At 38.3% G+C, this 104,113-nt stretch overlaps 3 protein-coding genes and 1 long non-coding RNA gene across 5 annotated transcripts in view; 3 read left to right on the forward strand and 1 right to left on the reverse strand.

The window, feature by feature from the left end:
• Positions 1 to 5,407, forward strand: part of LOC117327908 — a 6,765-nt gene extending 1,358 nt beyond the window's left edge. Inside the window, exon 2 of the long non-coding RNA XR_004532753.1 lies at positions 5,236 to 5,407. This is a non-coding gene — a long non-coding RNA (uncharacterized LOC117327908). The remainder of the gene's footprint in view (positions 1 to 5,235) is intronic.
• Positions 5,408 to 9,367: 3,960 nt separating this feature from the next.
• On the reverse strand, positions 9,368 to 77,936 carry LOC117327913 (protein KIAA0556-like). The gene is given in 39 exon segments (XM_033885158.1): positions 9,368 to 13,832; positions 13,992 to 14,095; positions 15,284 to 15,444; positions 16,489 to 16,590; positions 16,755 to 16,894; positions 17,275 to 17,385; positions 19,092 to 19,153; positions 19,436 to 19,605; positions 19,840 to 20,005; positions 20,850 to 21,027; positions 22,583 to 22,706; positions 22,866 to 23,006; positions 23,390 to 23,527; positions 26,657 to 26,854; positions 28,569 to 28,713; positions 30,212 to 30,323; positions 30,877 to 31,026; positions 32,766 to 32,815; positions 33,035 to 33,164; positions 33,286 to 33,341; positions 35,059 to 35,223; positions 37,118 to 37,244; positions 57,920 to 58,496; positions 58,498 to 58,545; positions 59,028 to 59,171; positions 59,974 to 60,183; positions 60,571 to 60,823; positions 61,351 to 61,577; positions 63,176 to 63,345; positions 63,610 to 63,735; positions 64,243 to 64,414; positions 64,698 to 64,763; positions 65,517 to 65,717; positions 67,605 to 67,714; positions 68,552 to 68,731; positions 69,190 to 69,374; positions 70,518 to 70,585; positions 75,425 to 75,480; positions 77,803 to 77,936. Coding segments are annotated over 39 exon segments (5,595 nt in total). The 5' UTR covers positions 77,825 to 77,936; the 3' UTR covers positions 9,368 to 13,782.
• A 148-nt stretch (positions 77,937 to 78,084) lies between these two features.
• Positions 78,085 to 90,476, forward strand: LOC117327922 (tRNA-splicing endonuclease subunit Sen54-like). Of its 2 annotated transcripts, XM_033885178.1 has the most exons (10): positions 78,085 to 78,348; positions 82,114 to 82,278; positions 82,539 to 82,602; positions 82,847 to 82,930; positions 83,233 to 83,384; positions 84,700 to 85,454; positions 85,800 to 85,857; positions 86,617 to 86,733; positions 86,858 to 86,981; positions 87,053 to 90,476. In XM_033885178.1, the coding sequence occupies exons 1-10, from the start codon at positions 78,284 to 78,286 to the stop codon at positions 87,083 to 87,085; spliced, it is 1,617 nt and encodes a 538-aa protein (XP_033741069.1). In that variant the 5' UTR covers positions 78,085 to 78,283; the 3' UTR covers positions 87,086 to 90,476. The 2 variants fall into 2 exon arrangements, with proteins under 2 accessions (XP_033741069.1, XP_033741062.1); XM_033885171.1 differs by having other exon boundaries at positions 86,858 to 90,476.
• A 2,619-nt stretch (positions 90,477 to 93,095) lies between these two features.
• LOC117334442 (WSC domain-containing protein ARB_07870-like) lies at positions 93,096 to 97,898 on the forward strand. Its single transcript, XM_033894109.1, has 3 exons — positions 93,096 to 93,116; positions 93,438 to 93,483; positions 97,592 to 97,898. The coding sequence occupies exons 1-3, from the start codon at positions 93,096 to 93,098 to the stop codon at positions 97,882 to 97,884; spliced, it is 360 nt and encodes a 119-aa protein (XP_033750000.1). The 3' UTR covers positions 97,885 to 97,898.
• The last annotated feature ends 6,215 nt before the right edge of the window (positions 97,899 to 104,113 follow it).

Below are 104,113 nucleotides of genomic sequence, written 5' to 3' on the forward strand. Positions count from 1 at the left end.
TACATTGGGTACTAGTTAGGTCATATTTAGTCTGACCTAGAGGTTTATATTGGTGACTACATTGGGTACTAGTTAGGTCATATTTAGTCTGACCTAGATGTTTATATTGGTGGCTACATTGGGTACTAGTTAGGTAATATTTAGTCTGACCTAGAGGTTTATATTGGTGACTACATTGGGTACTAGTTAGGACATATTTAGTCTGGCGAAGAGGTTTATATTGGTGACTACATTGGGTACTAGTTAGGTACTAGTTAGGTCATATTTAGTCTGACCTAGAGGTTTATATTGGTGGCTACATTGGGTACTAGTTAGGTACTAGTTAGGTCATATTTAGTCTGACCTAGATGTTTATATTGGTGACTACATTGGGTACTAGTTAGGTCATATTTAGTCTGACCTAGAGGTTTATATTGGTGACTACATTGGGTACTAGTTAGGTCATATTTAGTCTGACCTAGAGGTTTATATTGGTGACTACATTGGGTAGTAGTTGGGTCATATTTAGTCTGACCTAGAGGTTTATATTGGTGACTACATTGGGTACTAGTTAGGTCATATTAAGTCTGACGAAGAGGTTTATATTGGTGACTACATTGGGTACTAGTTAGGTCATACAGTATTATATGTATTTAGTCTGACCTAGAGGTTTATATTGGTGACTACATTGGGTACTAGTTAGGTCATATTTAGTCTGACCTAGAGGTTTATATTGGTGCTTACATTGGGTACTAGTTAGGTCATATTTAGTCTGACCTAGAGGTTTATATTGGTGCCTACATTGGGTACTAGTTAGGTCATATTTAGTCTGACCTAGAGGTTTATATTGGTGGCTACATTGGGTACTAGTTAGGTCATATTTAGTCCGACCTAGAGGTTTATATTGATTACTACATTAGGTACTAGTTCGGTCATATTTAGTCTGACCTAGATGTTTATATTGGTGGCTACATTGGGTACTAGTTAGGTACTAGTTAGGTCATATTTAGTCTGACCTAGAGGTTTATATTGGTGACTACATTGGGTACTAGTTAGGTCATATTTAGTCTGACCTAGAGGTTTATATTGGTGACTACATTGGGTACTAGTTAAGTCATATTTAGTCTGACCTAGAGGTTTATATTGGTGACTACATTGGGTACTAGTTAGGTCATATTTAGTCTGACCTAGAGGTTTATATTGATTACTACATTGGGTACTAGTTAGGTCATATTTAGTCTGACCTAGAGGTTTATATTGATTACTACATTGGGTACTAGTTAAGTCATATTTAGTCTGACCTAGAGGTTTATATTGGTGCCTACATTGGGTACTAGTTAGGTCATATTTAGTCTGACCTAGAGGTTTATATTGGTGACTACATTGGGTCCTAATTAGGTCATATTTAGTCTGACCTAGAGGTTTATATTGGTGGCTACATTGGGTACTAGTTAGGTCATATTTAGTCTGACCTAGAGGTTTATATTGGTGACTACATTGGGTACTAGTTAGGTCATATTTAGTCTGACCTAGAGGTTTATATTGGTGCCTACATTGGGTACTAGTTAGGTCATATTTAGTCTGACCTAGATGTTTATATTGGTGGCTACATTAAATATTGGGTACTAGTTAGGACATATTTAGTCTGGCGAAGAGGTTTATATTGGTGACTACATTGGGTACTAGTTAGGACATATTTAGTCTGGCGAAGAGGTTTATATTGGTGACTACATTGGGTACTAGTTAGGTCATATTTAGTCTGACCTAGAGGTTTATATTGGTGGCTACATTGGGTACTAGTTAGGTACTAGTTAGGTCATATTTAGTCTGACCTAGAGGTTTATATTGGTGACTACATACAGTTACCGTATGTAGTCACCAATATAAACCTCTAGGTCAGACTAAATATGACCTAACTATTTACCGTATGATACGGTAAATAGTTAGGTCATATTTAGTCTGACCTAGAGGTTTATATTGGTGACTACATACGGTACTAGTTAGGTCATATTTAGTCTGACCTAGAGGTTTATATTGGTGACTACATTGGGTACTAGTTAGGTCATATTTAGTCTGACCTAGAGGTTTATATTGGTGACTACATTGGGTACTAGTTAGGTCATATTTAGTCTGACCTAGAGGTTTATATTGGTGACTACATTGGGTACTAGTTAGGTCATATTTAGTCTGACCTAGAGGTTTATATTGGTGACTACATTGGGTACTAGTTAAGTCATATTTAGTCTGACCTAGAGGTTTATATTGGTGACTACATTGGGTACTAGTTAGGTCATATTTAGTCTGACCTAGAGGTTTATATTGGTGACTACATTGGGTACTAGTGAGGTCATATTTAGTCTGACCTAGAGGTTTATATTGGTGACTACATACGGTACTAGTTAGGTCATATTTAGTCTGGCGAAGAGGTTTATATTGGTGACTACATTGGGTACTAGTTGGGTCATATTTAGTCTGACCTAGAGGTTTATATTGGTGGCTACAGTGGGTACTAGTTAGGTCATATTTAGCCTGACCTAGAGGTTTATATTGGTGACTACATTGGGTACTAGTTAGGTCATATTTAGCCTGACCTAGAGGTTTATATTGGTGGCTACATTGGGTACTACTTAGGTCATATTTAGTCTGACCTAGAGGTTTATTGGTGACTACATACGGTACTAGTTAGGTCATATTTAGTCTGACCTAGAGGTTTATATTGGTGACTACATTGGGTACTAGTTAGGTCATATTTAGTCTGACCTAGAGGTTTATATTGGTGACTACATTGGGTACTAGTTAGGTCATATTTAGTCTGACCTAGAGGTTTATATTGGTGACTACATTGGGTACTAGTTAGGTCATATTTAGTCTGACCTAGAGGTTTATATTGGTGGCTACATACGGTACTAGTTAGGTCATATTTAGTCTGACCTAGAGGTTTATATTGGTGGCTACATACGGTACTAGTTAGGTCATATTTAGTCTGACCTAGAGGTTTATATTGGTGACTACGTATACATAGGTTACTAGTTAGGTCATATTTAGTCTGAACTAGAGGTTTATATTGGTGACATACATTGGGTACTAGTTGGATCATATTTAGTCTGGTGAAGAGGTTTATATTGGTGACTACATTGGGTACTAGTTAGGTCATATTTAGTCTGACCTAGAGGTTTATATTGGTGACTACATTGGGTAATAGTTGGGTCATATTTAGTCTGACCTAGAGGTTTATATTGGTGACTACATTGGGTACTAGTTAGGTCATATTTAGTCTGACCTAGAGGTTTATATTGGTGACTACATTGGGTACTAGTTAGGTCATATTTAGTCTGACCTAGAGGTTTATATTGGTGACTACATACGGTACTAGTTAGGTCATATTTAGTCTGACCTAGAGGTTTATATTGGTAACTACATTGGGTACTAGCTAGGTCATATTTAGTATGACCTAGAGGTTTATATTGGTGACTACATACGGTACTAGTTAGGTCATATTTAGTCTGACCTAGAGGTTTATATTGGTGACTACATTGGGTACTAGCTAGGTCATATTTAGTATGACCTAGAGGTTTATAGTTAGGTCATATTTAGTCTGACCTACAGGTTTATATTGGTAACTACATTGGGTACTAGCTAGGTCATATTTAGTATGACCTAGAGGTTTATATTGGTGACTACATACGGTACTAGTTAGGTCATATTTAGTCTGACCTAGAGGTTTATATTGGTGACTACATTGGGTACTAGTTAGATCATATTTAGTCTGACCTAGAGGTTTATAGTTAGGTCATATTTAGTCTGACCTAGAGGTTTATATTGGTGACTACATTGGGTACTAGTTAGGTCATATTTAGTCTGACCTAGAGGTTTATATTGGTGACTACATTGGGTACTAGTTAGGTCATATTTAGTCTGACCTAGAGGTTTATATTGGTGACTACATTGGGTACTAGTTAGGTCATATTTAGTCTGACCTAGAGGCTTATATTGGTGACTACATTGGGTACTAGTGAGGTCATATTTAGTCTGACCTACAGGTTTATATTGGTGACTACATTCGGTACTAGTTAGGATTGTCCTAGTCTTGGTTATAACCGGAACAAGGACGTTAAGCCCCATCAATCAATCAATCAAGTACTAGTTAGGTCATATTTAGTCTGACCTAGAGGTTTATATTGGTGACTACATTTGGTACTAGTTAGGTCATATTTAGTCTGACCTAGAGGTTTATAGTTAGGTCATATTTAGTCTGACCTAGAGGTTTATATTGATTACTACATTGGGTACTAGTTAGGTCATATTTAGTCTGACCTAGAGGTTTATAGTTAGGTCATATTTAGTCTGACCTAGAGGTTTATAGCTAGGTCATATTTAGTCTGACCTAGAGGTTTATATTGGTGACTACATTGGGTACTGGTTAAGTCATATTTAGTCTGACTTAGAGGTTTATATTGATTACTACATTGGGTACTAGTTAGGTCATATTTAGTCTGACCTAGAGGTTTATATTGGTGACTACATTGGGTACTAGTTAGGTCATATTTAGTCTGACCTAGAGGTTTATAGTTAGGTCATATTTAGTCTGACCTAGAGGTTTATATTGATTACTACATTGGGTACTAGTTAGGTCATATTTAGTCTGACCTAGAGGTTTATAGTTAGGTCATATTTAGTCTGACCTAGAGGTTTATAGTTAGGTCATATTTAGTCTGACCTAGAGGTTTATATTGGTGACTACATTGGGTACTGGTTAAGTCATATTTAGTCTGACCTAGAGGTTTATATTGATTACTACATTGGGTACTAGTTAGGTCATATTTAGTCTGACCTAGAGGTTTATATTGGTGACTACATTGGGTACTGGTTAAGTCTTATTTAGTCTGACCTAGAGGTTTATATTGATTACTACATTGGGTACTAGTTAGGTCATATTTAGTCTGACCTAGAGGTTTATATTGGTGGATAATTGACAAACTATATAATAGGAAATAAACAGGTAAATGATGCCACAGTTACAGGTTTCTGTATTTTGACATTGAAGATCAAGATTTCATTTTAATGTGCACAAAGATATTCCAATTGTATTATTATTAGTGATCTAAATATTTCTGATTGTGTTTCGAAATTTTGTTATCGGTGTAAATTATATTGCTGTAACTGTAACAGCAACCTTTTTCTGGTTGCTTATATAGTGATTAATAATGATGTTTTATGTGTTCATGTATTTAGAAACATCTTACTTTTCTGTTTCAGACTGAGCAATGGGATGCACAACAGGAAAAGGGATTTTTTGCATGTCGTATCATGGATAAATAGCAAGTGGCAGAATGTGTGTAGACTTAATGATTTGTGGATGTTGTCAGGATTCAGTGATGAAGATCTTGTGTTACATTAAATATTAATAAAAGACATCTTTGAATTATAATCATACATTTTGTTTTTTTATGCCTCCACCATTTAATTGGCATGTAATGTTACCATTTACCACCATTCTTGTCACAATTCCATAACCACTTATTATAATGATAATGCCAGTCAAGTTCTGTTATGGTCATTGATTTTTTCAGAGTTAAGGTACATAAGGTAAAGTGTCTTGCCCAACAACAAAACAGAACAGACTGGCCTGTTTCTCAGCTACCTGAGAAACAAAAGTCTAGCATGGGTAAGGAGTGTCAAATCACACAACTTGGATTGACCTCAATTATATGGTCAGTGTTGTTACCAACTGAGCTATCGCAGCCCCCTGCCTCAATAAGATGAAGAGGTGTTTTCAAAAATTTATAACAAGATACACAAAATGTATTTTGATAGATTGGGTTGTAGATCGCAGATAGTTCAGTCAAACCTGCTCTATCGGCCACCTTGAATAAGCGGCCAGTCTGTGGTCCGCCTGATAGAAAACACTATACATTTTGTATAATGAACCTTAAATAAGCGGTCACCTGTCTAACGTGGCCAACGACCACAAAATTCTGCCCCGAGTCGATGTATCGTCTTGTATTCAGCTGCCATTTTGTCCTGAAGTAGACATCCGCGATGATCAATCACATGACCAGGTATTTTTTTTATCAAATTCATCAAAACTTTGATCTTTGTTGGTTTTTATTTAAAAAAACACTGTACATGGTATATTGTTATCAATGTCAATAAGTGCATTATAATATGATAAATTCAATAAACTGTTGAAAAAAGAATTGGGCAACAGGCTGTTTCTGGCCAACCTGGTTTAAGCAGCCACCTGTCTTAAGCAGCCAACATCTGTCGGTCCCTTGGGTGGCCGCTTAATACAGGTTTGACTGTAGTATAATCCAATAGAACTACCTGTAGCTAGAGAGGAGGTCGCATGAAATACTTATAATGCAGTAAAGTTGTTATTGGTCCCCTACCGGTGAAACTGGGGGGACTATAGGTTTTGCCTGCGTCAGTCCGTCCATCCGGTTTTCGTTAAAGTTTTATAATGGCACACCATTCACTTAATTAATAATGGTATAAGGATGCTGATTCTTTGCATAGAGGTTCTTTGGATGTGTGGCATTACTTTTGTATGGTTATAGTGAAAAAATTATGTTCATTTTTGGAAATTTTTGCCATATTATGAACTTAACTTTTTTCTCTGTATTCTTCAGGTTAAAGTTTTGGTTAAAGTTTTATAAGGGAACACCATTCACTTAATAATGGTATTAGGATGCTGATTCTTTGCATAGAGGTTCTTTGAGTGTGTGGCATTACTTTTGTACAGTTGAAAATGAAAAAAAAAATCATTTTTTGAATTGTTTTCCATAATATGGACTTAACTGTTTTCTCTGTATTGAATGCTTCACTGATGCGAGATTCTTTTGGAATAAAATCAGTGTACTACTATGCTGTGCTATGCAGAATTATGTTTATATTTCAATCCAAGGCTGTTATTACACATTTCAATTTAAATTCACTTTAGATTCTTTTACTCTGTACAGTAGACATACCAAAAGAATACCTGAATATCTTTTATGGACAGGAAACATTGTTTATTCACCCCAATAGAGTTGATTTGACACATTGTTTGGAATGAACTTATTTTCAAAAAATGATCATGTTTCAGTTGTGGCTAAACTTTTTTACTCAAATTTGGCTAAAGTTTTAGCTTGGGGGCACTCAGGTAGGGGACATGTATTGGTTTAGCAATACTCACAGAATGCTTGTTTAGCAAGTCTTAAGCAATTTTGCCTTTCCTTCTAGAAATGTTGAACATTTTTCAGTTATCAGCATCCTATTAAAAGATTATTTTAACAAATTTTAACTCTTGTACCAAGTTAGAATCAGGCAAAACAAATACAGACACCCAGTAAAATCTGTATACCGTCCTCATTTTTCAAACTAGACGAGTTAAAAACCCTCAGAAATCTGTATATTTATAGCATTCACAAAGGTCACACATATTAATGACAAGAATTCCATGGATGGGGATGTGTCACCTACACAGAAAGTTGGGTGATAATAGGAGTTATTGTACCAGAACGGATTTTCTATTTAACTGTAACCTTGACCTTTGGACCACCCAAAAAAAAAAACAACTGTTGCAAGCACCTCTGGTAAGGAAAAATTGCATGAAGTTAAGAGTTGTATCTGCCCAAGGGAACTTGAGTTATCACACAGAAACAAAATATATATTTTTACTCACCTTGACCTTTGACCTTCGGCACTGAAAAGCAATCCCAAACAAGCTTTTTTGGTAAGGAAGATCTGCATGAAGTTATATGTAGTTTCTTCAGCTCAAAGTCGCACATAAACCTCTGGACAACACCGACATAGTGATACAAAAACCAGGGGGGGGGGGGGAATAGTACTAACAAACTGACAAGATTTGAAATGGCCGCCTGTCAGCTATTGTGTTTTCATATCAGTCACAGATTTGAACATGCTCAAGGGGAACCTTTAGGTGAAATTTGAGAAAGATCAATGAAGGCCTTACTGAGAAATAATGATAACAAACCACAACTGTCAATATGGTCACCTCTCCACCATCTTGCTTCTGATCAGTCTCGAAATGAAATATGCATAACAAGGGAGTGTACAGGTGAAATATGAGAAGATACATGAAGAATTTATGATAACAAACTTTCACCATCAAACTTCAGAATGGCTACCTATCTGCCATCTTGTTTTCAGATCACTCTGTTAATGGAATATAAGCAACAAGGGATCAAAGGGAGCATACAGGTAAACTATGAGAAGATCCATTAAGAACTTACTGAGAATTAGCAATAACAAACTGAACTATAATAATTCAACAAGGGCCCGTTGGAGGGCCACAACATACGCCGCCGCAATATTTGACACATGGAAGGGGGTAGTTTCACAGGTTGAAATGCTTTAAAATGAATTATCATTGTTGGAAAGTTGGAAGGAGATATTGATACACATAATGGTGTGTAGTTGAAACCGAAGGGCAACTTTAAATGATGAGATGTATATATGTTGCAAATATGGGAAACCTTGGTTTAGACACAACAACACAAAAATTAGTTCACATGTTTATATACAGAATATACAGAGCCTGGGTCGGGTAGTATTGAAGTTATGGTCCGGATAAGTAAAATCATCAAAGGGCAATAACTCTGCTAATAAGGGGGTAAGGGGCATAATTTTGGTATGTGACACTCCGGCTCATCTAGATGTATATTTGTGTTAAGTATGGAGAGCTCAACACCATATGTGCCCGAAGTAAAATCATCAAAGGGGAATAACTCCACAAAAAAGGGGGTAAGGGGCATGATTTTTGTATGCGACACTCCGGCTGATCAAGATGTATATTTGTGTCAAGTATGGAGAGCCTGGGTTGAGTAGTATTGGAGTTATGGTCCGGACAAGTAAAATCATCAAAGGGGAATAACTCCACAAATACGGGGGTAAGGGGCATGATTTCGGTATGCAACACTCCAGCTCATCAAGATGTATATTTGTGTCAAGTATGGAGAGCCTGGGTCGAGTAGTATTGGAGATATGGTCCGGACACCATATGTGCCCGCCCGCCAACATGATAACATAATACGTCCCGTCTTTCGTCAGGCTAATAAAAAGGTCACCTGTCGTCTTGCTAAACTAAAAACTGATAGATCACTAGGCTACTACCTGCCTTTGAAGATTACATAGAATCTTCATCCTAATTAAAGATAATCATATTTTACTAAAATGCTGTTACAGAGATCCTTTCTTATCAGACAGAGATCACAGGTAAAACTAATAATGTCATCCTCAAGGTTGTGAGAACAGCTGCCTTATATGTAGAGAAATACAAGTACAATGTATATGTCAGGAGTGGAAATATTGGATTTCCAATTTAGGTGATTGTGATGTGTTTACCAGTGTAGAGGAACATTCAGCAAGGAAGACAATAACACAGGTATATATAACATAATATTTATTGACAGTTGTTTTTATAACAGTAGGTTACTACAATTACATGTTGGTAACGGGCATCAGATCTGTTACTAGGTAACAGGTATCAGATATGTTACTAGGTAACAGACATCAGATCTGTTACTAGGTAACAGGTATCAGATATGTTACTAGGTAACAGGTATCAGATATGTTACTAGGTAACAGACATCAGATCTGTTACTAGGTAACAGGTATCAGATATGTTACTAGGTAACAGACATCAGATCTGTTACTAGGTAACAGGTATCAGATATGTTACTAGGTAACAGGTATCAGATATGTTACTAGGTAACAGACATCAGATCTGTTACTAGGTAACAGGTATCAGATATGTTACTAGGTAATAGCTATCAGATCTGTTACTAGGTAACAGGTATCGGATCTTGTACTAGGTAACAGGTATCAGATATGTTACTAGGTAACAGGTATCGGATCTTGTACTAGGTAATAGCTATCAGATCTGTTACTAGGTAACATGTATCAGATCTGTTACTAGGTAACAGACATCAGATCTGTTACTAGGTAACAGGTATCAGATCTGTTACTAGGTAACAGGTATCAGATCTGTTACAAGGTAACAGGTATCAGATCTGTTACTAGGTAACAGGTATCAGATCTGTTACTAGGTAACAGGTATCAGATCTGTTACTAGATAACAGGTATCAGATCTGTTACTAGGTAACAGGTATCAGATCTGTTACTAGGTAACAGGTATCAGATCTGTTACTAGTTAACATGTATCAGATCTGTTACTAGGTAACAGGTATCAGATCTGTTACTAGGTAACAGGTATCATGTCAACACTCCTGTAGAAATCAAACAAACGTTTCAATATTTAACAAGAGACAACAAGAGAAGGTGTATGGTGCCTTTCAATTATATTTCTATTGAGGCATTAGTAGTCAACTGAGATTTCTTATTAATTTTTACATCTGACTCAAACATCACCATCTTGGATATAATAATTTAGAAATTTAAATAACATTTAGTTATGAGATGGTCACATGCATCAAGTTTGTTTAACATGTTTGAAATAGAGACGTAGAAAAAGTAGGAAATGAAGAACAAAATTTGATACGTGTCAATATACACGTTTACATGTCAGATATCCTCAACATATAACAATACATTTGGGCCTATTGTTGTGGAACTGATTTCAGTTGACAGACTGAAAATAGCCCTAAGCTGTTGTTACTGAACTGTTGACAAAATGGTTGATATTAACGAGAGTGAAATGTTTACGTCTGTTAAACAGCAATTTGTAATGGTAGTGTTTACATTTGCATTATGACATTAGGAGTGAAAACAAGGCCTTGTTTATATTACACATCCTACGCTGTGTGTTGCAGAATCCGGTACATTACTCGTAAGAAATACTTCCAATGTGCTGTAAGATATCAAAGAAAAAAAAAAAAAATTGTTCCCGTTTTCCACCAGTTTTTAAATATTTGTGAAAGTTTTGTAGTGACCATCAAGCAGCCATTTTTTCTGGAATTCAGGTAAACTCACCGTCACTATGATATGTATTGTACATCCTAAAATCTCAGGATGGATATCAGATACCAATATATCGGTATATTAAGAGTGGAATGTAAGTAGCATATTGATATTATTAACAACCTATTGTATGATACTAATAATGGAAGCCTGTCTACAGATCAGCCCAATGTCTTCCCTATCCCTCACATATTTCCCCCAATATCATCAGCAACTAAAAGCAAATTAAATACTAACCATTGTTAATTGTGAATTTGTATCTGTCACAGATATATTGATCCTGTATTTCATTAACAAAATAAGGATTTAGACAAACAGAAACTATAAAACAACAAGGCAAATAGAACTTTCACTCCAACAAATAGTTTTAGTAACAGTCTTGGCAGGGAAAAACAATTTTTGAGGCATCTTGACCTAGTATATGTGTGATACTCTACTGAGGGTATATACTGTATGTCATGACATATATTAATCTAAATCAAGATAAATGCTGATTCTGTAGAGTGATGTATGATCATAAACTGTTCTTAACCAATTATTCTTTGATGGTGACATGATCATTATCAAAATTGTGAAGATACATATAAAGAACAAAATATTACTGGACTTTCCATTTCTATGGCATTAAATATATTGATTATTTATGATTGGGTTTTAATCCAGTAGGCTACGCTAAAAACTATCACAATAACCACTCTCAGGACAGATTCACAACATCATATAAACCTATCTTCCTCAGCCTCAAGATTACAACTCGCAACACAATATAATCCACTCTTAATGAACTTCAATGTTACAACTCACATCACCCATTCCTCCTGAGCCTCATTGTTGCAACTCACAACTCCATATAACCACTCTTCATGAGCCTAAAGATTACAAATCACAACACCGTATAACCCACTCTTCCCGAGCCTCAAGGTTACAACTCACAATTCCATATAATTAACTATTGATGAGCTTCAATGTTACAACTCACAACCCCCTATAACCCACTCTTCCTGAGCCTCAAGGTTACAACTTACAACTCCATATAATTAACTCTTAATGAGCTGCAATGTTACAACTCACATCATCCACTCCTCCTGAGCCTGATTGTTACAACACACAACTCCATATAATTAGCTCTTGATGAGCTTCAATGTTACATCTCACAACTCCATATAACCATTCTTCATGAGCCTTAAGATTACAACTCACAACACCCTATAACCCACTCTTCCTGAGCCTCAAGGTTACAACTCACAACACCCTATAACCCACTCTTCCTGAGCCTCAAGATTACAACTCACAACACCCTATAACCCACTCCTCCTGAGCCTCAAGGTTACAACTCACAATTCCATATAATTAACTATTGATGAGCTTCAATGTTACAACTCACAACCCCCTATAACCCACTCTTCCTGAGCCTCAAGGTTACAACTTACAACTCCATATAATTAACTCTTAATGAGCTGCAATGTTACAACTCACATCATCCACTCCTCCTGAGCCTGATTGTTACAACACACAACTCCATATAATTAGCTCTTGATGAGCTTCAATGTTACATCTCACAACTCCATATAACCATTCTTCATGAGCCTTAAGATTACAACTCACAACACCCTATAACCCACTCTTCCTGAGCCTCAAGGTTACAACTCACAACACCCTATAACCCACTCTTCCTGAGCCTCAAGATTACAACTCACAACACCCTATAACCCACTCCTCCTGAGCCTCAAGATTACAACTCACAACACCCTATAACCCACTCTTCCTAAGCCTCAAGGTTACAACTCACAACACCATACTGTATAACATGAAATGTTCATTGTGTATAAACATTCATATTTTGTGATTGATATGTTGATAAGGTACCATGAAAATAAATACTACTAATTCAGTTGTTATACCATACTATTATTGGTTTTACAAGGGATATCCATAAAAGTTTGTACCACAAAAATATCTGGTAGGAAGCATGTAAGACTGTAGCTACCCAAATATTTCATGTTATACAGTATAACCCATTCTCCCAAAGTCACAAGGTTACACCTCGCTGACAGACAAACATACTTAAAGATATTAGTCAGTGAGCAATAAATTAAGAATCAACAATTTTGAGATAATCTCCCCAAAAATATATCACAGAAACAAGATCATCAAGACAACAGTGTATAAAACTTGGACGGAGGTTGATGTGATTCACTTTAGTCCACGTTAATGACCTGTATAGAGATTAAATGGCGTATAAGAATATGTATTTAAAATATTAACTAATTAAATGATGGACAGCTATGATATATGTATGATCAAGGCAATACAATTCAAGATTATTGAGGAAGAAAGTTTGCCCGAAAATCACAACAAAATTAACATAATTCCAACAGAGCCAATAATTGTTCGAAATAAAATCACTTGTCGTTGTTTCTGACTCCAGGCAAGGTCAAGGACTTGTTAAAATAAGTATCACAAGAGCAATCGAGTAATAGATGACATCGATAACAAAGAGCACCATCCACTGTACACACTGGAGGACAGAAACATTACCCACAACAATCATCATCATCAGCTTTTTGACAATTACTCAGTTTATTTTATAACAGTCAGACAGGTGTCTCTATTCTCGATGGCAGCCTTATGGTGGTACGCTGTGACTTTACATATGTATGGCTTGTCAAGAGACATTTGACAAAGTCTTTCAACATAAAAGTCTCCATAACTTGTAAACTTGACGTTCATTGATATGACGTCTTTCTCACTTGTGACAGAATTCTTTGACTTCATAGTCATTTCTATTGGCGTAAGAGTCACTTATAGAACAACTGACACAGTCTTTACTGAATAAATTAGAGACAAGCTACAAGATTTTCCTCTTCCAAGACTGGCCTGTAATCAACGTCTCTTCTTTCCCTGTCCAGCCACACTGGTTTTTGGTCTTAGTTCTAAAACAGAAACACATTAGACAGATGGTAAGCAGTGTTTATATAGACAATTATAAATAACTTGAAACTACTTATAAATAAAAACTTGACTGAAGTATGACTTGACAAATGACTCTGTTAAAACAAGTATAACATCCCCTGAAGAAAAAACATGCTAACCTTGATTGACAGGTTTGCCGGCCTGAGCTTTCTTTGGGTCATTGTAGTGACTGACCACCATCTTGTCATTGGTCAGCTGTATGTCTTGGTCCACTGCCTGGTTACTACAACATATAGAATATTACAAAGTCAGAGATCTGATGATGAGTTTTAACCTAGTTACCTGATGATGGTGAGTTTTGACCTATATATCTGATGATGGTGAGTGCTGACCTCGTTACTGGATGATGGTGAGTTTTGACCTAGTTACCTGATGATGGTGAGTGCTGACCTTGTTACTGGATGATGGTGAGTGCTGACCTAGTTACTGGATGATGGTGAGTTTTGACCTAGTTACTGGATGATGGTGAGTGCTGACCTAGTTACTCGATGATGGTGAGTTTTGACCTAGTTACTGGATGATGGTGAGTTTTGTCCTAGTTACCTGATGATAATGAGTGCTGACTTTGTTACTGGATGATGGTGAGTTTTGACCTAGTTACTGGATGATGATGAGTATTGACCTAGTAACTGGATGATGGCGAGTGCTGACCTAGTTAATGAATGATGGCAAGTTTTAACCTTGTAACTAGATGATGGTAAGTTTTGACCTAGTTACTGGATGATGGATAGTTTTGACCTAGTTATGGGATGATGGTGAGTTTTGACCTAGTTACCCGATAATGGTGAGTTTTGACCTAGTTACTGGATGATGGTGAGAGCTGACCAAGTTACTGGATAATGGTGAGTGCTGACATAGTTACCTGATGATGGTGAGTTTTGACCTAGTTATGGGATGATGGTGAGTTTTGACCTAGATATCTGATGATGGTTAGTTTTGACCAAGTTACTGGATGATGGTGAGTTTTGACCTAGTTACTGGATAATGGTGAGTGCTGACCTAGTTACTGGATGATGGTGAGAGCTGACCTAGTTACTGGATGATGGTGAGAGCTGACCTAGTTACTGGATGATGGTGAGTGCTGACATAGTTACTGGATGATGGTGAGAGCTGACCTAGTTACTGGATGATGGTGAGTGCTGACATAGTTACCTGATGATGGTGAGTTTTGACCTAGTTATGGGATGATGGTGAGTTTTGACCTAGATATCTGATGATGGTGAGTGCTGACCTAGTTACTGATGATGGTGAGTGCTGACCTAGTTACTGGATGATGGTGAGTGCTGACATAGTTACCTGATGATGGTGAGTTTTGACCTAGATATCTGATGATGGTGAGTGCTGACCTAGTTACTGGATGATGGTGAGTGCTGACCTAGTTACTGGATGATGGTGAGTTTTGCCTAGTTACCTGATGATGGTGTGTTTTTCCCGCTGAAGGATCTCCTTGTTCTGTGTGAAAATGATAGTATGATGTCTTTGGGGTCCCTCCATATTAGGCAGAATCCCTCGGGCTCCAGATGTGACCATGTGTAACATACCATTATACACCAGCAAGTCATCCACCAATAGCTGTCAAGATATTAACATCCTTGTACTATCTACAGGAATATAAGTGAGCTAAAAACTTACTATATACAACCAGCTATAGCAATTGTCTTTTCGCCATTGCAACACTGATAATAGGCAGGAAACAACAAAGGTATCCATGATGGTGTCTGATAAGTCATATATGGTTTTGTTCATTTTTTTAAAACATGCTGTGTGTAGTAAACCACTTGCTTATGTAATCAACAGACAATCTCTAAGAGTCCTTAGTAACTTAAAGCTAAGTGCTTAGCACCTCTCTGTGGTAACTTGAAGCTAAGTGCTTAGCACCTCTCTGTGGTAACTTAAAGCTAAGTGCTTAGCACCTCTCTGTGGTAACTTAAAGCTAAGTGCTTAGCACCTCTCTGTGGTGATTTAGACTACGTCCTTGCATATTTGTGGTAATTTAGAGCTAAGTCCTTAGCATTTCTGTGGTAAATTACAGCTGAATACTTAGCACCTCTCTGTGGTAATTTACAGCTAAGTGCTTAGCATTTCTGTGGTAATTTACAGCTAAGTGCTTAGCACCTCTCTGTGGTGATTTAGAGCTAAGTCCTTGCATCTTTGTGGTAATTTAGAGCTAAGTCCTTAGCATTTCTGTGGTAAATTACAGTTGAATACTTGGCACTTTTCTGTGGTAAATTACAGCTAAGTGCTTAGCATCTCTCTGTGGTAAATTACAGCTAAGTGCTTAGCATCTCTCTGTGGTAAATTACAGCTGAATACTTAGCACTTCTCTGTGGTAAATTACAGGTAAGTGCTTAGCATCTCTCTGTGGTAATTTACAGCTAAGTGCTTAGCACTTCTCTGTGGTAATTTACAGCTAAGTGCTTAGCACTTCTCTGTGGTAAATTACAGCTAAGTGCTTAGCATCTCTCTGTGGTAAATTACAGCTAAGTGCTTAGCATCTCTCTGTGGTAAATTACAGCTAAGTGCTTAGCATCTCTCTGTGGTAAATTACAGCTAAGTGCTTAGCACTTCTCTGTGGTAAATTACAGCTGAGTCCTTTGCATTTCTGTAGTAACTTACAGCTAAGTCCTTGGCACCTCTCTGTGGAGTCTTGCTGTAGTTCCAGATCTTTATCATAGATACTGTTGTTGGCTGATCAAATATCACATACACCCTGTTCACCTGAAAAAGACATTACCAATGATACTTGGTAGTTAAAGGGATTTAACTCTTTTAACATACAACACACTATGTAATCATTCATATGGGCCCATACTATAGCTACGAAAATGTGATAATGATTCAATCATCAATATGCAAAATGAGGCAGACTGTGGTAGACTTACTATGGATGGTAGTACAGGGGCAAGCCACATATGGCTGCCATCAGATGTATCATGGACACCATCTATTAGTTTGTCAGGGGTCCTTGCGTCATTGGTTTTGTCATTCAGCACATTAACACTGTCAGGGTAAGCAGATATGTCTGAAATTTCATAAAATAAAGAAGTAGACATAAACATATAAGTTTAGATTTATCAAGAATTATAAAATGTAAAATTTTATGGTACCTAACACATTGAAGCATCATGATCAGACATAACACTTCGGTACTACGACCAACAGTTGACATACTTAACATACCAGTACATTCCTGTATGGACATGGATTAAATAAATATAACAGTCTCCCAAGCCGAGTTGGTGGAAAGAATCTAGTATCAACATAGTAGTCAACTTTTTTCTCTACTGATATTACCGGTATTGTACGATATTGGTAAGTATTTGAATATGAGTAGAATCTTTGTGTGGTCTAATTTAATACAACCTCATGCTGAACACTGACTTTTAATGAGTAAGGACTTACTTGTCTCAGTAAGCTGGATCTGGTTTAATGCAGCATCATAAAACTCAATACCATTCAGTCCAATGTAGTAGGGGTCACCCCAGGTGGACATTAACTGCAGCTGGTATATAACTGGCGCACAAATCAAGGTGTGTAACATAGATGTGTGAAAAATTGACAAAGTACTGAACTATCACATCCAAGGTTCAGAAATCAACCTTTGCTTATCAATAAAATCAACAACAATGCATTATAAGAAAAGGAAAGACATAAGAGTCATGGTCTTTACAATAAAACCAGAAGCATCTCCAGGTGTTGATGCAATAGAGGGATTCCTGTACAACACGTGGTACCTGTCGCGGTGTAGATGTTATAGAGGGATTCCTGTACAACACGTGGTACCTGTCGTGGTGTACATGTTATAGAGGGATTCCTGTACAACATGTGGTACCTGTCGTGGTGTAGATGTTATAGAGGGATTCCTGTACAACACGTGGTACCTGTCGTGGTGTAGAGGGATTCCTGTACAACACGTGGTACCTGTCGTGGTGTACATGTTATAGAGGGATTCCTGTACAACACGTGGTACCTGTCGTGGTGTAGAGGGATTCCTGTACAACACGTGGTACCTGTCGTGGTGTACATGTTATAGAGGGATTCCTGTACAACACGTGGTACCTGTCGTGGTGTAGAGGGATTCCTGTACAACACGTGGTTCCTGTCGTGGTGTAGATGTTATAGAGGGATTCCTGTACAACACGTGGTACCTGTCGTGGTGTAGATGTTATAGAGGGGTTCCTGTACAACACGTGGTACTTGTCATGGTGTAGATGTTATAGAGGGATTCCTGTACAACATGTGGTACCTGTCGTGGTGTAGATGTTATAGAGGGATTCCTGTACAACACGTGGTACCTGTCGTGGTGTAGATGTTATAGAGGGATTCCTGTACAACACGTGGTACCTGTCGTGGTGTAGAGGGATTCCTGTACAACACGTGGTACCTGTCGTGGTGTAGATGTTATAGAGGGATTCCTGTACAACATGTGGTACCTGTCGTGGTGTAGATGTTATAGAGGGATTCCTGTACAACACGTGGTACCTGTCGTGGTGTAGATGTTATAGAGGGATTCCTGTACAACACGTGGTACCTGTCATTGTGTAGAGGGATTCCTGTACAACATGTGGTACCTGTCATTGTGTAGAGGGATTCCTGTACAACATGTGGTACCTGTCGTGGTGTACATGTTATAGAGGGATTCCTGTACAACACGTGGTACCTGTCGTGGTGTAGAGGGATTCCTGTACAACATGTGGTACCTGTCATTGTGTAGAGGGATTCTTGTACAACACGTGGTACCTGTCATTGTGTCTTGTATCAAAGCTAGGAAAGTAAATGCTGCTTGCACTTAAGTAACTGAAGTTATTAGGTTAGTAACCAGATCAGCTAAACTGTCCATAAAGTATAGGACAGAGCTAACCCACTAGTAAACTAACTTAAGTAGTCAAATTAAACTAAAATAGGATGTTTAGATGGTGTTATTTAAGTAGCTTTAAGGTTGATCTTTGTCATTCATATTGACGCTATGTTAAATAACTCTTCTATTATGAAACAAGATTTAAACAAATTTGTTGCTGTTCATCCCAGCATGCTACTGGCCAAATACCATGACTCTTTATTGAGAAGTCATTTACAGAAAAGAAGTTGATACTGGACAGCCAAATATAAACAAATCAAGCCAACCTGTCAAAATAACAACAATAATTAAATCCAATGCTTCTAATATTACATGAGAAAGTACATATCAAAAGCTGCCAAGTGAGGCGAGGAAAGGATACAGCCACACGGCATCTGTACAGCTTCATATTCTTGTCCTGAGTCATCCTCACTGATAGACGACCTACAACACAGTTAATACACTCTCCTTACCATCAAAGTTAAATTGGTATAACTCTATTATACAAACAAACAATTCAGACTTCATAAACTCCTCAAAATATCTTCTGTTTTAGAAAGGATTATACAACATTCAAGATTCCAATGAAAGCACGAGTAAGACTAACTACTTTCTTATGTTATTTAATTATTCTTGTGTCATAACATATCAGTTTGTACTGCCATCTGTTAACTAGACAAGTGAAGTATAGTATCAGCAACGACAGACCAAGTGTCAGGTACTCACCTTGGGGCACCTCCCTTAGCCTGGTTGGGTATGGACGCTGGCTTCTCCTGAGGAGCAAAACTAATCTCTTGGGCAAAGTCAAAGTGACACACCCCTGGTCCCTTGCGTATGAGGTAGCCCTCCCTTGGAGATATCTTCTTCCCATCTATTGTCACATGTACAGTCTTTGCCTGAATAAAAACATAGACTCACTGAATTAGGTTAAGAATCAATGATTAAATCTGTTCCTGCCAGTAAATATGTCCTTGTTTCCAACAAAACTGATGACCAAGGTCCATATTGTATCTGACGGCTCTGAAGGACTTAACAAGTAATTGTCTTGTTTCAGGGTCTCATACTGACAATGTAGTTATGTGTGACAACTGTGTAATACAGAAACTGTGTAACCTGACGTGTGTACTAACCCCACGGTAGGTATCCTCTGGACTCTTGTTGTAGTTCCACACTCTCAGCCCTGCCACCAACACAGTCTGACCAAAGTCTATTGTCAGGTTGTGATTATTCCCTTCAGTAAACGGCACCAGCCACATGTGTTCGTCAGACATAGTTACATTGGTACCGTCTATAACCCTACAACACAAGCCACATGTTTATCAGACATAGTAACATTGGTACCGTCTATAACCCTACAACACAAGCCACATGTGTTTATCAGACATAGTTACATTGGTACCGTCTATAACCCTACAACACAAGCCACATGTGTTTATCAGACATAGTTACATTGGTACCGTCTATAACCCTACAACACAAGCCACATGTTTATCAGACATAGTTACATTGGTACCGTCTATAACCCTACAACACAAGCCACATGTTTATCATACATAGTTACATTGGTACCGTCTATAACCCTACAACACAAGCCACATGTGTTTATAATTATTAGACATAGTTACATTGGTACTGTCTATAACCCTACAACACAAGCCACATGTTTATCAGACATAGTTACATTGGTACCGTCTATAACCCTACAACACAAGCCACATGTGTTTATAATTATCAGACATAGTTACATTGGTACCGTCTATAACCCAACAACACAAGCCACATGTTTATATCAGACATAGTTACATTGGTACCGTCTATAACCCTACAACACAAGCCACATGTGTTTATCAGACATAGTTACATTGGTACCGTCTATAACCCAACAACACAAGCCACATGTGTTTATCAGACATAGTTACATTGGTACCGTCTATAACCCAACAACACAAGCCACATGTTTATATCAGACATAGTTACATTGGTACTGTCTATAACCCTACAATAACATAGCATATGTTAAACATGTACAGAAATTATAACATGCTCTCATTACCCGTCACCTTTTCCTATAATACAGTCAATATCTAATCCTAAACCACAGGCCTGTAACAATGAAGTGAGTAGAAAATCAAACCCTTACTTATCTAATGTACGGTCATCTCTTTCATGACCTGGAAGTGAGTGTAAATCCATTGGATTGGCAGTGAGCATGCTCAGTTTGAGAGGAAGTGCTTCTCCATCTTTTCCAACAACCTCCAGACTAGTTAGACCCATGTAGTGAAGATCACCCCATGTTTCTGTGATATTCAGTTCCAAATCTACAGAAAATACAACATGGTTACTGAAGCATTATAGAATTAAAACAACACTGATGATAAATGGGAAGGCAGCGAGTCACAGCAGGGTTGGCAGCTCTCATATCCTTGGAGGGAGTCCATACTGTCTCACATGAAGACCCTTCTCATGCCGTACGAGGACAAAATCTGATGTAATATGAAAATGATCTCCCTCCATATCACATGAAGACACGATGCTTAAATCTCTACATAAAAGATCACAATTTACTGATCATTAAAATGAGAAAAAAACAATATCCCCTTTTCTTAATATCATGGCATCTAAAATTGGTACATTATGGGTGAAAATCAGTGCACAGAAAAAACTCAATGTAACATTGACAAAATATGGTCAATCTCCCACAAGGAACAATACAGTGGAGGGAGGTCTCCCAAAATAATGTCAAACTTTTTGTTTCTTTAAGACACCAAAGTTTCCATGGTGCAAAATTCCTTGCAGATTCAATTATGATGTACTATAAAAAATGATAATGTTTTTTTCCAGTACCCGTCCATCTGAATACAATGGAGTCCCCCTCCCCCGTGATACTTACATCTCCCTCTAACACAATAAGGTCCCCTCCCCCATGATACTTACATCTCCCTCTAACACAATAAGGTCCCCTCCCCCGTGATACTTACATCTCCCTCTAACACAATAAGGTCCCCTCCCCCGTGATACTTACATCTCCCTCTAACACAATAAGGTCCCCTCCCCCATGATACTTACATCTCCCTCTAACACAATAAGGTCCCCTCCCCCGTGATACTTACATCTCCCTCTAACACAATAAGGTCCCCTCCCCCGTGATACTTACATCTCCCTCTAACACAATAAGGTCCCCCTCCCCCGTGATACTTACATCTCCCTCTAACACAATAAGGTCCCCCTCCCCCGTGATACTTACATCTCCCTCTAACACAATAAGGTCCCCCTCCCCCGTGATACTTACATCTCCCTCTGAGCACAATAAGGTCCCCCTCCCCCATTTTACTTAAATCTCCCTCTGAGCACAATAAGGTCCCCCTCCCCCATGATACCGACATCTCCCTCTAACACAATAAGGTCCCCTCCCCGTGATACTTACATCTCCCTCTAACACAATAAGGTCCCCCTCCCCCATGATACTTACATCTCCCTCTGAGCACAATAAGGTCCCCCTCCCCCGTGATACTTACATCTCCCTCTAACACAATAAGGTCCCCTCCCCCGTGATACTTACATCTCCCTCTAACACAATAAGGTCCCCCTCCCCCATGATATTTACATCTCCCTCTAACACAATAAGGTCCCCCTCCCCCATGATACTTACATCTCCCTCTGACACAATAAGGTCCCCCTCCCCCGTGATACTTACATCTCCCTCTGACACAATAAGGTCCCCCTCCCCCATGATACTTACATCTCCCTCTGACACAATAAGGTCCCCTCCCCCGTGATACTTACATCTCCCTCTAACACAATAAGGTCCCCCTCCCCCGTGATACTTACATCTCCCTCTAACACAATAAGGTCCCCCTCCCCCGTGATACTTACATCTCCCTCTGAACACAATAAGGTCCCCCTCCCCTGTGATACTGGTGGCGGGGCGTAGCAGTGAGTCAGCTTCCTTCTGTGCCTTGGTCTTCACATTACCACATGCTCTGGTGAAGGGTCGGGTCTGTAACACAAAGCATTTCTATAGTTTATGATTAGTTACACTAGTTACATAGAAATATAAAGAAATGATCAACTCACTACTTATAGTTAAAATGGTAAGAAGTTGGTTAAATCTATGACTATATAATCATCATATTAAATGCGTATTGAGTTAACTCACATCGTCGCCCTCATCATCTGTGTCTGGACGATCAAAAGCGACATCATAGAGTTCATCATCACTAAACATATCCCCCTCATAGGCATCATCGTTTTTAGATATGGCTTCCAGCGTTTGTTCATCCATGGTAAACAGGAAAGTCTGTAAATATTCAAACAGGCTTGTAAAAAGGTTTTATTAAACAGAATTCTGCAGAATCTCATTGTCCCCGGTTCACTTCTCTAAAATCACAAAAGTCCCAAACATATAAAAATTCAGGAAAACAATATGAATGAGCTAAAACCTATATTGTTTATTGACAGAATTGAAAATTTAATTCAGCAGAAAATAGGCTTGATCCCTTTTATTTATTTCATACATGTATGGTAAATACTATACAAACATCCCTAAACCAAACTGTACTTCCTATAGATGGCTTACAATAATTCAAAATATCTGTACATCTTATACAAAATGTATATGGCAAACATATATGGATATCCTCTATCAATTTCTCACCCTCGTCTTTAGCCCACAATACTTACATCCCCAAAAGCTTCAGTGCCCCCCTCTATGCCTCCACAAGCCCTTGCTATCTCGCCTTTGAAGATTGGAATATTGTCCAATAAGATAACTGCATCTTTCACGCCGCGATAAGAATGAATCCTGGACTTGTTATAATTCTGAAGTAAGAAGTAAATACAGAAGAGTTACTACAGTCAGACCTGATGAATTACAATGTGATCAATCATCAGTTACTACAGTCAGACCTGATAAATTACAATGTGATCAATCATCAGTTACTACGGTCAGACCTGATAAATTACAATGTGATCAATCATCAGTTACTACGGTCAGACCTGATGAATTACAATGTGATCAATCATCAGTTACTACAGTCAGACCTGATGAATTACAATGTGATCAATCATCAGTTACTACGGTCAGACCTGATGAATTACAATGTGATCAATCATCAGTTACTACGATCAGACCTGATGAATTACAATGTGATCAATCATCAGTTACTACGGTCAGACCTGATAAATTACAATGTGATCAATCATCAGTTACTACAGTCAGACCTGATAAATTACAATGTGATCAATCATCAGTTACTACGGTCAGACCTGATAAATTACAATGTGATCAATCATCAGTTACTACAGTCAGACCTGATAAATTACAGTGATCAATCATCAGTTACTACAGTCAGACCTGATAAATTACAATGTGATCAATCATCAGTTACTACGGTCAGACCTGATGAATTACAATGTGATCAATCATCAGTTACTACGGTCAGACCTGATAAATTACAATGTGATCAATCATCAGTTACTACAGTCAGACCTGATGAATTACAATGTGATCAATCATCAGTTACTACGGTCAGACCTGATGAATTACAATGTGATCAATCATCAGTTACTACAGTCAGACCTGATGAATTACAATGTGATCAATCATCAGTTACTACGGTCAGACCTGATAAATTACAATGTGATCAATCATCAGTTACTACGGTCAGACCTGATAAATAACAATGTGATCAATCATCAGTTACTACGGTCAGACCTGATAAATAACAATGTGATCAATCATCAGTTACTACAGTCAGACCTGATAAATAACAATGTGATCAATCATCAGTTACTACGGTCAGACCTGATGAATTACAATGTGATCAATCATCAGTTACTACGGTCAGACCTGATGAATTACAATGTGATCAATCATCAGTTACTACAGTCAGACCTGATAAATTACAATGTGATCAATCATCAGTTACTACAGTCAGACCTGATAAATTACAATGTGATCAATCATCAGTTACTACGGTCAGACCAATTTGTTACGTAGGACGAGCGTCGAGTAGTTAGATGAGAAATGAAAACAACATTGGATATGAAAATTAACAATTTATTTACAACAAAACAAAAAAACACACTCACTCTCAGCCATTTCCACACAAATTTAGATTCACTAAAGTCTCTGCTCCAAAACAATGGTCAATCAAATCCACAAACGCGCATCAAACATGTGCGGTATATCTGTAGCTGTAGCTATAACTGTGCCAGTCCATTACACATGACGTATTTCCAACCGCAGTCAGAATACAAGTTAAGGTTTCCAACACAACCTCTCATTACTGGCATACCTGTAGACTCTGAATTCCCAACATCACAAGATACGCTCAGTGTCGTAGTATCCCTCAAGTGAGACTTGTCCGTCACTGGAGTATCACTCTTCTTACGAGTTCCTTTCCTAGAGCCCCTAGCCTTCTCGTTACAATGATCTCCATTCCTTACGCTGGCTACCTTGTTTCCAGACGCGTTCTTCTTTAAACGACAGTCATAAGACAAATGACCTAACTTACCACAGTTGTAACACTTTTTGTCCTTTGCTGACGACTTTGATACTTGTCCATCATGTGTTGAAGGACCCTGTGGTTTACTGACATTTGACTTCTGTCCCTTGGATACAACCTGACAGGCCTTCGTTCCTCTTGCTTCCACATACTTGTCTGCTAAGTTCGCCATGTCCACGAACGATGTCGGAGAACGTTCCTTCAGAAAAAGGGATAAATCCTGTCCGCAACTATGAATGAACTGGTCCCTCAACATTAGGTCTTTCAGCTTCTCATATGACTTAGTAGTCTTACTCAGCTCCACCCATCTCTCTATATAATTCTCCAAACGTGAAGCAAACTGTAAAAACGTTTCACCACCTTCAGGCCTGGCTGTTCGGAACGTCTTCCTAAAGCCTTCTTCAGTCATCTCAAATCTAAGCAACAGTGCCTTTCTCAGTTCGCCAAAATCCAAAGCCTTATCCACTGGCAGACGAGAAAAAACATCTAAGGCCTTACCTTTTAACAATGCACTTAGATGAGCTCCCCAATTGCTATGTTCCCAGTTCTGTGCTTCAGCGTAGCGCTCAAATCTCTGGAGATAGGCATCCATATTATCGCGAGACTCGTCGAACGCTGGCAGCTTAGGTCCACGCTGAATCATGGCTTCTCTCGGTCTTTGGACATCAGCCCTCTGCTCACCTCCTCCAGCTTGTAGAAGCTCCAATTTCCACTTGTGCTCCTGTTCCGACCGTGCATGTGCTCTTGCCTCCCGTTCAGCCTCAATCTTTGCCTGTTCCAGAACAAGGTTCTTCTCTTCCATCTCAAGCCGGAAACAACGTTCCTTCTCACGCTCCTCTCTAGCCAATGCCTGCTGTTCGGTCACAAAGTCCTGCAGTGCTGTCCCTTCATACTTCATCTCCTTACCAATAGCAATCAGTTCCTGTGTCGTAGACATATTGGTATATAAAAGTACACCAGAAGTACCTAGAAAACAAGGTCCACTTAACAAAACACCCCAAAAGACAATACAAGAAACACAACAGGAAAACAACATGGATATATACTCACCAACCTTGAAGACTTAAGCAATCCACGTGATTTCAGTAATCTGGTCGCTCCCTGTTACTTACCCATGTGTTCCATCTGAAATGTTCTCATCATGAAGACAACGGGAAACATTTGGAAAGGAAATGATAGTACAGTAGTAAACAGAAATGCCCACGATTAGAATAAATATCTGGTAAGCTACCTAACCTAACCTATATACACGATCAAACATGAATTCAAATCCCAAATAACAACACGTCAGTCATCCCACCGCTCAATGAATTACAACGTGATCAATCATCATTCCGTTACTTCAATAAAAGCTTTACGCAATACATACAATTCATTGTTCTGAGTAATAACTGGTCCAATGATCATTAATAAGAATAATTTTATCAGGTGAAGTACATACCCATATCCTCATTAGTGCCACTTTACAAGGTTTCTCAAATGTGAGGTACACTAAATGTTTGGCTGTACGGTTAAATGGGGCCAGCCACATGTGGACATCGTCACGTGTGCGATTTACACCATCTATTAGGTTGCTTACAACGCGAGGATCTTTGTTATACTCCGGTAAAATATTAATGTCGAGAGGGTCAGCAGTGATCTGTTGAACAAAACAAGAAAATTATTGTTAATTGTAAATATTACAGAGAAAAGTTGATTTATACTGAGATCTGATATACTTAGATCTGATATACTTTAACAGAGATCTGATATAATTAAACACAGATCTGATATCATTAAACACAGACCTGTTATCATTATACACAGACCTGATATCATTATACACATACATGATATCATTATACACAGATCTGATATCATTATACACAGACATGATATCATTATACACAGACATGCTATCATTATACACAGACCTGGTATCATTATACACAGATCTGATATCATTATACACAGATCTGGTATAATTATACACAGATCTGATATAATTATACACAGATCTGATATCATTACACACAGATCTGATATTAGTATACACAGATCTGATATCATTATACACAGATCTGATATCATTATACACAGACCTGATATCATTATACACAGATCTGATATCATTATACACATACATGATATCATTATACACAGACATGATATCATTATACAGAGATCTGATATCATTACAATGTATACACAGACCTGATATCATTATACACAGATCTGATATCATTATACACAGATCTGATATCATTATACACAGATCTGATATCATTATACACAGATCTGACATCATTATACACAGATCTGATATCATTATACACAGACCTGGTATCATTATACACAGACCTGTTATCATTATACACAGACCTGATATCATTATACACAGATCTGATATCATTATACACAAATCTGGTATCATTATACACAGATCTGATATTAGTATACACAGACCTGTTATCATTATACACAGACCTGATATCATTATACACAGACCTGATATCATTATACACAGACCTGATATCATTATACACAGACCTGATATCATTATACACAGACATGATATCATTATACACAGATCTGATATCATTATACACATACATGATATCATTATACACAGACATGATATCATTATACACAGATCTGATGTCATTATACACAGACATGATATCATTATACACAGACATGATATCATTATATACAGACCTGGTATCATTATACACAGACCTGATATCATTATACACAGATCTGATATCATTATACACAGACCTGATATCATTATACACAGACCTGATATCATTATACACAGACATGATATCATTATACACATATCTGATGTCATTATACACAGATCTGATATCATTATACACAGATCTGATATCATTATACACAGATCTGATATCATTATACACAGATCTGATATCATTATACACAGATCTGACATCATTATACACAGATCTGATATCATTATACACAGACCTGGTATCATTATACACAGACCTGTTATCATTATACACAGACCTGATATCATTATACACAGATCTGATATCATTATACACAGATCTGGTATCATTATACACAGATCTGATATTAGTATACACAGACCTGTTATCATTATACACAGACCTGATATCATTATACACAGACCTGATATCATTATACACAGACCTGATATCATTATACACAGATCTGATATCATTATACACAGATCTGATAATACACAGTTATCTGATAATATGCAGAGGTCTGATAACATACAGTGATCCAATAAATTATGATTGTATCAAGATCTAATTATATGTACACAAATCACACTTCCTTGTACAGTATAACAAAGCATCAGGTCTACACTGTGAACCGACCTTTGAAATGACCACTGGCTCCCCTGTGCTGGAAAAGACCTCGATTCCTGTCAGGCCGACATAGTGGTTATCTCCCCATGTGGAACGGATGTCAATCACTAGATCCTTACCATAAGGCAGTTCAGGAATGATAAAATCTTCATCTCTGTAAAACAGGTCCTTATTAATATAAGTGTGTACCATAATTATGTATCAGAATATAATGCATATGTTGTGATGTGAAATACAAAGTCAGTTGATAAAACAATACAATGTTAACCTGAACTGAACTATAAACATATATATTTTAGCTGTAATCATCTTATAGTGATATTTACAATGGAAGCATTCTGCTTAATATTGATTGTACGTATTACAGTTTCTGTGCATTGTTCCAAAGCACTATGGGCGTACCAAGTACTATGGGCGTACCAAGTACTGTGTGTGTACCAAGTACTGTGTGTGTAACAAGTACTGTGGGTGTAACAAGTACTGTGTGTGTACCAAGTACTGTGGGTGTACCAAGTACTGTGTGTGTACCAAGTACTGTGTGTGTAACAAGTACTGTGGGTGTAACAAGTACTGTGGGTGTAACAAGTACCGTGGGTGTACCAAGTACTGTGTGTGTAACAAGTACTGTGGGTGTAACAAGTACTGTGGGTGTAACAAGTACCGTGGGTGTACCAAGTACTGTGGGTGTACCAAGTACTGTGGGTGTACCAAGTACTATGGGCGTACCAAGTACCGTGAGTGTACCGAGTACCGTGGGTGTACCGAGTACAGAGTACCGTGGGTGTACCAAGTACTGTGGGTGTAACAAGTACCGTGGGTGTACCAAGTACTGTGGGTGTACCAAGTACTGTGTGTGTACCAAGTACTGTGTGTGTACCAAGTACTGTGTGTGTACCAAGTACTGTGTGTGTACCAAGTACTGTGTGTGTACCAAGTACCGTGGGTGTACCAAGTACCATGGGTGTACCAAGTACCGTGGGTGTACCAAGTACCGTGGGTGTACCAAGTACCGTGGGTGTACCAAGTACCGTGGGTGTACCAAGTACTGTGTGTGTACCAAGCACTGTGTGTGTACCAAGTAATGTGGGTATACCAAGTACTGTGGGTGTACCAAGTACTGTGTGTGTACCAAGTACTGTGTGTACCAAGTACTGTGTGTGTACCAAGTACCGCGGGTGTACCGAGTACCGTGGGTGTATTAAGTACCGCAGGCGTACCAGGTACCTTACAGTACTGTGGGTATACCAAGTACTTTGGGTGTATTAAGTATCATGGGTGTATCAATTAATCGTTTTTATTAGGTCATACACTAAAATATAAGGGTGCCAAAATAAACATGTTTACAGTATGTGGTCATTTTTCATTAACAATTATATTGTAACTATTGATGGGTCAGCAAAGACCTGGTTTGCCTCATCATATACATTGTATAGATATCCCAATATATCGCAAAGTGTATCACCATGTCTACCTTAAGGTTCAGTAATCAATATACACTTCTTGATTGTAAGATTGTTTAGATTGAAAGAAAGCAGACAGATGGATGGACACAGTAATTGCTATAGAGCACCCACATTTCTGATGTAATGTGCAATATATATCAGAAAGTGTACTTCATATTTCTTTGAGAAACATACTCTCCTATTACTTACTCAACAGAGACTTCTTCAGTAGCAGGTCCCTTTGGAACAGTCTCCCCCTCCTCCTCTACAATGGTGGGCTGGGGTTTTACCAGTGGCTTCAGATACTCATCTAGGGCATCATCTGTAAGAGTATGTACAGGTGTGTCGATCTCACTCAAATCATGTAAACCAAGTACAACAAAAGGACAGGTAAAAATTAATCTGGAATGAAATTGTTGTAAAATATTCCTGGCATCGAAAAAACCATAACATTTGTTGTGGATAAATCACAGTTCTACTTCAAAAACACATTAATGGTTGTTAATGTACAACAATCAAAATAATTAGTGCTGTGGGTTTTTTTTTTCTTTTTCTTTTTTTTTGTAATAATAACCAATAACTTTCATGACCAAAGCCCTAAATAACTAGACTAGTGTTTTCCTCCTTTAGGTAATCATTCATTCGGTCAATCTAAATAATTATTTAGTAACAAATGACCTTGACCTTTGATGGACCCTGGATTGATGTAATGTTGTTCCTTACTTTTAGATTACTTGGCCATTCTGTAATCAATTGTATGAATTGAGGTCATGGACAAAGAATTGGTATTTTCAGTTAAATACATAGTCCTTTGACAAAAATGTTTACTAGCTATTCCCAGTCTTTAAAGTTTTATACAGTGTTGTGATATCTACCATCCAAGTCCATGGATATCCTGCCCTTTTGATGGCGGTCAAACATATTAAGTGATCCCCAGGATTCCTCCAGGTTCTTCTTCTGAGATTCACGCCTCTTGGCTCGGTTCTCCTGTATCTTCTGCATGGGTGTATTTTTAGTCTCTCCCTCTGTGATCAACAAATAAAAGTAGACATTTTCTTTTGCTACAGTAAAAGATATAATACTAGAAGAACTATATTATACAAGATACAGACTTTCAGCTGTAGCTAAATATTCTACACTACCTTGTTGTATTCTTGATGATACACATCATAACAAACCACATACAAGATCTAAACAGATCTCTGTCTCACACATACAGATGTTGATAAACTACACACACACACATCTTAACAAACCAAACTCAGATATCTTAACAAACTGTACACACATCATAACAAACCAAACTCAGATATCTTAACAAACTGTACACACATCATAACAAACCAAACTCAGATATCTTAACAAACCAAACTCACACATCTTAACAAACTGTACACACATCTTAACAAACCAAACTCAGATATCTTAACAAACTGTACACACACACACACACACGCACATCATAACAAACCACATACAAGATCTAAACAGATCTCTGTCTCACACATACAAATGTTGATAAACTCTACATACTCACATATCTAAACAAACCAAACTCACATATCTTAACAAACTGTACACATATCTAAACAAACCAAACTCACACATCTTAACAAACTGTACACATATCTTAACAAACCAAACTCACATATCTTAACAAACTGTACACATATCTTAACAAACTGTACACATATCTTAACAAACCAAACTCACATATCTTAACAAACCAAACTGTACACACATCTTAACAAACTGTACACACATCTTAACAAACCAAACTCACACATCTTAACAAACTGTACACACATCTTAACAAACTGTACACACATCTTAACAAACTGTACACACATCTTAACAAACCAAACTCACATATCTTAACAAACCAAACTCACATATCTTAACAAACCAAACTGTACACATATCTTAACAAACCAAACTCACATATCTTAACAAACTGTACACATATCTTAACAAACTGTACACACATCTTAACAAACTGTACACATATCTTAACAAACCAAACTCACATATCTTAACAAACTGTACACATATCTTAACAAACCAAACTCACATATCTTAACAAACTGTACACATATCTTAACAAACCAAACTCACATATCTTAACAAACCAAACTCACATATCTTAACAAACTGTACACACATCTTAACAAACCAAACTCACATATCTTAACAAACCAAACTCACACATCTTAACAAACTGTACACACACACATCTTAACAAACCAAACTCACATATCTTAACAAACTGTACACACATCTAAACAAACCAAACTCACATATCTTAACAAACTGTACACATATCTTAACAAACTGTACACATATCTTAACAAACTGTACACATATCTTAACAAACTGTACACACATCTAAACAAACCAAACTCACATATCTTAACAAACTGTACACATATCTTAACAAACTGTACACACATCTTAACAAACTGTACACATATCTTAACAAACTGTACACATATCTTAACAAACCAAACTCACATATCTTAACAAACTACACACACACATCTTGACAAATCACACACAAAAATCTTAACAGATCCCACACACAGATCTTGACAAATCACACACAAAGATCTTGACAAATCACACACAAAAATCTTAACAGATCCCACACACAGATCTTGACAAATCACACACAAAGATCTTAACAGATCACACACACAGATCTTAACAGATCACACACAGATGTCTTGACTTTCAGAACTGGTAACATACAGAACAGGTAAGTTACCTTTGGTTGGTGGTTTTTCCTCATTGAACACTGTTTTTAATTCTGATTTTCTGAAATGTACAAAATCATCTCAATGATAATAAGCATGTATTTAACAAGAACTTGTGTACCATATGCTATGCACTTTTCAGAAATTTCATTTATCGAGTTTACAATTGTTGCATGTATCAGAGGAATTACTTTTATCTTAATATGTATGAATAAAGGCAATATAGCACAGACTGACTGTGTTTAGTACAACTAAATGATGGACACAAAGGAGTACTTACTCAGGCCACATGGCCATCTCTTCCTCTATCAACTGGTCAACAGTTTCTTTAGAGTCCAGTACTGGTGCAGCCTCCATCACAGGCTTAGGCTCGGATATTATCTGACTGGCTACTGGATTCTCAAAGGCTCCTGTTTTAAATGGAATGGTTTATTATGCTGAGTTTCAAACGCATGGATAGTTGTTTCATTATAAGGAGAACATTTGTTAATGTATGGACACAAAGTTTGATTTATATGTGGTCAGACTTACCTGAAACATCTTCTGCTTTCAACCACTTTGGAATGTCCTTTTTCCGTTTTTGTTCTCTGAAGATAAAATGATACATTATCTGTCTTGTCATGATGAAAATTCAAATAAATTAACATCATGATGTGAATTAAACACACTTGGTTGTCCTGTACATCCTTGCCCTGTAAATAGCTGTACAGTGTAGTGTTCAGCCTCACATTTTGTTTGTAAAGATCCTATGATTTAATCAGTACAGGATCCAGCCACACCACTTCTTTGTTCAGGCCTTACCTTTTGATTCTTTCAGTATTCAGATTCATCTCGTTGTCAGAGGAGAGTTTAGCCTTGTCTCTAATTCAGCAGAGAGTCAGCCTTGCCTCTAATTCAGAGGAGAATTAAGCCTTGCCTCTAATTCAGAGGAGAGTTCAGCCTTGTCTCTAATTCAGAGGAGAGTTTAGCCTTGTCTCTAATTCAGCGGAGAGTTCAGCCTTGCCTCTAATTCAGAGGAAAATTAAGCCTTGCCTCTAATTCAGAGGAGAATTCAGCCTTGCCTCTAATTCAGCGGAGAGTTCAGCCTTGCCTCTAATTCAGAGGAGAATTCAGCCTTGCCTCTAATTCAGAGGAGAATTCAGCCTTGCCTCTAATTCAGAGGATATCTCAATCTTACCTCTAATTCAGAGGAGAGTTCAGCCTTACCTCTAATTCAGAGGATAGTTCAACCTTGCCTCTAATTCAGAGGATAGTTCAACCTTGCCTCTAATTCAGAGGATATCTCAATCTTACCTCTAATTCAGAGGAGAGTTCAGCCTTGTCTCTAATTCAGAGGATAGTTCAACCTTGCCTCTAATTCAGAGGAGATTTCAGCCTTGCCTCTAATTCAGAGGATATCTCAATCTTACCTCTAATTCAGAGGAGAGTTCAGCCTTGCCTTTCATTCAGAGGATAGTTCAACCTTGCCTCTAATTCAGAGGAGAGTTCAGCCTTGCCTCTAATTCAGAGGATATCTCAATCCTACCTCTAATTCAGAGGAGAGTTCAGTCTTGCCTTTCATTCAGAGGATAGCTCAACCTTACCTCTAATTCAGAGGAGAGTTCAACCTTGTCTCTAATTCAGAGGATAGCTCAATCTTACCACTAATTCAGAGGAGAGTTCAGTCTTGCCTCTCATTCAGAGGATAGCTCAACCTTACCTCTAATTCAGAGGAGAGTTCAACCTTGCCTCTAATTCAGAGGATATCTCAATCGTACCACTAATTCAGAGGAGAGTTCAGCCTTGCCTCTCATTCAGAGGATAGCTCAACCTTACCTCTAAATCAGAAGGATAGCTCAACCTTACCTCTAATTCAGAGGATATCTCAATCTTACCTCTAATTCAGGGGAAAGTTCAGCCTTGCCTCTCATTCAGAGGATAGTTCAACATTGCCTCGCATTAAGAGTATAGTTCAACCTTGCCTCTAATTCAGAGGAGAGTTCAACCTTACCACTAATTCAGAGGAGAGTTCAACCTCGCCTCTAATTCAGAGGATAGTTCAGCCTTACCTCTAATTCAGAGGAGAGTTCAGCCTTGCCTCTCATTCAGAGGATATCTCAATCTTACCTTTAATTCAGAGGAGAGTTCAGCCTTGCCTCTAATTCAAAGGATAGCTCAACCTTACCTCTAATTCAGAGGAGAGTTCAACCTTACCTCTAATTCAGAGGATAGCTCAACCTTACCTCTAAATCAGAGGATAGCTCACCTTACCTCTAATTCAGAGCTGGTTTCAGCCTTACTATTCATTAAAGGATTCAGCCTTACCTCTGGTTCATCTGCTTCAGCTGCTGTATCATAGATGTGTCCCCTTGACTTTGTGAGACAGAGTCATGGACAGATACAGACACCTCTTCTTGCTGCTCCTCAGACTGCGAAATGGCTGGCTTGTCTTCGGACTTCTTCACTGGACGTGGTGGACGCTGGTCTGCACTATAACCAGGGAACAAGATTTCTAAATTAGTATATATACTGGTTATACAGACTGTATATTTATCTGCTATTCCTAATCAAACCAAAATTATACATAATGATGAAGCTTGATCACTGAAAACTAACAAATGATTCTCCACAAATTTAGATCTTGTGTGTTATATAGTGCTGTGTAAACATTCTATCACAAATCTATACTGTTTTTTAAGTAAATTTATCTAAATCGTCAAATTTTGTGAGAAAGGTTGGCTACCTAATTAAAGATTGTTAGTCACAACTCTCAATTGTTTATCTGACAACCTACCTGAACAGCAACTGACCTTCATTGGCCACAACATCATCTGGAATTTCCAGATCAATATCGCACTTGACCGGTAATGTGCATGTGAATTTTTAATTAATTTTAGAATCCCATCATTTCTAACCACTTTTGAGTGTGTGAATTATTAATTTTAATGATATGAGATCAGACAGCCCTTACAATAACAATTATATAGATACACCTATAGCTTTCTACCTGTACACAGTAGATGGCATTATATATCAATTATTTCATCAATAATGCAGATTCATCATCCAATATTACTACACCTGAAGGTTTACCTACCATGCATTAGTATGATGTATATATTGAGTATCATGTTGATTGTCAGGGGAAAGACAGTGATCCCTTAATACTACTTAACACTGTCCTCTACCCTTACTGTTTACTGGATATGTCACCCCAGCATTGACCGGTAAACTGACCCGTATAACACCTACCCATCACTGACCGGTAAACTGACCAGTATAACACCTACCCATCACTGACCAGTATAACACCTACCCATCACTGACCAGTATAACACCTACCCATCACTGACCAGTATAACACCTACCCATCACTGACCAGTAAACTAACCAGTATAACACCTACCCATCACTGACCAGTATAACACCTACCCATCACTGACCAGTATAACACCTACCCATCACTGACCAGTAAACTGACCAGTATAACACCTACCTATCACTGACCAGTAAACTGACCAGTATAACACCTACCCATCACTGACCAGTAAACTGACCCGTATAACACCTACCCATCATTGACCAGTAAACTGACCCGTATAACACCTACCCATCACTGACCAGTAAACTAACCAGTATAACACCTACCCATCACTGACCCAGTATAACACCTACCCATCACTGACCAGTATAACACCTACCCATCACTGACCAGTATAACACCTACCCATCACTGACCAGTATAACACCTACCCATCATTGACCAGTAAACTGACCCGTATAACACCTACTTATCACTGACCAGTATAACACCTACCCATCACTGACCAGTATAACACCTACCCATCATGATCACTGACCAGTTTAACACCTACCCATCACTGACCAGTAAACTGACCCGTATAACACCTACCCATCACTGACCAGTAAACTAACCAGTATAACACCTACTTATCACTGACCAGTATAACACCTACCTATCACTGACCAGTAAACTGACCCGTATAACACCTACCCATCACTGACCAGTAAACTAACCAGTATAACACCTACCCATCACTGACCAGTAAACTGACCAGTATAACACCTACCTATCACTGACCAGTATAACACCTACCTATCACTGACCAGTATAACACCTACCCATCACTGACCAGTAAACTAACCAGTATAACACCTACCTATCACTGACCAGTAAACTGACCAGTATAACACCTACCCATAACTGACCAGTATAACACCTACCCATCACTGACCAGTATAACACCTACCCACCATGATCACTGACCAGTTTAACACCTAGTCATCACTGACAGGCTGATTAACTGACCAGTATGACACCCAACAATGAATGGTAATTCAAACTGACCAGTAAGGCCCCTACCTATCATTTACTGATCGTGATGAATCTCTTGCCTCCTCAGATGAATGACCATCCAATTTGGCAGCCATTCTTTTGGACTTTCTTGGTGTTCTGGACCCACGCGGTCTACTTGGCATCTTGGACTCACCTGTAATGAGGGATAAAGTCAAAATATAGTATACCTGTCTACACCTGTGTATTAAGATATACCTGTACAGTAGCTGTATATAGTATCAACATACCTGTGTTACATCTATAAACTAATATAATATCTGTACAATACCAGTATATAGTATCAACATACCTGTGTTACACCTATAGACTTATATAATATCTGTACAGTAGCTGTATATAGTATCAACATACCTGTGTTACACCTATAGACTAATATAATATCTGTACAATACCAGTATATAGTATCAACATACCTGTGTTACACCTATAGACTAATATAATATCTGTAAAATACCAGTATATAGTATCAACATACCTGTGTTACACCTATAGACTAATATAATATCTGTAAAATACCAGTATATAGTATCAACATACCTGTGTTACACCTATAGACTAATATAATATCTGTACAATACCAGTATATAGTATCAACATACCTGTGTTACACCTATAGACTAATATAATATCTGTACAATACCAGTATATAGTATCAACATACCTGTGTTACACCTATAGACTAATATAATATCTGTACAATACCAGTATATAGTATCAACATACCTGTGTTACACCTATAGACTAATATAATATCTGTACAATACCAGTATATAGTATCAACATACCTGTGTTACACCTATAGACTAATATAATATCTGTACAATACCAGTATATAGTATCAACATACCTGTGTTACACCTATAGACTAATATAATACCTGTACAATACCAGTATAAAGGTTGAATTCAGGTACTGAATCAAATGTAAATGATGTGGAATGTGTGGAGCTGTTTTGATACTGTAGCTCGAAGATCCTAAATGAAATTAGTAGTAAGCTGATCTAATTTGGATGGATAAAAATAAAACTTGTTAGGTTTTTTTTCGCGAAGATCTCATCAGTTATAATACAGCCGGGATTCATAATTATTGAAAGCCAAAACTAGAGCTGTTAATAAAGGCCTGAATAAGGAATGTATCCTATTGAAACTGAAATAACTACTCAAGCATGCAGTTATGGTATGCTTCAAAATGAACACTTGAGTGTTTTTGTTCAGGAATCATTTGATGTTAATAAATCTGTATATGAGAAGATATACTCCTGGTATAATCATTGTAAACAATGTGATAAAGGATAACAACCAGATAGAGACTGTATCTTCATTGAATACTAGTTATTCAGCTAACAGGAAAAGAAAACTTCAAGCTTCGTTTTCGAATTCAAACCAGAACACATAGTTTACAGAAGTCTATGGGACAACACAGTCCATATTTATTGTCACTTTCCCATATTGATCATACTGAACCACACATGCAGTTCAGCAATGCAATCGTACAAATCACACATTTATGCAGACGAGAACAATGTTTTTGGTGTGTTGTAAGATTCCATAACTGTAACATATCTAGCAATTACAAATATATTATAATCATACACATTTGTGTAGTGTTCCATATTTTTTACTTGCTTCGGGAGTACGCACCCGGTATATAAAAAATATCAAAATTGGAACAATACAGAGGAGATTAGCAAGGCATAATCAATCTTAGTTCACCCATGGTCATATCAAATGTCAAATAATTTATTATCTATATAATATTTTTTTCTGAATATTGTTTATGAAGCTCTATTCTCAGTTTTCTCTACCGTCTACCATGATGATAAAATCTCCATGCAGTTATATAATGATTTTCATAGTAGGTTTCGAACTCGCAACCCAGAGGTGGAGGACTAGTATTAAAGTGTCGGGACACCTTAACCACTCGGCCACCGCGGCCCCTAAGGCTTAGGTAAAGCATAACCTGACTTGCAAATTTTTGAAGGAAATATATCATACAGTCTATATTTCCTATATGCCCCTTCTGCCACTCGACACCCCAAAACACAGTTTGATGAGGATTGTGTCAGCAGTTCCTGAGATGAGCTACTTATATTGTATCAGGATGGGACGATAGTTCATGTGGGGGCATACAAATATGAAACATGCATAATCAATACCTACATAAAATGTTAACAAACCTATCTACATCTGTGTACTAAGATATACCTGTACAATACCTATATAAAATGTTAACATACCTATCTACACCTGTGTACTAAGATATACCTGTACAATACCTATATAACATGTTAACATACCTATCTACACCTGTGTACTAAGATATACCTGTACAATACCTATATAAAATGTTAACATACCTATCTACACCTGTGTACAAGATATACCTGTACAATACCTATATAACATGTTAACATACCTATCTACACCTGTGTACTAAGATATACCTGTACAATACCTATATAAAATGTTAACATACCTATCTACACCTGTGTACTAAGATATACCTGTACAATACCTATATAAAATGTTAACATACCTATCTACACATATTTACTAAGATATACCTATACACCCTAAGATAAAGACACCTGCATTGCACCTATATACTAAGACTCCAGCATATTCTGTGTTACCCCCCATACAAGTGTAAATAAATACACACCTGTTACACCAAAAACACTGATATATATAGTAATACACCTATACTAAGACTCCAGTGTATTCTGTATTACACCCCATACAAGTGTAAATAGATACACACCTATTACACCAAAAACACCGATATATCTAGTAATACACCTATACTAAGACTCCAGTGTATTCTGTATTACCCCCCATACAAGTGTAAATAAATACACACCTGTTACACCCAAAACACCGATATATATAGTAATACACCTATACTAAGACTCCAGTGTATTCTGTATTACACCTCATACAAGTGTAAATAGATACACACCTGTTACACCCAAACCACCGATATATATAGTAATACACCTATACTAAGACTCCAGTGTATTCTGTATTACCCCCCCATACAAGTGTAAATAAATACACACCTGTTACACCCAAAACACCGATATATATAGTAATACACCTATATACTAAGACTCCAGCATATTCTGTGTTACACCCCATACAAGTGTAAATAGATACACACCTGTTACACCCAAAACACCAATATATATAGTAATACACCTATACTAAGACTCCAGTGTATTCTGTGTTACACCCCATACAAGTGTAAATAGATACACACCTGTTACACCAAAAACACCGATATATATAGTAATACACCTATACTAAGACTCCAGTGTATTCTGTGTTACACCCCATACAAGTGTAAATAAATACACACCTGTTACACCCAAAACACCGATATATATAGTAATACACCTATACTAAGACTCCAGTATATTCTGTATTACACCTCATACAAGTGTAAATAAATACACACCTGTTACACCAAAAACACCGATATATCTAGTAATACACCTATACTAAGACTCCAGTGTATTCTGTGTTACACCCCATACAAGTGTAAATAAATACACACCTGTTACACCCAAAATCCAGCGTGATAAGCTATGGTTCTACCTCCTGAGCTAAAGAGAGAGTGACAGAGACTGTATGTACAAGCCACACCAACCTGTTTCTTTTACACCTGTATACTAAGACACATGCAAGCATGTATCTAGTCATACACATATACAACTTAAGACAAAGATACCTGTACAGTTGTATGCTAAGACACAAATCTAACATTGCACCTATACAGAAGTGTAGATATGCCTGTTAAAACATCTACACTGACATCTACGTACCTGTTATAGCTGTATATTTTTGTATTAGTACATATATTTGTCTATATAGCATTACACCTATACAAAAGTGTAGGTATTTTGCATACCTGTTACATGTGCACATATGTGTATCAAGACAACAACACAATAGTGATACACAGAATATAAGTGTAGACACCTGTGTTAAACCTGTTAGTATCAAGACACCTACATATCTGGTTTACACCTGTATTCCATAGAAGTGATTCCTTTTATGTGTCCCCATGGTACCATGTATGTCCTATAAGAAAAGGCAGTTGCTCCACCGACCTAATTATACCACACTGCTGTATTGATTATACCAGAATACCTTCAGTACACTCGATGCTGTGTACATTATCAGTATCTATTGCGGAAAACACACTAACCCTGAAATACATTGCTAGTTACGGAAAACACACTAACCCGAAATACGTTGCTAGTTACGGAAAACACACTAACCCGAAATCGTTGCTAGAAAATATTTTCTGTATGTATATACTGTGTCATTTGTTTCCAATCAAAAGTTGTTTGTACATGTAGTCTTGAGTGCGACAAGACTGAGATATAGGACACTGGAGATATGTGAGTTCTAGTGAGACTGTAATATGTGAGAGGTGGTATGATGGGGGACTGAACTGTAGGACACTGGAGACATGTGAGTTCTAGTGAGACTGTAATATGTGAGAGGTGGTATGATGGGGGACTGAGATATAGAACTGGAGATATGTGAGTTCTAGTGAGACTGTAATATGTGAGAGGTGGTATGATGGGGGACTGAGATATAGGACACTGGAGACATGTGAGTTCTAGTGAGACTGTAATATGTGAGAGGTGGTATGATGGGGGACTGAGATATAGAACTGGAGATATGTGGGCTCTAGTGAGACTGTAATATGTGAGAGGTGGTATGATGGGGGACTGAGATATAGGACACTGGAGACATGTGAGTTTCTAGTGAGACTGTAATATGTAAGAGGTGGTATGATGGGGGACTGAGATATAGGACACTGGAGACATGTGAGTTCTAGTGAGACTGTAATATGTGAGAGGTGGTATGATGGGGGACTGAGATATAGGACACTGGAGATATGTGAGTTCTAGTGAGACTGTAATATGTGACAGGTGGTATGATGGGGGGCTGAACTGTAGGACACTGGAGACATGTGAGTTCTAGTGAGACTGTAATATGTGAGAGGTGGTATGATGGGGGACTGAGATATAGGACACTGGAGACATGTGAGTTCTAGTGAGACTGTAATATGTAAGAGGTGGTATGATGGGGGACTGAGATATAGGACACTGGAGACATGTGAGTTCTAGTGAGACTGTAATATGTAAGAGGTGGTATGATGGGGGACTGAGATATAGGACACTGGAGACATGTGAGTTCTAGTGAGACTGTAATATGTGAGAGGTGGTATGATGGGGGACTGAGATATAGGACACTGGAGATATGTGAGTTCTAGTGAGACTGTAATATGTGAGAGGTGGTATGATGGGGGACTGAGATATAGGACACTGGAGACATGTGAGTTCTAGTGAGACTGTAATATGTGAGAGGTGGTATGATGGGGGACTGAGATATAGGACACTGGAGACATGTGAGTTCTAGTGAGACTGTAATATGTGAGAGGTGGTATGATGGGGGACTGAGATATAGGACACTGGAGATATGTGAGTTCTAGTGAGACTGTAATATGTGAGAGGTGGTATGATGGGGGACTGAACTGTAGGACACTGGAGACATGTGAGTTCTAGTGAGACTGTAATATGTGAGAGGTGGTATGATGGGGGACTGAACTGTAGGACACTGGAGATATGTGAGTTCTAGTGAGACTGTAATATGTGAGAGGTGGTATGATGGGGGACTGAGATATAGGACACTGGAGACATGTGAGTTCTAGTGAGACTGTAATATGTGAGAGGTGGTATGATGGGGGGGCTGAGATATAGGACACTGGAGACATGTGAGTTCTAGTGAGACTGTAATATGTGAGAGGTGGTATGATGGGGGGGCTGAGATATAGGACACTGGAGATATGTGAGTTCTAGTGAGACTGTAATATGTGAGAGGTGGTATGATGGGGGACTGAGATATAGGACACTGGAGATATGTGAGTTCTAGTGAGACTGTAATATGTGAGAGGTGGTATGATGGGGGACTGAGATATAGGACACTGGAGACATGTGAGTTCTAGTGAGACTGTAATATGTGAGAGGTGGTATGATGGGGGACTGAGATATAGGACACTGGAGACATGTGAGTTCTAGTGAGACTGTAATATGTGAGAGGTGGTATGATGGGGGACTGAGATATAGGACACTGGAGACATGTGAGTTCTAGTGAGACTGTAATATGTGAGAGATGGTATGATGGGGGACTGAGATATAGGACACTGGAGACATGTGAGCTCTAGTGAGACTGTAATATGTGAGAGGTGGTATGATGGGGGACTGAGATATAGGACACTGGAGACATGTGAGTTCTAGTGAGACTGTAAGATGTGAGAGGTGGTATGATGGGGGACTGAGATATAGGACACTGGAGACATGTGAGTTCTAGTGAGACTTGTGAGAAGTGGTATGATGGGGGACTGAGATATAGGACACTGGAGACATGTGAGTTCTAGTGAGACTGTAATATATAAGAGGTGGTATGATGGGGGACTGAGATATAGGACACTGGTGACATGTGAGTTCTAGTGAGACTGTAATATGTGAGAGGTGGTATGATGGGGGACTGAGATATAGGACACTGGAGACGTGTGAGTTCTAGTGAGACTGTAATATGTGAGAGGTGGTATGATGGGGGACTGAACTGTAGACACTGGAGACATGTGAGTTCTAGTGAGACTGTAATATGTGAGAGGTGGTATGATGGGGGGCTGAGATATAGGACACTGGAGACATGTGAGTTCTAGTGAGACTGTAATATGTGAGAGGTGGTATGATGGGGGACTGAGATATAGGACACTGGAGATATGTGAGTTCTAGTGAGACTGTAATATGTGAGAGGTGGTATGATGGGGGACTGAACTGTAGGACACTGGAGACATGTGAGTTCTAGTGAGACTGTAATATGTGAGAGGTGGTATGATGGGGGACTGAGATATAGGACACTGGAGACATGTGAGTTCTAGTGAGACTGTAATATGTGAGAGGTGGTATGATGGGGGACTGAACTGTAGGACACTGGAGACATGTGAGTTCTAGTGAGACTGTAATATGTGAGAGGTGGTATGATGGGGGACTGAGATATAGGACACTGGAGATATGTGAGTTCTAGTGAGACTGTAATATGTGAGAGGTGGTATGATGGGGGACTGAACTGTAGGACACTGGAGATATGTGAGTTCTAGTGAGACTGTAATATGTGAGAGGTGGTATGATGGGGGACTGAGATATAGGACACTGGAGACATGTGAGTTCTAGTGAGACTGTAATATGTGAGAGGTGGTATGATGGGGGACTGAGATATAGGACACTGGAGACATGTGAGTTCTAGTGAGACTGTAACATGTAAGAAGTGGTATGATGGGGGACTGAGATATAGGACACTGGAGACATGTGAGTTCTAGTGAGACTGTAATATGTGAGAGGTGGTATGATGGGGGACTGAACTGTAGGACACTGGAGATATGTGAGTTCTAGTGAGACTGTAATATGTGAGAGGTGGTATGATGGGGGACTGAGATATAGGACACTGGAGACATGTGAGTTCTAGTGAGACTGTAATATGTGAGAGGTGGTATGATGGGGGACTGAGATATAGGACACTGGAGACATGTGAGTTCTAGTGAGACTGTAACATGTAAGAAGTGGTATGATGGGGGACTGAGATATAGGACACTGGAGATATGTGAGTTCTAGTGAGACTGTAATATGTGAGAGGTGGTATGATGGGGGACTGAGATATAGGACACTGGAGATATGTGAGTTCTAGTGAGACTGTAATATGTGAGAGGTGGTATGATGGGGGACTGAGATATAGGACACTGGAGATATGTGAGTTCTAGTGAGACTGTAATATGTGAGAGGTGGTATGATGGGGGACTGAGATATAGGACACTGGAGACATGTGAGTTCTAGTGAGATATGATATGATATATGATATACATGTATATGTATATGATATAGCTAGGGAATAAGTTGATGTGTTAAAGGTGATTAGGTGAGTTGTGAGACATGAAATGTTAGAGGTTATTACCAAATACACACCCATATTTGACCTGTCTTGTCTTTTCATCTCTGACACACTGGTTTTGGTTCTCTGAAAGTCTCATGTCCAAAACTGATAGCCTTCCAAACCATGACATCCATGATTGTACAATTATACCTTGTATGTTCACTAAGGGCAGGTGCCATTCAAATTAATTAAAACTGTTGGGCATTCAACACAGATGACCTGGTATATTTATAGATGTATATCATTTTACGCACAGGTATGCTAATGGAGTTATTGTGTATTGATACATAAAATCCCACAGAAGTTATAGGACACATGCCAAGTCAGTAATACAAATCTATAGTATTCACTAAACAAAGGGTCAGGAAATCTACATGGATAAGACACTTTCTCCTGTGACAGAATCTATACTGATCAACAATGCATGCTGACTGTTCTGGATTTTCTTGGTAAAGAGCTTTGTTGGGTAGGATTTGGGTATCAGTGGTGTAGGGTATCAAAGGTGCAAGAGTGGGGTATTGACAGTGTGGGGTACCCAATATCACAGGTGTGGGAGTGGGGTATTGACAGTGTGGGGTACCCAATATCACAGGTGTGGGAGTGGGTTATTGACAGTGTGGGGTACCCAATATCACAGGTGTGGGAGTGGGGTATTGACAGTGTGGGGTACCCAATATCACAGGTGTGGGAGTGGGGTATTGACAGTGTGGGGTACCCAATATCACAGGTGTGGGAGTGGGGTATTGACAGTGTGGGGTACCCAATATCACAGGTGTGGGAGTGGGTTATTGACAGTGTGGGGTACCCAATATCTCAGGTGTGTGAGTGGGTTATTGATAGTGTGAGGTACCCAATATCACAGGTGTGTGAGTGGGTTATTGACAGTGTGGGGTACCCAATATCACAGGTGTGGGAGTGGGGTATTGACAGTGTGGGGTACCCAATATCACAGGTGTGGGAGTGGGGTATTGACAGTGTGAGGTACCCAATATCTCAGGTGTATGAGTGGGGTATTGACAGTGTGGGGTACCCAATATCTCAGGTGTGTGAGTGGGGTATTGATAGTGTGAGGTACCCAATATCACAGGTGTGGGAGTGGGGTATTGATAGTGTGGGGTACCCAATATCACAGGTGTTGGAGTGGGGTATTGATAGTGTGGGGTACCCAATATCACAGGTGTGGGAGTGGGGTATTGATAGTGTGAGGTACCCAATATCACAGGTGTGGGAGTGGGGTATTGATAGTGTGAGGTACCCAATATCACAGGTGTGGGAGTGGGGTATTGACAGTGTGGGGTACCCAATATCTCAGGTGTGTGAGTGGGGTATTGATAGTGTGAGGTACCCAATATCACAGGTGTGGGAGTGGGGTATTGATAGTGTGGGGTACCCAATATCACAGGTGTTGGAGTGGGGTATTGATAGTGTGGGGTACCCAATATCACAGGTGTGGGAGTGGGGTATTGATAGTGTGGGGTACCCAATATCACAGGTGTGGGAGTGGGGTATTGATAGTGTGGGGTACCCAATATCACAGGTGTGGGAGTGGGGTATTGACAGTGTGGGGTACCCAATATCACAGGTGTGGGAGTGGGTTATTGACAGTGTGGGGTACCCAATATCACAGGTGTGGGAGTGGGGTATTGACAGTGTGGGGTACCCAATATCACAGGTGTGGGAGTGGGTTATTGACAGTGTGGGGTACCCAATATCTCAGGTGTGTGAGTGGGTTATTGATAGTGTGAGGTACCCAATATCACAGGTGTGTGAGTGGGTTATTGACAGTGTGGGGTACCCAATATCACAGGTGTGGGAGTGGGGTATTGACAGTGTGGGGTACCCAATATCACAGGTGTGGGAGTGGGGTATTGACAGTGTGAGGTACCCAATATCTCAGGTGTATGAGTGGGGTATTGACAGTGTGGGGTACCCAATATCTCAGGTGTGTGAGTGGGGTATTGATAGTGTGAGGTACCCAATATCACAGGTGTGGGAGTAGGGTATTGATAGTGTGGGGTACCCAATATCACAGGTGTTGGAGTGGGGTATTGATAGTGTGGGGTACCCAATATCACAGGTGTGGGAGTGGGGTATTGATAGTGTGAGGTACCCAATATCACAGGTGTGGGAGTGGGGTATTGACAGTGTGGGGTACCCAATATCTCAGGTGTGTGAGTGGGGTATTGATAGTGTGAGGTACCCAATATCACAGGTGTGGGAGTGGGGTATTGATAGTGTGGGGTACCCAATATCACAGGTGTTGGAGTGGGGTATTGATAGTGTGGGGTACCCAATATCACAGGTGTGGGAGTGGGGTATTGATAGTGTGGGGTACCCAATATCACAGGTGTGGGAGTGGGGTATTGATAGTGTGAGGTACCCAATATCTCAGGTGTGTGAGTGGGGTGTTGACAGTGTGGGGTACCCAATATCTCAGGTGTGTGAGTGGGGTATTGATAGTGTGAGGTACCCAATATCACAGGTGTGGGAGTGGGGTATTGATAGTGTGGGGTACCCAATATCACAGGTGTGGGAGTGGGGTATTGATAGTGTGGGGTACCCAATATCACAGGTGTGGGAGTGGGGTATTGATAGTGTGGGGTACCCAATATCACAGGTGTGGGAGTGGGGTATTGATAGTGTGAGGTACCCAATATCTCAGGTGTGTGAGTGGGGTGCTGACAGTGTGGGGTACCCAATATCACACATGTGTGAGTGGGTTATTGACAGTGTGGGGTACCCAATATCACAGGTGTGGGAGTGGGGTATTGACAGTGTGGGGTGCCCAATATCTCAGGTGTGTGAGTGGGGTATTGACAGTGTGGGGTACCCAATATCACAGGTGTGGGAGTGGGCTTTAGCCAGTGTGGGGTACCCAATATCACAGGTGTGGGAGTGGGGTATTGACAGTGTGGGGTACCCAATATCTCAGGTGTGTGAGTGGGGTATTGACAGTGTGTGGTACCCAATATCACAGGTGTGGGAGTGGGGTATTGACAGTGTGGGGTACCCAATATCTCAGGTGTGTGAGTGGGGTATTGACAGTGTGGGGTACCCAATATCACAGGTGTGGGAGTGGGGTATTGACAGTGTGAGGTACCCAATATCTCAGGTGTATGAGTGGGGTATTGACAGTGTGGGGTACCCAATATCACAGGTGTGGGAGTGGGGTATTGACAGTGTGAGGTACCCAATATCTCAGGTGTATGAGTGGGGTATTGACAGTGTGGGGTACCCAATATCTCAGGTGTGTGAGTGGGGTATTGATAGTGTGAGGTACCCAATATCACAGGTGTGGGAGTAGGGTATTGATAGTGTGGGGTACCCAATATCACAGGTGTTGGAGTGGGGTATTGATAGTGTGGGGTACCCAATATCACAGGTGTGGGAGTGGGGTATTGATAGTGTGAGGTACCCAATATCACAGGTGTGGGAGTGGGGTATTGACAGTGTGGGGTACCCAATATCTCAGGTGTGTGAGTGGGGTATTGATAGTGTGAGGTACCCAATATCACAGGTGTGGGAGTGGGGTATTGATAGTGTGGGGTACCCAATATCACAGGTGTTGGAGTGGGGTATTGATAGTGTGGGGTACCCAATATCACAGGTGTGGGAGTGGGGTATTGATAGTGTGGGGTACCCAATATCACAGGTGTGGGAGTGGGGTATTGATAGTGTGAGGTACCCAATATCTCAGGTGTGTGAGTGGGGTGTTGACAGTGTGGGGTACCCAATATCTCAGGTGTGTGAGTGGGGTATTGATAGTGTGAGGTACCCAATATCACAGGTGTGGGAGTGGGGTATTGATAGTGTGGGGTACCCAATATCACAGGTGTTGGAGTGGGGTATTGATAGTGTGGGGTACCCAATATCACAGGTGTGGGAGTGGGGTATTGATAGTGTGGGGTACCCAATATCACAGGTGTGGGAGTGGGGTATTGATAGTGTGAGGTACCCAATATCTCAGGTGTGTGAGTGGGGTGTTGACAGTGTGGGGTACCCAATATCACACATGTGTGAGTGGGTTATTGACAGTGTGGGGTACCCAATATCACAGGTGTGGGAGTGGGGTATTGACAGTGTGGGGTGCCCAATATCTCAGGTGTGTGAGTGGGGTATTGACAGTGTGGGGTACCCAATATCACAGGTGTGGGAGTGGGCTTTAGCCAGTGTGGGGTACCCAATATCACAGGTGTGGGAGTGGGGTATTGACAGTGTGGGGTACCCAATATCTCAGGTGTGTGAGTGGGGTATTGACAGTGTGTGGTACCCAATATCACAGGTGTGGGAGTGGGGTATTGACAGTGTGGGGTACCCAATATCTCAGGTGTGTGAGTGGGGTATTGACAGTGTCGGGTACCCAATATCTCAGGTGTGTGAGTGGGGTATTGATAGTGTGAGGTACCCAATATCACAGGTGTGTGAATGGGGTATTGACAGTGTGGTGTACCCAATATCACAGGTGTTGGAGTGGGTTTAGCCAGTGTGGGGTACCCAATATCACAGGTGTGGGAGTGGGGTATTGACAGTGTGGGGTACCCAATATCTCAGGTGTGTGAGTGGGGAATTGACAGTGTGGGGTACCCAATATCTCAGGTGTGTGAGTGGGGTATTGACAGTGTGGGGTACCCAATATCACAGGTGTTGGAGTGGGTTTAGCCAGTGTGGGGTACCCAATATCACAGGTGTGGGAGTGGGGTATTGACAGTGTGGGGTACCCAATATCACAGGTGTTGGAGTGGGTTTAGCCAGTGTGGGGTACCCAATATCACAGGTGTGGGAGTGGGGTATTGACAGTGTGAGGTACCCAATATCTCAGGTGTGTGAGTGGGGAATTGACAGTGTGGGGTACCCAATATCTCAGGTGTGTGAGTGGGGTATTGACAGTGTGGGGTACCCAATATCACACATGTGTGAGTGGGTTATTGATAGTGTGAGGTACCCAATATCACAGGTGTGGGAGTGTGTTATTGACAGTGTGGGGTACCCAATATCATAGGTGTGGGAGTGGGTTATTGACAGTATCAATAAAAGTTATACTATTTTCCACAGCAAAGAAACTGTAAACAGCTACTTTCAACTTTACCTTTTGAAATGCCCTTGTTCAACTAGATAACTTTACCTTTTGAAACGTCATTGTTTAACTCCATAACTTTTCCTTTTGAAATGGCCTTTTTTAACTCCATAACATACAAACTAGAATGTTTGTGTTCAGCTGAATTGTTCAAACTTTTTTTCCAGAGAGGAGAAACAAATGCAACATGCCTGCTTTCCTTAATTCTTTTATCCCTTTGACTGATGTTACTTTCCACTGCCTTCTGATATATATTTAGTTTTGGCAAAGTCACCATATTTGCATTTGGTGCTGAATTGAAGTGTGGAGTTTTTGTTGATGTCACATTTCTATAACTGTCTAGTAAACTAGCGTTCTGATCCAGTGTAGGTCTAGTCATATAGGGCAATTGTCTCTCTACCAAATTAAGAAGCTTAGTGTTAATAGACAACTTTTCTTGTGTCTGGGAACCCTTCTCCGTGTTGCCACGGAGATTGAACTGTAGCCCAGGGTAGCTGTTGACATGTTTCCTGGAAGGAGAAATGAGGTTAGATCGCAGGCCTGGAGGTCCACCATTCCTACGGATCCTCTGGAGAGGAGAAATGAGGTTAGATCGCAGACCTGGGGGTCCACCATTCCTACGGATCCTCTGGAGAGTTAACTTTTCCTCCTCGCCATTCCAGGTCCTTCTCTTCCTTAGGGAAACATCAGGCAGGGGGTCCTTGTGCTGAGATCTCACACCAAATATTGGCAAGGTACGGGACTGTCTTCTTCTAGTCTCAGAATCCTGGCTCTTGACATCCTCCATGACATTTGTGTCCTGATCTTATCTGCTTGTTACTATACATGTATTCAGGCCTTAACTTTCATCTTATACACAAGAGCTGAATAACTTCCATTCCTTCCTTAATTATATGGTAGAATCTTATTTAACAAGAAACTTCCACATATTTTGGTAGAATACATTGTGAGCCTTCATAAATACACACACCAGGCACAAACTCCTCTACTTATACAGCACCACACAGAAGACTCTCTCAAAGTTAATGTACATAACACATGGTATTAAATACAGCTCCCATTGATGTCTTCTCCATTATAAGGCTGTCTAGGAAAGACAAAGTCTGGTTGTCATCTAGTTTGTTCGTCTCCCACACCTTGGATCACAACTCGTGTACACGCAGGTTAATCATGGTGAACAAATAGGTTCGCCACAGTGAAAAAGCATGAAGTTGTGAATGGATTCATAGGCATGTGTCATTACAGTGATTTAATACACAGTCAATGGAAAATAAACTATCAGTGATATTCTAATGTTGATGAGGAAACATTACCAAACAGAAAATAGGGTTATTGTAGTTGGTAAGTGTGGGTTGGTTAAATAGCACTTAAGTGTTTGACACTTTCAGAATTATTCACATAATAGAACCTGTCAATGAAGGACTACCCATATAAATTTTGATATCATTACATGAATTAATATGAATGACTTGTCAGTTGATTGCGGTTGGCGAGTTTCCTCAACACGAGACATACCTATACAGTTATCTATAGCTTAATCTAATGCTATTGTTGGCACCCTGGGGACCATCACTGAATAAAGATCAATGCCGGCCAATCACTCTAGACCATAGATACACATAATAAACAGGATACCGCTGATCAAGATCTTATCTACCAGGACTAGCGATTCAGATCTAGGTTATTATATATACATACATTCAACTTTCTAAATGTTTATCGGGTAAATGTATAAAACTATAAACAATTGAAATCAGTATATACCAATTGAACAGCTGTAATAGTTGATATCTGTATGTACCAATAGCTGTAATACATGATATCTGTATATATCAATAGCTGTAATAATTGATATCTGTATATACCGATAGCTGTAATACTTCATATCTTTATATACCGATAGCTGTAATACTTGATATCTGTATATACCGATAGCTGTAATACTGGATACCTCTTTATATCACAAGCTGTAATACATGATATCTGTATATATCAATAGCTGTAATACTTGATATATGTATATACCGATAGCTGTAATACTGGATACCTCTTTATATCACAAGCTGTAATACATGATATCTGTATATATCAATAGCTGTAATACATGATATCTGTATATATCAATAGCTGTAATACTGGATACCTCTTTATATCACAAGCTGTAATACATGGTATTTGTATATACCGATAGCTGTAATACTTGATATCTGTATATATCAATAGCTGTAATACTTGATATCTTTATATACCGATAGCTGTAATACTTGATATCTTTATATATAAATAGCTGTAATGCTTGATATCTTTATATACCGATAGCTGTAATACTTGATATCTTTATATATAAATAGCTGTAATACTTGATATCTTTATATACCGATAGCTGTAATACTTGATATCTTTATATATAAATAGCTGTAATACATGATATCTTTATATATCAATAGCTGTAATACTTGATATCTTTATATACCGATAGCTGTAATACTTGATATCTTTATATATAAATAGCTGTAATACATGATATCTGTATATATCAATAGCTGTCATACTTGATATCTGTATATATCAATAGCTGTCATACTTGATATCTGTATATACCGATAGCTGTAATACATGATATCTGTATATACCAATAGCTGTAATAATTGATATCTGTATATATAAATATCTGTAATAATTGTTAATTGTTTATACCGATAGCTGTAATACTTGATATCTGTATATATCAATAGCTGTAATACTTGATATCTTTATATACCAATAGCTGTAATACTTGATATCTTTATATATAAATAGCTGTAATACTTGATATCTTTATATACTGATAGCTGTAATACTTGATATCTTTATATATAAATAGCTGTAATACTTGATATCTTTATATACCGATAGCTGTAATATTTGATATCTTTATATATAAATAGCTGTAATACATGATATCTTTATATATCAATAGCTGTAATACTTGATATCTTTATATACCGATAGCTGTAATACTTGATATCTTTATATATAAATAGCTGTAATACATGATATCTGTATATATCAATAGCTGTCATACTTGATATCTGTATATATCAATAGCTGTCATACTTGATATCTGTATATATCAATAGCTGTCATACTTGATATCTGTATATACCGATAGCTGTAATACATGATATCTGTATATACCAATAGCTGTAATACATGATATCTGTATATATCAATAACTGTAATACATGATATCTGTATATACCGATAGCTGTCATACTTGATATCTGTATATACCAATAGCTGTAATACATGATATCTGTATATATCAATAACTGTAATACATGATATCTGTATATACCAATAGCTGTAATACATGATATCTGTATATACCAATAGCTGTCATACTTGATATCTGTACATATCAATAACTGTAATACATGATATCTGTATATACCGATAGCTGTCATACTTGATATCTGTACATACCAATAGCTGTCATACTTGATATCTGTACATACCAATAACTGTAATACTTGATATAAAATATATTTAGGATAGCCAAATGGCAGAAAGAGAGCAAAATTGTCAAATATAATTTGGCACTTTATTGCCAGCTACAATCCGGCCTCATGGTTTCTGTTGACATCATGCCTCATGCTGACCAGGTGAGCACGTACAGTGATTAGGTCAGTTTGAGTTCACATGAATGCGGAGTTTCATTATATTTTTGTTTTTCGTGCCAATAATAATTACCTAATGATTCAGATGAAAATCACTTTTTTTGCATAACATCTGAGGTTAAATTACGTTTCATGCATTTTTGTATTACATATTGTATAGCAATATCAATCAAAATGAACAATGCTTTTCTAAGATTTATTTCAAATCCTGTGCATTTAAATTTGCAAACAAGACTTCCTGTCGATCGCGAGGGCCCCACAAATGTGAAATACCCAGATGAGGAATTAGAGGATGGTCATATATCGCTCATGTTGTTATTAATTCTGCTGTACCTCTACCAATTTAGAGATTAACTAGAAATTGAGAGTATTTCTTCTGAATGGGAAATTACATTTCTTGACAGCATTCGACCAGTTTATCTATCCTAGTACAAGTAGAGTAAATATAAAAGCTGATGTAAATTTTTTTAAATGTACACGATGAAAATCTTACTACAGCATGTGAACAGAGTCTCTATCCTTTTTAAGTGACTAGAACCACTGACCTTTCAACACATGTGTCACTAGAGTCCTGGGCCTCTATCCTTTTTAACTCATGAATGCGTGACTAGAGCCGCTATCCTTTAACAAGTGACTAGAGCCTCTATCCTTTAACAAGTGACTAGAGGCTCTATCCTTTAACAAGTGATTAGAGGCTCTATCCTTTAACATGTGACTAGAGCCTCCATCCTTTAACAAGTGACTAGAGGCTCCATCCTTTAACAAGTGACTAGAGGCTCTATCCTTTAACATGTGACTAGAGCCTCTATCCTTTAACAAGTGACTAGAGCCTCTATCCTTTAACATGTGACTAGAACCTCTATCCTTTAACATGTGACTAGAGCCTCTATCCTTTAACAAGTGACTAGAGCCTCCATCCTTTAACAAGTGACTAGAGCCTCCATCCTTTAACATGTGACTAGAGCCTCCATCCTTTAACAAGTGACTAGAGCCTCCATCCTTTAACATGTGACTAGAGCCTCTATCCTTTAACATGTGACTAGAGCCTCTATCCTTTAACAACTGACTAGAGCCTTCATCCTTTAACAAGTGACTAGAGCCTCCATCCTTTAACATGTGACTAGAGCCTCCATCCTTTAACAAGTGACTAGAGCCTCCATCCTTTAACATGTGACTAGAGCCTCTATTCTTTAACAAGTGACTAGAGCCTCCATCCTTTAACATGTGACTAGAGCCTCCATCCTTTAACATGTGACTAGAGCCTCCATCCTTTAACATGTGACTAGAGCCTCCATCCTTTAACATGTGACTAGAGCCTCCATCCTTTAACATGTGACTAGATCCTCCATCCTTTAACATGTGACTAGAGCCTCCATCCTTTAACATGTGACTAGAGCCTCCATCCTTTAACATGTGACTAGAGCCTCCATCCTTTAACATGTGACTAGAGCCTCTATCCTTTAACAAGTGACTAGAGCCTCCATCCTTTAACAAGTGACTAGAGCCTCCATCCTTTAACATGTGACTAGAGCCTCCATCCTTTAACATGTGACTAGAGCCTCCATCCTTTAACAACTGACTAGAGCCTCCATCCTTTAACAACTGACTAGAGCCTCCATCCTTTAACAAGTGACTAGAGCCTCCATCCTTTAACAAGTGACTAGAGCCTCTATCCTTTAACATGTGACTAGAGCCTCCATCCTTTAACAACTGACTAGAGCCTCTATCCTTTAACATGTGACTAGAGCCTCTATCCTTTAACATGTGACTAGAGCCTCCATCCTTTAACATGTGACTAGAGCCTCCATCCTTTAACAACTGACTAGAGCCTCCATCCTTTAACAAGTGACTAGAGCCTCTATCCTTTAACATGTGACTAGAGCCTCCATCCTTTAACAAGTGACTAGAGCCTCCATCCTTTAACAAGTGACTAGAGGCTCTATCCTTTAACAAGTGATTAGAGGCTCTATCCTTTAACAAGTGACTAGAGCCTCCATCCTTTAACAAGTGACTAGAGCCTCTATCCTTTAACATGTGACTAGAGCCTCCATCCTTTAACATGTGACTAGAGCCTCTTTCCTTTAACATGTGACTTGAGTCTCTATCCTTTTAATATGTGAATGTTTGAGTAGAGTCAACCCATTTTAACACATGTATGTTTGACTAGAGCCACCATCCTTTTCTATCTAACATGTGACTTGAGCCTCCATCCTTTTAAACATGCAAGTGTTTGAGTAGAGCCTCTATCTTTTCACATGTGACTTGAGCCACTCCTTAAAGCCACAGCCACCCTGTGCTGGGTTAAAGCCATGGTGAGCTACGGTGTTGAAAACTGGGAGAAACCGTTTTAATCTGTAGGGAGTCCATACTCAAACCGTGTTGATCCATGTTGATCCATGCTGGCTACGGTAGTTTATTTTCTGCATTTAACTTCCGTGGCAAACTGTTGTCAAATTGTAGTACAGTGTAACCTGTCTAAACCGGTTGTCACTGGGACCAGACAATTTGACCGGTTTACATGGGTATCCGATTTATAGAGATCAGTAATATTGAACATCTGAGAAATCGGTTTTGACTTTAATTCAAAACAAAGAAAATGTACAGCTAATCAATTACTGACTAAAACAAAGGAAATGTCACCAGTTCATGATCTGGATGTTTGTTTTACAAGTACATAATTATATATTAATAAAAAAAAAGTTTTTAAGACTGATATAGTTCTATCGTAAACAAGAATAACAAATTTTAAATGAAGCTGTTGAGAACACATCTCGGCTATGTCTGTGCTGGATGTGTATGTACCGGTAATGCCTTCTTTGTGGGTATTTTTCCACATCAATTTTTCCATCTAATTAGTCACTGAACAGATCGTTTTCCTAATCAACAGAGTAAGTCAGCCAAATTTCTATCACTGCCTCGCTAGGCACACGTAACATTGAAACGTATTCACAATATGTGAAGGTAATCCTTTTTGAGTGGTGAATAGTCGTCAACCACCTCAAGATGCTAATTAAAATTACAGGTAAATCACAACCGTAGGCACTTCAAGCAGTGACATCGTCGTCACTCTGAATAATCGGTAATTGTGAAAGTCTTTGAAGTGTTTGTTTAGGTTGTTGCTTGTTGAGAAAACATGACGGTCGGTTTGACCAGGTCGATTTTACAAGTAAACTTATACCATGGTCAGTTGTATAGCACCGGTTTTCAGAACAGACAGGTTCAAGATTATACAGGTTTTAAGGAAAATGCCAGGACCAAACAGTAAAGCCTGAATAGACAGGGATCTGGATTAGACAGGGGCTGGTTTTGACAAGTTATACTGTACATGTATTTCAGTGCTGCACTGACACCATAGTGGCACCGTAGGACCCCCGTAATACTACCATACACGGATCCGTGGCAACCGGTAATGACTGTAGTGTTCTGGGGCAATGGTGACTCACGGAAGCTCTACGGCGAATGCACAGCAGTAATACAGTAATCTGCCATACACAACCGTAGAATTGCCGAACTAGAATCGGGGCTAAATGTTAAAATATCATACTGATACCGCACTGCTATCAGGATGTACCGTGACCCTCTGTACTGATCTGTAATGAATCAATGTGGTTACTGTAGTGTTACTGGCATTAGCTGTAGTTCACTTGTATTGAAACCGTGGATCCCAGTGACATACCATACCAGTAACACTGTTAACTATTGTTTTTACACTAAATTTGAGTATGGTACAGTAAGTTTTACCCTGGTATATAGAACTGTGGATATCCGTGATACACAGTGGTCAGTACCGACACAGTGTGACTGGGGCTTTACACTTTACATGTTTTGTTGTGACATGAAGATAAATAAACGAGACTGATAGACATCACACTAAATACTAGTTTTCCACAATTTCCATAATAATTCCAAATGTTACATATATTTTGATCTATAAAATCAGATGACAACTTGGATAATTTTCCATAACTAACTTTTCTCCAGCTATTCAATCCTGAAATAAATAGCCACTCTGATTAATATGAGAATTGTCCAATGTAATACATGTACACCGGTAAATCAAACTTACCTCTGTTGTCTTCATCTGCTTCAGATCCAGATCTATCAGACGTCACAGATGGTCTTCGTAAATCTTTGTTTTTATCCTTTTCAGAATAGTTCATAGTGCGTGTTTCACTTCTGACCTTGACTTCGTCCTTGGTGATCTTGGCATGACTAATAGCTGTATTCTCATTGGATGAGTTAGATGACTCACTCTGTGGACGCCTCTCTTCATTTGACGACAGTCGAGAGAATGCAGGCAGTTTTTTATAGTCCTCTGTTGGTGTAATAGGTTCAACAGAACTGGAATGTTTCTTGGCACTTTCCCCCCGTGACCTTGGGGACAGTGTGGGCTTCAGTAAAATACCACCCGCATCTTCCTCATGTCTGACCTTTGGTGATGTTGGCGTGGGAGATTTTTTTGAGACAGGACTAGTGTTACGATTTCTAGACACAGGAGAGGTAGGAGGTTTGCTTTGAGTTGTATTACTCTTTGAGTTACTACATGACTTGGAAGATGACTGTCGATCCCGAAAGTCTATGACAGCACCATAGTCAAACACTTGATTTCCACACCCCTTATCTACAGGGCCATCAAACATCAACATCCCCTCCAATGAACACTCGTGCATCCTTGATTCCAATCTCAAGATCCTGAAGAAAAAGAGCTGTTATTGAAACTGAGTTGGAAAAATGAATCTATCAGTTTGGAACAATTTAACTAATGAATTACCTGAACAACATTTCACATAACTTACCTGTTTAGAATCATATTTTATGATTTATCAGTTTATAAATATATCTGATTCTTTGATCTTATTAGCATCATGATGTAATCTCAATGATGTGTGGAATTATCTATATATTTCTTTATTGTTATCTCTATCTAATTATCTAAGAATGTAAATGGGACTCTACTGGATCAACATATTGTTATCTGGGTGTAACTACAAAGGTTTTGTATAGGAAACAATGTAGTCGCCAAATCATGATTTTTTCTGTAAGGAGATTGTACAGGTAAGGGTCTAAAATCTTCAGTCTCCTTCCAAAATAAGGATTGTTGGTAAATACGATATGGTGGATAGCTACCTATGTATCTTAGAAATTACATTATGTTGAACAGTGAGTACACTTACATTTATGCTCTTGTTGTAGTTCCAGATTTTGATTTTGGTGATGTCTAGTGGTTTGCCCCTGAAGGTGTGAGGGAGTAAGATACACAGCTCTACAGGGTGTCCCCGTCGATACTTACACACCCACATATTCCTCTCCTTACTCGTCTACAACATAAACATTTAGTAACATTCAATGTAACACATACATTCTAATCGGTGGTCTAGGCATTCTGACTGAAAAAAGTACATTGAATATGGAACCGGCCAAAATTCAGACAAGTAAAATATCCTCAATATCGTAATCAGTGAAGTTAATAATTAAAGCTTGGAGCTTACTTCATGTGTGTGGTATTTCTCCTGAATTAAACATAGTAATTTGTGAAAATGTGACATAATTTCTGCAGAACTATTATACATATTACATGCATATACTACTAAAAAACCATATACACTGTACCACAACAGCTTACCATATTTATCCACAAATTAGCACCCTGCACTAGTATAGAATGTGGACATATGTCAGAAAACAAAGACCAATTACACTTACGTATGCTTACAAGAGCCCTCTCCCCGATTAGAGCTCTCATTTGTCACAAGTGTTGGGGGAATAACTTCCTGGTGGATGTTAATTATAATATACCGTTTACTAAGTCAGTAACAAAGCTGGTGTGGTGTCATATACTTGGATTATATTATGATCATTACAGAATCCTATGGTTTCATTAATCTATGATTGCTATTGTGTGAATTATCCACGTCATGTAAACATTACATTACATGCAATACATCAAACCTTTCTTTTTTTCTTTATTGTTTACTTGGCTAGTTATAAGTATTACTGGTTACTCAGCTGAAAATTTTTTACTTTACTAACTGAATTCTAATGGTTTGACAACCCCGAAATAAAGTGTTTTCAACAGATTCTCGTAGTACTTTTGCCTGGGAATATGAACTCTTGACTGACCTTGTATTTGCCGTTGAAGAGGACACTGAGTGGTGACTGTTGGTCCTGGGCTCCATGGGCTGTTATGTTGTCAGGAAATATTGGCACAAGGTGACCATCTACATCAAAGACCTGGATCTCAGTGAGACCCAGCAGTGCTGGGTGGCCCCAGTTGGATGTGATCTCAATGTTAACCTCAACACCTTCATCTACCATCTTGTTAGGGGATTTCTGAAAAAAAAAGTGTTTATATACTACTCAGAACTCAGGTGTATCAATGTTATCCTAGTTCAGAATACCATATTCATCTGCAAATAAACTCCTGTTTACAAATTAACTGTGTTTTTCATTTTTTTTTTTTTGAACGGTTAAAGGTGGTAACTGTAAAATTCATTTTGACATTTTGACATCACTTTGAATGGTACATTATTAATACACTGTTAAAATGATTTAATTGATAATGGCTGAATTTTAAGACTGCATTTATATATATCCTTAGTTGCACTATGCCAATGAACCTTTATAAATCACTAATGAATAAATGATAAGGTTGGTCCCTACAAACATTCAACTTCCTTCTACAAGAAGAGTTGTACTGTAGTAACTGTACTAGCTTACCTCTACAGATTTCTGCACTGACTTTTGGACTGATTTTTGTACAGACTTCTGTACAGATCTTTGCACAGATTTTTGCACGGATTTCTGAGTTGATTTCTGTGTTGATTTCTGTGTTGATTTTTGCACCATGTCTTGGACAGGTTTAGTGGCCTTGATTGGCTCACTTGGGGAGGATTTGGGAATGTGCTGTAGTTCATTTTCTTCCAGGGAGTCATCCAGGTCTCCCAGTACCTTCATTAACTTCTTCTGTTGTCTGTGGTGGAAGGTGATAATGTGTGTTAACCTACATATAGATCCTTAGGACTTGATAGATAACAGAAGTAACTTGATAGATAACAGAAGTAACTTGATAGATAACAGAAGTAACTGGATTCTGGTAAGAATATCATAGCACAAGTTGTTTATACAAGGTTTACTTTCTTAACCTTAACCTAATTCCACAATACTAAATGATACTTAAAAAAATATAAGATTAGAAGATCACAAAAAATACATTGTATATAAGGCTAAGCAGATACTAGGGTTAAAATACAAATAAAAATATAATAATTCCTCAAACTGATATTGATATTGAAAAAGAAATCTATAAAAGTGGTACCATTAATTTCTTTTTTTATTTTTGGGAAAAAAGGAAGCAGTTAACGAGTTTTAATATTGTTCCCCTCAAATTTAAACAATGATTCTTATATATATATAATATCAAACTTTTATAATCAAAAGCATAAAATGTGTCATGACATTAATGAATACTTTGGCAAGCCTATGTATAAGTATTCTTACTTTGGTTGCATCATAAGGACCTTCTTCATGATATTTGTTAGTCTGTCATCAGCCAGGAAGCTCTTGGAGTCATCAATACTGGCCCTTGGTGTAGTAGCAGGCTTGGAGTCATCGGTACTAGCTCTTGGTGCAGTAGCAGGCTTGGAGCGAGGGCTGGGTATGGGACCTGACCTTCTGATGTCAGACTTTCTCAGTGGTGAGTCCTTACCAATAGAGGGCTTAGGTCCCTACACAAGTCATTATCTAATTGGTTAGATTGTCTACTGTTTTTACAGAAATAATGCTTACAATGACAACCAACATTTCATTCATATCATTGTTACTTTTATTATTAAAAAGAAAAAAAAACAACATCATATGCATCAGCATTTGATTTTTAGTGCATTATCATGTGAAATTTCAGAAATTTTGACCTTCTGAATAGGACATTAGATAATAATTTTTGACAGTACATTTTCGGTTGTATTTTTAGAAACCTTGACTTTAGGTTTTTTTTTAAACCCCTGTTGCACATCTGCACATCAGTGTAACACCAGGTTTACGTTTCAACGAAAAACAACACGAAAAACATTTCAGTCCAAGTCTAGATGACAGGTCAGAACGATAGATTACTGGCAAACCTTAAGTACACTCTGCCATAAAAGCCAACAAAACACATAATAACTAATACATTTTTGACAGTAGATCTAGAATATGGAGCTAATACCCATGAACACTTGATTTCTATCTAAAGGAAGTGTAACATTGACCTTAACCTTTAAAGCTGAAAAGCAATTGCAAGCAAGCACTTTAAGAAAGAAGCATTATTTTTTGAAGTATTTAACAGGCAAAAGCAAACTTAAGTTATTGCATGGAAACTGATTTTCTATATTTAGCAACAGTAACCTTGACCTTTGACCTTTGACATAGAAAAGCAATCCCAAGCAAGCACTTTCAATAAGAAAGCACTGTATAAAATTTGAGTTCAGTCGGCTCAAGGATATTCAAGTAATTGTACTGAATTAAAAATGCTAATGGACCGACTGACAGATGAACAGTTATTCCTATAGGGCACATGCATTTTCGTGCAGGGCCCTAATTATCAGCTTATTGAATTTTTTGTACTTGTCAGTTTTGACATAAATAGAAATTGTAACATAAATACACAGAAAAAACTAATTGTCATTTATACTTATCAATTCCAAAGAAAACCATAAATGAGAACCGATGAGTAGACATGGACCAATCAAACAACATACAAAGGTGACACTGACCTGTTTACTGTAGACATGGACCGAACATACAACATACAAAGATGATACTGACCTGTTTACTGTAGACATGGACCAATCAAACAACATACAAAGGTGACACTGACCTGTTTACTGTAGACATGGACTGACAAAACAACATACAAAGATGATACTGACCTGTTTACTGTAGACATGGACCAATCAAACAACATACAAAGGTGACACTGACCTGTTTACTATAGACATGGACCGACCATACAACATACAAAGGTGACACTGACCTGTTTACTGTAGACATGGACCGATCATACAACATACAAAGGTGACACTGACCTGTTTACTGTAGACATGGACTGATCATACAACATACAAAGGTGATACTGACCTGTTTACTGTAGACATGGACCAATCAAACAACACACAAAGGTGACACTGACCTGTTTACTGTAGACATGGACTGATCAAACAACATACAAAGATGACACTGACCTGTTTACTATAGACATGGACCGATCAAACAACATACAAAGGTGATACTGACCTGTTTACTATAGACATGGACCGATCATACAACATAAAAAGGTGACACTGACCTGTTTACTAACTGCTGTGGTTGGTAACTTTTGTCCACCCTTGGCTGCCTTATCATTCTCTGCCTTCAGGGCGGCCAGTACAGCTGAGGCTTCCTCCTGTGGGTCAGCCTGGTGGTCCCGGTTTACCCTGTTAGCTGATAGTGGACGGTTAGACTTCTTGGATGTCACATCTGAAGAAAAGGCACACTAGTGATTGTATATGTTACATGTGAATCCTGGGATATATAAATGAACTATAGCTTTAGTACGGAATAAAAAAAAGTAATATTGATAACATAGGCAAGTCAATAATTATTTAAGTAGAAAATATCAAAGATTATATCTGATAAACAAGCATATAGTTTTCTTAATCAAATCCATTATATTTTCAAATATTTTTCCAGCATCTAACCATTTACAAATAGGCTTATTGTTATGTGGTTCAACCCACTTACTAGATTGCAAAACAGCAGACTTGGCCCGAGGAGTTTTAGAGCTGGTGTTGGAAGGTTTACTTTGATAGCTTGTGTCAATTTCCACACCCTTCTTCCTGGCCACTGACAGATTTTTCTCCAATTTTCCTGCATCATAACAAGTATCCAATCTTCAATGTAATAACAAACATCTAACTACATGTAGCAAACCTAGCTATATGATGAGCACATTTATATACTTTTTAAACTAAAAGGTAATTATTAGTGTTGTTACACCCAAACAATGATAATTTTATTATCTCCCATTAAATCATTGACTGTATCCATCAAAACGTGTTACCAAGACATTAAAGGTAATCACGTGAATATAGCTGATACATGGTTTGAAATCATTAGTAATTAAAAAATAAACTTTATTTGCTGTGTCAATCTTTTTTATGTTCACATATACTATGTTACACCTAAACGATAAAGCTGTTATTATCTCCCCTTATGTTATTGATTTATTTACAGATATCAAGCTATGAAAGAAGAGCAGCCCTACATACCATGTGGTATCCTCCTAAACTACAATGAATGGACATTGGTTCTATGGGGATTTCCCCACTTTAATATATTTACAGATAGTACACTGAAACTCATAGTGATGTGTACCTCTGCGAACTGGGGGAGCACTCAGCTCAAGGACAATGGTGTCTGTAGGTTTAAATATAGGCTTGTTGATTTTCTGCTCCAGACTTAAACTGTCCATGGCAGGGACGAGATCCTCCTCAACCTCTTCATCCTCCTCCGGGATTGGAGAACTTCTCGTAGAATCATCCTCATCCTGTTGGGAGAAAAAAGTTTATTAAGTTTGTCTTACAAAGCAGTTTGCATTTCACACACTATGATAATAAACAATAATGGGATAAACAGTTTAGCAAACTTGCATTGTTTTATTCAGAACTTTAATCATACATTCATAAATGCCCATGCAAGCATGCAGTTATTTGTATTATCAACAAGTCTATCGAAAATGCATGAATTGTGGAGAGTTTTCTGTCACCAAACAATTGTAAATTAATCCTTTCCATGAGATAAGATACAATGCTGGATAAACACACACTTACTGAACTGACATCCTTCGCCAAACTTTCTTTGATACTGGCATTCATTGATAAACTTTTTCTTAGTTTCTGAAGAAAAGTGTTTAAACATGCATATACATCAAAACTAAAACCATTGTATGTCACAATTATCTTTAAGGGTCCTCCTTGCTAGTAGACAAACTGTGGTAGTTATTATCAAGCAAGATAAATATCAACAACATTGCATGCACACATTAAGAACAATATAAACTTTTACAAATAAACGATAAAGAAATTTTAAACTGGCATTTTTTCCCAAAAAACATTAACAATATGCAGGAAAGATATAAACACAGCATTAAAAGGCATTTCAATAAATATGGAGACCCAGAACTTGTTGTTCTATGTCATTAATATAGGTTTAGTAAGTAAAACATATGATTTGAAATAAAGAAAAAAAAAACATTACAAATATAGCATGTTTTTAAAGCACCTTATAAAATCTTCTAAAATATGATTCTTTTGTATTGAGCACATTCCATATTATTAATAACCTCAAAGAAACTAGCTGTTCTGGTTGGTCTTCATACCTACAGCATACAGAACTACTTTACTGTAAATGGTAGTAGGCCTACATTAATGATATGCCTTGTTCATGCTATGATGTCCATCAATGGGATCCAAACAAATAAAATATCTAAACACGAAAATACAAAAAAAGAATGCAAGGCACATTGTTTCTAATTTTCTTTTTAAAATGAAACTGCACACATCAGATGGGTCTCTCTTCATGCTTATCTTGTTGATTAAAAAGGAACACTCCCTTTGTTAACGTCAGACCATTCCTGTAATGAGACTTACCTTGACATCGGCAATACTCAGCATGAGTTTCTCCTTCACTTCCTCGTCCCCTGAGGATTCATCTGAATCAGACTCCTCTTCCTGCGGCCGAGCCTTAGGAGGATGTTGTATGGGTGTACTAAGTCTTCGTTTGTATCGTACACGTCCCTCTTCTTTATCACTCACTTCTGTTTTCTTCTTCCTCGACAACTTAGATCTCATCTAGAAAATCATATTTATATCAGCAAGATTTATCCACATATCAGATAAACAAACAAGAGGCCCAGGGGCCTTAACGGTCATCTGACTCTAAATTAAAACCCTTATATTATTGTAGTATGCATTCTCTGTAGCAAGTATATAGTGGCACTGTTGGCCATGGTGGCCATCTTGGATATCTGACCGACCCAATAAATAATAACACTTGGTCTGGACCATCTAAGGATCATTTCTGGTAAGTTAGAGCTGAATCCCACCAGTGGAATTTGAGAAGAAGTTTGAAATAGGTGTTGTTCAGGAAAACCATGATTGCGCAATCATGTTACAAAATGGCCGCCATTGCTGCCATGCCAAAGTTTTTACAAGGCCGAAAAAATAGCAACACTTTGTTGGCACTCCTTCCTTAACATCCTCACCAATTTCAAGCTCAATGGCACCAGTGGAACTGGAGAAGAAGTTTAAAATGTGTTTTTTAAGATGGCGGATATGGCGGCCATCTTGCATTTCAGACCAATCTAAAAAATAACAACACTTGGTCGTGATCATCTCAGGAACATTTCAGGCCAGTTTCAGCTCAATAGCACTGGTGGAACTTGAGAAGAAGTTTAAAATGTGTTTTTCAAGATGGCGGCTATGGCGGCCATCTTGGATTTTGGACTGACCCGAAAAATAACAACACTTGGTCGGGATCATCTCAGGATCATTTCAGGCCAGTTTCAGCTCAATAGCACTGGTGGAACCTGAGAAGAAGTTTAAAATGTTTTTTACAGGATGGCGGCTATGGCGGCCATCTTGGATTTTGGACCGACCCGAAAAATAACAACACTTTGTCGGGATCATCTCAGGATCATTTCAGGCAAGTTTCAGCTCAAAAGCACTGGTGGAACTTGAGAAGAAGTTTAGAATGTGTTGTTCAAGATGGCGGCTATGGTGGCCATCTTGGATTTTGGACCGACCCGAAAAATAACAACACTTGGTCGGGATCATATCAGGATCATTTCAGGCAAGTTTCATCTCAATAGCACTGGTGGAACTTGAGAAGAAGTTTAAAATGTGTTTTTCAAGATGGCGGCTATGGCGGCCATCTTGGATTTCGGACCGACCCGAAAAATAACAACACTTGGTCGGGATCATCTCAGGATCATAGAAAAGAAGTTTAAAATGTGTTTTTCAAGATGGCGGCTATGGCGGCCATCTTGGATTTTGGACTGACCCGAAAAATAACAACACTTGGTCGGGCTCATCTCAGGATCATTTCTGGCAAGTTTCAGCCCAACAGCACTGGTGGAACTTGAGAAGAAGTTTAAAATGTGTTTTCAAAATGGCGGCTATGGCGGCCATCTTGGATTTCGGACTGACCCGAAAAATAACAACACTTGGTCAGGACCATCTCAGGATCATTTCAGGCAAGTTTCAGCTTAATCCCACTGGTGGAACTTGAGAAGAAGATTGAAATGTGAAAAGTTTACGGACGGCGCACGGCGCACGGCGGACGACGACGGACGAAGCATGATGGCTATAGGTCATCCTGACCCTTCGGGTCAGATGACCTAAAAAGTCACCATCTATCTACAAACACAAATAAATTCTACATGATTTGTCAGTCACTACTAATGATTAGTTTTGATGTTTCACGACTAACGTTTGAAATTATTTGTCAGTCACTACTAATGATAAGTTTTGATGTTTGACGACTAACATTTGAAATGATTTGTCAGTCACTACTAATGATAAGTTCTGATGTTTCACGACTAACGTTTGAAATGATTTGTCAGTCACTACTAATGATAAGTTTTGATGTTTCACAGCTAACATTTGAAATGTTAACGTTACTATCAATAAACAGAATGAATGGTTGATGCATTAAATTTTCCTTTAAATGTTAAATACCTGTTCCTTCACACTGTCTATACTATCATCGCTGACATCATCATCTTCATCATCATCATCACTATCTTCTTCATCTTCAAAGTCATCATCATAGTTCCCTGTGACAAGTTCTGTGCAAGAGACATAATGTGTTACTTTCATTTTCAAGAGGATAGATGAAATGTTATTCTAAATGAGCAGTGGTTGTTCAGTACAAAGAAATACAAATTTAGAATTGTCTCTTTAACAAGAGATCCCAGAGGGATCTTGGCGCCTACCATTGAATGATTCATATCAGTCAAATGAAAGACTGATCTTTTCTCTTGTTTTCCCTTCTTTCACTCTTCCTTCAAAACATTCAATAACTTTATAACACTATAGCAGGAGCAATCTGTAATTGTCAAAATCCAAGATGGCCATACTATCTGTCATCCATTTATTTCTTCCCATCAGACTTACATGCACAACTGGATACCAAGAGGAACCTCTACATTCAACTTTGAGAAAGACCTATAATGGCCATTTAGTACGTTTAGAAATTGTTGATGAAGTTTCAATTGTCAAAATCCAAGATGGCTGCCTGTTGGCCATGTTGTTGTCAGGTTGGTCCTATACAGGAATATGAATAACATGGGATCAAGGGGAACCTACATATGAAATTTGAGAACTAGCGGTAACAAACTTCAATTGTCAAAATCAAGTTGGCCGCCTGTAAGTCATGTTGCTTTCCGATTGGTCCCAAAATGCAATATGCACAACTAGGGACCTAGGGGAACTTCCATATGAAATTTGAGAAGTTTGGTTATACTTTATGAGAAATAGCAATAACAAGAATTGTTTACAGATCTAGAGGTACGAAAGGATGGAGAGATGGACCATGGATGCAGGGCAAATTGAATAGCCGACCATTTGATGATGGTGGGCTAAAAATGTATTTTGATATGGCTACAACAGACAGGTTTTCCCACCTGGTGCTTTTAATCTGCACTTCTCCCCTCGAGCTGTCTGTAATTCCACAGACTCCTTTAGCCAGTTGCGCCGCCGTTCCCTGGCTGGGGCTGTTTTTACGCGCTTCTGTTCCTCCTGTTTCTTTTTCTCTTCTATTCTTTTGTTAAGGTATTCATGGTCTATAATCCTTCTAGGGGCATCTGGCAATACGAAAATTAATGTATAGTTCAAAAAGTACTTCCTGAATTTTTGCTATGATGCCCTGAAGGGCTTGTTCAACACTTCATATTGCAGTATATTATATATAAATTGTATAGAAATGTAGCACAAAATAAAATTCAAGTTCATATTTATAATCATAATTCATAGGTTTTGGAACAGAAATCAACTCCCAATTAGTTCCAAATGATTAAATTATAACAAGTTACATAAACTCTGCTACTTGTATCTGGCATGCCTTGAGTAACTAGAAATGAGCAAGAAATTCAACTAGCAATTCTTAACTGGTACATCTTTGGTTATGTTGATGAAATTCAACCAACTTCAAATTATTCTTACTTTGTAACTAAAATGCTTTCTGTAACAGGAAGAAAATGTCAACATACAAGTCTATATCTTAACTACTGGTATTCATACAACAGGAAAGAAATCAACCTACCTCCTGCTGTTTTTAACCGATGTGACTTTGGTGGTGGGTTGGAATTTTCATTGCTGTCCACAACAGAAGTTTTCTGACTCCGCCGTCTACCAGAGTTTGCACCATTCACATAAATAGAAAATCCTTTTTCTTTCTTCTCCTGCTCAATTTGACTTTTGTTTTTCCTTCTCATTTTCTTTAATAGTCTAGAAGAATGAAGAATTTGAAGGTCCTTTTTTATTATGCTGTGTTTTAACGTGTGTGAAATGATATCACATTACCCGCTATAAACATACACAATAAGTGAGACAAAGCACGATGCAAAAACATATGAAGTTTTCAAAAATATATGTGTCAGTAGATATATGTACTGTATTTAATCCAATACACCCAATACCTAACCACTTCCTCTAATCATTCTTGAAATAACTAGAACTGTTGTTCAGAGGGCCAACTCATACTCCCTGCCACTCCACCGCCCCTCTGGTGAAGATTTTCCAACAAAAACCTGTTTTTAGTGAACGGGTTACCACGGCAACCTAAAATTGTGGGGAAAAACCTGCATGTATATGTACACATTATGAGTCCCTAACATTCCTGTGTATTTCAAATGAAATTGGTTGATAGCTATATAGGAGTTATCCGAGTCGTCTTGACAAAGTATTCCACAAGAATATGGGTATTGAAACCTGGTAACCATGGAAACCAAAAATTCTGTAGAGAAATATCATTCATGCACACTTACACATGGTCCCTAGCTATCACTCCTGTGTAGTTTGACTTGAAGCAGTTCACATGTTTATGAGGAGTTGACTGGACAAAATTCCCCTTCACCCAAAATAGGAAGTATAGTGACCTGGTTACCATGGTAACCATAAAATAACACCATGATATAGATTACGCACACCTACAATCTATAAGGGTTATTGCCATAAAGTTTCGTTGAAATTCCCTCAGTAGTTTAGGAAGAGTAGCTGGTACATCGTTGTGTCTATAGATGGACAGACGGAGGGACGGACAACCTGATTCCAGTATACCTCCCTAACTTCGTTGCGGGGGGGAGGGGGGGGGGGGGGGGGGGGGGGGGGGGGGTTATACTAATTTCAAGTAAAATTGTATTTTTTCATTCCTCATTTATTTGCTTCTGAACTGCATCAATAATGGTACAATGCACTCTAGTTAAAGACATGCTTCCATAAAACATCAAAACCAGGGATTATTCCATAGAATTTATAATAAATTTCATACTATTGCTTCTATTTTGCACTTCATGTCATTTTATACAATGTCCACATACAATAAGATAATTTTGAGGTTATATGTAGAAAATGATTGGAAATTGTCTTTACCTGTTTCTTTCTTGCAAAAGTAAAAGATAATCTTCATAACCAGGTAAGACCTCTTGTACAGCCGCCTCCTGTAACACAATAATATCTGGTATGAAAAAATGGTTGATTCATCAAAACATCATGTGTGTGACAATAATCCACTTCCATACCACACAACGTCCACTATATATACTGTACCACACCACGTCCACTACCATAAAACACCTCGTCCACTAACGTACCACACCACATCCACTTCTGTACCACACCACGTCCACTACCGTACCACATGTACACCATGTCCACTATATACTGTACCACACCACATCCACTACCATACCACACCAAGTCCACTACCGTACCACACCACGTCCACTACTGTACCACACCACGTCCACAATAAACCGTACCACACCACGTCCACAATAAACCGTACCACACCACGTCCACTATATACCGTACCACACCATGTCCACTATATACTGTACCACACCACATCCACTACCATACCACACCAAGTCCACTACCGTACCACACCACGTCCACTACCGTACCACACCACGTCCACAATAAACCGTACCACACCACGTCCACTATATACCGTACCACACCACGTCCACTACTGTACCACACCACGTCCACTACCATACCACACCACGTCCACTACCGTACCACACTACATCCACTACCATACCACACCACGTCCACTACCGTACCACACCACGTCCACTACCATACCACACCACGTCCACTACCGTACCACACCAAGTCCACTACCGTACCACACCACGTCCACTATATACCGTACCACACCACGTCCACTATATACTGTACCACACCACATCCACTACCATACCACACCACGTCCACTACCATACCACACCAAGTCCACTACCGTACCACACCACGTCCACTACTGTACCACACCACGTCCACTAATGTACCACACCACGTCCACTACCGTACCACACCACGTCCACTATATACCATACCACACCACGTCCACTAATGTACCACACCACCTCCACTACTGTACCACACCACATCCACTACTGTACCACACCATGTCCACTATATACCGTACCACACCACGTCCACTATATACCGTACCACACCACGTCCACTACCGTACACACCATGTCCACTATATACCGTACCACACCACGTCCACTACCTTACCACACCACGTCCACAATATACCGTACCACACCACGTCCACTATATACCGTACCACACCACGTCCACTATATACCGTACCACACCACGTCCACTATATACCTTACCACACCACGTCCACAATATACCGTACCACATCACATCCACTATATACCGTACCACACCACGTCCACTAATGTACCACACCACGTCCACTACCGTACCACACCATGTCCACTATATACCGTACCACACCATGTCCACTACCGTACCACACCACGTCCACAATAAACCGTACCACACCACCTCCACAATATACCGTACCACACCACGTGCACGTCCACTACCGTACCACACCACGTGCACGTCCACTACCGTACCACACCATGTCCACTACTGTACCACACCATGTCCACTATATACCGTACCACACCACGTCCACTACTGTACCACACCATGTCCACAATATACCGTACCACACCACGTCCACTATATACCGTACCACACCACGTCGGGCCACTATATACCGTACCACACCACGTCCACTACCGTACCACACCACGTCCACTACCTTACCACACCACGTCCACTACTGTATCACACCACGTCCACTACCGTACCACACCACATCCACTACTGTATCACACCACGTCCACTACCGTACCACACCACGTCCACTACTGTACCACACCACGTCCACTACCGTACACACCACGTCCACTACCGTACCACACCACGTCCACTACTGTATCACACCACGTCCACTAATGTACCACACCACGTCCACTACCGTACCACACCACGTCCACTATATACCGTACCACACCACGTCCACTAATGTACCACACCACCTCCACTACTGTACCACACCACATCCACTACTGTACCACACCATGTCCACTATATACCGTACCACACCACGTCCACTACCGTACCACACCACGTCCACAATATACCGTACCACACCACGTCCACTATATACCGTACCACACCACGTCCACTATATACCGTACCACACCACGTCCACTACCGTACCACACCACGTCCACAATATACCGTACCACACCACGTCCACTATATACCGTACCACACCACGTCCACTACTGTACCACACCACGTCCACTATATACCATACCACACCACGTCCACTACCGTACCACACCACGTCCACAATATACCGTACCACACCACGTCCACAATATACCGTACCACACCACGTCCACTATATACCGTACCACACCACGTCCACTACCGTACCACACCACGTCCACTATATACCATACCACACCACGTCCACTATATACCGTACCACACCACGTCCACTATATACCGTACCACACCACGTCCACTATATACCGTACCACACCACGTCCACTATATACCGTACCACACCACCACTACTGTACCACACCACATCCACTACTGTATCACACCATATAGTTTCCAGCATTTTAAATTTCTATGGGGAAATACATGGCTCTTGTTCAGAAATATTTTGACATAGCAATACCTTAAAACTACATATTTGGAGCAGTTTCTCATAGACTAAATTTTTTTTTTTTTTTTTTTTTTTTTTTTTTTGGGTACAAAATACTTTTATTTCCCAGACATTTATGCATGAAGACCACTGCCAAGGTTGGGACCCTGGGATCAGTGTCCGAACAAATAGGTCCTCATGGAAGAGGGCTCTCATTCAACATACAATATAGTACAATGTACCAATCATTCATTCATCCATTCATTTTTCATCCATTCATTCATTTATTTTGAAATTATTTATTCATTCTGTAATTCACGTAATTCATTCAGTCATTCATTCATTATATATATCATACTCATCCTATACTGCATTCATCACTCATTCATTCTATACCTCCTTCATTTATCCACTCAGTTATATCTATTACATAAACAAATTTCATATTAAAAATATAATATAAATAAATGAAAATCTGTGGCAATGTACAACTGGTTCAGATTGGTTCCCCCCTGGCATTGGCCCTCAGTAGCTTGAGTATGAGGCTAAAACTTAAAAGTCACTTTTGTAACCTGTTAGTATATTCATTAAGTGGATATGTATAAAATATGATTTACTTGAAAGTATGCCCACACAGAAGTATTAATGCCACTTAACTAATGGCAAATATGATTTGTTTTTTTATTTGAGAATAAACAGGTACAAAGTGTTTAAAATCGTAAAGGGAGAGTACTCTTACATGATTTACAATTTAATTATTTAATATTTCAACAAATGATCCCCACTTTTCCTGAAATGCCTGATTTCTGTTTTGTTTTGCTGCAATATATTTCTCTAATTTGATGACTTGAATAAAATAAAATTCGCATATCTGAAATGATGGATGGGTGTTTTTCCACTTACTTGCATAAATATGGTATCTTAGTAATAACAAAAAGTGATTCAACCTTTGCTTAAATCTTATATTTCCAAATATAACATCAGTTATACTTAAGGTTAAGTTATTTTCAACATCATCATTCTCACAATACCATACAATAAATTCTTGCAATAATTCATTTGAGAAGTAACAGCTATATAGGATGTGTTCCAGTGATTCTTCTTCTCTACTACAAAAATAGCACAAATTATCATTTTCAATGTTTATTTTAAAAAGAAAGGATTTTGTTGCTAATATTCTATGATGAATCTTAAATTGAAAAGCTTGTAGTTTAGTTTCTCGTGTGTAATTAAATACAGATGAATATGTGTCAAAGTCAAAATTATCCCTTAAATCTAATTTCATTTTCCACTTTTCTTGACTTTTAATAGGTTTTTTAAAAACTGACTTCACAAGTTTTTCATATAGGAATTTCAAGTTATCAGTGAATTTTATTTGATGAATTATACTATTAGTTTCACAAACCTCTATATTTTCCCCCTGTGCAATTCTTATTCTATATTCCGCTTTCCATTCTCCATTGATTTTATTAACTAGTGCATAAAACTGTAAAAATCTTAATCCCTGGATATGATGTACCTCTGGCCATTTTTTTACTATCCCATTTTGAAAAAGATCTATAACTTTATTAAGCCCAAATTGTTTCCATCTAATACCTTGATTAATTTCATTGAAAGGAAGAAAGTTGATCAAATCTTCATTTAGATATTCCTCTAAGGTTTGTGGTTTATTTTGAACATCTACTAGTGCAAAAATAACTTCTTTCCAAAACTTATTTTTTATCTGTTTTCCTACTTTTTTTAGTATATCTGAATTCAATTGAACTGTGATATTTGGATCTATAGGCAAAATGTAAGATACTAGTGATTTCCAGGGTGCCTCTCCAGTGTCAAGTAGTCTTTTCAACCATTTTAATTTCAAATATTTGATAAAAGAAGTTATATGAATCATTTTAAGCCCTCCATCCTCTAATAGACCAATCAATGTGTCTCTTTTAATTTTTTCAACTTTGTAATTCCAAATGAATTGATATAGTATGCTGTTCAATCATCAATAATGGATATGTTTGTCTGGTAAGTTTTGTCTCAGTATGGGGTAAAATAGCAATTTTTCATCCTAAATAGGATCTAGAAAGATTGGCAAGAATGGCATACCAGAATGCTAAAAACTTCAAAAGCTGTTAATTAGCCACACAAGTTTGAAAATATAATTAAGCACATCAGTATTAACTGGTTGTACAGATATAGCAAAAAAATTCAAAAAAATAATATATACATGTAAGAAAAAGAATGATGTTCTGTATGTGTGACAAGTTATAAAGGGTATGCTATATGGCTGTTGGATAAATAACCTTACCTTTAAGCTTTGTCTGCTACTTTCATCTTTTGACCACCTTTTTCTTGAAGGAGAACCTACAAATTTGAAGATGCATGATTACATATACAGTGTCCCAGCTAGGTCAGGTTAGCAGGGCGCGGCGCCCTGCCCCTAATTCAAAGTTAGAAATGCGCCCCGCCCCTTTTCCTGTAGTACTGCCCTTTTTCTAAGTGTCATTGTTGAAATCCTTCTGGTGTAAACCAAGCAACTTTTAAGTAAATGATCATGAGATCACTTTCCAGTGATTTTCCAGTGATCAAAATTAGCTTTTGGTTGATTTTATTTGATGAAGTTTGGCGGGACGCCGGAAATGGTTCCTTGTAAACGCAGATGTCGCAAATTCCTCGTTGGAATCAGGATTGACGGATTTCTATACAAAATGTTTATTTTTCATAAATTAATAAAGAACACATACAAATATCTGCTCATGTGAATAATGGTAGCAAAAGTTTAGTTTATATTGTGTTATTTTCATATCCGAAATGCTGACTCTGCATTAACTGCGGGTCATGTGATAGCCAAGTGATTAAAGCACTTACATTTCTACAACACGCGGGGACTGTTTGTTTACGAGAGCAACGGAACAAATGCTTTGATCGGAAACTGGCGAATCATGATCGGCCCTAATTCGTTTACCATTTCTTATAATTAATTCAAGAAAATGTTAACTTGCTATAATTTCCTGATTTTAGTTTACCGTTATTTCTAAAGAGTCTAAAGTGAAAGTAGAAATTTACCGCCGCTTACAAGTTACATATCGTAGTTATTTGGACGAAGTTTGAATGTCAAAACATTCAGATATTAAATAATTGAATTTCTTTTACTTAATAATTTTTTTCTCATATATCCTTACCCACCTTTTCTCTTTTGTTCCATAATATCTTCAATTACAATTAGTCGTCTTACAATCATATAAACGGACAGACTATAATTTCTGGTTGAAAATATTGCTCGGTTGATTATAATCTGATAGTAATTTTTTTGATTGGACGTAATCATCGTATATGGATTCTCTCAATACACCCTTAAATTGAAATAATGCTAATATCATTTTATTTTTGAATTACTCTAGGTCATAACTTTTACCATCATAAATTAAAACAATATTTGAAGAATAAAGAGAAGAAAGAAGATATTTATATACACAAACGAAATAATTTTAAAAAATCAACAGATTTCTATTGTCTCTTATGAATCAGGTCATATGTAATGCATGCATGTACTTGAATTGTCCTGTAAAATAAGGTAGCCTAGAAGATAGATTTTCCCGGAAAAGATGTCGCGAACAAAAATGCCCCTTTTTTAGCCAGCGCCCTGCCCTTTTCAAATCCTAGCTGGAACACTGATATATGAAGTGAAATAAGTTCATAATTCTTTATTGATTGTTTTGGACAATTCTAAATACATATAAATGTAATATAGGTGTGTATGATTTGTGTACTCATTGTACTGTTGCTACTTTGAAATGGTTCCAGGCCAATTTTTGCTACTTCTACGAATAGATTTATTATGAAAAAATCTACTTAGAAAATTCATAGATGTACTGATAAAGGCTTGATCCGTTTCAAAAAACATATCAATATACAAACCAAACCAATCAATGACATACAGAAAAGCAAACCAAACCAATCATTGACATAAAGAAAAGAAGATTATTCTATCACCAATCAATCTGAAAACTTACATATATACTTAGAAATAAAATGCTTATAATTACTTGTACAATAATGCAAATTCACGCTGCAGTATATATTATGATATATATCTATTAATACAAAGAATGAATCATAATGTAAAAGATTTAACAAGTTCAACAGAATGACTTAAGCTTGGAATCAATTTTTTAATTTTCAATTTGAAACAGAGTGACCACTACATGCAGCATTTTAAAAGTAATTATCTATTTATCATAATAACAACAAATTCTGAGAGAATCTTGTTTAAAACAAAGCTTTTCTTTTGTTCGGTAATTCTTGTCTACAGTTTGTTGCTTGCTTCTTTATGCATCATATAGTGTTCATAAAGTTGTTTTTTTTTTCAAAATAGTCTACTTTCACTGCAAGTATCAATTTTACAGCTGTTTTACATCTATATTGAACTGTTAGCTGAACTGTATCATAGCTTACGGGACACAGTAAGTTGTTTTTGTCATTTTATCGGATGGCTGTTCAACCTGATCAGCAGCCTTGGTCGTACTGCATTATCATAACTGTGATGAGCTGTCGTTTGTGTCACATGGGACCATCATCAGCATGCATCTGTCTGTTTACCTGAGTTACTGGGTCACTACATGAACTTGCGGGTAGTTTTCCCTTTTTAAAATCGACATGTGCAATATCTAAAATACCACATATTACCATTTGAATATTGGCGATCCATCTTTTTTGATTTTACATCTATTAGAAATCCAGAGTCTCATCAAATATCATTTTCGAGAGGCACAGGTGTTGGTTGACATTCCATAGTAAACTAAATGCTGCGCTTGCGCATCGAATTTAAGCGTCTAACTGATCAACTTTCGTCTTGACCTAAGATGTTTTCTTCCTTTTAATCAAACGCACAACGTGTTCCGATGCCAATCTAAATTTTATGAAAAAATAAGAAGTGTTCCGAAAATGAAATGCGCATTCGGAAAACAATTTAGAGCAAGAACAACATGCCAACTTGTTTGGAATCTTTTAATTTATCGAGAAATTATTACTATAATGTCATATATACAGTAAATAGTAAATGGAATTATAAAATGTGATTAACTGTACCTAAAACTCTACTTGCCTGTTAAATTGATAGAAAATCCCATTTAAATTGTCTGTGCCTGCAGAAAGTGCCAGACTGGTCATGGACGAAACTGCATGTAAAGTACAAGATCCGGATGCAGTACTATTGAAAGAAGGGATCCTGAGGTGATTTTGATTATTTTTTTTATGTAAGGTATGATAACGTGAGAGTTTCAAATTTGCCCTTTCTTCATCAAGAGATGCCCATAATGTGTGCACTTTCGGTGGCTGCAGCCGGGTGCACCTAATGAGTGTCCTGTCCTGTGAGGTTTTTTCACGCCCCGCAATTCGTTAAGTAAAATTTTTAAATATTTTTTTCTGTATCATACAGATGAACGTCGAACCCATTACCATGCCAAATTTCACTTGGATTGGACGTGTGCATATTATGCATTTTTTACGACAAAGTTACGGTGCAGCGCACATGCGAGTGTCCTGTGAGGTTTTTTCACGCCCCGCAATTCGTTAAGTAACATTTTCGAATATTTTTTTCTGTATCATACAGATGAACATCTAACCGATAAATTTGCCAAATTTGACTTTGATTGAACGAGTGCATAACATGCAAATATAACGGCGAAGACGAAGTAACGGTGCCATAAAACTGCGAGTGTCCTGCGAGGAATGTGACCTGTGAGGAATGAGTGTCCTGTGAGTGTTTTTGCACGCCCCGCAATTCATTAAATGATATTTTAGAATTATTTTTTCTGTATCATACAGATGAATATCTAACCTATTAACATGTAAAATTTGACTGTGATATAACGAGTGCATACTATACAAATGTACCGGCGAACACGAAGTTACGGTGCCATAAACATACGAGTGTCCTGTGAGGAATGAGTGTCCTGTGATTGTTTTTGCACGCCCCGCAACTCATTAAATGATATTTTAGAATTATTTTTTCTGTATCATACAAATGCACATTGATCCTATTACCATGCAAAAGTTGACCTTGATTGCACGATTGCATATTATATAAATGTACCGTCAAAGTTACATTGCAGGGTGTCCCGCGAGGTGTTCGCACGCCCCGTGATTTTGTTTACCTTTCGAATACAGTGTGTACTAGGCTAACTAGTGAGTGTCCTGTGGCGCCGTGCCAACCTCGGGTACCTTGCCGCAGGCATGGTCACTGGTGATTGAACTGCTCAAACTTTAAAACTATGTCCGTTATATAAGAATTACAAATACACCTATTTTCTCCCAAAGTACGTTTATAAGAATTAAACAAGAAATAACATTATTACCCCTGAAATATACGTATTTTCTCCCCAAGTCCGTTTATAAGAATTCTACAATAAATAACTTCAAAATAAGTTAAAACTTATAGTTAATATTCATATCTATTACACGCCTATCAATTCAACAACACGTGCAAAAAACTGACATGACACTCACCTTAAACTTACTGTAAATTCGTCGTAGCATTTATTTTATCCAAATATATTTTATTGACAAAAAGTACAGGGGGATTTGGCACAAGTTTTTGCAACTTATCAACGCCCTTTCCCAAAACAAATACAAAATTAAAATATTTGCCAAAATAAAGACTAAAGGTCACCAATTCAATATTTTTGTAATATCTTTGTAACATTGCTTTCCGATTTGTCAAAAGGCAGGAAGTACAGAACAAACAAATATCATGCATTTTAAAATCTATTACTTGTTTTTCGTAGCATTTGCTAAAATGTACTTGTTGATAGTAATAGACATCGCGTATATGTACGAATTGTGGGGTGTGCAAAAACCGCACTGGACACTGCACCGAAAATGAATAAATTTTCGATGTTCCTCTGTATGGTATAGAAAACTCTCACAGGACACTCATTCTTCACAGGACGCTCACGTGTGCACTGCACCGTAAATTTGTCGTAAAAATGCATCATATGCACACGTCCAATCCATGTCAAATTTGGCAGATTAATTGGTTAGATGTTCATCTGTATGATACAGAAAAAAATATTTAACAATGTCATTTAACGAATTGCGGGGCGTGCAAAAACTCTCACAGGACACTCATTCCTCACGGGACACTCATTCCTCACCGGACGCTCACATGTGTAATGCATCGTAACTTTGCCGGTACATTAGCATAATATGCACTCGTCCAATCAAAGTCAAATTTGGCAAATTAATCGGTTAGATGTTCATCTGTATGATACAGAAAAAATTATTCGAAAATGTCACTTAACGAATTGCGGGGCGTGAAAAAACCTCACAGGACACTCGCATGTGCACTGCACCGTAATTTTGTCGTAAAAATGCATAATATGCACACGTCCAATCCAAGTGAAATTTGGCATGGTAATGGGTTCGACGTTCATCTGTATGATACAGAAAAAATTATTTAAAAATATTACTTAACGAATTGCGGGGCGTGAAAAAACTCCCACAGGACACTCATTCCCCACAGGACACTCATTAGGTGGACCGGCTGCAGCCATAGATACTTGTGGACAAGGTTATGATGTTTTTTAATGAAAATGTTATGTTATAGACGAGTAAATTATTGTATTACGATCACATGCTTAGTTAAAAAAAACAAAAACAACAAATATATGTATATCATACCTTGACCTTTATATAATTAGTATTTAGTTATAAATACCGATCAACTTTGTAATGAAAGTTGCTGTATACATTTGTAGCAGAACTGGACATTGATGAACACGGGCGACCAAGTAGCTCCATTGGTAGAGCATTTGGCTAGTGTTTGGAGGTTCCAGGTTCGAACCCTGTCTGACCGTGCATTTTTCCTCTCCTATAAACTGTTACATTTATCACTCACTGACAAAGTGCTTTGCTCTGTCATTGGTTCATTGCAACCTAGCTTGACCTGAAGGCCAAAGATGGCCTTATAAATACTTAGTATTTATAAGTCAGTGGTATGACAAATATTTTAAATTTAGCATGCGATCATAATACAATAATTTACTTGTATATATGGTAATATTTTCATTTAAAACATCATACTTAAGTCCACAAGTACCTGTGACTTTGATTCACTAGCCTCCAAAAACTTGCACATGCATGTACCATGCATACAAGAGAGGCCATACTAAAATGACCTTAGCTGTCATGATAGAACTATTAAACAATACTAAAACAAACCAAATTTAAACCAATATTAATCATTATGTCTATCCTTTAATTTGACCTGGTTCTTCTGGTTCCTTCCAATAATTTCTTGTCTGCGCCATAACTTCTAGTTTGTTAAAGATATCTTGACAAAATTCGCAATGTACTTCCATCACCAAGTACCATTAGGTCAGACTGGACACTTTTTGAATAATTGTCCTTGTAATAAATTTTAAACCATTAAAATTTTAAAAGATTTTTTAATGAAATTTGCTGTATACCTTTATTACCTATGATAATTAAGGTGCAGTGCTCTGTCAATTGTTCATTACAACCTTGACCTGAAGTCCAAATATCAGATACTTACAAACTTTTGTCAGGCCATAATTTATAAAACATTGAAGAATTTTTGGCAAAACCTCCAGTATACTTGCATCACTTTATAAATATGTTAAACAGTAGAAATGCACTGCCATTTGGTGACTTTGACCTTGATCTAAAGGCAAGGTCAAGGTTCAATAAGTGTTTTATACCTTTAGCACCCACAGATGGTGTGTAACATGGCTTTTGAATGAAGTGAGATTTTTGTATTAGTTTATAGGTTCATTTTGTTATTCAAATTTCTTGTTGACGGTTAAAGGTCAGTAAGTAGCTTGAACTCTGTTGATTTGACATGGAATATCTGATTTGTGACTTCCTCCTCCTACCCTTCCCTGGCATTTGAATTTTAAAACAAATAATAAAAATTGTTGACAAATTTCAAAATATTTATGTACTAGCACATATTCATCTGAATTCTTTTCATTTTAGTGCTGAAGAGCTTTTCAAATATCGTAGACCCCTGGACAAGTCTGTACCAAACAGAGGAGGGGCTAAGGACTTTGAGCCTGACGGATCCTTTCTTCAATCCAAGTGGATAGAATCCCTCAGCCAGGAAAGGTCAAAGGTCCTAAGGGAGCAAAGAGTTGAACGAGAGTAAGTTTTTAGCTTTATAGGCCGAAGACAAGATGGGGCTTATTCTGTATCCAGCATCCATCCAGTCTTATTAGTCTAAAAGTAAATTGGACCTATGTGATATCCACTCGTTTATGACCATTTTGTTTTAAAGTTTGCTGATACTGTCAAGCGAATATATACAAACTTTCAACCAGGAAATGATTTAATTGCTAAAATAATTGAAACACAAAAAATTAGATAATTTATGTATTTAATATTTTTGTTTTGTTTATTGTTAGAGGTGGTTTGGTGAAGGGAGACTGGAACAAAGACCTCCAGCTGGTTGAACTTGAACGGGAAATGGTAAGATCTGGCAAAAAATGTAAAAATAAATATTGAAATTTCTTAAAAAGCTGAAGTTTTGTTTCTGACCAATTGATATCATCAATTGTAATGAATATTAGAATGTTTTTGTTTCCCTAAATTATTTCTGTGAAATTATGAAAGTCTGCCTCTTTATATCAGAAACAAATTAAATATCTCTAAACTTTAAGAGGAACATGGTAATGTAATTTCCTATTTATTTCATATCTGTCACTATTTGCAGGGGAAGTTTTGGACTTATATGGGATTTGTAGACAGCAGTAGGAAATGGTTGTTTCCCGAGGAGGCACTGTTTCTTATGGAAACTGTAAGTGAGATCCACGAATGCTCCATGTATAGCTTTCTGCATGCATTGTTATCTTTCTTCTATGACTGAATGTAACACCAAAGTTTGTCAGTGCTTTAGTGGCTTCATTTCTTGAGGAACTTTGATCAAACTTCACACAATGATAAAGGACCATAATATCTCATACAAGTTAATGAGTTTCGGGGTTTTTGATTCAAGTTCAAGGTCACTATTTCTATATTTACTGGGGCCGATATGGGAAATGTATTGCTTTGGCAATACCCAGTATACTTGTTTGATCAGTGAATATCTTTATCCTACAGAACACACTGGTGGTGAATTATAAAGGTTTACCACTCAGCATCCAGCAGGCATATGCTGCGTTCTTAGGAACTGTTTCCATGACAACGGAGTGTTACCAAGTATATGCCCACCTAAGGAGACTTGGCTATGTTGTGCTGCGACATCAAGGATGGTACGTGGTGGATTTAAACTGTCAGTATAACACGATATATATTAAATTCAATTCAATTCAATTTAAATATTTTTTATTAAAGTGTCACACATCAGATGCACAATGCAAATACATAATAAAGTTAGTGTAAAAACCTTCTTTTTTTTTAATTCACATCCACACAATACTTGAATCTGATGTCCATTCCACATTGGAATTATGTGACACTATGAATTAAAACGATTTCAATAATGTATCACAATTACTTTTTATATAGAATTTATCTACGTCAACATAAAATAGTATAGCAGGTTTTGGCAATTAAACTTAATACACATGATTACTGAGGAGTGCTGACATTTTATCAGTATTATTCATATAGTTAAAATTATCAATTATAATAAAAAGAAGTAGCATGGTTATGGAGCTCATTACTTATGTCAGCATACACTAGACATTCAAATAAAACATGCTGCTCATATTCTACTTTGTATACAGTTAAAAACTTAAAACACAATCTCTTCTCAATTGTTAATCTCTCATACCGCCCCATTTCCATACGTAACAGTGCAACACCACTCCTGAATTTTGTGAGAGCACTTCTATGAGCTGTAGGCATTAAAGCATGTACACATTTCTCAGTTTCATGATTATGTTTAAAAAGCTTATAAGACCTCATCTTGTTTCCACCATGTCTCCCATTCCTACTCTCATCTGTTAACATCCAAATTCCACTCATTTGGAAACTTATCCATCCCTCTCTGTTCACCTACATAATTATATAAACTCTTTAGTATCAAATATTGACATATCTAATTACCTTAACCTCTCACATACACAATATGTATCTCAGACAAAAGACAACTATTCTGCAAATTCACTGATGAATAATAATCCACTGTTGTTAATGGAAATAAAACTACGTTACCTAATTACCGAGTTGGAAAATGGTCTGTCCAGAATGCAGAATGTTATGTGTTATAATACTGATGAGGTGATAAAATATATATATATGTACAATATATAGCTAGAACTTTGGTGATGTTTGAATTCTAATGTTCAGGTAGATGTGGGCTTTATTCCCATCATTCAGCCATTTTGTGGTTTACCTTTAAACGTTGTTTTGGGTATTATTAATAAGTGGTAAATAGATTAGTAAACCTTGGATGGTAATCCAGCCATATTTCTTGCATGCCATCTTGATAAACGTACATTATTGGGGATTTCATAAGACTTTGATAGATGGAAAAATGATGGAAAGTATTTTTTTTTTCGAAAATATTTTCTCTTAAGCCTAAATTGTTTTACTCTGTAGCAACCTTTGATTTTTCTACAGCCTAGACATCACAACATATGAAAGAAAAATTCATCTAGACCAGCATGTTAAAACAGACAAAAAGAAAAGAAAACACAAGGGGGACAAAACATCCAATATCCCCGGTCTAGGTAAAGATCACAAGAAGGTCAAGGTCACTTCTGAAGACTCGGATCAGGAAATGTTGAAAGAACAGCTGGAGTGTGTTCATCCAGATAAGTGTGTATCACAGATGGAAGTGGATAGACCAGCTACAGCTGAAGTAGTGATTGATGATAGGCCACATGACAAGGATGTGTCAAACACTAGTGCGATGGATGATCTACCCGATACAGGGGACAGTGAGTTGACAGAAGAGTCGGATCCATTAAGTGTACCATACTCAGTGTGGGAGTTTGACAAGTTAGGTTTCCCTGACATTGGAGGTGTGGAAGTGTTGGAACTACAGATGCCCAGACTTGACCTACTTCCACATGGTGTAGATCTAAGTAATGCATCAACCACATTTGATGTCCGGGCATATTTTTCACAGCAAAGAAAACACCATAAAAAGCATCGCAGACAACAGAGGCAGGAGAGTGTAGAAAATTTAGAATTTTCCTATTCAGAAATGATTCATAAAAAGAAGAAAATAACTGCCTCAAATTGGGGAGAGTTTAAAAGGAAGATGGCAATCAGAGACTTGGAAGATGAACGTATGCTAGTTTCTCCAGCCGAGTGTCTTTGGGAAGGGGAGATAACCCCACTAGTAAAACCAAGTGATGCTACATCCACAGGTATTCATATATTAATACATTTGAAGTTACTGTTACTGTGTACTTCAGAGTGCTAAGTTTAAGGAAATTTACCTGTGTACTTTGTAGTTTACTAGTGCCTTGCTATTCATTACAAAAACAGGAACACCAACACGTATTATTATAAGCACATACTGAAAAGAAGTTTTGTCATCGGCTGTCTACTCAGCATGAGTTAAGTGTCACAAAATTTTCAAAAGCCCTCATGGAAATTTTTGAACAAATGGCAACAGATACAGGTGGATACTGGTAATTGTCCTGTTAGAGTAGCGCTAATGCTACAACTATCAAATTATTTTGGTACATGTGTCATATTCTCTGTTTCAGGCAGTATTCTGAACAAGTTGCATATTATTGAAAGTGTCAATCTTCCAATGAAACCAAGGTAAAGTATCATTATACACCTGTCCTGAAAATTGTAATTGATTGTTATTGATTAAAAAAAGTTATTTATTATTCCAAAAATGCAAACTCTATATTCCAAAGCATTAGTCGAGAGAAATAGTTTGTATTGGCTTGAAATAGGTCTGTTTTTCAGGACAATGTACTTGCTGTTTATGTATGCTGAATATGCATAAAAAGATGTACATTGTACAGGTATATTCATGCCCAAACTGGAGATGGCATATAGATACATGTTTTTTAACTGTGTAAAACATATATGTTTGAAGAAGAGGTATCAGATGTGAAGTAATTGACTTGAATGTTTTAAAGACTTTCAACTTTATGTAATATTTAGAAAAGTGTAATAAAATTTATGAGTACTGTTTGAATCCTTTCCATCTCTGGTGCGATCAACACTTTCTCTTCTCATACCTGTATGAAGTGTTGTGTTTGTATGCCGGAGCCCTGTCATATTTTATTGGTCTTTTCTCCATCTTTGATTACCCTAACTGTGGTGATAGGGTCCAATTTGATAACAGGAAGAAGTCCATTATTTTGATTTGTTTATTTCTAAAACCACAATCTGGTTGACAAAGAGAAACAATATTTTGCCGAAAGGTTTGACAGATTCTTTAATAAATCATTTTGTAGCGTCTACTTTTGAGAAGATCACAATTATTGTTTTGAATATGTACAAGCTTCAACTTTTAAAAATCTAGACAGATTGAACATTAATATATTTGATATTTTACCTGTTCAGGTACCAGGACACACCTGTTACTCTACCTGGTGGAACAGTTTTTGATGTTTACCTGCCTGATGCCAAGTTCAGAAAGTCAAGGCCAGGAGTTCCAAACTACAGAGTGTGTGTTTCAAAGTAAGGGACTTTTGTCTGTCTGTACAAATAAGTTTGTTGTATGAGGATGTTTCTGTAGAGGAAAAGATAGATAATATTCCTTCATTTTGATCTATTTTAATGTCGGTACAAATTTATATTTTAGGATTCATGAAAGTCCACCAAGTCTTCAACAAATTGTGAGTACTCAAGGATCATTTCCGGATGGTGTTCCAGTCAGCTGGGCAGTGCTTGATCATGGAGATATAGCCTTCTATCAGTTTTCTGACATCTGTCTCCCACAGGAAGTGTCAATGGGGTAGGGACCAGACTGGACTAGCGAGGTATAGAGACCACAGACATCTGTCTCCCACAGGAAGTGTCAATGGGGTAGGGACCAGACTGGACTAGTGAGGTATAGAGACCACAGACATCTGTCTCCCACAGGAAGTGTCCATGGGGTAGGGACCAGACTGGGCTGGTGAGGTATAGAGTCCACAGACATCTGTCTCCCACAGGAAGTGTCCATGGGGTAGGGGCATCACAGGAATAGTGAGGTATAGAGATCACAGACGTCTGTCTCCCACAGGAAGTGTCAATGGGGTAGGGACCAGACTGGACTGGTGAGGTATAGAGACCACAGACATCTGTCTCCCACATGAAGTGTCAATGGGGTAGAGGCCAGACTGGACTAGTGAGGTATAGAGACCACAGATGTCTGTCTCCCACAGGAAGTGTCCATGGGGTAGGGACCAGACAGGACTAGTGAGGTATAGAGACCACAGACATCTGTCTCCCACAGGAAGTGTCAATGGGGTAGGGACCAGACTGGACTAGTGAGGTATAGAGACCACAGACATCTGTCTCCCACAGGAAGTGTCAATGGGGTAGAGACCAGACTGGACTAGTGAGGTATAGAGACCACAGACATCTGTCTCCCACAGGAAGTGTCAATGGGGTAGGGACCAGACTGGGCTGGTGAGGTATAGAGACCACAGACATCTGTCTCCCACAGGAAGTGTCCATGGGGTAGGGACCAGACTGGACTGGTGAGGTATAGAGACCACAGACATCTGTCTCCCACAGGAAGTGTCCATGGGGTAGGGACCAGACTGGACTAGTGAGGTATAGAGACCACAGACATCTGTCTCCCACAGGAAGTGTCAATGGGGTAGGGACCAGACTGGACTAGTGAGGTATAGAGACCACAGACATCTGTCTCCCACAGGAAGTGTCAATGGGGTAGAGACCAGACTGGACTAGTGAGGTATAGAGACCACAGACATCTGTCTCCCACAGGAAGTGTCAATGGGGTAGGGACCAGACTGGGCTGGTGAGGTATAGAGACCAGACATATGTCTCCCACAGGAAGTGTCAATGGGGTAGGGACCAGACTGGACTAGTGAGGTATAGAGACCACAGACATCTGTCTCCCACAGGAAGTGTCCATGGGGTAGGGACCAGACTGGACTAGCGAGGTATAGAGACCACAGACATCTGTCTCCCACAGGAAGTGTCAATGGGGTAGGGACCAGACTGGACTTGTGAGGTATAGAGACCAGACATATGTCTCCCACAGGAAGTGTCAATGGGGTAGGGACCAGACTGGACTAGTGAGGTATAGAGACCACAGACATCTGTCTCCCACAGGAAGTGTCCATGGGGTAGGGACCAGACTGGACTAGCGAGGTATAGAGACCACAGACATCTGTCTCCCACAGGAAGTGTCAATGGGGTAGATACCAGACAGGAATAGTGAGGTATAGAGACCACAGACATCTGTCTCCCACAGGAAGTGTCCATGGGAAAGGGACCAGACTGGACTAGTGAGGTATAGAGACTACAAACATCTGTCTCCCACAGGAAGTGTCAATGGGGTAGGGACCAGACTGGACTAGTGAGGAATAGAGACCACAGATGTCTGTCTCCCACAGAAAGTGTCAATGGGGTAGGGACCAGACTGGACTAGTGAGGTATAGAGACCACAGACATCTGTCTCACACAGGAAGTGTCAATGGGGTAGGGACCAGACTGGACTAGTGAGGTATAGAGACCACAGACATCTGTCTCCCACAGGAAGTGTCAATGGGGTAGGGACCAGACTGGACTAGTGAGGTATAGAGACCACAGACATCTGTCTCCCACAGGAATTGTCAATGGGAAAGGGACCAGACTGGACTAGTGAGGTATAGAGACTACAGACATCTGTCTCCCACAGAAAGTGTCAATGGGGTAGGGACCAGACTGGACTATTGAGGTATAGAGACCACAGACATCTGTCTCCCACAGGAAGTGTCAATGGGGTAGGGACCAGACTGGACTAGTGAGGTATAGAGACCACAGACATCTGTCTCCCACAGGAAGTGTCAATGGGGTAGGGACCAGACTGGACTAGTGAGGTATAGAGACCACAGACATCTGTCTCCCACAGGAATTGTCAATGGGAAAGGGACCAGACTGGACTAGTGAGGTATAGAGACTACAGACACCTGTCTCCCACAGGAAGTGTCAATGGGGTAGGGACCAGACTGACTAGTGAGGTATAGAGACCACAGACATCTGTCTCCCACAGGAAGTGTCAATGGGGTAGGGACCAGACAGGACTAGCTAAGTATAGAGACTACAGACATCTGTCTCCCACAGGAAGTGTCAATGGGGTAGGGACCAGACAGGACTAGCTAAGTATGGAGACCACAGACATCTGTCTCCCACAGGAAGTGTCCATGGGGTAGGGACCAGACTGGACTTGTGAGGTATAGAGACCACAGACATCTGTCTCCCACAGGAAGTGTCAATGGGGTAGGGACCAGACTGGACTAGTGAGGTATAGAGACCACAGACATCTGTCTCCCACAGGAAGTGTCCATGGGGTAGGGACCAGACAGGAACAGTGAGGTGTAGAGACCACAGATGCATGTCTCCCACAGGAAGTGTCAATGGGGTAGGGACCAGACTGGACTAGTGAGGTATAGAGACCACAGCCATCTGTCTCCCACAGGAAGTGTCAATGGGGTAGGGACCAGACTGGACTAGTGAGGTATAGAGACCACAGATGTCTGTCTCCCACAGGAAGTGTCCATGGGGTAGGGACCAGACTGGGCTGGTGAGGTATAGAGACCACAGACATCTGTCTCCCACAGGAAGTGTCCATGGGGTAGGGACCAGACTGGACTAGTGAGGTATAGAGACCACAGACATCTGTCTCCCACAGGAAGTGTCAATGGGGTAGGGACCAGACTGGACTAGTGAGGTATAGAGACCACAGACATCTGTCTCCCACAGGAAGTGTCCATGGGGTAGGGACCAGACTGGACTAGTGAGGTATAGAGACCACAGACATCTGTCTCCCACAGGAAGTGTCCATGGGGTAGGGGCCAGACAGGACTAGTGAGGTATAGAGACTACAGACATCTGTCTCCCACAGGAAGTGTGAATGAGAATTGCCTATGCATATTACAGAAGCAATAAATACATATATATAAGGAGAATTCTATACATCCTATATAGTATAACTTACATAACACTTATCAAACAATTTGTATGACAAACTGAATAGCACCAGTTACAGATGTAAAATCTGTGAGAAATCATATGGAAGATAAGAAAATAAATCACTATCTAAGACCATCCTTTTCCAGCACAGAGACAGAAATTCAGGTCATGGTCACTACTACCCTAATAGATATTAATTGTCACTACTTTGTTGAATTTGAAAGTTTCTTTTCAACAAAAAAATCATTTTTTGTTGAATTCTATTTGAAAATAAATTCATATTTAAAAGTTTGGTTCTTTCTTCCTTGTTCTTTACTGTTCATTAGGTCATCTGACAAGTACAACCTATACATTGTAGTTAGCCATGGTGTTTCATCTGTCGTTGTACAGCATCCACTATCTGTAAATTGTTCACATTTCAAACTTCTTCTCAAGTTCCACTAGTGGAATTAACTCAAGCTTGCCTTTACTGATCTTGAGATGGTTCTGACCAATTGCAAGTGCTGTTAATTTTTATGGCAGCCCAAAATCCAATATAGTCACTATGACTGCTATTTTGAAAATCAAATTTTAAAAACTTCTCCAGTTCAGACAGTTGGATTGCTAGGTCAGGAGTGATCCTCAGATGACCTGTTGTAACACATGTAACGGGTAAATATTTGTTACAACAGGTATCAAATGAAACCATATGTTAACATGGGTAACTATGGTAAATATGTGTTACCACATGTATATAAGATTAATATGTGTTAACAAAAGTAACTAGGGTAAATGTGATGTGTTACCACAGGTAAATGAGGTTAATATGTGTTATCACAAGTAACTAGGGTAAATATTTATAAACACGGTTAACTAAAATAATAAATGTGTTAGCATAGGTAAATAAGGTTAATATTTGTTAAAAAAACAATAACTAGGCCCCGTCCCTCAGGCCTCTAGGAGGCCAAGCCCACTGTTTATACAAATAGAGGTTACACAATGAGTGGTTGTTGGATATGAAATTTAGTTCACACGAGTGTGAAATAAATTCCATTTCCAAAAATTGCGAGTCGTGTGACCTGTTTCTACCACAATAATATCGGCTTGAATCGAAGAGAAACGTGGCCAAGTCTTATTTCACATATGCAAATAAGGTGTACAGATGACAGCTTGGACCCAGTTATATGATGTCATTCGATTATTGATGAAGTCAATAACAATTGCAGCTTGGGTAAAAGTTTGAATTCTTGACCAATCATAAGACTGGAAGGTCATATTGGAATATAACCTATATATATCCAACAGTCGGCACATTTATCCAATGGTTTGAGAGTGGAATAACACAGCGTAAGTTGGTTCTTCTTCACCCAAGGATGCTTCAGACTAATTATGGACAAAATCCTTTCATTCCTACTGAAGAGTAAGGATTTAATATGTATAAACACAGGTAACTCACATAATATATGTGTTACCACAGGTAAATAAGGTTAATATGGGTTAACACAAGTAATTAGGGTAAATATGTGTCAACACAGGTAACTAGGGTAAATATGTGTCAACACAGGTAACTAGGTAAATATGTGTCAACACAGGTAACTAGGGTAAATATGTGTCAACACTGGTAACTAGGGTAAATATGTGTCAACACAGGTAACTAGGGTAAATATGTGTCAACACAGGTAACTAGGGTAAATATGTGTCAACACAGGTAACTAGGTAAATATGTGTCAACACAGGTAACTAGGTAAATATGTGTCTACACAGGTAACTAGGGTAAATATGTGTCAACACAGGTAACTAGGGTAAATATGTGTTAACAAAAGTAACTAGGGTAAATATTTGTCAACACAGGTAACTAGGGTAAATATATATGTTAACACAGGTAAATAAGGTTAAAATGTGTTAACACAAGTAACGAGTGTAAATATGTGTTAACGTAAGTAACTAGGGTCAATATTTGTTAACACAAGTAACTAGGGTAAATATTTGTCAACACAGGTAACTAGGGTAAATATATGTTAACACAGGTAAATAAGGTTAAAATGTGTTAACACAAGTAACTAGGGTAAATATGTATCAACACATGTAACTAGGGTAAATATGTGTTAACACAGGTAACTAGGGTAAATATGTGTTAACACAGGTAAATAAGGTTAAAATGTGTTAACACAAGTAACGAGGGTAATTATGTAATCGCCTCATTTACCATTCTGATTTTCAGAAATAAGGGCATGTGCAGGGGTATCTTAGTTAGCTTCTGATCGAATAACAGATCCAGTTGTCCATTGACTCATGGGAATTGCAGGAGGTATTAGTCAGCCATCCTGGTGACAGTTCTAGTTAGCCATCGACATAGAGGCTAAATATACAAACCTTGTGGATGATATATCCTAGTTATATTACCACAACATATTTTCATCTACCAATCAAATTGTGTGTTACATCTCAAATGAATTAGGGTCCTTCTTTTGACTGCTGTTAAAGGTATTCAACACTTGTAGTGTTAATACATATTTCTGTTAAACTGGCTTATTGCCAAATCAATTGTCCAGAACAATGTATCAGATCTCTTGTTTCAACTCTTTATACCATTGGTATACAATAGCAATAACAAAAGAGACCAAATGCTGACTTTCTCAGCATAAAAACTTTTATCAAATATGGATTTTGAAATATTGTTTATTTAAATGATTAGAATTGGACCGATGAAATAATCCTATGTTCTCCATACAATATACCTATAACTCCACAATAGTTAACAGTGAGAAGATCAATGAATTAACCAGACCATTTACAGAGTATTGTTTATAGTGTGTACAGTCTCTTTGGTAATACTGCAGCATTTCTAAAGATGACCAAAGTTTGTCCTATAAATGTCACTTTGAAATAAAAGTTTTCACCAGTGAGTGGCAAGGATCAGAAGACTACTCACTATGGAACAGAAGATTCCTTGGGTGAGAATTTTTACACATTTTTAGCTTTCCAACATTTTAGTTATTTTTGTTTAATGTGGGTTCCCACTGAACTTCCATCCATGTAATCTATTAACTCATTAATAATTTTCATTTTTTGGTTCAAATAACGGATTTCGTTATAAGGAACAATAATGTTATACATTGTTAGAAACAAAATTTCGAAATGAAAATTCAAATACTATTGGTATAAACTTTATTTTATAAGTATGACATAATTATCTATTCTTATTTACAAGTAGAAAAAGTCTAAAAACAAAGGAAAGTTAAGTTATGCTAAACACAATGAGTTTATCATTTCAGTTGTTACTGATACTGTGGATTTGTACTCTGAGACCGATAGAGAGTGGTAAGTTTATATATAACACTTGGATTGGTGTCAAACCTGTCTTAACAGAACCATAGATATCCCAAACACCTTTCTAATATATAGTATAACTCTGATCTATATTGTAAGTCAACAAATAAAGCCTCTATATTCTCATAAATTGGGTTTGTCTTCTAAAACATACAGAGCAAATGGTGGGGACTAAAAACTTAACACAAATTTTTCAGAAGGTTAAAGAAGGATCTATCTCAGATTTCATATTCCTTCAAGTTCCTCTTGTTTTCAAATGAGTATAAATAAGGAAAAGGTAAAGATGAGAAACGATCAGTATTACATAAATAAGTATAACATAAATCAGTATTACATAAATCAGTATTACATAAATCAGTATAACATAAATCAGTATTACATATATCAGTATAAAGTAAATCAGTATTACATAAATCAGTATTACATAAATCAGTATTATGGTACATCAATCAGTATTACATAAATAAGTATAACATAAATCAGTATTACATAAATCAGAATTACATAAATCAGTATTACATATATCAGTATTACATAAAGCAGTATAACATAAATCAGTATTACATAAATCAGTATTACATATATCAGTATTACATTAATCAGTATTATATCAATCAGTATTACATATATCAGTATAACATAAATCAGTATTACATAAATCAGAATTACATAAATCAGTATTACATATATCAGTATAACATAAATCAGTATTACATAAATCAGTATAACATAAATCAGTATAACATAAGTCAGTATTACATAAATCAGTATTATATCAATCAGTATTACATATATCAGTATTACATAAATCAGTATTAAATAAATCAGTATTACCTAAATAAGTATTACATAAATCAATATAACATAAATCAGTATAACATAAATCAGTATTACATAAATCAGTATAACATAAATCTGTATTACATATATCAGTATTACATTAATCAAATAAAACTCATTCACAGGTGGGCACAAGATTCCTATGGTAAAGTTTCCTACAGTATAATTTGATGGTCTGGGTCATTGTGTGATAAAGTATCATACAGTATGATTAGATAGTCTGGGTCATTGTGTGATAAAGTTTCATACAGTATAATTAGATGGTCTGGGTCATTGTGTGATAAAGTATCATACAGTATGATTAGATAGTCTGGGTCATTGTGTGATAAAGTTTCCTACAGTATAATTTGATGGTCTGGGTCATTGTGTGATAAAGTATCATACAGTATGATTAGATAGTCTGGGTCATTATGTGGTGAAGTTTCCTACAGTATAATTAGATGGTCTGGGTCATTCTGTGGTGAAGTTTCATACAGTATAATTAGATGGTCTGGGTCATTGTGTGGTGAAGTTTCATACAGTATAATTAGATGGTCTGGGTCATTGTGTGGTGAAGTTTCCTACAGTATAATTAGATGGTCTGGGTCATTATGTGGTGAAGTTTCCTACAGTATAATTAGATGGTCTGGGTCATTGTGTGGTGAAGTTTCCTACAGTATAATTAGATGGTCTGGGTCATTGTGTGGTGAAGTTTCCTACAGTATAATTAGATGGTCTGGGTCATTGTGTGGTGAAGTTTCATACAGTATAATTAGATGGTCTGGGTCATTGTGTGGTGAAGTTTCCTACAGTATAATTAGATGGTCTGGGTCATTATGTGGTGAAGTTTCCTACAGTATAATTCGATGGTCTGGGTCATTGTGTGGTGAAGTTTCCTACAGTATAATTAGATGGTCTGGGTCATTGTGTGATAAAGTTTCCTACAGTATAATTAGATGGTCTGGGTCATTGTGTGATAAAGTTTCCTACAGTATAATTAGATGGTCTGGGTCATTGTGTGGTAAAGTTTCCTACAGTATAATTAGATGGTCTGGGTCATTCTGTGGTAAAGTTTCCTACAGTATAATTAGATGGTCTGGGTCCTTCTGAGGTAAAGTTTCCTACAGTATGGTTAGATGGTCTGGGTCATTCTGTGGTAAAGTTTCATACACTATAATTTGATGGTCTGGGTCATTCTGTGGTAAAGTTTCATACACTACAATTAGATGGTCTGGGTCATTCTGTGGTAAAGTTTCATACACTATAATTAGATGGTCTGGGTCATTCTGTGGTAAAGTTTCATACACTACAATTAGATGGTCTGGGTCATTCTGTGGTAAAGTTTCATACACTACAATTAGATGGTCTGGGTCATTCTGTGGTAAAGTTTCATACACTACAATTAGATGGTCTGGGTCATTCTGTGGTAAAGTTTCATACACTATAATTAGATGGTCTGGGTCCTTCTGAGGTAAAGTTTCATACACTACAATTAGATGGTCTGGGTCATTCTGTGGTAAAGTTTCCTACAGTATAATTAGATGGTCTGGGTCATTCTGTGGTAAAGTTTCATACACTACAATTAGATGGTCTGGGTCATTCTGTGGTAAAGTTTCATACACTACAATTAGATGGTCTGGGTCATTCTGTGGTAAAGTTTCATACACTACAATTAGATGGTCTGGGTCATTCTGTGGTAAAGTTTCATACACTACAATTAGATGGTCTGGGTCATTCTGTGGTAAAGTTTCATACACTACAATTAGATGGTCTGGGTCATTCTGTGGTAAAGTTTCATACACTACAATTAGATGGTCTGGGTCATTCTGTGGTAAAGTTTCATACACTATAATTAGATGGTCTGGGTCCTTCTGAGGTAAAGTTTCATACACTACAATTAGATGGTCTGGGTCATTCTGTGGTAAAGTTTCCTACAGTATAATTAGATGGTCTGGGTCATTCTGTGGTAAAGTTTCATACACTACAATTAGATGGTCTGGGTCATTCTGTGGTAAAGTTTCATACACTACAATTAGATGGTCTGGGTCATTCTGTGGTAAAGTTTCATACACTACAATTAGATGGTCTGGGTCATTCTGTGGTAAAGTTTCATACACTACAATTAGATGGTCTGGGTCATTCTGTGGTAAAGTTTCATACACTATAATTAGATGGTCTGGGTCATTCTGTGGTAAAGTTTCATACACTACAATTAGATGGTCTGGGTCATTATGTGGTGAAGTTTCATACACTACAATTAGATGGTCTGGGTCATTATGTGGTGAAGTTTCATACACTATAATTTGATGGTCTGGGTCATTGTGTGGTGAAGTTTCATACACTATAATTAGATGGTCTGGGTCATTCTGTGGTAAAGTTTCATACACTACAATTAGATGGTCTGGGTCATTATGTGGTGAAGTTTCATACACTATAATTAGATGGTCTGGGTCATTCTGTGGTAAAGTTTCATACACTACAATTAGATGGTCTGGGTCATTATGTGGTGAAGTTTCATACACTACAATTAGATGGTCTGGGTCATTCTGTGGTAAAGTTTCATACACTATAATTAGAAGGTCTGGGTCATTATGTGGTGAAGTTTCATACACTATAATTAGATGGTCTGGGTCCTTCTGAGGTAAAGTTTCCTACAGTATGATTAGATGGTCTGGGTCCTTCTGAGGTAAAGTTTCCTACAGTATGATTAGATGGTCTGGGTCATTGTGTGATAAAGTTTCATGCAGTATAATTAGATAGTCTGGGTCATTGTGTGATAAAGTTTCCTACAGTATAATTAGATGGTCTGGGTCATTGTGTGGTGAAGTTTCCTACAGTATAATTAGATGGTCTGGGTCATTGTGTGATAAAGTTTCATGCAGTATAATTAGATGGTCTGGGTCATTCTGTGGTAAAGTTTCCTACAGTATAATTAGATGGTCTGGGTCCTTCTGAGGTAAAGTTTCCTACAGTATGATTAGATGGTCTGGGTCATTCTTAGGTAAAGTTTCATGCAGTATAATTAGGTTGTTTGTGGCATTCTGTGGTTAAGTTTCACACAGCCTGTAGAATTTGATGGTAATATTTTACTTACAAGGTATAGGCTATTAATTTGTTAAAAGCTTTGCAAAATGTGTGATCTGTGACACTTAATGATAAATGATTTTTAAGACTACATTGTGTAGGATTTTTATGTAAAGAATGGAATGTTGTATTCAGCATAACATATATCCAGTGCTAAATGTCACCCCTGTCTGAAGTATACAATACCTGATTTCAGCATCCCAAGGTTGCTACCAGGACCTCCCCCATGCCCGTTTCCTGGCCTCAAACCCTGGTAACTATGAACCAGACACCATCACCCCTACAGAATGTGGGAACAAATGTGGAGAGATTGGGTGTGCCTACTCTGGACTCACTGGGGGCAAAGTGTGCTTGTGTGGAGATTTGATGCCCCCAACTGCTGCTCACAGCTCAATGTGTACAGAGCCTTGTGCTGGGGATGCAGGATTATGTGTGGATCAAAAACAACACAAGACTATACCAATGTGTATTCAACACCTGAAAAATTGACAGGCTTCAGTATCAACCCTCCAGGTAAGTCTAAAATATACCTGTAAAATTTACAGGTAAATCTACATAACACCTGTCAAACAGACAAGTAAGTCTAAAACATACCTGTAAAACTGACAGGTAAAGTCTACATAACACCTGTAAAACAGACAAGTAAGTCTAAAACATACCTGTAAAACTGAAAGGTAAGTCTACATAACCACTGTAAAACTGACAGGTAAGTCTAAAATATACATGTAAAACTGACAGGTAAGTCTAAAACATACAGTACCTGTAAAACTGACAGGTAAGTTTACAACATACCTGTAAAACTGACAGGTAAATCTACATAACACCTGTAAAACAGACAAGTAAGTCTAAAACATACCTGTAAAACTGAAAGGTAAGTCTACATAACCACTGTAAAACTGACAGGTAAGTCTAAAATATACATGTAAAACTGACAGGTAAGTCTAAAACATACAGTACCTGTAAAACTGACAGGTAAGTCTACAACATACCTGTAAAACTGACAGGTAAGTCTAAACTACACCTGTAAAACAGACAGGTAAGACTACAACATACCTGTAAAACAGACAGGTAAGACTACAACATACCTGTAAAACTGACAGGTAAGTCTACAGACTTTGCCACATTTGTAAAACTGACAGTAACGTGTACATTCAGCATAAAGCAGCATCAGATATTAAGGTATGCAACACATCTATACAAAGATGTATTTCAGTGCCAATTCCACAGGTGAGGTACATTTGTGTAGCAACAGTAACCTAGGAAAACATTTAAATACCATAAATTACCCCTATAGTCACTTAGTCAAAGTACTAGAAATCCACATATTTTTCTCTTCCAGAGTATGTTGAAACCTATACCTCTACAAACATTGTGTTTAACTTGACCTCTGGGCTTGGGGTCCAGGTTGCAGGCCGTGTATTTGATGGGACCCCCACCTTTGGTCCCATCTCTACCCTTTTCCTCCAACACCAGTTGAGGAATTCTGGGAAAGTTGGAATGGTTTCCACAGCAACTGACTTAAATGGAGTCACAAGTTCTGCCAGAACTGTCCTCAATGTAAGTTACCATTTAAATCTATTTACTATTTTACTGTTAAACTTGTAATAATGGGAATCCGAGTGTTGTCACAGCTGTCCCGACATCAGTTTTATCACTAACATACCTATAACTGAATGTTATCACTGATGTCCCTATGATGTAGTGTTATCACTGATGTCCCTATGGTGTTGTGTTATCACTGATGTCCCTATGGTGTTGTGTTATCACTGATGTCCCTATAACTAAGTGTTATCACTGATGTCCCTATGATGTTGTGTTATCACTGATGTCCCTATGGTGTAGTGTTATCACTGATGTCCCTATGGTGTAGTGTTATCACTGATGTCCCTATAACTGAGTGTTATCACTGATGTCCCTATGATGTAGTGTTATCACTGATGTCCCTATGGTGTAGTGTTATCACTGACGTCCCTATGATGTAGTGTTATCACTGAGGTCCCTATGGTGTAAAAATATCACTGATGTCCCTATGGTGTAGTGTTATCACTGATGTCCCTATAACTGAGTGTTATCACTGATGTCCCTATGATGTAGTGTTATCACTGATGTCCCTATGGTGTAGTGTTATCACTGACGTCCCTATGATGTAGTGTTATCACTGAGGTCCCTATGGTGTAAAAATATCACTGATGTCCCTGTGGTGTAGTGTTATCACTGATGTCCCTATGATGTAATGTTATCACTGATGTCCCTATGGTGTAGTGTTATCACTGATGTCCCTAATGTGTAGTGTTATCACTAATGTCCCTATGGTGTAGTGTTATCACTGATGTCCCTATGATGTAGTGTTATCACTGATGTCCCTATGGTGTAGTGTTATCACTGATGTCCCTATGATGTAGTGTTATCACTGATGTCCCTATAACTGAGTGTTATCACTGATGTCCCTATGATGTAGTGTTATCACTGATGTCCCTATGATGTAGTGTTATCACTGATGTCCCTATAACTAAGTGTTATCACTGATGTCCCTATAACTGAGTGTTATCACTGATGTCCCTATAACTGAGTGTTATCACTGATGTCCCTATGATGTAGTGTTATCACTAATGTCCCTATGATGTAGTGTTATCACTAATGTCCCTATGATGTAGTGTTATCACTAATGTCCCTATAACTAAGTGTTATCACTGATGTCCCTATATCTGAGTGTTATCACTGATGTCCCTATAACTGAGTGTTATCACTGATGTCCCTATGATGTAGTGTTATCACTGATGTCCCTATGGTGTAGTGTTATCACTGATGTCCCTATGGTGTAGTGTTATCACTGATGTCCCTATAACTGAGTGTTATCACTGATGTCCCTATGGTGTAGTGTTATCACTGATGTCCCTATGATGTAGTGTTATCACTGATGTCCCCATGATGTAATGTTATCACTGATGTCCCCATGATGTAATGTTATCACTGATGTCCCTATGGTGTAATGTTATCACTGATGTCCCTATGATGTAGTGTTATCACTGATGTCCCTATAACTGAGTGTTATCACTGATGTCCCTATGATGTAGTGTTATCACTAATGTCCCTATAACTGAGTGTTATCACTGATGTCCCTATAACTGAGTGTTATCACTGATGTCCCTATGATGTAGTGTTATCACTAATGTCCCTATGATGTAGTGTTATCACTAATGTCCCTATAACTAAGTGTTATCACTGATGTCCCTATATCTGAGTGTTATCACTGATGTCCCTATAACTGAGTGTTATCACTGATGTCCCTATGGTGTAGTGTTATCACTGATGTCCCTATGGTGTAATGTTATCACTGATGTCCCTATGATGTAGTGTTATCACTGATGTCCCTATGATGTAGTGTTATCACTGATGTCCCTATGATGTAATGTTATCACTGATGTCCCTATGGTGTAAAAATATCACTGATGTCCCTATGATGTAGTGTTATCACTGATGTCCCTATGGTGTAATGTTATCACTGATGTCCCTATGGTGTAGTGTTATCACTGATGTCCCTATGGTGTAGTGTTATCACTGATGTCCCTATGATGTAGTGTTATCACTGATGTCCCTATGGTGTAGTGTTATCACTGATGTCCCTATAACTGAGTGTTATCACTGACGTCCCTATGATGTAATGTTATCACTGATGTCCCTATGATGTAGTGTTATCACTGATGTCCCTATGGTGTAGTGTTATCACTGATGTCCCTATGGTGTAGTGTTATCACTGATGTCCCTATAACTGAGTGTTATCACTGACGTCCCTATGATGTAATGTTATCACTGATGTCCCTATGATGTAATGTTATCACTGATGTCCCTATGATGTAATGTTATCACTGATGTCCCTATGGTGTAGTGTTATCACTGATGTCCCTATGGTGTAGTGTTATCACTGATGTCCCTATAACTGAGTGTTATCACTGACGTCCCTATGGTGTAATGTTATCACTGATATCTCTACAGCTGATTTTATTGGTTATATATGTGTGATTGACAGGTACAAACTCGTGTTCGGAATGTCACAGTGGAATGCCCAGGCCATGTGATAGGCCAGACTGTATTTGATTGCTACGTGTATGTTGGATCAGGGACAGATTTGACTGTTAATGTGGACATAGAAGATGGCACCACATTTTCCCTCAGCAGCCCAGGTCAGTTAATTTGCTGTGGTGGTGTAATGGTAAAGAACAGTGTCAACCTTGACCCTTGCTTAAGTTGATATTTATTGCATACTGAAATACCCTCTACCCTGACCATTATATTCACTGCATTACCGGTGATTACACAGCTTCATTTCACAATAAGCATTCTATGTATAATCAGCATGAACATTGCAGCATTCATGTCAGAGTTAATCTGTACAATTTTCAACTTCTGAAACCTGCACAGATGGTGATCTCTCTCTCAGCATACTTCCAGGGTAGATCACATATCTAGAGTGGGAGAACTTCTACACAGAACATTTACATATATTAAGGTTTTGTGCTTGAAATTTTGATGCAATCTTACTGATAGGAGAATGATTTAGTTGTGCAATAAATTGTGTTGTATTAACAGCAAATCATTTCTAGATGGTCAGTTGTGTATTTTGTTCAATTAACAAGATACAATCTAATAGTATATGTAAGTTTATGTTTGGTGGTAGATTGACGAAATTAAAATCTGTCAAATTTCAAATATCAAGTAACTTTTATGTGAATATGAGACTTCAGGAAATATAAGAAACAAATTGATGTCATTACAGTTAAACCTGTTATAAAGGACAATTGTCTATAAAGGGCAGACTCATCAGACCCACTCCTTCCAATTTACTATATAATTAACCTCTGTATAAAGGACACCTTTATATAAAGGACACTTGTCTATAAAGGGCAGACTCATCAGACCCACTCCTTCCAATTTGCTATATAATTAACCTCTGTATAAAGGACACCTTTATATAAAGGACACTTGTCTATAAAGGGCAGACTCATCAGACCCACTCCTTCCAATTTGCTATATAATTAACCTCTGTATAAAGGACACCTTTATATAAAGGACACTTGTCTATAAAGGGCAGACTCATCAGACCCACTCCTTCCAATTTGCTATATAATTAACCTCTGTATAAAGGACACCTGTCTATAAAGGATACTTTTGATCTGTCCCTTTGGTGTCCTTTATAGACAGGTTTGACTGTAATTTGTTCTGTATGACAGACAGTAGGGCATGGACCACAGGACAGATTCTGGGAGGTACAAGCTCCACCAGTCACACTGGCGACCAACTCTACCTGCTCTCACACCAGCGAGTGAAGTATGAAGGTACTTTGGTGGCTCTGGAGTACTGGGCCACCACAACCGGCTCAATCACTATCCAGGTAAACAAAATGCTTCAATGAAATCTATAGTGTGCGAGTGGTTGTTATTTAAGTTAACTATATATTGTCCTCTCGCTTTATATCAACAGTTGTTGATATCTCGCTGTTGACCTTGATACAAGAGAATACACAGTAGAATGACAGAACTGCCATCTTGTTTCAGACGTATCGGCCATTCTGCACTAATACAACTGCCGAGGTATTCTGCTCTAAGAGTTATAGCTGTATCCCTGTAGGTCAAACTTGTGGTAGTCAGCCTCTCGGCACCAAGTGGAAACACAACTGTACCGGAAACACCATCTACAGCTTTACAAGAAGGGCATGTGTGGACAAGACAACAGGAGCAGTACAGCCTGAGGCAGGGACACAAACATGGAACCAAATAACCCCTGATGGTATGGAGCTGGTGGGGGAAGTCACGTTCTCTATACCACAAGTAGGCCTGGGAATGTATGAGGTACCAGATAATGGAATACATGTTCATCCTGGAGACTTCCTCGCTGTCATGGAGACTTCTGGTAGACTCAAACTTCTGGATGGAGTAGGATCTGGACCAGAGTTTGTTTTCAATGTTAATGCCGACAGTAATTGGGCAGGACGAGCCACCAATAGATACCTATTGCCTGGGCTTCCTACAGCCTTGAATGCTAGGCATGCCTTAAAGGCTTATTTTACAAAGACCTGTAAAATCAGGTTCCAGCATGAGTTCAACTCCTTGGCAGGAGGCTACTTCAACACTACAGTGACTGTGTCAAACAATGTCACCATTCCTGCCATTATTGTAACCAAGGAGATTGAAGTACAGGTAGTCATCACTGGTGTCTCGTTAGTACTGCCTACTGCAGGTGAGTCATTACATTATTACACCCGGTCATCCTGATACAAATCCATTTCAAACAATTTGTCAATGTTTGTTCATGATTTTGTCACCATAATTGAAAACTAACTGCTACATACAAATTATGCCAGAAAGAATACCTCTTTTGTTCATTTGAGTATTAAACTGATATACCAGTATCCCAGATTTAGGGAAACTTTTTCTGATTCTGAATAGTAGTAAACTGTTAAATCAGAGACCCCACATTATTTGGGAAAGATCCACTTGACTGTGCATAATTGTGAAAATTATCCTGCATATGTATTAAAAATGGCACCCACAATACATCATATAGGCTTTGTGTTTATAAATCTGTTGTAATGCTGTTTTAAAGCTGCCACCAACAGTACTGTACAACTCTCTGTACCTGTCCATCCTGGCTCCAAACCCTTGTACACTTTCGACTTTGGGGATGGAACTTCCAACGTGACAAAGAACCTGTCAATGGAACA

The sequence above is a fragment of the Pecten maximus genome, chromosome 1, assembly GCF_902652985.1.
Source record: "Pecten maximus chromosome 1, xPecMax1.1, whole genome shotgun sequence".
In the NCBI taxonomy this organism is placed as follows: domain Eukaryota; kingdom Metazoa; phylum Mollusca; class Bivalvia; order Pectinida; family Pectinidae; genus Pecten; species Pecten maximus.

What these genes read in the sequence shown, in the direction of transcription:
- LOC117334442 (XM_033894109.1), top strand. Translation starts at nt 93,096, where the DNA reads ATGGAACAGAAGATTCCTTGG. An exon ending in TGGAACAGAAGATTCCTTGG is followed by an intron (nt 93,117 to 93,437) that starts GTGAGAATTTTT and finishes TTATCATTTCAG; the next exon opens with TTGTTACTGATACTGTGGAT. An exon ending in TCTGAGACCGATAGAGAGTG is followed by an intron (nt 93,484 to 97,591) that starts GTAAGTTTATAT and finishes ACCTGATTTCAG; the next exon opens with CATCCCAAGGTTGCTACCAG.
- LOC117327922 (XM_033885171.1), top strand. Translation starts at nt 78,284, where the DNA reads ATGGACGAAACTGCATGTAAAGTACAAGATCCGGATGCAGTACTATTG. An exon ending in GAGCAAAGAGTTGAACGAGA is followed by an intron (nt 82,279 to 82,538) that starts GTAAGTTTTTAG and finishes GTTTATTGTTAG; the next exon opens with AGGTGGTTTGGTGAAGGGAG. An exon ending in GTGCTGCGACATCAAGGATG is followed by an intron (nt 83,385 to 84,699) that starts GTACGTGGTGGA and finishes ATTTTTCTACAG; the next exon opens with CCTAGACATCACAACATATG.